General features: G+C 41.0%; 3 protein-coding genes and 1 non-coding gene across 7 annotated transcripts; 2 read left to right on the top strand and 2 right to left on the bottom strand.

The window, feature by feature from the left end:
- Nucleotides 1-8,111: 8,111 nt before the first annotated feature.
- Nucleotides 8,112-12,722, bottom strand: RPL37 (ribosomal protein L37). Its single transcript, XM_028098114.2, has 5 exons — nt 12,648-12,722; nt 11,855-11,990; nt 11,527-11,611; nt 10,139-10,273; nt 8,112-8,276 (listed from the first exon to the last, which is right to left on the bottom strand). The coding sequence occupies exons 1-4, from the start codon at nt 12,648-12,650 to the stop codon at nt 10,204-10,206; spliced, it is 294 nt and encodes a 97-aa protein (XP_027953915.1). The 5' UTR covers nt 12,651-12,722; the 3' UTR covers nt 8,112-8,276; nt 10,139-10,203.
- LOC114204925 (small nucleolar RNA SNORD72) lies at nt 10,352-10,432 on the bottom strand. The gene has a single exon (XR_003608279.1). It is a non-coding gene; the product is annotated as a small nucleolar RNA SNORD72 (small nucleolar RNA).
- Nucleotides 12,723-18,894: 6,172 nt separating the features above from the next.
- CARD6 (caspase recruitment domain family member 6) lies at nt 18,895-30,565 on the top strand. 2 transcript variants are annotated; one of them, XM_028097970.2, is made up of 3 exons: nt 18,895-19,214; nt 20,332-20,883; nt 27,535-30,565. In XM_028097970.2, exons 1-3 carry the CDS (start codon nt 18,932-18,934, stop codon nt 29,793-29,795), a joined length of 3,096 nt encoding a protein of 1,031 aa, XP_027953771.1. In that variant the 5' UTR covers nt 18,895-18,931; the 3' UTR covers nt 29,796-30,565. The 2 variants fall into 2 exon arrangements, with proteins under 2 accessions (XP_027953771.1, XP_027953772.1); XM_028097971.2 differs by having other exon boundaries at nt 19,051-19,138.
- A 21,526-nt stretch (nt 30,566-52,091) lies between these two features.
- On the top strand, nt 52,092-109,366 carry C7 (complement C7). 3 transcript variants are annotated; one of them, XM_028097990.2, is made up of 21 exons: nt 52,092-52,182; nt 52,844-52,894; nt 53,290-54,170; nt 56,802-58,304; nt 60,622-60,677; nt 62,568-62,643; nt 65,844-65,985; nt 68,129-68,276; nt 69,658-69,796; nt 76,545-76,715; nt 78,887-79,130; nt 81,261-81,371; nt 85,004-85,170; nt 87,527-87,755; nt 89,839-90,010; nt 92,220-92,307; nt 94,928-95,060; nt 98,596-98,787; nt 103,186-103,276; nt 106,458-106,642; nt 108,101-109,366. In XM_028097990.2, exons 4-21 carry the CDS (start codon nt 58,299-58,301, stop codon nt 108,280-108,282), a joined length of 2,532 nt encoding a protein of 843 aa, XP_027953791.1. In that variant the 5' UTR covers nt 52,092-52,182; nt 52,844-52,894; nt 53,290-54,170; nt 56,802-58,298; the 3' UTR covers nt 108,283-109,366. The 3 variants fall into 3 exon arrangements, with proteins under 3 accessions (XP_027953791.1, XP_027953790.1, XP_027953789.1); XM_028097989.2 differs by having other exon boundaries at nt 53,290-58,304; XM_028097988.2 differs by lacking the exons at nt 52,092-52,182; nt 52,844-52,894; nt 53,290-54,170; nt 56,802-58,304 and having other exon boundaries at nt 59,851-60,677.
- Nucleotides 109,367-114,756: the final 5,390 nt, after the last annotated feature.

The raw sequence follows: 114,756 nt of genomic DNA, 5'->3' as shown, positions 1-114,756 counted from the left end.
TGGATAATAAGAATTGACGTCATTTTGTTTAAACATGACTTGGGCTTATCCATGACCACTTTCCTTTTTTCCCGTCTTGGTTCACTGATGTATCCCCAATGCCTAGATCAGTGCCTGGCACAAAGACAGTGTTCAGTTTACCTTTGTAGACAGAATGCTGTTAAAAACAAATTTATTGGATATATCATCTTGGTTACTCGGTTGATAGAAGATTTACCTGATAAGCCTCCTCATTGTTCTGATCAAATCAAATTTCTGAGCCCACAGTGCTATAGAGTTTATAGCATATAGCATAGATCATTGACTGTGGTGGATTCACCAAGATACATGTTGTCTTTACAGAGTTCTGTCTTTCTGCTATTATCAAAGTGTGATACCCCTTATCCAGGAATGATACCTACATAGTAATAATGAACATGACCATTTATCACACTCTTACCATGTGCCAGGTACGGTGCTGGTACCTTATATGTACTATCTTATTTTGTTCTCATAGCAACACTTTGCAACAAACATTGAGGTAGGTACAACTTTTTGCCATTTTACAGGTAAAAAGCTGGGCTTAATTAACTTAAAAGCTAGTAACTTTTGTTTTGATTTTACCCATTTATTTTACATGGTAGATGCAGCACTCTTTTTGATTAAGACTTTACCAAATTAAAAAAAAAAAAATGATCACTCAATCCCAAAATGCTAAACTTGTCGTTGAGGTTCATGCTACCCAGTAGGGTAACCCCTAGACACACGAAGCTATTGAGCATTTGAAATGTGACGTCTGAACTGAAATGTGCTGAAAGTGTAAAATACACACTGTATTTTGAAGACTTGGTCTGGAAAAGAATGAAAAATATCTCCAGTTTTATACTGATGACATGGTAAATGATGTTGGACATATTTTTTAAAGAATATTAAAATTAGTTTCACTTTTTTTTATGTGTTTTAGAGTAAACTCACACCCAACATGGGGCTTGAATTCATGACTTTGAGATCGAGTCACATGCTCTACTGACTGAGCCAGCCAGGTGCCCCTTTCTTTTTACATTTTTAAATGTGGCAGCTAGAAAATTTATTTTTTTTTAAGATTTTATTTATTTATTTGAGAGAGAGAGAGAATGAGAGATAGAAAGCATGAGAGGGAAGAGGGTCAGAGGTAGAAGCAGACTCCCCGCTGAGCAGGAAGCCCGATGCAGGACTCAATCCCGGGACTCCAGGATCATGACCTGAGCTGAAGGCAGTCGCTTAACCAACTGAGCCACCCAGGCGCCCGCAGCTAGAAAATTTAAAACTCCATGTGTGGTTTGCCTTTGTGGTTCACATTATATTCCTGTTAGACAATTATTGTCTAGCATATTTTACAGACACTTATATTGGCCAACTCAGCACAAATTTTACTCAGGTTGAATCTGACAAAGAGCTCTAAGCTGGGGGCACCCTGGCTGGCTCAGTTGGTAGAGCATGTGACTCCTGATCTTGGGGTTGTGAGTTCGAGCCACATGTTGGGTGTAGAGATGACTTAGAAATAAAATGATTCTTGGTAAACATCAGAGAGAGCCCTGGGATTTCTGCAGTCAGGCTCCTGCACTGACCACAGGGGTCGAGTGCCCAGAAGCTTCCCTCAGAGGCCCTCCAGGCAGTTTCACGGCAGAAGGCCATCGGGCAGTGCACCTCTCCGTGAATGGCTTTCCCAGCAGCATCCCCCTGGGCTTTCCAGCCAAGTCCCAGCAGCAAGACCCTTCAACATCCAGGGCGCTATGCTTCACCTTCTCACATACCTGGATCTCAGCTCCAGGGGTAGGGAGGCCTTTTCCTTTGGTGCTGTATCTCAGCTTCGAGGGGTAGTGGCTGCTCCTTATTTCACCCTTCCTAAAGAGTTCTCTTTCATTTTTACTATTTAATCCCTCATTACCCCAATCCCTTCCACTAAATGATTACTGTTCATATTACTGTGTGATTTCTGCCTCACTGAAGCCTGATACACCAACTATTTTTACTGGATGTTTATATTTTATACTCTGCATGTTATTTCTGTTATTTATGTAATAAACCACCACATTTTAGTACAGTAAGTGAAGTTTTATTTTGCAAATACTGAAGGCCTATCTGTGCTTGCATCTATATAGATTTTAGTATACTCTAAACTCATGACATTGAAAAAAATCCAGAAGGGAGAATGTGTGGGATACTGCTTTTAAACCTACCTATAATCTATTCAGACTTTAAAAGTTATCTCCTTAATGCATATGAAATGTATTAAAAAAATTTATAAACTGTTCAAAAATTTAACTATTGAGGATTTTACTCTATAATGTATTCTCTCACAGCACTTTTCTGGGAGGGAGTGGATCAGGAAAGAGCAGATTTGCTCTGATCAAGATTGGGGAAAATGGCTTGCTATTACCTTTTAAACGAGCTAACCTAATGCTAAAATTATGTATGTGAATAGTATCTTAGATGTCTGTACTTTATGACATATGATTAGCCCTGTGGCGCCACATGCAGGCCACAGATGTGTAAGGATTCCATTTAATGAAGACAAATTTTCTACAAAAGTAGCCTTACGTTGTGCATTGTCTTTTTAAAGGAATGCATTCTAATAACACGGTTGTCGGAATTTTTATTACCAAAGAAAATACGTACCTTTAGTAAATAATCTCTGTGCCTTAGTTTTCTCCTCTCCAAAATAAAGAAGTTACATTATGCCACCTCAAGTCTCCTGCAACTGGAAAAGCACAGTGCCCTGACGTGCTACCTCACAGGGCTATGTTCCCAGAGGTTTCTTTCCCCGGAGCCATCCCTAATTGGACAGGTCTTCTGAGGCTTCCTGCTTCCTGTCTCCTCTCCTGGGGAGCTGCTTCTTCTCTGAGGGCTGCTCCTCTGTGACACAGGGACCATAAACAGTTTCCGCCCTGAACTATGCCTTCTCCATTCTGAGGTGGCTGAATCATATGCCACCCCTCCCTTCCTCTCATTTGCCCAAGATAGTTTGTTTCTGAAATAGTACCATTTGCCACCTGGCATAATATCATTTGCTTCCTCCTCAGCTACCCTGACCATCTCTACTCTAACTTGGGGAAGCTGGACCTTTCTCCTCCAATACCATTTTACCAGTTGTCTTTTTTTTTTTTTTTTTAAGACATTTCCTCTAAAGGACTTATTTTCTCTATATAACACTCAGGAGTTCAGATCACTTTAAGCATTTTTAAGGGCAAACCAAATACTCTGTACATTCACTAGATGTTTATTTACAGAGCTATATAAATATAACACTCTATCTGAATAGGACTTTTCTTGCCTCAGGGAACTACCAAAACGAGACATACATTCCATACCCCCCAACAATATATCCGAAAACCTGGTCATAGCTCTTAGAATCCTTAGATCAACGACAGAAGAGGGGTACAAGGGAGAGACTGGCAAAGAGATTCCTTTGAAGGGAGTTTTAAGTATTTAATCCAACCTTCTTGGAAAAGGGGCTTGCTACCTTCTGGCAAGAAACCTTCAAAGGCACCGGAGAGCTTTGCAATGTGTTTCCTGCAACTGTTTTGGCAGCGTGCCAGGAGAGGCCTGCGGCACTTCAGAATTTGGTCAGGTCAGCAATGAGGCAATGTTTCCTGTGGACCAAATGGGGGCCACCCAGGAAAAGAGAGCGCATGGGATAGTTCTGGATCCTGCCAGCGGGGCCCGCAGAGGGACAGAAAACCCTAGGAGAAAGAGGCTGGGTACTAGGGGCTAGGAGGGTCACAAAAGCCGATTTTGAACTGAGATGGGAGCCACAGGAAACGGATCTGAGTAGGGCGTCTCCAGATGTAACCCAAGGGCCCGGGACAGGTCAGCTTAGTCCTCGACGGGTCCAGGCGACGAGCAGAACTGCGGCTGACCGGAGACGCCAGGGGAGGAAGGTGAGGCCAGAGGGGCCGTACCTCCTCCACGGCTAGCTTCCGGCTAAGGGAGTCCAAGCCGGAGAAGGGAGGTAAGGTGAGGTCATCTTTGAAGTTTGACTTGTTACATAGGATTGGACATTTCACTCATTGAAATAAAACAGTTCTGCAACTAATCACGGCTGGAAGTTTTTTTTTTTCTTTTTTTTTATTATCTATGAGTGCTCTAAAAACACATGGGCCAGACCAAGTCTTCATCCTGGGGCACTGGAGTATATTCCCAATGTATAAAAAAAGGACACAAAAATAAAGTTATGTTTTTATCTCAATCCACATACCACGCCTACTCTACAAGCCACTTGCACACACAGGAACCATTTTTTCATTGGAATTTTCCTTGACAAAACATTCCTCTACCTTACTGTACAAGGAAATTTTTATTTGATTCCATTCGGCCAGGGGCGGGGGTGGGGAGAGAGTCTTAACCAGGCTCCATGCCCGGTACAGAGCCCCAGGCGGGGCTCAATCTCACCACCCTGAGATCATGACCTGAGCTGAATCAAGGGTGGACACTTAACTGACTGAGCCCCCCCAGGGGTCCCACTTTTTTTTTTTTTAGAGAGAGCACGAGCAGGGGAAGCAGGAGAGGAAGAAGCAGGCTCCCCACCAGCAGGGAGCCCAACGCGGGGCTCGATCCCAGGACCCTGAGATCATGACCTGAGCTGAAGGCAGATGCCCAGCCACCCAAGGGCCCCTTTTTAAAAAAAAGTTTTATTTATTTATTAAGTAATCTCTATACCCAACATGGGGCTTGAACTTACAACCCAAAGATCAAGAGTCACATGCTCTACCAACTGAGCCAGCTAGGTACCGTTACTTTGCTTTTCTTACATGAATATACAGTATTACAAAATTTCAGCTAATTACAGCCTAAGCTAAATTTTGCAACCAACCCAGAACTCAAAAAAGGCCGAGTATCTGCCTGAATGACTGTTGTATTTGCAGGGGTGGCTATCATTTAGCTTTCTTAACTACCTTTCTAAAGAAGGGTCCTCTACCCCCCACATTCTCTATCACATTTACAGCATTTATCACTACCTGAAATTGCTTACTTGTTCCAGTCACCCTCCAACACACACACACACACACACACACGAGCGTATGTACACCCAACTGAAACCTGTCAGAGCAGGGTCCTTTGTCATTTTCCACCTATCTCCAAGACCTGGACCTGCTTCTGGCACACAGAGGTCACTGAACAGGTATTTGATTCAGGAGAAAGGACACTGTATCATCAATAGAAATGAAAGGAAACCATAGAATTTCCAGGTAACCTTCCCAAAGCATCTTTTTTAAACTTTCCATTCCTCATTGCCTGACCGTTGCTGAATCCTTAGAAAACTCACTTTATTCTCAATTCTCTACTGAAATAAAGCTTATGGAAAGTAAACACTAACCCAAATTTTGCCAAATCTGGAAATCTTTATTTTTAAAGATTTTGTTTATTTGAGAGTGTGTGTGCACACGAGGCGGGGGAAGGGGCAGAAGCAGACCCCCCGCTGAGCAGAGAACCTGACTCAGGGCTCCATTCAGGACCCCGGGATCATGACCTGAGCCAAAGGCAGACACTCAACCTGCCTGAGCCACCCAGGCGCCCCTGGAAGTCTTTATTTTTAAAATCTTCGTTTTCAAAAAACAAACCAAACCAAAAAAAACCCTTCATTTTTCCCGACCACAGCCAGGTGATTGAGTGCCCCCTCAATCTTTCTTTCTTTGTACGACTCAACTGTCTAGTTCATGGGCTAATTAATTCTGCAACCACTGGAGTCAACTGTCCACTTCAACTGCGTGTTTTTGTTTCCACTGCACCTCTAACATGGCCTGCCACATAGTAGGTACGTTACCAGGCACATTGTATGTTGAATAAATGAATGAACCACTCTCTCTAGTCTGTGGACATCTCCCCAAATCTTTCTTTGAGCCTCTCTACATTGTCTTTTTTCCTTGAGTTTGTATAGTTTCAAACAGCTTCAACTATCAAGGATGGCTACTGAAGTTCCTCAGTCAAGAAACTGTATCCTCTTCTCTCACCATTTCTAAATGCCCCTAGGTCTCACCATCACCTCTTATCTGTGTAAATTATCTTCCCCATTCTAACCCTTAAAAACCCTTTCCCAACTCTCTGTTCACTACTTCCAGTGTAGAGCTCCAGCCCCGCCTTCTGCTCCAACTGCCACCAGGTTTACTCAATTCTTCTGGAATACTTCCTTGTGATGTCCCACAGGCATTGCAACAAAACCAACTTTAGTATTTCCCCCTCTTGCCTCCATTCTACTCTACTCCATCTCAGTGAAATGCACAAACCACCTCTTGCCCTGGTCAGAACCCTATCATCCAAGACCCCTATCTTCTCGGTAATATTTTTGCACATATGACCTCATGGAATCCTCACACAGGCCATGTTACAGAAGGAAACAGGAGGCTTAGAAGCTCCCTTCGACTCAAATTTCAGGTATTCTCATTAAAGAACTTCCCAGTACAGCCAGCCCCACTGCCTCAGTCCATATCATGATTTTCACATAAACTTCAGAACCTGCTGCCTGATCTTCCAGCTTCAGTGACATCCACATCACCACCTTCTACACTTATCTTGCTAGTGAAAACAAATCATGCCACTGCAGGGTTGGAACGTTCAATGATTTTTTACCTTCAGGCTAAAGTCCAAACTCCTTAGCTATGGTACTCAAAACCTTTCATGATTTGTTCAGCTTACCCCTCCAGATGCTTCTCTTGCCAACCCTCTCCCTTTTTCCTGACCTGATAAATGACAGGATCTGTGATTAAAGAGCCAGGTAAACAATACATGAGACATGAAGCACTCAATTATTTCTGGATCTCATTTTGGCAACACACTGGTGATACTCAACTGGTCCTGAGTACCCTCTGCCCAAGAAACACAAATTTCTCAGCAGTTCAGTATGGGTAACAGCTACCTGAGTGGGTCAGGTGTACCTTTTACTGTCTTAATATAAGTAGGACATCTTTTGTCAGATTGGGATCCACTGCCCAAACCTCAACCAATGCTCAGGACATCATCAGATACATCAGACAAGACACGAACTTTCTGCAATCTATGACTCATCTGAATCCACCTGTCTGCTCTCTATTCTAAATGTGCCAACCCAGTCCCATCTCTTTCCCATTGCTTCTCCCTGGGCCTTAAAACCAATTTAACTGAGCAGGGTGGTTTCATTTGGTCCATGAGCTTTCTATGATCTGCAAGGATAATTACCGTAGCACCAGAGTAATTTTCCAAATTTATTCTGTGCTAAGGGCCTCAGGCACTGGCAGATGAAGTCAGCTTACCTTACACTCAATAAACACAGGCCTTTGGGCGCCTGGGTGGCTCAGTTGGTTGAGCGACTGCCTTTGGCTCAGGTCGTGATCCTGGAGTCCTGGGATCGAGTCCCACATCAGGCTCCCTGCTTGGCAGGGAGCCTGCTTCTCCCTCTGACCCTCTTCCCTCCCTCTCGTGCTCTCTTTCTCTCCCTCAAATAAATAAATAAAATCTTTTAAATAAGTAAATAAATAAACAAACACAGGCCTTTGTTAATGCATCACTGCCCACCTGGCCCCTCACCCTTTGCACCAATGCTTTTCCTGACCCAGAATTCATAATTTTACAGGTATTCAGGTCAGTGCCCATTTGCCCCACAGCCTACTATTTATTCCATACTGGCCAATACCTAGCTCAGTGGGTCCCTCCACTGCTCAGGAACCATTAGTGACACTGAAAGATTTCAGAAAGATGTTGACAGCAAATCAGATTATTTCAATTCTCTCAAGTACAGCTGAGCCTGAACAATGCAGGTGTTGGGGGTACCAACACCCCATGTAGTCAAAAATGCACATGTAAGTTTCAACTCTCCAAAATCTTAGTCTGTTGATTATAAGCTTTACTGGTTAACAGTCAACACACATTGTATATATATATTATACACTGTACTCTTACAATAAAGGTAGATAAAACATTAAACTCAGGGCGCCTGGGTGGCTCAGATGGTTAAGCGTCTGCCTTCGGCTCAGGTCATGATCCCAGACTGCTGGGATCGGGTCCCGCATCGGGCTTCCTGCTCCTTGGGAGCCTGCTTCTCCCTCTCCCTCTCTGTCTCTCATGAATAAATAAAATCTTTAAAAAAAAAAACAAAAAACAAAAAACGTTAAACTCAGTAGTTTATAGTTAACTGTACTGCATTTATTGAAAACTCACAATTCAGGGGCGCCTGGGTGGCTCAGTCATTACTCAGGGTCCTGGGATCGAGCCCCACATTGGGATCCCTGCTCACACTCTCCCTGCTTGTGTTCCTTCTCTCGCTGTGTCTGTCAAGTAACTAAAATCTTAAAAAAAAAAAAAATACCAATGTGTGTTGTTCAAAGGCCACCTGCATATTAAAATTGCCATTTTTCAATTTCATTAACTCGACTCTAATTACTTTAGGTTGTGACTATGGTAAAAGCAACTTCACTTCCTTACTATTGACTGTGCTCACAAGCCCATAAAGTTACCATCAACCCTCCAGTTTGCCAGTGAGCAGAGGCACGTAAGTTAGTAAAATCACACTAACAAATGGCAACCAGACTCCAGGAACCAGGCTCTAACAATACATCCCTGGAGCAGAGATGTCACTCTAGTCTCACACCGAGAAGTCCAATGTGTTTAGATGAGCTGGGGCTCCCCCAAGTGAATGTAAGCTGTGATCTTAAGGATGAGTTAGAAGCTAAAGAAAAAAAGCAGGGCGGCACCTGGGTCGCTCAATCGTTAACACCCCACTCTTGATTTTGGCTCAGGTCACGATCTTGGTCTTGAGATCACTCAGCAGGGTGTGTGCTTGAGATTCTTTCCCTCTGCCCCTACCCGTTCTCACACCTGCGCTTGCTCTCTCAAATAAATGGATCTTAAAAAAAAAAAAAAAGGCAGGAAAGCAGGACTTAGCTAGTATCTTGGGAAAGCACTGCAGGGTGCAGTAAAGGTAAGGTTGGCAAGGCACCGAAGATCATGAAAATCCTTTACAGGTCAGGTTGTGATCAATGGGAAGCCGCAAATTACTCAGTACTTGGCCTATTAACACTTGTGCTCCACTTAATCTCTGTTCTCTCACTCAGTGGGTCTGTGTTGGCCTTGTCTCCTCATTGCAAAATACTGGCAATAAACCACCAGAACTGGGAAAGCATGGCGAAAAATTTCAGAGTCCTTTAACACAGAAAAATCAATGATCAATTGGTTGACGGTTAAAAAAAACTCTACTGGGGACCTATTTATCATTGCCTTTCATCTACAAATGTTAAGTTTATATATTTGGCTTTCCTTTACTCTGTACTCAATCCACTGCATTTGCATGTGGCCTAACTTTCTTTTAATCCATCCCACTCAAGGGTTTTTGACTCACACCTAGCAAGTAGCTTCAAATACTCAGCTGGCCACCTACATCACACACAAGCCTATATGCTAGATACCAAGCAAGCATTTTGGAGACTAGAATGAATTAAGATCACCTTTCCGAAAACAACTCATTCAATCACTATCCTTCATGTTCTCACTGGTCTCCAAACCCTATCACGTAAGATTGATGACCACTCCCCAAAGTCATTAGACTATAACAGATGGATATTACTAAAAGTGGTTATGCTTTTTCATTTACTTTTTTTTTTAAGTTTTACTCAAGTCTCTACACCCCACACGGGGCTCAAACTCGACACTGCAATCAAGAGTTCCATGCTCCTCCAACTGAGCCAGCCAGATGCCCCTACTCTTAACATCTTAAAACACCCATATGTGGGCGCCTGGGTGGCTCAGATGGTTAAGCATCTGCCTTCGGCTCAGGTCATGATCCCGGGATCCTGGGATCGAGTCCCGCTTCGGGCTCCCTGCTCCTTGGGAGCCTGCTTCTCCCTCTGCTTCTCTCTCTCTCTCTCCGTCTCTCATGAATAAATAAATAAAATCTTAAAAAAAAAAAAAAACCCATATGTATCATGAGCTCTGCTGTGCTAACTCATACTGCATTCCTTCTATCGTTTTCTAGTGTTACGTGCTTGAAGGAGTCCTGGAATTCTGCTTGTTTCTTATCCTCCTAAGCAGTATCACAACCCAGTTCAAAAGGTAGTGCTCCAGAACAGTCACTTAACAAGTAAATCTAAATATTAAGCTGTCCCATCCCCAAACCCATGGCAATTCACTGATACTACAAGGCTATTAAAAATACCTTAGCACACCAGGTATTTTTTTTTTAAACCAGAACGTTTATTGTGTGACTAATCGTTGAAATCCTTAAGATGAACTGGATGCTGCAACAGCTGCCCTCTTGGGCTTAGGTGTTGTTCCTTCACGGAATCCATGCCTGCATCGTATTAAAAATGAAAACCAGTTACTTCAGCAACAATGTATACATTTCAATTTTTATTAATAGATTTAAATGAGCTTATCTCAGTTATATGCTGAAATCAGTATCAAATTCATATGTTCAGACATTTATTTCTACAACCATCATCGATAAGCTACAATATTTACTTTCTTCTGCTTCAAGATACCTGTTTTAAACATACAGTTAACTGCAGTTGGAAAAAAGGTCAAGAATTTGGTTGTCCCGATCACCAGGCCAGTACTTCTCTCCTGCTTGTGTTGAGACCCATTTCTGAAAATGGGTCCCTAGGTTAGCAGGCAGAGACCCTAAGTACTTTCCTTTAATCAAGGCAAAACAAGGAGCATGTTTAATCGCTGACATTTTCTAAACTGCTTAACTACGCTTTACATTTTAAGTCATTTATTATACACACACATCCTAAGGAGAAAGGGTACTGTTACCCCACTTTTAAAGGTTAGTCTGCCTTCAGTTCATGCTCTCTAACTCCTACATTACATAGCAGTCTACTCACTACAAGCCCACACGATTGTATTATGCTTTCAAGTGCAAAGAAGGTCTCCTCAGCACACAAACACATCTAAGGGTGTTGTGTTTACAAAGCCTCAAAATGCCTGGTGATCTTTTAGAGCTAGAAAATCTGGAATTGAGGGGGCAAAGGCCAGGGATTCTGCTAAGTATCACACAGCACAGGACAGTCTACCCAACAAAGAATTATCTTAGTTGAGACCTAAATAACTGACACCTTAAAAGACACTGTTAAAATGCAGTTTCTCTCTAAGTTGGGGCTGAAATTCTCCATCTCTAACAACTCTAAAGCCTGACTTTAAGACAGTAAGATCTTTCTATACAAATGCAGTAACTATGATGGTTTTCTACAGCAGATTTGCACAAAGCCACATTAAGTGAAGGCCCAATCCCAGACCTCATTCACCACTATTGTCTTGACAAATTTTGGTGAGAAAATGAGGTGTAACCTATCCCTAAGAATTATTATTACATTTTAGGGTGTCTAGCTCGAACCGCACTCCAGACATTTATTTATACTGTTGCTCATTGAGAGATTAACAAAATCCAGATTAACTGATCTGAAGGTTACAGTGGCAGCAGAAAAAAATACCTTCCAACACTTCATCCCCACTAACCGACGTAGTATCCTTATTTTACAGCAGATAAAGGAGGTTCTTCTCCAAGCTCACAACCAATTACGATGAAAACACAAAAAACTGTACCTGAATCTGCGGTATACAATTTTTAGGTGCCTCATTCGACCGGTCCCAGTGGTGTTTCGTCTTTTAGCCTTGGCACTCCAGTTATCTGAAACACAAATTCAGGTAAGGTTCTGATTCTCCCCACATACATTATGGGCACCGTTGGTCAACATACGTAAAGACTGCCTTCCTTGTTTTTTTAAATCCACTTCATCCGTATACAGATGCACTTTTACGTTAAGTACCAACTAATGTCCCAAGCCATGCCCACTTTGCTACATCGCAACGAAGAGACTACTTACATCCATCCCAACACCTGACACAGTCGCCCAAAACACATTCCACTTACACTTTCTCTTGCGCTTGGCAGGATAGCCGCATTTGCCACAGGTGGACTTCTGAAGGTGGTAGGCCTTCGAGCCACAGCGGCGGCACAACGTGTGCGTCTTATTGCGACGCTTTCCAAACGATGACGTCCCCTTCGTCTGCAAAGGGGAGGAACAATTTTGAGATCTAGTGATTTCTGTACATATCCCGACGTTTTCAGGAAAAGAAATCACTAAGATTTAAAGACAATTATACAGAGAAGCTTAAAGACAATCTAGGGCTGAAACCGTGGCGGAACTTCCTACTTTCTTAAATGCAAAATCAGAGACCACTACCAGCATTTCACGGTACCTAAAGTCTTCTGCAGGGGTTGCTTTATTTTGAAATCGGCTACATTCTTTAAAGGAGAGAGAGAGAAAGAAGACAAGCCGCAAGACGAAATAACGTGGTGGTTTTCCTACCTACCCCGACCCCCAAACCTAAGAGCTCCTGCCAGGCCTCAACAATGAACTTTTTTGCTTACAGAGCCAAACACTCCCAGACCACGCTTCTTCCTTCAGTTCTCATCCGAGGCCAACGCTTCTCCAAAGATCAAAGAAAACAAGGAAGCTACAGCGGCTCCTGCTCCACGGCTGTAGACTCAGCATCCACAGACACAGGAGCCACTCTTCTGACTCTTGAGGTCCACCGCATGCCCCTTTCCTGCCCACCCGCTCCCTCTGTCGGCAACCTTGCCGACCCCCTAAGGATGGCAGGGAGCGCGACGCAGAGAACGAGGATGGAAAGCGATTCCGAGAACCAGTGGAAACACTCACCATCTTGTTTCCGCGGCCGACCCCAAAGAGGCCAGAAGAGGCGGAACTTCCGCTATATCGTGCTCAGAAGCTTCCGCCCAGGGAAGTACTTCCGGCAGGGCGCGGTGCACCGTTCTCAAACGTCCGTAGCCGCAGTGGGGGTGGGGTCTAAAGGAGGACGCAGAGCAAGACAGGGCCAATAGGGGTTTCGGCGCTCCGCCGGCGGGAGGCCTCACGGCTTCCTGGCGTCGGAACCGGCGTGTTTTCGCCGCACCCGCCATGGCCGAGAACTGCCTCGATGCCAGAACTCGGTTCTTTGTGCGGATGCTCCTGCTCTCTCGCCTCCTCGCGTTCTCGGATTTGTGGCCATATCGCGGATTTCGGTCCCCGAGCTGGTGGGGAACCTGGGGGTACCTCCGCGCTCTTGGCGTGGAGGGTTCCGGATGGGACCGGGATTCCGATCTGGGAGAAACTGGCTTCTCCAGATCCTTCCTCACCCGGCTTGAAGCTTTTGGCTGACGCTGGTTCTCCGGGAGGTCGCCGGCGGTTAGGAGGCACGGACCGGCCTCTGAGAAGCTGGGCTCCGAATGTTAAAAAAGAAAGGCGAATAATGTTTTTTCTGACTGTAGCAGTTTAGAGGCAAGTTTTTGATGTAAAATAAAAGTATGCTAAGGGATCACACATGGAACCTTTGAATATAGTTTCCTGTAGCCCGATGTGAGGAAATCTGATTCGGCCTCTTTAGGTAGGTAGGGCCTGGAGGTCTGTACTTAAGCCCTTTCTAGATTCTGAGTTGGTGGTTTCCAGGTCTTGATAGACGCTAATCCAGTTGTAACCTCTTACCCAGCACTCTCGCAAAACAAAAAATTCAAACATTTAAGGGTTAATAGGGAAAAAGATCCCAAAGAGCCATATAATGTGCTTACGTTCTATGTAAACCGAGAATTCTTTACCTGTCACATGTGAAATAGCAAAAGTGACGGACTGGTCGGCGGCAGAACAAAATGAACTCTAGGAATCAGGGGTTTATAGGACAGTCCCTGTCCTCATGGAAACAGTAAATAGGAGATAAAGAGGAGGCCAACTTGCGAATGCTTGGACCAAACTGCAATTCAGGGGGCTTTCTGGTTTAGATGCTGTATTAGTTTCTTACTACTGTTCTAAGTAGTTACCACAAACTTAGTGGCTTAAAACTAAACAAATTAATTAAGCTATACTGCTTTTTAAAAAATTCCGTTTACTCAAGAGGAATAAACTCTAGAGATATGTTGTACCTCATTGTGCCTATAGTTAACAATACTGTATATGTACACTTGAAATCTGTTAAGAGGGTGATCTCTAGTTAATTGTTCTTAACTGCAATTAAAACACACGTTACGGTTGTGGTCACAAGTCTGAGATTGGTCTCACTGGGCCCAAGTCAAAGTGTGGGCAGGGCTGCATTATTTTCTTGGAGGCTCTGGAAGATCTTTTGTCACCTTTTTAAGCTTCTAGAGGCTGTCAGCATTTCTTGGCTTATTTAAATCCAGTTAAGAGTCTCATATCACACCCGTCTGCCTCCCTCTTCTACTTTTAAGGCCCTGTTAAGTTAAACAAGGAGGTCATTGAACTGAGGTTGCTCTAATGCTTTGGGGACATACTAAGCAAACAGAAATCTAAGCCTGTAAATGCCTCAAGATTGGGAAAGCAAAACACTAAGGACAGGGTGCCTGGCTGGCTCAATCAGAGGAGCATGGACTCTTGATCTTGGGTAGTGAGTTCCAGCCCCATGTTTGTTGCGTGTAGAGATTATTTAAATAAAACCCACTAAGGACAACCAATCACAAGCAACTAACTAGGCTTAAAGCTATAGCCAATCAATTTCCTTTCTTTACTTTTTGCACTTTCTCCTTTCCCCTGGCTCCAGAAGCCTGAGCATTCTTAACCCACTCTCTCATTTGGCACTACCCTGTTAGAATTGAATTTTGCTCAAACTTCAAATTTTAAATATGCCTCAGTTTATTTTTTAACAGTCCCTTGTGGGCGCCTGGGTGGCTCAGTTGGTTAGGTGACTGCCTTCGGCTCAGGTCATGATCCCGGAGTCCCGGGATCGAGTCCCGCATCGGGCTCCCTGCTCGGCAGGGAGTCTGCTTCTCCCTCTGACCCTCTTCCCTCTCGTGCTCTCTATCTCTTATTCTCTCTCTCAAATAAATAAATAAAAAATCTTAAAAAAAAAAAAACACAGTCCCTTGTGATTGCATTGGCCCCACCAGACAACTTTCTCAGCTCAAGATCAGCTGATTTAGCAACCTTTATTTGTAACCTTAATTGTCCCTTGCTATGTAACCTAACATATTTATAGGTTGTATTAATTTGGACATAGGCATTGGGAAGGACAGCGGGAGATCATTATTCTGCCTAGCACGGGTGTTAGAAGAAATGTGATTAGGAAAGGTAGGGCAGGTGGCAACCACTGAGGACCCAAGCAAGCAGTTTGACAGGCACTGTGTGAAATTCTTTGACCTCGGACACTCCCAGAACTGTAGACAAAGTGAAATATTTTTCCTACTCCTTGACGTAAAGTGGTTGTTTATGGTGTGCTTGATACCGCACTATTTTGGCCCTGATCAGGAGAACCCCTGGCTCTTCCAGGTTCCTATCCAAATGCCAGTGTTAGGTGGCATGGATCAACTTTTGAAACAGATGATATATGCTATTCCCAAGGTATTTGCTCTATGAAATTTTGCCTTTCAGCAGAGAATAATGGAGACTATGTAAATCCTGCATCCGTGATTCTGATACAATTCAAGTCTCTTGACCAGAACTTGGAACTAGATCTGCTTTTTGCCCTCTACAATAAATGAAATTACTGCTGCCTTTTCTCTTTAAGACATCACATAAATTTCTTAGTTGCAAACAAAATTTTTACTCCTTGTCATTGATTTGATTTGAGGGATGTATTTTCAAATCTGTATTTCCTGGCCACCCTTCTCCAGCTCCCTTACGTTTGCGTTCTAAGCCAGTGCAATGCGAATTTGCTATTAACAAAGAACTGAATTTAAACTTCCTTTCCTAAGTTTAAATTTCTTTGCTAAACATCCCACTTAAACACTTTCCTTCCCATCAACTTTGAAATCTCCCAGGGCAGGTTATTGTGGGAGGGGAGGGTATTTAGGGTGGAGCAGTGGGGAGGAGATGGGGTTTGAGGAGCCTATTATAGAATGCTTTACCAACCGAAGGAAATAAAAAAAGGTTGGCAAACGTACTGACATTGCCTTGTCAAATTGTTAGTATTAGCTGGGATGCACCTCAAAATTCCTACTTTTGAGGCACATTTAGTTAAAACTCTTACCTAATTTTTAATATTACATAAGGATTTTCTTAATCTTTTTTCAACCTCAGGTACAGTAGAATTGAATTAATCATTATCCTTGATTCTTAATATATCCTCGGCATTGGTCCGTGCAGCATTGATCCCTGCCTTTATTTACATATTTAATTACCTTTAATAATATAGTAAGGACTTTTAGCTCATCCCTGGACGATAACCTACGTCTAACTCCATAATCTCCCTGTCTCCTTATCCCATCTTATCTTCAACTTCTCCTGAACCTAGGTAACCACCCTTAACTTCATTATTTCCTTACTTTTCATTTTATATAATTTTTTTAGACTATTTTTTTTAAAGATTTTATTTATTTAACAGAGAGACACAGAGAGAGAGAGGGAACACAAGCAGGGGGAGTGGGAGAGGGAGAAGCCGGCTCCCCACCAAGCAGGGAGCCTGGTGCGGGGCTCGATCCCAGGACCCTGGGGTCACGACCCGAGCCTAAGGCAGACGCTTAACGACTGAGCCACCCAGGCGCCCTAAAGATTTTATTTTTAAGTAATCTCTACACCCAATGTGGGGCTTGAACTTAAAACCCCGAGATCAAGAGTTGCATCCTTTACCAACTGAGCTAGGCACCCACACTTTATATAATTTTAATGACTCCATGTATATTCCTAAAATGTGTGTATGCATGTGTATGTATTTTAAGTTACATTCGACTTTTAAAAAGGGTATCATGCTGTATATAATCTTTTGGGACTTAAAGTTTTCCTTTTGTATTTTTATGATTATACATTCATTCTTTTTGAATGGTGCATACTGTTACATGAAATACTACAGTTTATTCATCTAGTGTCCTGTTGATAGTTACTTAGATTGTCTTCAGTTTCTTGTGAACTATGGCACTGTAAATAAAGACCAACTGGGGGAGCTTGGGTAGTTCAGTCAGTTAAGTGTTTGACTCTTGGTTTCCACTCGGGTAATGATCTTGGTGTTGTGGGAGAGGCCCTGGGTCGGGCTCTGTGCTCAGCGTGGAGTCTGCCTGGGATTCTTCCTCTGCCCCTCCCACTCGTGTGCTCTCTCTCTCAAATAAATAAATAAATACTAAAAAAAAAAAAGACCAACTAGATAGTTTAAAAAAAATTCAGGGGTGCTTGGGTGGCTTAGTTGGTTAAGCATCCTACTCTTGATTTCAGCTCAGGTCATGATCTCAGGGTCATGAGATCCAGCTGTGGGGCTGAGACCTTTGGAGGCCGCTCTCCTCTGAGCTTGCTGGCGTTAAATAAACCTCCTGTCCTCCAAGATCTCCGGGTGCCGCTTGGTTCTTCCGTCAGGCGATCCAGTCCAGGTTCCGTAACATGTAGGGCTCTGTGCTCAGCTCGGAATCTGCTTGTCTACCCCCTCCCCCACCTTGCACGCACATGCACTCACACATACTCGCTCTCTCAAAGAAATAAAATCTAAAAAATAAATAAAAACTGAAGTCTGCTAATAGAAACAAAAAATGTAAACTATTAAATATGCAGTAGTGTTTAAAGTATCCCCAGAGATAACCAGTGTTACAATTGGGGTATCTCTCTCCTGACTTTTTATATATGTACATTATACACATTTTAATTTTTTAAACAAAAGTGGGATGTGTAACTTTCTGTCTTTCATAACAACATATCATGGATAGCACTAGTTGTCAATATACATAGACTTACTCATCCTTTTATTTATGTCTTTATTTTCCTTTAAGTAAACTCTACCCCCAACGTGGGGGGGTTGAGCTCGTGACCCTGAGATCAAGAGTCTCATGCTCTACAGACTGAGCCAGCCAGGCACCCTGCTTCATCCTTTTAAACTGTTCTTTTCTAGGGGCGCCTGGGTGGCTCAGTTGGTTCAGCGACTGCCTTCGGCTCAGGTCATGATCCTGGAGTCCCGGGATCGAGTCCCGGGATCGAGTCCCACATCGGGCTCCCTGCTCGGCAGGGAGTCTGCTTCTCCCTCTGACCCTCTTCCCTCTTGTGCTCTCTCTCTCTCATTCTCTCTCTGTCAAATAAATAAACAAAATCTTTAAAAAAAAAATAAATAAATAAAATAAACTGTTCTTTTCTGTTTCACTGTTGATGTATCAACATTTATTCCACAAATCCCCAATTTATGGAAATCCTGATTATTTTAAATTTTCCGCTGTTATAAACAGTGTTATCATGCAGATTCTTGCACATATATCTTTGGGCATTTGTCTGATTATTTCCTTAAGATAATTTCCTAGAAATGAAGTTGCTGAGTCAAATGGTATAAATTTGTGTGTTTATCTATCAGCATTTATTTTTTGCTGCCTATTGCCAGATTTCTCTCCTGAAAGAGTTAATCAATTCACATTCTTATCACAAATAGAGCTCAGAGCAGGGAATACCTAGTCCAAACTGAAGTTCAAGAGAGACTTCTTGGAGCAATTGACGCTGGGGCTGAGTCAAGATGAGATGAACTCAAGTCATCAAAAGGGTAGATAATCTAATGTCCGCCATGCTACGGAAGGGGAAAATGAGCGGGGGGGGGGGGGGCGGATCGAGGGGCAGACGAGCCATGAGACTATGGACTCTGAGAGACAAACTGAGGGTTCTAGAGGGGAGGAGCGTGGGGGGATGGGTTAGCCCTGTGATGGGTATTAAGGAGGACACGTACTGCATGGAGCACTGGGTGTTATATGCAAACAATGAAGCGTGGAACACAACATCAAAAACTAATGATGTATGGTGACTAACATAACATGATAAAAAAAAAGTAGATAATCTATAAAGAGCCAGGCCTCGGTGGGCTCAGGGCTAGATTTCCCCACTGCCTTGCCTTGTTTGTACCCACTCTTTCCAGTGCTGGGCATCTTTGACCTGTTTAATCTTTGCCAAATAGAATTATTCTTTGCCATTTTTTTAGAACTCGTATTTATTTACTATTGGAACGGTTTCAGTTTCGTAATCCATTTCCTGGTCTAGAGGACAGAAGAACAATGGCTGCGGGGAGTGTTCCCTCAGAGATCATAGAAAGAGAACAAAAAAAGTTACTTGAAATCCTCCGACAAGATCCTGATTCTGTCTTAGATACATTAACCTCTCGGAGGCTGGTTTCTGAGGAAGAGTATGAGACTCTGGAGAAAATTACAGATCCCCTGAAGAAAAGTCGAAAGCTGTTAATTTTGGTACAGAAAAAAGGAGAGGTGAGCTGTCAGCATTTTCTCAAGTGTTTACTTAGTACTTTTCCAGAGTCAGCTACCATTTGGGGCTTACGGCATGGTAAGTTGGATTTCTATACTTTTTGGGGGGTGAGAGAGACAAGGCAGATTTCCTGAAAAAAGAAAATCATTGTCTTTTGTTTTCATTGGTCTATCTCCCGGAGATGTTTTTCACTGAAATGTGATATAGGGTAAAATTGTCCAGGATCTTAAAAGGAGGGAACAATGTGTCTTGTTGGTTTAGGGGATTGATAATTTTTTGTTGAAACTGTATCCAAAACTTGAAGTTTGTTTGTTTGTTTGTTTGTTTTTAGTGCTAAAATAAACTGCTTACTATTCAGTAAGTAAATTCATGGATATTTAACAACCCCAAGACCAAAGCTGCCTTTTTCACTTAGTATAACAATTTTGGAAATATCAGAAAAATGATTTTTAGCACACATACATGGTGGATCAGTAAATTCATTTTTTTTCTGTGATAAGAATGCCAGCAGAAGCCTACTTTTCTGGAGCAATTCAAATGCTAATTCTTCAATGTTAGCGGCAGATGAAGGAGTAATTTTTCCAGAATGGATTATTAAGCAATTCTGTAGATTATCACTAGAGGCAGGTACAATTCCTTTTTCTAAAATTCTATATTGAAAATTATTTTAAGGGATATTAGAGAGGTAGAGGCTCAGATAAAAAGGTTAATGCAAATGATCTCTAATGCAGGACAAGACCCATGTGCTTAGAGAAATAGATACTATTATTTCTAGGACTTACTATTCCAAATTTGAGCTATTTGCTTCCTGATTAGAAATTATTAGGATCAGATTTCATTAGCAATGGCCCTAGGAAATCTGAGTTGGTTTTGGGTCACAGTAAAACCACAAGTAAGCACTATTTATAGGATTCACATTTTTTGTTTACTCATGTACTCTTAGAGTTCGCTAAGAAGAACTCAAACTTTTGAGCAAGGTAGGAATGTGATCTGATTTTTTTCCAGTGAGAGAAAGAATGACAGTTGACTTGTTATTTCTGTGGGAAATGCTAGGTATTCCTATCTTCCAGTTTTGAAATAAAGAAGAGAGATGATGCTTTGAGGTCTTGGAAACTCAAGATATTATAAAATTTCTTTTTGTTAATTTGGAAAAGTGAAACAACTGCCCTCCCCCCAACTTTCTTGTTCTTTTCAGAATTTTTAAAGCATGAGAATATAGGACCTCCTCAGCCTATAAGGGTAAGCAAGAATTCAGAAGATGTTTTTTCCTCTGGAGAGAAACAGCCTGAGAATCCTGAGATCACAGTGTCCTTCACAGAGAAAGAACACCTGGTTATGGGAACCTCTGAATCCTTCCGGGACAAGAAAACTAGTCATAAAGAAACTGCTTGGACCCCCAGGGAAAATGAGAAGGAATACAACACACCCAAATTCATATTGCCACCTTCAGTTGAGAACACTGAATATGAAATTCCAGCAACTATTGTGTATTTACAGGATGGACAGAGATACAAGGAGCCAGATGATTCTTTCCACTTAGGAAAAGAGGAATATCTAGAATCTCTTGGATACTCTGAAGATGCAGAGCCTGCTCTGGAAGAAGAGAATTATAATGACTCAGAGCACAGTGTTTATGATGGTGAAGAGGGCTCTGCATTTTCGGAAACCATGCACTTCTCTGATGAAGAACAGAGCTATGAGGATTCAGAAACTGGCATGTCATCGGAGGAGGAGAAAAGGATTGAAGGTATGGGAACAATTTACGTTTAGGTTTCCATGCCCTAATGGGGAGAAGGGGTGAGGAAGGGCACCAGATGTCAGCAGAAAAGCAGCTACTCAGAGATTCTTTATGCTTCCCTAACCTGGAATTTCCTTAGAGGTGGGTGTTGACAGAGAGGAAGACCCAGGACCTCCACAATGGTGGACAATATAAGCAAAAATAAATACTGATTGTCAGCTTATAGGTTTCTGCAGTCACCTCCATGATACATATGAGAAGTTGCTAACCACTAATTTTAGGTGTTACCTTCTAATGCTCAAATTAAGTCATTTTAGTGCCTTTGTGACCAATGGGATATGGAGGTTATGGGCCTAACTACTGAAGTGAAAATCGGAGAGGAGCCTGTGATGAATGGATAAGATCCCCAAATATTGTTACTTGGCTTGATCTAGTCACAAATTGCCATCGTGGTAAGGGAAATTATATAAGTATCTTTAAGGCGAATATTTCTCAATGAAAATTTGAAAACTGAGAAATGTTTCATTTGGAGAGATATTGTTTATGAAAATAAATATCACCAAGTTCTGAGTAGAGGAGGGGAAAGGTAACTACCATCTTCCATTCAGTTCAATCCTGGGGATTCATCATCCCATTCTAGGTAGGAGAGGAGTAATGTCCTCCTCATCACACCTTGTATTAGTTTGCTAGGGCTGCTGTAATCAAGTACCACAAATGGGGGAACTTAAGCAATAAACAACAGAAATTTATTATTATCTCAGTTTGGAGGCTAGGAGGCAGAAATCAAGGTGTCTATAAGGTTGGTTACTTCTGAAGGCTGTAAAGGAGAATCTGTTCCTAGTTTCTGGTGGTTTGCTGGAAATCTTTGGCATTCTTTGGCTTGTAAAAATATCCTTCTCGGGCGCCTGGGTGGCTCAGTCGTTAAGCGTCTGCCTTCGGCTCAGGTCATGATCCCAGGGTCCTGGGATCGAGTCCCACATCGGGCTCCCCGCTCAGCGGGAAGCCTGCTTCTCCCTCTCCCACTCCCCCTGCTTGTGTTCCTGCTCTCCCTGTCTCTCTCTGTCAAATAAATAAATAAAATCTTAAAAAAAAAAAAATCCTTCTCATCTGCCTTCATCTTCACCAGTTGTGTCCCTGAGTGCGTTCCTCTAGGTCCAAATTTCCCCCTTTTGTAAGGACACTAGTCATATTGGATTAGGGCCCACCCTATGACCTCATCTTAACTAATTTTATCTGCAATGACCCTACTTCCGGATAATGCCACATCCTGAGCTACTGGTGGTTAGGGTTTCAACATATGAATTTGAGGGGTACATAATTTAACCCACAACACAAATCTTGTCCCACCCCCATACCTTTCCAGTCCATAATCATTTTTAGGCCTCATTCTTAATTTTTATTTATTTACATATTTCACTTTTTGTGTAGTGTTGACTTAATTATTCATTGCATAGTATCATCACTATTCTGCAAAAAAAAAAAACCCTTTTGTCTGTTTATTCCATTTTTTTCTTCATTCTCCATTCCTCCATAGGTAACATTCTAATATGATGTGTTTCTTACATGTTACCGTTTGGTTTGTGTGATCTTGTTTTCCGTATCAGTTATTTATTGCAACAGTAGTGCTGCATAACAAAGCTTATCAAAACAATAAGAGTGTCTGTTGGTGGCTAGGCAGTTCTTCTGGTCTTTCCTGGGTTTATTCATGTGTCTGTGGTCAGCTGGCTATAGACTAGTCTGTCATCTCCTGGCCGGCTAGTCCGGACTTATTCTCAGGCTAGATGGGGCATATTCTTATAGTGAGGACAGAGGAATATAAGGGAGAGAAGGTGAGAGAGAGGGAGAGAGAGACAGAGAGAGGAGGAGGCTTAGACTCAGAACTATCATGCCATCTGTATTCGTTTCCTAGGGCTCACCAAAGTACTACAAAGGGTGGCTTAGAACAATGGGAAATTTATTGTCTCACGGTTATGGAGGCCAGAGGTCTGAAACCAAGGTGTTAGCAGGGTCATACCATCTCTGCAGGCATTGGGGAAGGAGCTGTTCCAGTCTTCTCTCCCTAGTTTCTGGTAGCCTCAGTTATTCCCTGGCTTGTAGATGACCATCTTCTCTCTGTGTCTTCAGATCATTTTCCCTCTGTGCATGTCTCTGTTTTCAAATTTCCCCTTTTTGTAAGGATACCAGTCACATTGGATGGGGCCAACCCTAGTGACCTCATTTTAACTTGACCTCTGTGAAGATTTTATTTACAGATAAGGCCACATACTGAGGTACTGGGGACTTCAACACAACTTTTTTTTTTGCAGGAGAGTGGGGAGTAGACATAATTCAACCCATTACACCATCACTTCTGCCACATTCTTTTGGTCAAAGTATATCACAAAGACAGTACAAATTAAAGGACTGGGGAAAAATACATACCACTTCTTTTTTTTTTAATGAAATTTTTTATTTTACTTCCAGTATAGTCAACATACAGTGTTATATTAGTTTCAGGTATACAATATAGTGACTCAGCACTTCCACACAACATCCAGTGCTCATCATGATAAGTGTGCTCTTTAATCCTCATCTCCTATTTCACCCATCCCTCACCCACCTCCCCTCTGGTAACCATCAGTTTGTTCTCTATAGTTAAAAGTCTGCTTCTTGGTTTGTCTATTTCCTTCTCTCTCTCTCTCTCTCTTTTTTTCCACCTTTTTTTCATTTGTTTTGTTTCTTTTTTCTTTTTTTCTTTTGCTGATGTCCTTTTTTTTTTATTACATTATGTTAATCACCATACATCACATCATTACTTTTTGATGTAGTGTTCCATGATTCATTGTTTGCATATAACAGCCAGTGCTCCATGCGGTATGTGCCCTCCTTAATACCCATCACCAGGCTAACCCATCCCCCCACCCCCTCCCCTCTAGAACCCTCAGTTTGTTTCTTAGAGTCCATAGTCTCTCATGGTTTGTCTCCCCCTCTGATTCCCCTCCCCCTTTATTTTTCCCTTCCTGCTATCTTCTTCTTTTTTCTTTTGTTTAACATATAATGTATTATTTGTTTCAGAGGTACAGGTCTGTGATTCAACAGTCTTACACAATTCACAGTGCTTACTATAGCACATACCCTCCCCAATGTCTATCACCCAGCCACCCCATCCCTCCCACCCCCCACCACTCCAGCAACCCTCAGTTTGTTTCCTGAGATTAAGAATTCCTCATATCAGTAAGGTCATATGATACATGTCTTTCTCTGATTGACTTATTGTGCTCAGCATAATACCCTCCAGTTCCATCCATGTCGTTGCAAATGGCAAGATTTCATTCCTTTTGATGGCTGCATAATATTCCATTGTATATATATACCACCTCTTCTTCTTACAAAGTAATATTGCAGAAAGCCAAAATATATCCAGAAAGCCATTAATTGGGGCTAATTTTTGCAACCAATCTAACACCTTTAGGAAAACAGGTCAAGAAAAGTTTCAGTAAGGGGCACTTGGGTGGCTCAATCGTTAAGTGTCTGCCTTTGGCTCAGGTCATGATTTCAGGGTCCTGGGATCAAGCCCCTCTCTGCTCAGCGGAAAGCCTGCTTCTTCCTCTCCCACTCCCCCTGATGGTGTTCCCTCTCTCGCTGTGTCTCTCTCTGTCAAATAAATTAAAAAATCTTAAAAAAAAAAGAAAGAAAAGAAAAGTTTCAGTAATAATGTAGTTATGACTTGTAATGTAATTCTAATAGCTAACCAATCCACTCTAGTTGACTGGAGGCATGTGGCCATCCTCTGTCTCTTTCCTCTGTAATATTTATTTATCTATGTAGCTAGGAACTGAAAAAAAATCCAAATTAATCTGATTCAAAGGAGAAGAGCCATCATGCTTTTTGTTATGTTAAATTTCATGACAAAAAAATATCAGTGTCGAATCTAAGTCTCAGGAAGGCTATGGTGTTGCTCTATGTGCTCTCTACCATATAAGGTCAACTTGTATATAGACTGTATCAATCTACTCCCTTCCCTTCCAGCTTATAGTTGAGTTCATCCAGTGGGAGGAACCCATAGATTTACCATTTCCTGTGCCCTTTCCCTCTTCCTGAAGGTCTAAGTTGTTTTTTTTTTTAAGATTTTATTTATTTATTCGACACATATAGTGAGACAACAAGAGCAGGAACATAAGCAGAGGGAGTGGGAGAGGGAGAAGCAGGCTTCCCGCCGAGCAGGGAGCCCGATACGGGGCTCGATCCCAGGACCCCAGGATCATGACCTGAGCCGAAGGCAGACGCTTAACTACTGAGCCACCCAGGTGCCCCTGAAGGTCTGTTTTAATGTGATGCTGTTTCCCTTTAGTCTGAAGAATTTTATTTATTATTTCTTTTAGTGCAGGTCTGCTGGGGGAAATTTTCTTAGGTTTTGTTTATTGAAAAATGTCTTTATTTTGCTTTCATTCCAGAAGGATATTTTTGCTAGGCATAGAATTAGAGATTGGCAATTTTTCTGCCTTCAGCACTTTATGGATGCCATTCCTTTGTCTTTTGGCTTCCATTGTTTCTGATGCTAAGCCTGCAGGTTTTTGTTTTTTTTTTTTTTGCATTGTTTCCTATAAGTGTTATTTTTATTCTGGGTGATTTCAAGATTTTTTTCTTAAATATTTTTTTAGCCATTTTGTTTTTATCCTCGTTAGGGTTTAGAGAGTTTTGTGAATCTGTAAAACATTTTTTTAAACCAAATTTGGAAAATCTTCAGCCACTATTTATCCAAATATTTTTTTCTGTCCCAGTTGCTCCCTCCTCTCTGAGATTACAAGCCTCTTTCTAAGACTAAAGTTTTTTTTTTTTTTTTTAAGATTTTATTTATTCATTTGACAGAGAGAGAGAGCGCGCACAAGCAGGGGGAGCAGCAGACAGAGGGAGGGGGTGAGGCAGGCTCCCTTTGGAGCAGGGAGCCCAATGCAGGGCTCAATCCCAGGACCCTGAGATCATGACCTGAGCCCAAGGCAGGTGCTTAACTGACTGAACCACCCAGGTGCTCTTCTAAATTGTTAAATATCTCCAAAGAGATTTAGTTTTTTTTAATCTGTTTTAGTTTCCAATTAACCTGACTGGACTCAAATTCGAAATTCTCCTTTCAGTGGGTGGCAGCTAAAATCTCTGATCATTTCTTTTTGCCTTAGCTGGGCTATTTTCATGAATTTTAAATTTATAAAAATGTATTGGGTTCTAGATATTATTGCTTCTTAACTTTTTCTTTTTATCCAGCTCTGTGCTTATTGATTGTATCATTGTTGCTGTGTATAAGATTTACTCTGTTGCTTTTTGGTGGTATCCCAAATGAGCTCTATAGTAACCCTGTTATTACCTTGTCAAGAGTAGACATTTTGGCCTGGGCTGTGTGAGTCCTGGTTTTTGTGCTGAAGAAATAGTGGGTTGTTGGCCAAAGACAAAATAAGTGATAAGCAAGAACAGGACCTAAAAGCTTTCCTGCAACCTATCCTCTCACTGCCTCCTCTGGGAATCCATTTTGCTAGCCTCAACTCTTCCCTCACCTTTACCCCAAAACATATTCTAATTCAAGCAACTTTTAGACTGCCCAAGCATTTCTTAGAGTTACCTTTGTTAACTCTTAAAATCCATACTTTTTGCTCACTTCTGTTGTTTCTTCCAGGTTTTTTTTTTTTTAAAGATATATTTATTTGAGAAAGAGAGAGAGCAGGAAGAGGAGTGGAGGGAGAGGGAGAGAGAATCTCAAGTAGACTCGCTGCTGAGTGCAGAGCCCAACACAGGGCTCGATCCCACAAACCTGAGATCGTGACCTGAGCCGAAATCAAGAGTCGGATGCCTAACTGACTGAGCCACCCAGGCACCCGTCTTCCAGGTTATTTTTATAGGGGACCCAAGAATCTTATGCTAGTTTGCCACCTACCAGAAGTAGAAAATGCTCTCTGGTCTTCTTTCTCTACTAAGCACTATTTCTGTATTCCCCAGAAGTGGTTAGGAGGGATATTAGAAAATGGGAGATCAGGAGAAATTAGGTACAACACATAAATTCTGAGAAATGTTTAATGGAAATAAAATCTTCCATTTCTCCAAACTTTAGCAAGAGATACATTTAAGAAAGAAAACAGTATCAACCTAGAAAATTCCTCACACATGTATATCATGAAGCATTAACAATGTTTTTCATTGCTGCATATAAACATTAGTCAAAAAATTGGAAAACCTAAATGATCATCGGTAGACAATGGTTAAATAAGTCATGGTCCATCTAAATCATGAAATATGATGGATTAGCTAAATTGAATTAAGTCAATCTGTATAAACTGATTTGGAAGAATTTGCAAAGAATAACATTAAGTGAAAAGAAGTTGAAGAATCATTTGTTTAGTATAATATCATTTATGTAAAGATAAAATAGCATCCACTAAACCAAAAGATATATTTCTCTATATGCATGCATACTTATGTACTTGCACGTAACAAGGATAGGAAGCAAACATTCGTAACATGTTGACATCTCTTGGAAGAAAAGTGGAATTGGCAGAGTGGAGAAAGGGCAATTTCTCTTTATTTGTGTTCCATCTTTTCACAATGAAAATGTCAATTACTTATTTAATTTTAAAACTCCATGAAGGAAGCTTAGACTCTGAATGTGACATTCATTGAGTATCTTCTTCCCTACAGAAAGAAAAAACATGTTTAAAGACGTCCTGTCATGTTTGAACATGGATAGGAGCAGAAAGCTTCTGCCCGATGTTGTCAAACAATTCTCCTTAGATCGAGGATGTATGTGGACCCCTGAGACTCCAGGAGACTTAGCCTGGAATTTCCTGATGAAAGTTCAAGCTCTGGATGTGACAGCCAGAGATACAATCCTCAGACACAAGGTTCCGGGTGAGGATGGCAAAGAGGAATTGCTGACTGGAGTAGAGAATTTGGAAATCAGGGACATACAAACCATTCATCCCTTTGACGTTCTTTGTGCCTCTATGCTCTGTTCAGACAGCTCGTTGCAGCGTGAAGTCATGTCAAACATGTATCAGTGCCGGTTTGCTCTTCCCCTGCTCCTGCCAGATGCAGAAAACAACAAAAGTATCTTAATGCTAGGGGCCATGAAGGACACTGTGAAAAAGTGGTCAACACAGTCTTCAGGAGGGCCTACAGGGGACACAGAAACGTTTCCAAAGATGCCTGTCATCTCTTTTGTGCGCCTAGGATACTGTAGCTTCTCCAAGTCCAGAATCCTTAACAGACTGCTTGGTCCTCCCCAACCAGGAAAATCACACAGAATCTTTCTCCATCAGGATTTTACTGCCCCTGTGCTTCCCCGGCAAATCTCCAATGGCCTGGTTGAGATAATGTGGCATTTTCCTGAGAGAGATAGTTTAGAGGAAAACCCTAGTTTTTTCCAAAAACCTGTTGCTCTGGCCAACCTCCGTGGAGACTTAGAAAGTTTTTGGACACAGTTTGGTTTTTTGGTGGAAGTTTCCTCAGCTGTATTTTTTTTCACTGACTACATAGGTGAGAAGGAGTGGGACTTACTAATGTTTTTAGGAGAAGCTGCCACTGAAAGATTCTACTTTGTCCTCAGTTCCCAGGCCCAGGAGAGTGAAGAGGCTCAGCTTTTCCAGAGGATTCTAAAGTTGAAGCCATCACAGCTACTGTTTTGGGAGGGGGAGGAAGCTGGGGAGAGAGGGAAGAATATGGAGGGTCTTCAAGCAGCTCTGCAGGAAGTGATGTCCTCTTCACTCAGATGTGTGTCCATGGAGGACATGGGCTCCCTGGCCAGGGAGTTGGGAATCCAGGTAGACCAAGACTTTGAGAATGTTCAGGGAATTCACAGTTCCCCTAGTGAAAACCTGGCTGGAACAGCTAAAGAGGAGAGACAACAAAGATACAGTCAGCCAGAAAGCTCATCTGAAAGCCCATCTGAGACGCCTGTAAGAGAGCCTGGGGCTAGCTGGAATCTTCAGAATTTCCACCACACCCCAGTATTCATGCCACATCTGGAAAACTCCTATCCTTTACCAACCAGAACTGGAGGTGACTTTAACCATGTTTCTTTGAAAGCCCCCTGGGTTATGGGCTCCTATTTTTGGTCAGAGCAGAGGTCTAAGTGGTTCCATCCCTGGCCCTTTCAGAAAACAAGGGACTATGGTCGAGGTAAAAGTTTTAAGTTTCAGGACTTCCGACCCCAGAGATTTTATTCACCTGAAAGATTTATGAAATTTTCAAGAACTGCTTGGGGATATTGCACGGATAAAACATTTGGGAGACCACCAAGACCTATGTCTCAGCATGTGCAGGCCTGGCCTGAGAGGCCACAGACAACAGGAGTTCTTGAAAGATCTGGGGCAGTGATCTCCCACTTAGGTCACTTACATTCCCTGAGTTTGCAGCGAGCAGGAACAGCTGGGAAGCCACAGCCTAAGCAAGCCTATACCCAGAGAACACAGCCAACTAGGGCAACTGGGAAGCTTATGAACACAATATCCCATATTGGAGATCTTTACCCCCAGGCCTTTCAACCAGCAGGAGCCATACAAAAACCTGTAAGACCTGCTTCTCAGCAAGGAGCCAAACTGAAAACACGGGATGGGACTTCAAATCCAGCTTTCCAAATGGGATCCTATCCCAGGTCCAACAGCAGATGTTTACCCAGCTCCCAATTCACACCCAACTGGCCCAGACCACCCCAGTTCAAGCAATCCCAACTTTTGCCCTCTCAACCCAAACCCACTCACACAAAACCCACTCAGCCCTGGCCCTCCCAAGCTAAACCCTCTCCACCCAGACCCACTCAGCCCAAGCCATGCCCCCCCCAGGCCTCCCAAGCTAAGCCTTCTCAGCCCAGACCCACTCAGCCCAAGTCATGTAGGACCAGTCCTTCACAGGCTAAGTCATACAATCCAGGAGCAGGGCCCAAGAGGGCAGGGAAACATTAAAGTGCTTAATATGAAACAAACCCTTCACCCAGGCCATTGCTATCATACGGGCTACCTAAAGAAGAGTGGCAGTGATGGTAAGAGACTCCTATCATTAGCATGACAGAAAAAAAAAAAAAAGATACGCACAGCCTAACTGGTATCATTAAAATATCTATAAGAATTGTGTCTAGGGGCGCCTGGGTGGCTCAGTCGTTAAGTGTCTGCCTTCAGCTCAGGTCATGATCCCAGGGTCCTGGGATCGAGCCCCGCATCGGGCTCCCTGCTCAGAGGGAAGCCTGCTTCTCCCTCTCCCACTGCCCCTGCTTGTGTTCCCTCTCTCACTGTGTCTCTCTCTGTCAAATAAACAAATAAAATCTTAAAAAAAAAAAAAAAAAGAATTGTGTCTACCAAAAGGAAAAATATGAAAAGATTTAAGAATAGAATCAAGGAGTAAATAAATTAACTGAACCCAATCTTAAGTATTAGGTAATATATAATCTGAATCCGAGGACTGGGGCTGTTGAGACCACCCCATAAAGTAAGGCTCAGGCAGCCTCAGTGTTGCAAGAAAAACGGCTCTAGATGTTGGCTGCTCCAAAGGTGTCTTAGTCAAAGCTTTTTGGTTCAATATCAGCCACTAAGCAGATAATCTTGTTTGTTTGGGATGTTTAAATCAATTTACATGTGATAACAGCTCCAATTTGCTTTGATGATGTAAATCTCTCATCTGACCCTTACATACAGAAATAATGAGCTAAAAACCAATGAAATAAATTATTTTGCATTAACTTGGGTATGATTTGTGTATGTTTTATATTTAAAGTACTTGTAATAGGATGCCTGGGTGGCTCAGTTGGTTAATGGCTGCTTCTCCCTCTGACCCTCCCCCCTCTCATGCTCTCTCTATCTCATTCTCTCTCTCAAATAAATAAATAAAATCTTTAAAAATAAATAAATAAAGTACTTGTAATAGTTAAGGTAATATGGCTTATGAAAAGATCTGATATCCTCATGTTTTCAACTTAAAAATGTATAATTGAATTTTTAATTTTAGAGTTATAAAGCTTGTAAAAAGCATTGCAATGTTTAAGAGAACATAAGATTCACAAAATTTTACAATTTTACTATATTAGATTCATTACTGTCCTAAACATTTGAATAAGTTCTGCCAGTTACAAGCATAAATAAAAGGAATGTATTAAATTTAGAAAATTCAAGGGAAGTTTAATTGTGTAAATAATAGCAAATATTAATAAAGGGCCACGTAAAGTTTGATGTTAAAATTCGCTAGGTGTAGAAATAAAATAATAAGATTTATAAATTGGATCAAGACCTCTGGTTTTTGAATTTACAACTTTTATAAAATTAATACTAATTTTAAGTACTAAAATAGCCCCACATTGTCTTTTCTGGGTTAAAATTTTTCACCTTCAAGGACTCCAAGGGAAAAATATCATACTGATAAGTAGATGAAAAATGATCTTTGCAAAGGAATAACTAATTTCTGAGAACATTCTCATACTACAATAGGCATCCTTCATTTATGAATGTTTTAAACAATTAATATTGAGTATTTAGAGGGTGTTAAATCTCTAAAGTTATTTTAAGGATGAAGAAAGAAAGGACTATGCATGTAGATTTTTTATCTTTTCAAGAGAAAAAGCATAACTAGTTCATAACTACAAAATCTTTGGTGTAAAACTGGAATTCCTCAATGAGAATAATATTTTTGTTGTTTAAACCTTTTTTTTTTTAAGATTTTATTTATTTATTTGACAGAGAGAGACACAGTGAGAGAGGGAACACAAGCAGGCGGAGTGGGAGAGGGAGAAGCAGGCTTCCCTCTGAGCAGGGAGCCCGATGCGGGGCTCGATCCCAGGACCCTGGGATCATGACCTGAGCCAAAGTCAGACGCTTAACGACAGCCACCCAGGCGCCCCTTGTTTAAACCTTTGAAATGAGCAATACCTGGTGATTTTTTTAAAAAACATTTTTCTGAATCCTTCAAGATTAGTTCCTGGAGGACAGAACTTGTTGGGTTCTTTGTCACCAACAGAGTCTGTATCAGTCTGGGTCTTGGCAATACATAAATGGTACATCCAGTTTGGACACTTTGAGGAGCATCTCATAAAGGGACTATTTATAAAGGGCTGGACAAGATGTAAAAACGGGGCAAAAGAGAGTGCAGCCCCTTGCATCTAGTTAAAGTGAGACACATTGCCACCCCAAGATCCGAAGGGAGAGAGGGGGCAGTGCTCTGTGTGGGAAGGGTCTTGGGTCTGGTTGGTTGAGGGGGACAGCAGCCTGCAGTGACCCACAGGGAGCTGCCCCAAGGAATAAATAGCTATTTATTCCACACCTCTGATCTGCCAACGCATCCCCTTGGCCAAAGCCAACTGGAAACCAGAGCACAAGGAGCTCACCAAGGCAGTTCATGCTGGTCAGTCTTCGGGTTCAAAGGAGGGTGGAGAGTGAATCTGGAGGGGCAAACAGATGGTACTTAGCAGATTTCTCCCTTTCCATTTCATTCTTCCTTTTTTTCCCCCCTTTCTTCCTTCTCTTGCATTTATTTACTGAGCATATATTATGTGTGAGGCAGTGCAGTAGGAACTGAGAAGATACGGGGGAAAGAGAACGAGAAATCCTGCTACAGTAGTGAGATTCTATAAATCTGTTTCCTCTTTATTATAAAACTAGAAGCTCATTATATATAGTTTCGAAAATACAGAAATAGACAAAGAAGAGAGGAACGTAAAAATAGTCTGTAATCTCATAAATCAGGGTAAGTGGTAATGTAGTCCTCTAACTCACTAATGACACTTTCATGTATTTTTTCTGTGTAAATATATTTACAGGCAGCACTCAGTTACATATTCGAGTCTGTTTTGGGGTCAAATGTGGCAAAATCAAATACAGTGTTGGGGCAGGCCGTATGAGCAGTATGAAATGTTGGTTTTCCAGATGTCTTAAGAAAGTCTGAATTCAAGACATGAAAGAGTTTAAGGGCATCTTTATATAATGCATAAGTTCAATTGTTTTAAGTCAAACATGTAAAAACTCAGAACCACTTTTTTTATGTGTGTTATTTACTAAATTGAGAGCATTCAATTTTATACCTGACTTTTTTTAATAGCAAATTGAAGAGTCTACTCAATGACTTACCTCTTTCAACACCCGAAAATCCTTTCTTAAACACCTTACATCAATTTATATTTTGTACAAGAAACCAAATACTTTTGTTTTTTAAGATTTTTATTTATTTATTGTCAGAGAGAGAGAGAGAGAGAGAGAGAGCACAAGCAGGGGGAGCAGTAGAGGGAGAGGGAGAAGCAGGCTCCTCACTGAGCAAGGAGCCCGATGTGGGACTCGATCCCAGGATCTTGGGATCGTGACCCGAGCTGAAGGCAGACGCCCAATGACTGAGCCACCCAGGCGTCCAGAGACTAAATACTTTTTTTAAACATTGAAAAAAGTGTGCTCTTTGTTGAGATGCTTGAAAGGAATATATTCCAATGGGATACAAAGACTGGCCATAGGGACAAAGCTGCCTCATAAATTATACTAGCCTCATAAATCTAGGTTTTACCTACATGCATAGTGACGCTCTGCATTTGCTTATGTCTTAGAATTTTTTTTATAGTCCCCTTATGTGTTCTATAGGGTCCATGTAAACATAGTGTCTGTTAGGGAGGATAAATATGACACTGACTTAAAGGATTCAGAAATCTGATTTAATGGGTGGCTTTAAGTGGTAATTGGCTAAGGGTAGTTTTTAGTGTTTGTTAGGGTAAAGGCTAAGATGCTATAGCAAAGAGAAGGCAAAAATCTAGTGGCTTAAATAATATGGGAGCTAATTTTTCCTTCATGTAACAATCCAGCCTGTCTAAGCTGGTGGGACATCTCTTTTCATTAGGGTTAATCAAGAACTAAGTTCCTTCCATTTTGTTATTCCATCTCTTTGGACATGGTCTTTTTCTGCACGATTGAAGCCACTTTCTCATTTCCTTGATGCAATTTACAGAATGTGAGAAAAGCCAAATTCCAGAGAGACCAGCCTGACTTAAGTTAGGGATGATTTGGAAATTGTATACATCTTTCAATCACACTCCATTGGCTCAAACTTGGTCATATGGCCACATGTGGCTGTAAATGAGGTTGGGAAATGTAGTCACCAGCTGAGTGGCCATGCATCCAGGAAAGAGAGAAGCAGCATTTTGCCAAAATATCATAGAATATCAAGAATATCAGAGAGAGGCCCAGAAGAGGAAGATAAAGTCACCAGATGGAATCCTAAAACACATCAAATGTTCATTCCTACCACCTTAACCATAATTTTTTGTTATTTATAGGATACATTATTTTAGTGATGGGAAGGGGTAATAATTACCTGAATTGATGGGAAGATTTTGAATGATGTTGCAGTGAAGAGAAGATTTTAGTTTATATACTTTTTATTTAAGTAAAATAATTATTCTATAATAGAAATATAGACTGTTCCCTAATGCAAGGTGTCAACATTCTTCATACCCTCTTGGCAAGTTTCCTTAGATTCTGAAGCAGTGAGTGTATAATCTGAGCATGCATAAAAATCACCTGAGGTGGTTGTTAAAATTGCATATTATTAGGGTTCCCCTTAGAGATTGATCTAGTAAGTCTGGGTAAGTCTGAGGAATGGCCTCTTAACAGGGACTACCATTGTTGCAGAAGATCGAGGGCCTCATTCTGAAAACCCAGACATGGCCTGGGCTACAAACCTGTTTTCTGGTGCTCAGAGAAAGAAATTTTCATCTGGACCAGGAATTCAGTCTGGGATAATTTCCCTTCATTATCATTTTTATTAAATTCATTATTCATCTCCTGCTGGAAAATTGGGCACTAAAAAGCTGGTTTAATGAAGCAATAATGAGGTAAAAAGTTTTAGCCATTTAAGATCAGGGCTGTTCTGTTCTACCCATAGGTTTCTACATCTAACATTTCCCATTTTGTTTGCAAGTTTTGTACCTGATTAAATTTATTTATTTATTTATTTTTAAAAGATTTTATTTATTTATTTGACAGAGAAAGAGAGCACAAGTAGGGAGCGGCAGAAGCAGCCTCCCCACTGAACAAAGAGCTGGATGCGGGGCTCGATCCCAGGACCCTGGGATCATGACCTGAGCGGAAGGCAGAAACTTAACTGACTGAGCCACTCAGGCACCCCTGTACCTGATTAAATTTAAAACACATCTTTTTATTTTTCAAAATGTGCTTCTTTCTCTTCGCTCCATGGCTAAGACTTGATTTTTTTTCCCCCTCAAGCTTCAGCCCTTTCTTCTTCTTCCCCAATGTCACCAGTTTATATCATACTATTCTTTCACTAATTGGGTCTTGATTCGACACTCCCATGTCTCTAGGCCTCGCAGACCAGATAAACTTCTCTGGGTTGGCAAAAGCAGAGAGAAAGGAGAAGAGATCAAGATACTGAGATGTTGTGTGTGTCCTCCAGATGGGCCCTTGCCGCCTACCTCCAGTCCTTGGTAAATTCCCCACTCCCACTTCTGGACCCGAGGGGGGAGCGATACAACCCAAACAGATATGAATACGGCGGGCCTTTTTTTTTTTTTTTTAATTTTTTTTATTTATTTATTTGAGAGAGAGAGAATGAGAGATAGAGAGCACGAGAGGGAAGAGGGTCAGAGGGAGAAGCAGACTCCCCGTCAAGCAGGGAGCCCGATGCGGGACTCGATCCCGGGACTCCGGGATCATGACCCGAGCTGAAGGCAGTCGCTTAACCAACTGAGCCACCCAGGCGCCCTACTGTGGGCCTTTAATGTCTGTCCCAACTTCCCATGTTTGGATTGGGTTAAGGGATGAGGTAAGAGAGGAATAAATACTATTAACAAATAAGTATATTAATTAGTCCTTCAAATATCATCCCGACCCGACAGGAACCTGGGTAGTGGGGACAGAATGCCAGGAGCAGGTCGAGGAAGGGCTGCATTTAAGGGACAGGCAGGGGATCAGTGAGGGCAAAGAGGGCTGGATAGAGAAGAGCCAAGAAGGGTGTGGAGGACGCCCCCGCGTGGGGCGTGTTTCAAGAGGACAACACAGTCTGTCTTGAGCATTTTCTCAAATCAGGGCCGATTTCCTTACTTTGAGACTAGACTTACTTTTGATGCTTTTAAGATAAGGAATGAGATGAAAGTTCCAGAAACTAAGAGGACCTGTCAAAGGGTTGTTATGCTGCCTCTTCACTCTGCCCCAATCGTATTTGAAACTAAATTGCCCCTACGGTTTCAGTCCTGGGCAGCCCCGGCTTGCGCTGCTCGGTTCTCTTCACCGCGGATGCCGCGGTGCTGCCTTGAGAATTCACTGCAGCATTCCCGACACCACAGTCGGGCGGGCTGCTCCCGGCCAGTGACTCAGCATGGCAGGGGTACTAGAGCTGGGGCCGGGGAGCCTCCCCACGTGGGGGGACTCCAGCCGGCAGCCTCGGCGCTGGGCTCTGTGCCGGCCTGGCAGAGACCTTCTCTGAGCTGCACGGTGCTCTGAGGCTCACACCCCCACAGTCCCCCCCCACCCCAGTCCTGCTGCCGCTTCTCTTTGCCTCCCGGGGTGTCAGACCTGCTCGACAGTGGGAGGCCCTTCCCTGCCCACCCCTGCTACCTTCTCCCTTTTGCTTCACGGATGTTTCTCGCACTTGAATTCTATCTTAGCATATGCTTCGTGAAGGACTTGAACTGGCACAAGATCTTTATGAAAAATGTTCCTTCTTTTTTCCAAATGTCTGTGCATTCTTGGACACACCTCTTCCTCCCCCAATCCTTCGGCGAGAGAGCAGACCCGGCGAATGTTGTCTATCATGCTGAGAGTCAACTTCAAAGAGGGAGAAATGCTTTTAGTCTTTTTAATGACCTCTTTTAGGCTGGACTTAAATTTAGAAGGTGGAGGGTTTGTTTGTTTTTACAAGATCTTGGCATGCACTGCGTATTTCATCTGTTGCTCTGTCATTAAGCATTCTTCCTTGCTTCAAGATAACAAAAAATCATTCACAATCTGCTATTCTCTTGTAGCCCATAAGAAAGAAGAAAAAAATCATAATATGGTGAGTGCCAGAATATTGCTTTAGGTCCCTCGGATCTCTTACAACGCCGGCTAACCCTGTCAAATACCTCCGAAAGATCCGTAGGCTCAGAACCGAGCCAGGTGCCCTTGCCCTGTGTGCTCACGTCAGTTTGGTTTTGGGAAGATAAAGGCACAGAAGCCAGGCCGAGCACGGTCAAGATGGTAATGGGAAGCGAAGTGGACACTTCAGGAAATTTGATTGAGAAGGAAAGTGCTTCGCTTATTTGGTCAAGAGAGGCTTTTTTGGGGCGCCTGGGTGGGTAGCTCAGTCGGTTAAGTATCTGCCTTCGGCTCAGGTCCTGATCTTGGGGTCCTAGGATCGAGCAGTGCATCAGGCCCTGTGCTCAGGGGTGAGTCTGCTTCTCCCTCTGCCTCTGCCCCTTCCTTGTCCACCCTCCTATCCCCCACCCTGCGCTTGTGCTCTCTCTACTTATTTGACAGAGAGGGAGAGGGAGAGAGAGAGCGCGCATGTGCACAAGCAGGCAGAGCCGCAGGCAAAGGCTTTTCTTTTTATCATCCTCCTCCCTCGCTCTCCCCCTCCCTTCGTCCATCCTTCCTTTTCCTCTTTTTCTTCTGATCCATCTCCCTGTTTTCTAAAAAAAAAAAAAATCCAAGGTAACATAATATTTGGAAAAAATTTCAAACACTGGGGAAATATATGTTGTTAGAAGTTCCTCATAATTCTACCCTCTGGGAAGCAGGAGTTCTCAATATTGGTTACATATTAGAATATCTAGAGAGAGATTTGGGCCTGCTGCCAAGCCCACAGCCCATGTCAAAAACATGGCACCCAGATATCAGCATTCTTAAGATTCTCTAGGTGGCTCCACTACACAGCCATGGTTGAGAACCACTGTTCCAGGACTTTGCTACTCAAAGTGTAGTCTGTAGACCAATGGCATGAGCATCAGCATTCAACAGAATCTCGGCTCTGCACTCTTTCTCTACCTACTGAGACCTAATCTGCATTTTAACAAGATCCCTTGATATTTCATATGCACCATAAAAATAGAGAAGCACTTTCTACAGAAAAATCACAAAAAGCAATAGAGAAGACTTTTTTTTTAAAGGTGGCATTGATTCATGCTTATAGACTGAGAGGAAAAAGCGATAAAGGGGAAAAAATAGAAAGTATAAAACAGAATGTCATAATTGGTAGGGGGTTGTTCCAGAAGTGGTGGGAGGGATAGAGCTGACAGTCTGTTGGGAAAAATGAACTTTGAAGAGGAAAGGGAATTTGTCATCTTATGACCCTGGAAGGAAGGATGGTAGACTTACAAGCAGATTTGAGGGCAGGGACAGCAGCTGCCTCCTGATGGCTTTTGTTTTCTGTTTTCCTCTGGGAAGAAAGAGGAGAGGTCGTCTGCTAAAAATGAAGGGGGCAAAGAGGACTAATGGCTACTGAACACTCACTATGTGTCACACAGTATTGTGTGTGTGTGTTTTTTTTAAGATTTATTTATTTATTTATTTATTTATTTATTTATTTATTTATTTGAGAAGGGGGAAGGGGCAGAGGGAGAAGGGGAGAGAATCTCAGGCAGACTCCCCGATGACTCTCTCCACCCTGAGATCATGACCTGACCCAAAATCATGAGTCGGTTCCTTAACTGACTGAGCCATCCAGGCGCCCCTCACACAGTGTTTTACACAAAAATCATATGTAATCCCTCCAACAGCCCTATGACGATTCTGTTATCCAGATGGGGGCATTGATGAGGAAAAACATTGTAAACATCTATCCTGAGGTTCCTTCTCTGTCTTCACTCCTTGGGTGACATGACTCAGTCTCTGACTGTAAATGTTATCCACATGACCTCTATCTAGTCCCTGATCTGTGCTACAAACTCCCCCCAGTTGCCAACTTGACTTTTCTAAAATGGTGCCTGCCTGATAGGTATCCCAAACTAGGCAAAAGAGAACTCATCCCAAAGCTGCACCTCACCCCGGACCTCATTCACCATAATAAAGCTGAAAAGCCAGGACTTCTGGTGGTGCTTCCTCCCCTCCCTTTACCTGTCCCAGGTCACCAAGGAGTCTTGTCAACTTGGTCTCCCTAGTATTCCGAGTCCCTGCACTTGGCTAACATCGCCAATGTTACTGGGCCAGCCTAAGCCACCGTCACCTCCTGCTGGGCCAACCGCTCTCTCCTCCCTCACCATTGACTGCCTCCGACCTGTTCTCTGCCTTTCAGCCAGAGCGAGGTGTGTGCGTGTACGTGGCCATTTAAAATCACACCCACAGTCAGGGTGGTACAACCACCCCATCACAGCTGCTCCAAGAGTGATCAATCATTGGCCAATCTTGTTTTACCGACGTTCACACCTTCACATTTTTCTTTCTTTTTTTTTTTTAAGTCTTTAAAAGCAAATCCAAGATATTCATGTCATTTCAATCATAAATATTTCAGTAGATAGCTCTTATGGAGAAAGATTTTTAAACGTACTAGAAACAGAATGCTGATTGCATTCTTAGTGCCCCAGTGTGCTGTCCACTTTTATATATTTTATCTCATTTAGACTTCACAGTGGTTTTGTGGGGTGGGCATTGTTAGATGATTTTACCTACAAGAAAATGTAGATTTAGAGAGTAAGGTACTTGCCCAGAGGGCTGAAATTTGAATTGGGAGTCCTTAAATTCCCTGGTGGGCACCCTTCCCACCCAGTCCCTGTTCCTCTTTCCTACGTGTGAGGGGTTCTGTCCTCATTCCTTAGTGCCTCGCATCTTGTGATCTTGCACTGTAAGAAAAGAGAAAATAAAAATGGGAACAATCCATACATTTTCATTGCTGAAAAGAAAAACCCATATAGTTTCAGATTTTCCTAAATATTTTCTTCCCAGAATTTAGGAAAAACATCATTATGCTGCCATCTTCTGGATCTTTTGAAATCTAACACATCAAAAACGATACAATTTAAAACCAGTTCTGTCCCGCTCTTTCTAATCTAGGGCTGACATACTAAAACTGTGTATAATTAAAATTATTTCTTTAGTTAATTGGAAAATTCTTTGAAAACTTAATACCTATCAGATAGGAAGACTAAAGGTATATGTATTCAGAGGTCAGTTATTTTTCTTTATAGGGGATGGAGACAAACATACGCAGTAAAAATTTACAAGTAATTCAGCAGCCACTTTTTGGCCATTGATTTCAACCTTGTCCAACGATAGTTTTTAAGATTAATGTTAATAGAGGTGGTGGGTAAAAAAGCTATTCATTGCTGGTGGGAGTATAAATTATTATAGTCCTCTGGGAAGGCCATTTGACTATATATATAAGAAATAAAAATAAAACACGTGTAGCTCTTGGCCCAGCAAACTTACTTTATGAATTAATCCTACATATATTCTTATTGATGTATGCGAAGATGTATATATGTGAAGAATGTACAATCTCACATTGTTTATAAAGGACTAGAAAAACCTAGAATACTTAAGCAAATGTGTTACTACACCTGTATGTAATTCTGTGAAGTTGGTTGAAAATAATTTTGTAGTTCTTAATATGCTGGTAATAATAACTGATCTTGTAAGATTTTTTTAAAAATAGAAGTTTTTAAAAAATATTTTGGCCCAGAACTGGAAATGCAGTTTTGCATGCTATGCCATGCAAAATAAGTACTCTTTCCTATTTTTTTTTTTACCAGCAGACATTTATGTAGTAGAATCTACATTTAGATTTCTATCACTAGAAGAATGATACACTCAGATTTTTAAGAATGGAACATGAGGCAACAAAGTATAATCTTAGCTTCATAATCTGATACTATAAATAAGATAAAAATGATTTGAGCGTAAGTTATATTGTGTGCTTTCTACTCAAGAAAAATTTAAATTAACAGGAAGAAAACTTTGGCACTCTGTGAAATCCGTACCATGAGGCTAAGTTTATAGTGCAATGTCTTTTTACTTACTCATTATTTAATAATAAAATATTAAATAATTAGAGTAATCATGACTGATATTTATTGAGTTTTTTCTATGTGCTGAGTGCTGTTCTAAGTGCTTAGCATTGGAGATGTCAGTTGACCCCTCCAGGACTCTGGAAAGACAGTGTAAAGCTAATATTTCTTCTTATTTAATAAAATTGAGAGTAAGGAAAGCTGAGTGACTTGCAAAGATCACACAGTCAGCAAAGGGTCAAATCAGGAATTGAGTCTAAATACTCTGAATTACTATGCAGTGTTCTTTCTATTATACCCAAAAGGGTCAAAGGGAAAAAATCAGTGCAAATGTCTTTACCGAAAGGCTTCATCACATGTAAGACGTGCTAAGCACGCTGCCAGGCTCATCGTAAGTACTCAGAAAATACTGACCATAATTCTTTTTTTTTTAATTTGATTTCATATGGATTTTTTTTTTAGATTTTACTTATTTATTCATGAGAGAGAGAGAGAGAGAGGCAGAGGGAGAAGCAGGCTCCCAAGGAGCAGGGAGCCTGATGCGGGACTTGATTCCAAGACCCTGGGATCATGACCTGAGCCGAAGGCAGACGCTTAACCATCTGAGCCACCCAGGCGCCCCTGACCATAATTCTTGTTGTTGTTATTATTATGCTAAAAGGAAACAAGCCTAGATATTTTTCTGAATGACACTGACAAGCATCCTTTCCCCACAACTCTTCCACTGAAAATTCTCAGTTGCACTGTAATGTTTTCATATTAGTATGCAGCGTAAGACCCCTGAGGGCAGGTGTTTGGTTTGTTCTGTTTACTGCTACACCCTGACGCCTAGGTCACAGCTCAGACTCAAATGCTCAGCAAGTATTTAGTAAATAGATTGGGAAACTGGAAGTTTTTCTTGTTCTTCTTTTCTTTCTTTCTTTCTTTTTTTTTTTTTTGACTCTGACATCGTTGGCCTACTATTGGTCTGCCATTCTGTATAATTTTTTTAAGATTTTATTTATTCATTTGTGAGAGAGAAGGAGAGAGAACAAGCAAGGGGAGAGGCAGAGGGAGAGGCAGAGGGAGAAGGAGAAGCAGACTCCCTGCTGAGCAGGAAGCCCGATGCGGGACTCGATCCCAGGACTCTGGGATCATGACCTGAGCCGAAGGCAGATGCTTAATCATCTGAGCCACCCAGGTGCCCTGCCATTCTGTATAATTTGTATGTTTTAGAGTAATGCTTCTCAAGTCTTAGTGGTTATGAAACTTCCTTGTTCAACATGTAGATAACAGAAAAAAGTAGATCCCTAGAAAACTTCATTAAATGTTTGTATACCTTGATAAATACAACTCCACCCAAGGTTTGGTTTGGGTCTCAAGACTGATGATGCCATGCACACATCAAAAGGGTATAAAATACATAAAGAATTTTCTGGGAATAAGATATCTCCTGGGTAGGCTTCCCAGCTGGCCCGAGAATGGTGTGAGAACAGGGAGAGAGGCTGGCTTGGTGTTTTATTGTGATTTGGGTGTGAAACTGGGGTCTCTTCCAGGAAGCTGCACACACCACTTTTACTGGCATCTCCTTGGCCAGAGGTTAGCATCATGTCCTCGCCTAACTGCAAGGGAGTTTATAAAATGTAGTCTTCGCATCATCATGTGCCCAGTTCAACATCAGAGTTCCATTACCACATATAAAGGGGAGAATGAAGATAAGGGGACCAAAACACTCTTGGATCCAGTTACTGACTGACATTAGGTGGAATAACATTAATTATTTCAAGTCTTCTGTGTATAGTTTGTTACTCTTATAATTTCTAGTTAGTGTTCCAAAGGTTGCTATTTTGTAACTTATTTATGGTTTTTTTTTTAAGATTTTATTTATTCATTTGTGAGAGAGACAGAGAGAGAACAAGCAGGGGGAGAGGTAGAGGGAGAAGCAGACTCCCTGCTGAGCAAGGAGCATGATGCGGGACTCGATCCCAGGACTCTGGGATCACGACCTGAGCCAAAGGCAGATGCTTAACCATCTGAGCCACCCAGGCGCCCTATTTATGGTTTTTAATATGTTCCATAGCATACTAGGTAGGCTGGGGAGATGAAGTTTAATGGAACAGAACAAGGGGAAGGTGCTTGGGTGGCTCAGCTGAGTAAGCGCCTGACTCTTGATTTCATCTCAGGTTAATGATCTCAGGTTTGTGAGATCGAGCCCCATGTCAGGCTCTGTGCTGAGCATGGAGCCTGCTTAATATTCTCTCTTTCCCTCTGCTCCTCTCTTCTCCCCCCCCCCCCCCAATAAAGAAAACTAAGATTTATTTCTGGCAGTATGCCAGGTACCTGATTGGAGACTTTCATATATATTTTCTCATTTGGACAAGGCAAGAGAGACAAGCAGAAAGAATTATTTCATTCAGGGCCAATCATCGGCAAAATGGTAAAGAAGGCAGTTTTTTTCCCCCCATAACTCAGGTTTTCCCTTTCAATAGGTCTTTTCTAAAACGTGTTCTTTTTTTTTTTTTTTTTTTTGTCAGGGAGGTAGAGAGAGAGGGAGAGAGCAAGCACAAGTAGGGAGTGGCAGGCAGAGGAAGAAGCAGGCTTCCTGCTGAGCAAGGAGCCTGATGCGGGACTCGATCCCAGGACCCTGGGATCATGTCCCGAGCTGAAAGCAGACGCTTAACTGCTTAAGCGTTAAATAACCAAAATGTGGGAGCGTTAGGGCCAGTGGTTGGGTGTGATCACACTTGGTTCCTTTTCCTAAAGTTTTCCCTTCCATCAAACAAAAATGAGTTGACTAGGGTAAAAGACAGCAGAATTTTCTCAAAGGAGAGTGGTTCATGGGGTAAACATGGTGAGTATTCTACAAGAATCCCTTGGTTCCTATTTCTAGTGAGACTGTAACTAGATGACTTTCTTCGATTTATTATACAGGACAAGAACAAGGGCTCTGTGATATTGTGATCCATAATAAGAAATTTATATTTGGTCTTCCTCCTGTTTCTGGCACGGAGATCCTAAAACTCTTGGAATTTTCCTGTGATGAAAGCCATAAAAGTATGTCTTGTTATGTCAATGCAATGACTTTTAGATGGCACCTAAGGGTCAGGGCTGATTGCCAGGGGAACCAACCATGTGATTAGAGGGTTGGAACTTTCAGTCCCACCCCCTGACCTCTAGGGAGGAGAGTGGGACTAGAGGTTGAATCAATGGCCAGTAATGTAATCAATCATGACTATGTAATGAAGTCCTTATAAAATCCCCCAGAAAGGGACGCCTGGGTGGCTCAGTCCTTAAGTGTCTGCCTTCGGCTCAGGTCAGGATCCCGGGGTCCTGGGATCGAGCCCCGCATCGGGCTCCCTGCTCCGCGGGAAGCCTGCTTCTCCCTCTCCCACTCCCCCTGCTTGTGTTCCCTCTCTCACTGTGTCTCTCTCTGTCAAACAAATAAATAAAATCTTAAAACAAACAAACAAACAAAAAAACACAAAACCCCAAAACACCGGGTTTGGAGAGCTTCCGGGTTGGTGAACAGGTTGAGGGGCTGGAAGAAGGCACAGAAGCTCTGCATCCTTTCCTCATGCCTTGTCCTGGGTATCTCTTCTGTCTGACTCTTCCTGAGTTATATATGCTTTTATGATAAATTGGTGATCTGGTAAGTAAGATGTTTCTTTGAGTTCTGTGAGCCACTCTGGCAAATTAACTGAACCTGAGTAGGGGGTCATACGAACCTCTCACTTATAACCAGTCAGTCATAAATATAGGGAAACACCTGGACTTGAGGTTGGCATCCTGGGTTGGAAGGGGACCATTGGAACCTCCAATTTTTAGTCGGTTGGTCAGAATGCAGGTAACAGCCAGGGTTTGCAACTGGAAGCTAGAGTGGTGGGGTGGGGGCAGTCTTGTAGGACCGAGCCCTCAACCTGTGGAATCTGGCGCTATCTCCTGATAGACAGTGTAAGAATTGAGTTGAATCCTTGGACACCCTTCTTGTGTTCTAGAATTGCTTGGTGTTGTATGGAAAGACTCCCCCAGGCCCATTTTCAAGTTGAGTCTCAGAACACTGGAAGGGGCTCCATCCAGCCCTTGAGAACATTGGATCATGCACCTGGAGAAAGGCTCTTCCACTTGTGGGTTTGGCAATCCTCCCCCAGCATTCAAAGTGCCCAGGATACGTGATGTCAGCTCCTTTGTGCCCACACTGCAAAGCCAGCCACTGGCTCACAGTATTGCAGGGGTAGGAAACCGCCTTGGCTTTTCAATTCTGCTTGCTTGGCCGATTTTCTAACATCAGCTGCTGGATGGGCTCTGGGAAAATCTGCTGGGTAGATGAAAGAGAGTGAAAGCTGTAGCTGCTCCATGAGAGGTTGCATTACCAGCAAAATCCCTCTGGTGCTGTGTGTGCTTGCTTCTTCTTCCTAAGAACACCTGCTTGTAGTTACCCTGAAAGGCAAAGAGAAGGGCTAGAGCAAGAAATATCTGTTGACACTTGTCAGGGTCGCCTTCCAGAAGGAGAACACCTCTTTGCCCTTCAGGAAGACGGAATATATAATCCACTGTGCCTTTGCGCAAGGAGTCAGTAGCAACCTGTTGGCTTACACGTGGCATCCACCATAGCAGCTTCACCCACTTGCTGGGCCACTGCAGTCGTGGAGATGGCAGGGTGATGCTGTCGTCAAGAAGCAGCTGACTTGCTGAGTCACGGCAGCAGAATGGGCTGGAGGGGGAGGTGAGGCCAGAGTGGGAGCTTTGAGAGCCGGGAGTTTTGGTATCGGCTGGCTCAGCCCTGCCACCGCCGAGATGGAAACACTAAGGTGTTGCTTAATCTTTTTCTTACGTTTTTCCTTGCCTTTCTTTTTTCTTTTCCCTTTCAAGTAGGACTTTTTAGTGGCCCAGCCTGGAGAAGGATTATTTGAAGCAAAGAATAAATTGTTAAAGTTAAATTTTAGGCTTCATGACAGATAAATATTTGGATAAAAGGTATCTGGAAAGTGTACCCTGAGTAAGTGCGTGAAAATCAGCATGGGAGATTTTTTCGTTGAGAGAGAAGCGACAAAAAGAGAGGGCAGAAGGGGCACCTGGGTGGCTCAACTGGTTGGGCGACTGCCTTCAGCTCAGGTCATGATCCTGGAGTCCCGGGATCGAGTTCGGCATCAGGCTCCCTGCTCAGCGAGGAGCCTGCTTCTCCCTCTGACCCTCCCCCCCCATGTACTCTCTCTCTCTCTCTCTCTCTCATTCTCGCTCTCTCAAATAAATAAATAAATCTTTAAATAAAAAAGAGAGAGAGGGCAGAAGACAGAGGCTGGGGCACCTGGAAAAGTCTTTGCAACGCGCTAGGGTTGCAGCTAACTCAGGAGAAACACTGCTTTACTGTACTGAATCTATCCTAGAAGCATCAGCCTCAATAGCTCCTTTCATTACCTGGGAGCGTAATTCATTCCTGGCATTCTTTCCGTATGTTTTGAAGGCTGCTCTCAGATGGAATATAAAATGCTTTAGAAACCTATTTTAGTAATTGGCAGCATCATATTTTTTATATTCTTCCTGAAGGGACTTAGGGTGAACAGTGGGTCAATTTTATCTTTTTTTTTTTTTTTTAACCAAAAGGGCACATCACTCAGCAGAATACTTAGTGGCTATGAGAGTGAAAACCAGTTCCCCCAGCATAAGGTGTGAGCAACATATTGGATTAGGAAGGATAATATACTTTCTTTCTTGAAATAGGCCTAATCAATATACTTTTTATACCTTATCAGGATCATTCATCAATTATTGATGAAACACTAGACAAAGCTTTTCTTGAGAGCGTTAGAAACTGGCTGGAGTTGCAGCCCTGGGATCTGGGGTTGTATCTGTGAATGTTATTCTGCAAAATATCCTGAGCACTCACTATGAGCCCAAATGAAGAGTGTCACTGGGTCTCAGAAATGCACTTGTTTGGGGAAACATTTAAATATCTCTGCTGGAACGAGGGTCACATAATCACTCCATCACGCAATGCTTACTTGTAAAGGGAATGGGGATGCAGTCTCACTGAGTGCAGGGTTGTTTCCAAGCAGAGTTTTTAAGGATAAGGAAGGCTGGCTCCTTAGGTTCTTACTGTGAGTAGACAGGATGGGATCTGGGCAACAAGGGGAAGAATTGGCTTCAGTTAGGAGCACAGAGAGTTCACCTGTGGTAGCAGAGGGGAAGGCAGAGTATTGGAGCACAGACGCTGGTGGCCATATACAATGGGAGCGTGTGGAAGTCCTCTTATAATGCATTCCGTTTCATCAATGAAATAAAAAAGGTGTTGGTTCAGAATGAGTGTGAGGCAGTAGGTATCAGAAGTATGGTATGAGGGAAAAATTAAATGAAGTAGTTATCTGCAAGTGTTCTCATGTAAGAAGTCTTGGATTCTTTTTAGTCTAGGTTACACTCACCAACTTTCCCTGTTACACCCACTGCCTATCCCTAGCATCCTGATTATCAATATTAAATAGAAGCCAGTGAAGAAAGATTGAATGTCAAACTTGACAAGATGCGTTTGAGAGGAATGTCATAGGGGACAGACATGCAGGACAAAGAATGGTTAAGCCCCGGATCAATTCTTCCAAGCCCTTAGGGGCTGAGGGAGAGCTCTGTTTCTGTCACTTAAAATCACTAATTTTCATGTTTACCCCAGTGCCTCAGAAGACACCAGTTTAGTTCCAGGGGTGAAAGTTGGGGCAGAGGCGCTTTTCCTGGCTAGACTGAGTACTGTAAACCAATTTTCTCTGACAGGCATTCTGGGGAATCTGGAGATCAAAAAGACTCCCTGTGAGTCCAAAGTTACCTTCCTTCTCTTCAGAGCTTCTAATTCTACGTGAGGTAGAATATCAGCTACTGAGTTAGGAGTATAAAGAACAAATACATTGTAACCAGAGGGGACACAGAGTACATTTGTTCCCTGGGAGTATGTGGAAGCTCTCTCAGTGAAATGGAGAACAAGGTTATTACTAGAGACGGGAGTTCAAGTTCATAGGAGAAGTTTAAAAAGGGAAGTGTGAAATAGTCATACTGAGCAACTGAATGGACTAGGCAGAGTAGTGTGATTACCACTTAAAGGACCACGTGAGGCTCGTGGTCATGAATTTAAAGTAAGACCAGTCAGAGGGTACAGGAAGAGAATTGGACTGGATTTAACCAGGTTTGTGATTTTGATAAATAAATAAATAAATAAGTACACACACATACACGTACATACACACACATGCTAGGGATCAATGATGCGATGTGATGGGGAGAATTGACTAGGGGAGTTTCAATCAAAAGAATGCAAGAATTCTTACACTGAAATGCTTGTGGATAACGACTTCATCTTTTCCTCTCTTCTCATACATTCAATCTCTCTCTCTTCCCCCCCTTCACACACACACACACACACACACACACACACAGTTTAAATATATAAATTATATGTAATAAAGAGGGGAAATAAAAGCATAAATTTGTATTTTCCTATATTTGCATAAAAGAAACCCCAGAAAGATACACTAAAACTAATACAAATGGTTACTTACGCAAATGTTTACTAATAGGAGGGTTGGGGACAGGGCGTCTGGGTGGCTCAGTTGGTTAAGCAACTGCCTTCAGCTCAGGTCGTGATCCTGGAGTCCCACAATCGAGTCCCACATCAGGCTCCCCGCTCAGTGGGGAGTCTGCTTCTCCCTCTGACCCTCTCCCCTCTCATGCTCTCTCTCACTCTCTCTCTCTCAAATAAATAAATAAAATCTTAAAAAAAAGGAGGGTGGGGGACAGAGATGGAGTTCTTCCAGTCCTTCAGAAATTCTTCCCAAAAGTAGTAGAGGGGAAAATATGTTCCAACTTACTCTATGAGGCTCGTATTACCCCGATATAGAAACTAGAGAAAGACATCACAGGAAAACTACGGACTAATATCTCTTATTGTTATAGCCACAGAATTTCTCAAGGAAAAACTAGCAAACTAAATCTGGCAGCACATAAAAAGGGTTACATACCATGGCTAAATGGAGATTTATTCCAGGAATGCAAGATTGGTTCAACATATGAACGTTAATCATTGTAATACACTATATTAAAAGAATAAAGGACATAACCCATACATAATCTTAGGATGTAGAAAAAGCTTTTGACAAAATCCAATGCCCTTTCATGATATAAACACTTAACAAAATAGGAGTAGAAGGGAACTTTCTCAACATTTATGAAAAACCACTTTATAAAAAGCATTTATGAAAAACCCATAGCTACCGTCACACTTTTTCATTATTATTACATTTGTTATGGTGTTCTGCGATCGGTGATTACAGATTGCTGAAAGCTCGGATGATGGTTAGCATTTTTAGTAATAAAGTATTTTGAAATTAAGGTATGCTCATTGTGTTTTTAGACTTTATGCTGTTGCACATTTAATAGGCTATAATACAGTGTAAATTAACTTTTATATGCGCTGGGAAACCAAAAAACTTATTTGATTCACTTTATTGTGATGTTTACTCTATTGCAGCGGCCTGCAACCGAACCCACAATATCTCTGAGGTATGTCTGTATATTCTCAAAAAAAATGAAGTGGTATATATACAAAATATTATTGATATATATCCACAGACTATTGTATATTCTGGTACATCCATAGAATATTATTTAGCCATAAAAGGAATGAAGTACTGATACATGGGCTACAAAATAGATAAACCTTGAAAACATTATGCTAAGTAAGAAGTCAGACACAAAAATGCACATATTATGTGATTTTATTTATATGAAATGTCCAGAAGAGACACATCTATAAAGCCAGAAAGTAGATTAGTGGTTTCCAGGAGCTAGAGGTTGTGGGCAATGGGGAGTGACTGCTAATGGATATGGGATTTCTTTTGGGAATGATGGAAATATTCTGGAATTAGATAGTGGTGATGGTTTCTCATACACGTGAGTATTTTTTAAACCACTAAGTTATGCACTTTAGAAGGATGAGTCTTATGTTGTGTGAATTATATCCCAATAAATAAATATACCAGTCAAGGGAGCAAATGATATGGAGGGTGTGGCTATACGCTGACAGTATGGATGAATGAAGGGGTATATAAGTCAGAAATATATTCTTCAGAACTGATGAATGATTGGGTATGGGAGGCAGTGAGAGGGAGGAGAAATTCAGGAATGATTCAGAGATGCCTTATCACCTTGTATTTCATTGATTTATTTATGTATTTGCCCATCCCATTAGAATACATGTTCCTCCACCTACCCTGGCTAAATACATAGGGTCCGTTCTGCAGGGATAGGGAAATAAGTGGCAATTTCAGACACACTTGAGATAAAACATCAACAAGGATTTCTATATACATGGGTCTGTTTTATGCACTTCAAGGGTGTTGCTCAGTTTCCCGTGGGAAGAGAGAGGTTACTTCCTGTGGACATCCTTTGGACGATTTTGAGGTTTCCCCATTTTAGTCTTGATGAGAGAAGCACTAACCTTTACTGACTCCACATTAAGTGTTGGATGTTCTTTTTCCCAAAGAGGTGCTGTCTTTACATCACCTGGCCGCAGGTTTTGGAAAACTTTTTTTTAAAGATTTTATTTATTTGTCAGAGAGAGAGCGTGAGCACGTGAGCCAAGCAGGGGGAGCGGCAGGCAGAGGGAGAGGGAGAAGCGGACTTCCCGCTGAGCAGGGAGCCCGATGCGGGGCTTGATCCCAGGACCCTGGGATCATGACCTGAGCCAAAGGCAGACGCTTAACCGGCTGAGCCACCCAGGCGCCCCTCAAATCTTTTTTTGGACAATAAAAACATTTGTTAACATAAATTGATTTCACTTTTTGCTTAATCAAAGTTATAATAATGCAACTGTCAGCTGGGCCTTCTCATTGGTATGAACCATCACTCACAATGCTAGTTGATACAATTTTAATCTAAAGAAAAGGATCTTGATACTTTGATAAGCCTGTACATTCTCATTAAATTTAATTAATTATTTATTTTACATTCTCATTTTAGATCATGTAAATTTCAATCAGTAAAATAGCTCTTGGTCCTGGTGACTATCTTCACAGACGCATAAGAATCTAATGTCACATAGTTGGTAATTTCCCTGATAATTAATTATTAATCAGTTTCCTTCTGATTAATTGCAAGTTGATTGTTCTCAGGAAGTCACTCAAATTGTGTATCATTGGAGGAACATCTCTGGATAAACTGGTTTGCTAAAATTTTTCTTTGGCTCACATTTGTTTATGGATATATTTTATTTTATTTATTTTTTTAAAGATTTTGTTTATTTATTTGAGAGAGAGAGAATGAGAGATAGAGAGCACGAGAGGGAAGAGGGTCAGAGGGAGAAGCAGACTCCCCGCTGAGCAGGGAGCCCCATGTGGGACTCGATCCCGGGACTCCAGGATCATGGCCTGAGCTGAAGGCAGTCGCTTAACCAACTGAGCCACCCAGGCGCCCTGGATATATTTTAAAAACTCACTTATTCATGGGTGTGGAAGGTGTAGAGATCTATATGTACTCAAGATGCTTCAGTGTGCATTTTACATAATTTGAATTTCATCAGCCCTACAAAGATTTCGTTATCCTTTTATTTTTCTTTTAAGAAAACTGCAGGTTGGGGCATCTGGGTGGCTCTCCCTGCTCGGCGGGGTGTCTGCTTCTCCTTCTGCCACTCCCCCTGCTTGTGTTCCCTCTCTCGCTGTGACTCTGTCAAATAAATAAAATCTTTAAAAAAAAAAAAAAAGAAAGAAAAAAATTGAGGGTTAAGGGGCACCTGGCTGGCTCAATTGGAAGAGCATGTGGCTCTTGATCTTAGGGTCATGAGTCCGAGCCCCACATGGGGTGTAGAGATTACTTAAAAATAAAATCTTAAAAAAAAACAAGAAAGAAAATTGAGAGTTAAGAGGAGAACACAGACAGCAAGTGGTAAAACTTAAATTTGAGACAGGATTTGTCCGATGTCCTTCCTGGCAAACAACGTTCTCCTGAGAAGCAGGCCCACACTAGCTGAAGCTGAAGAAGGAGCAAGAAGAACGTGAAACGAATTTCTTGATGCGTATGGGTGCCTTACTACACCTTCACGTGTACTGAAATACATATGACCAGTGTCTGTTATTCATATGCTCACTATGAAATGAAGTAGCATACATTTGTATGCTAAAATTTAGAAAATATATCAACGGTGCACTCAAGTGAAGATCTATGAATCACCAGATCTACCTGGCCTCCAGACCAATCTTTCGGCCTCGGTAATCGTGAGGCGTTTCATTAAGATGCTTGTTTCTATTATTGCAGTGCGCATCCTCACAATCTACCCCAACTCCTTCGGACAAATGAATAAGCAAACAAGCCAAGGAAAGACAGAGAATCTTTAGGATGCTATTCTACAGTACTATGAGATAAAACAATGGCAGCTGACAGAATAAAATTAAGTAAGTTTTGATTTCTTTTTTTTTTGAATAGGTAATGCATTCATTAATGTATTAAAAATATAAGCTAGGATAAGGTGAAGGGCCTTAGTCCCATCTCTTTTTCTATCCTCTTTCCAGCTTTCCACCTAGTGGCCTTCTCATATGTATGCCCCACGAGATAACAATTTCTATTAGTTTCCTGTGTATTCTTCCAGCATTTCTTCATGCAAATATAAACCAATATGAATATATATTCCTTTTAACCCCAAAGTAGCTACTGCTCTGTATTTTTCTTTTTTCTCCTTAACAGTGTATTTTATAGATCTTTCCATATCAGTACGTAGAGAACCTCTTCAGTTTTTTATAGGTGCGTAATGTTCCATTTAATGTGTATACCATTATTTACTTAACCAATCCACTATTGATGCTTGTTTGCGTTGTTTCTTTCTTTTCTTTTTTTAAAGTAGGTGCTATGCCCTACGTGGGGCTTGAACTCACGCCCTGATATCAAGAGTCACATGCTTTACTGACTGAGCCAGCCAGGCACCCCTAATCTTTTGCATTCTAGCTCACATTTATTGGATGAGGCTTACTATCGTCTAGGCACGGTGATAATTGCTTTACCTGGATTTATTTAATAGAATAGCCCTATTAATTAGATAATATTATTTCTACTCTTCAGATGGCAAGGAAGGAAGCAAGAGGATCAAAGAGGCTGAGCAACTTGCCCAAGGTTTGAATCCAGACTCTCTGCCTTTAGAACACATATTTGTACACAGATTAGTGCCTTATTGCTTTCAGGAGAATTCTTACTTTTAAGAAGTCTCTAATTATGTATTTGTGACTGTTCTTCACTGTTTTCTAAAACTTTTTCACAAGCATTTGAAGAGTTGTGTAATTCAGGATTTTATTTCTTTCTATCACTCATTCTTTATTTTTTCTTGGCCCGTGGAAGATGTAATGATTAATCTGATATCTAAATATATCTCTAGAGACAGCTTAAGGAGATAAAACTTAAAATTATGACATAGATTGATATTTTCCGAAAATGATTACTTTTTATTTTAGAGCTATAATATGCGGAACTCTTTTTTTTTTTTTAAGAGTTTTTATTTATTCATTTGTCAGACAGAGAGAGAGCACGAGCAGGTGGAGAAGCGGGCAGAGGGAGAAGCAGGTTCCCCATGGAGCAGGGAGCCTGATACGGGACTCGATCCCAGGACCCTGGGATCATGACCTGAGCCGAAGGCAGATGCTAAACCGACTGAGCCACCCAAGCGTCCCAATATGCTGAACTCTTGATCTGGATAAACAACAACAACAACAACAACAACAACAACATCAACAAACCAGCTTTCTGCATAGACACCCCAAGTTACTGTGCAGATCAGATAAATGACCTTGTCCTTTGCTATTCACCCTTCCTCTGCAGGTCTTTACACAAGGCAGGTGTGGAACCACAAAAATCTTTGCATTTCGTGTCTTCCTTCTCAGAGCTCTTTGACTCAATTCAAATTTAAACGAAATGAAATATATCTCGGCCATGCAGGCTACCGCCACAATGTGCATTGCAGAAAACTGAAAAACCCAGGTGTTAGAAACCCAAACCAAGCCAGGCCTTCTCTTAAATTTAGCAGGTGCCTGCCACTATTGAAAACCTTGAAACGCATTAACGACAAAGTGTCGTATTGCTTCCTGATTGTATTTGGATCCTTGCCATCCTTGCCATCGGGGCCCCCGAGGCAAAGGCTAGTCCCGTGTTGTAAATGACAACTGTCTACAAGGAAGTGTAATGCCCTGGAAATATTTCTTAATCTATTTAAACCTTAAACATCATTCTTAGGGACTGGATACCAACAGAGAGTACTAATCTAGTGACCCCATGTTTTTTTTTTTTTTTTTTTTGGTGACCTCACTTTAATGCAGGCCGATAGTCTCTCCTTTGCTGTCCTGCCCGCCGCTCCCTTGTGGTGTATTCAATAAACTTTTATCTCCTTTAAAATGAATAAGTAAGTAAATAAATTAACTAATTAAATAATGCACAAATCACAGTATTGAATGCAGTGCTCCCAGCAGAGATGGGCAGCTTATTAGATATATGATAAAGCCATTTAACAGTCATTGTTTTGCTGAAAAATTCCTTTAGATAAGGTATTGCCTGCCATTTTTCATTCTCAAACTATTCACACCATGGCACTTTAATGGAAAAAGAGATACCACCTGGAGTACTTACTAGCTTAACAAGCACTTGACTGGGAGACTAAGAAGATTCAACGGTTCTCGCTCCGGAGTGGTTTAACTCCACAGCCTAATGCTGTTCTATTACTCAAGGCACTGCAGCATGCCTGCCACTAGGGGGTAGTGTTGCTTTTTGCTCCAATTGCTGGCGGTTTCCGTTCTGACCTTATCAGACTTAATAGAAGAAAGGAAAGGAGGCTTTATTTTTCCTCAGCAAGTTTATTCCTCTTATGCGCCTAGAGTCAGTGGAACAATTTAGGATAAGATGAAAGGCTAGCAAATGAAATAGGCTTGTTAAAATGTTTTCAAATATTTCCCCAAGGTGGACCATAACAGCTTCTTGATATCATCAGTGGTCTGTTTCATTATTAGGTTCTGGGGATGTTAAAGTTTTTGAGGTGCTACCAAGGGAAGTGAAGACTGATGGGGAATAGGGAGTGTGTCATAGCAGGAGATAGGGAGAGGACTGAGCCCTTGTGGACCCTTCCCCAGTCTGGCAGAAATCTACTTTCCTCTTCCATGGATTCAGTATTGGCTCCGATACCATTTGCTAAAGCATGTCTGCTATACCAGTTTTGAAGCTTGTCAGAAATACAAGTTCTGGGGTCACATGAATTTGGAAAATTGTGGTTTGAAAAACGTTTTAAGAAATTTTACTTGGTGTACAACTTTTAGAACATTTCATTTACAATGCACTGTGCAGTGTGCTTTGTGAATCTAAGGCTGAGCATTTGCTAGAGGTAGACACCGTAACAGTGGTTCTCAATGGAGGAGGGCTGACTTTGCCTCCTGGGGGCATTTGGCAATATTTGGAGACAATTTTGACTGCCATGACTAAGGAAGAGTGTTACTGGCATCAAGTGGGTAGATACCAAGGATACTGCTGAGTGTCCTCCAATGCACAGGACAAGCTCCCCCAACCCGCTCTACCAACAAAGAATGATCACACCCTAAAGGCCAATAATTCAAAGGTTGAGAAACCCTTCTCTATAATATATGCAGCTTCTTATTCTTATTTAAACAGAAAATTAATTATTTTTCTTGAGGTATCTTGTAGCACCTGAGTAGAAAATATGTGGGGAAACTCTGCCCTCAGTTTATCCACAGTGTTTTAATTATGTTTCAATTGCAGTGTAGTGTGGTTTTCCCTCAATACTCCTTCTCTTTGATCTCCCCTTGTCATTGTTGACTGACCTCTCTTTGTGATTCTCCTGAACTGGTTTGACAGTGCATTGTTTTCGTTTTACTTCTCCTTCTGTAACCTCTCTCTTTCCTTTTTGGCTCTTCCCCGTCCTTCTGCTCCCTGAGAAGTGGCACGTCTTATGGTTTTATACTTCACTGTGATCATTGTCCCATGACTTCACTTCTCTATGGTCCTCCTGCCAATGACTCTACTATGCCCCTATCCAAGTCATTTCTTATATTCCTTTCCAAAAAGATCTACATTTCTGGTTATGTGTTGGTTGTTTTCTCCAAAATAAAATGTCCCCTCTCCAAAATCACCTCTTCCTCTTCAACTTCCTGTTCTCTCCTTTATTAATTTGTTAAATTTTTCCAGTTTTCTCAATCAGACATGGAACCGTGTTTAATCACTAAGCCTTGTGAATTTCCTGGTCTTTTGTCTAGCGCTTCTTGAATGAGGCCTTGATTACCCTTTGTCTGACTACCCAGATAAGTTCCAAATCATGTGTCCTGCTTCCGCTCCTTACCTATGTGGTCTGTGTACTACCACTGTTTTGATCATTTGAAAACATCTCTTCGATTCTTTCTTTAAAACTTCCATTGAGTGAGTTCCCATTGTCCTTTGAATAAAGTCCATACAACTTACACCAGTAGTCACATTTCCCACAGTAAGGCTCCCACCTGCACTTAAAGCCTTTGTTCTAATGACTCCTCCATTGAAATTCCTCCTGTTGAAGAAACACTGTTCATGTGAGAGCAAAGATATGGAGATGGGAGAGTGCAAAACACTTGGAGAAAGGAAGGTTTTGTAAACTTTTTAATTGATCTTTGGGATACAGACTCTGTGAACTGAACAATTCAAGTTCTAAATTATTGTAGATACACTATATGCATGTGACATCCTCTAGACTAAGGATACTCTATACATGGGCTCATATGATCTTTATAGCATGTAAGGAATAAAAATAATGAGATATTGCTCAAGGCTTCTATCTGTCAAAATCTTTAGCTTATTATATTATGCGTCCTCAGTAAACATTTGTTGAATTAGAATAAACAAATTAATGAATGCTTTCATGTACGAATGACAAGCTACCACAGCAGTGCTGTTGGTATCTACTTATATCCCCTCAACACTCATAGCTACATGACAAAGGCAAATATCTGCAAATACTGCTGATACCTGCAACAGTCTACTTGAAGTCCCTTTTCCCTCCTAGCTACCAGTGCTGCTCAGCCTACTGCCAAGGCAAACTGGAATTGTTGGAGAGTTGAGTCTAGGAGCCACCCTCAATCAATGATAGGGTGTTGGTTGATATATTCGTTTAGTTGGAATAACTCTGAGAAATACTTCTGCAATGTCCCCCAGATTTCCACATTGGGACTGAGTTTTAATTGCCACAGTGGTATCTTGCAAGGTAAAGTACCTTTTACTGACTACCTCTCCTTTCTTGTCTCACTTTCCCACCCCTCAGCCCTGCTTTGTAGGAGCACTTCTCAAAACAGAAAACAAAACAAAAACAAACGAAACCCAACCAAAACCCAAACCAAAACCCCCCAACACCCCCAAAAAGTCTACTTGCAATTGATTTCCTGTCTGAGAATCTGCCCTCAGGGGAATGCAAATGAAGCCCTTGAATGTGGAATTGTACATTGAGTACTTTTTTTTTTTTAAAGATTTCATTTTTCAGTAATCTCCACACCCAACATTGGGCTTGACCTCACAACCCTAAATTCAAGAGTCACACACTCCCCTGACTGAGCCAGCCAGGCGCCCCTGCACAATGAGTACTTTAGAAGAGTCCGTAACATTTGGAAATCATGCAATTGGAGTTGAACAACAACAACAAAAATCTTTCAGGAATTAGGGGTCATCTTCTCTGTGGCAAAATTTCTTCCACACAAATCACTAATGGTTTTAACAAAAGATATGGAAGATTTGTCTCTGGAAGCCCATTAATTTATGGGGGGAGGGTAGGGGTTGGTCTCTATTATTCAAGTTCTTTGGATAAAGAAAGAAATAAATCATTAAAACTAGAAAATATTCACTAATGGAATGTTTAGTTATAAAATTACTCTCAACTCAAAAATCCTTTCCCACTTAACACTTACGTCTCTCTTATTAGTGCCCTAGCAGCAAGTGGGGGGAGGGGTGGAAATTCCACCCCAGAATGTTCCATTTATATTCTGAGTGACAGAACTGCATTTAGATCTTTTTTTTTCTCACAGTGTTTAATCTCAAAGTCTAGTGTACAACACCCTTTAAGAGAATCATGAAAACATCCGCTTAGTTTAGAAGATTGAAATAGAAAGGAGGCTTATCCCTTGCCTTACACAGAGTCTCCTTTGGTTGAAAATCACTTAAACATCGAACTGAGAATATTGGCTGCCTTTCTTGATTTGCAGATGTTTTCTTAGAACTATACTTCCAAACAGTCCCAGCTGGCTATAGCTAAGGCCTGTGTAAGTTGATAAGATGCATCTGGCTCCAAGACATGGACTAAATAGAGGGGCAGGCTCTTTGTGTCCTCAGAGTATCTGGCTGGGGTAGGAGCTAAGTCTCAGAACCACTTGCTTTATTTATGAGTGCCAAGTTAATCCCCAGCAGGGAGAGAGAGGGACGGAGCAGGCTGCTGGGCTCTTCCTGCTGTTGAAAGTTCACCGGGCACTCAGTGGAAATTTTCTTCCTTTCTTCTGCCCTGAATGTTTCCCCAAACATGAAGGTAAGATAATAATTTCATTACTTTTGTAAACGAAGCAATCTCAAAAGGGAGTGAGGCTTAACCAAAATGACTCAAATAAGGAGAAGACATGGGAAAATAGGAAAGAGAAAGATCTGGGGGTAACTTAAAAAAAATCCTTATTTAAATATATTTAACATTTCAGCCAAAGTGAATTCCTTTTTCTTGTTTTGCAGTAAAATTACTGGTTCGGAGGTCTGGGAATCAGAGATTGGAGACAATGTTTATGAAAGTCCTGAGAAAGCCATTAAGAAATACAATAGTACCATCGTTATTTCTTAGGGAAAAATTCTCTCCAGTGTATTTTGTTTGTTTATTTGTTTAATTTGGGGCCACGCCATGAAACCCCATGATTTGACTTATCTACGAGCTTTATAGAAGCGAGTTGGGAGACTTGGAATTTTAGAATTTGGAATCCTGGATGAAAGAAAGGGTCAGGAGTGTGAGAGTGGAAGAGGCAGATGGATGGAATGCAACTGAAAGTTTACCAAGCACACGTGTTGGTCCCAGGCAATGTAACCCTCTCCCAACGTGAAAGTATATAATCGGTCACCTGTCACAATCCCAGTGCAGCTCCTTCTGCCCACGGGTCCTGCCCCCATGCTTTAATAAAACCACCTTTTTGCACTGAAGACATCTCAAGAGTTCTTTCTTGACCTTTTGCTCTGAACCCCAACATTTCCACATCAGGGAATGATACTTTAGTCATGTCTGGGAAAATCTAAAGGCACAGGCTAACAGACAGAGTAAATCAACATAGCAGTATTGGTTACATCCTGGATATCCAGAGTTTGACAGGATCAGGGTGTGTGCAGATCTCCCAGGGACCCAGTGTGGACCCCCTTTTTGGCTCTTGCTCTCTCCTTCCTGCTGCTGTGTCTTTGAAGAAGACAGAGGCAGCTTGGAGAGGCGGGGAAGAAAAGCAGAAGAATGAGGAGAAGGAATTCTGAAGCAAACACCACCCCACCAGTGTTAGGAGCATCTGGGACAAGGGAGTGGGAGAGAGATTTAAAATCGGATGCCGAATTGAAATTTGACTATTTAGATTGTTTCAGAATTTTTGTTTTCTGAAAATGTGGCTATTTGTTAGTGCCTGGGAGTGCCTAAAAAAGCTATAAGACAGGCTTTCCCAGAGGGTGGAAAAATGAGTTGACATAGCACAGAGTAAAGACATTATTGAAAAAGGAAAAAAAAAAAAAAAGAAACCCTTGTAGTTTTTAATTAAAAAGAAGAAAACCCTTTAAAGGACTTTTACACTGGGTTATGAATTGGATACATTTGATATTCTCAGAGAGTCTCTAGTAAAGATTTGAATTACATTCACGGACACCTTCAGTAGTCAGAGTAGGGAAATACATAAAAGTAAAAATAAGATAATAGAAATCACCTATAATTTCATAACAGAAATAAATGATTACTCTTTTTTTTAAAGATTTTATTTATTTATTTGACAGAGATATAGAGAGAGAGGGAACACAAGCAGGGGGGGTGGGAGAGGGAGAAGCAGGCTTCCCACGGAGCAGGGAGCCCGATGTGGGGCTCGATCCCAGGACCCCGGGATCATGACCTGAGCCGAAGGCAGATGCTTAACAACTGAGTCATCCAGGTGCCCCATAAATGATTACTCTCTACTATATTTCTTTCTAGATTTGTTTTTAATACATGTTTGATTTTTCAAGCAAAATGTAACCCTACTTTACATACAGTTTTGTGACCTGCCGGCTCGTCAATATTTAGGCTGGTGCTATCACATAAAGAAGATTACAAAAGGCCTCGGAGGTGTTTTACACCTGAGCCAGCCACAGAACTAAGGGTCATGGCGAGCGTCACTGCCCCTCTGGCTAGAGATGTGCTTCAACTTTGGTTAACTCTTCATTCATGAAGCTTATTTCCCGTCTAACTACTTATTCTTGGCTGGTCTTTCTTCAAGGCTTCCTCCTCTCCGGGTGTCCTTATGAGTGTTGAAGTTAGAGCGAAGGAGAGTGAGGAAAGGAATTAAAAGATCCCTAAAGAAATGCGTTAAGTTTTCTATTTGTTTGGCCATGACATTCCCCAGCCCCTAGTTGTCTTTACGGAAATGAATAGTAGGGGAGGTTAGTCCAACAGAACTGTATTAAACTTTGATTTAGAATGGAAATTTAAAGGACAGGCAGAGTCGTTGAGCCTGGTCCATGGTTCTTTCCCTTCTTTATATTCCCAACTCACAAATCTTGACTTGTACAAATGTATTCACTTTCAACTCATTAAAGAAATGCAAACTAAAGTAATGTTTTATTCCTCCCTCCCTTGCCATCCCCAGGTAATAACTTTATTCATCTTGGTGGGATTTACAGGAGAGTTCCAAGTTTTTTCAAGGTGAGAATTTTTTTGGGATTGTGTTGGAAATCATTAAAAATTGTTTTTTTATTTTTAGGAAGATCTTTAATACATGACCTGATTTTTACATTGCAGCCTGAACATCTTTATCCCTTCAATACTTTATCTTTCCACACTTTGAGAAAAGGCAATGATAGCGAAAGCTTGGTTTATTCTTATTCTTAGTTTACTTTATTTTTTTCCCGTAAGGAAGAAACCTGAAGGCTAAAAATACCTAAAGGTTTTCTTCTTGTCCTAGTACCGTGATTTTCCCTGCAATGCAGATTATTACACCAACCTTAGAATTGACTTATCTTAGAGCAGAATTTGATTTTTGAATGTAGTCATTGCAAAACATTCTTTGGATTTTAAAGGTTGAGAGGTTTTTTCCTTCCTTAATTGAAATATAGTTGATACACAATGTTACATTAGTTTACGGTGTACAACATAGTGATTTGACAAGTTTATACGTTATGCTATGCTCACTGCAAGCATAGTTCCCATCTGGTTGACAGTTGGTTTTTTTTTTTTTTAAGAAATTAGTTTTATTGACTCTTGAGACCTGGAAAAAAGCCAACCTCATTTATCCATGGCCTTGTTTTGCTCTCACTGTCGGTTGGATGGGATAGGACCAGGTCAGTTCACTTTATCGAGCTATCAGAATGTGTCAGGAGCTGATCTAGTGATGGGGATGCAAAGAAGACCAACACAGTGCTGAGAGTCCACTGGGTGATTTAGATCTTGAAATAGTCAATTTCAATACAGATGTGCCAAGATTTCTGGAAGAGGCCTGCATACCCTACTGTGGGAGCACGGAGGAGAGAAGGCCAAGCTAGCTCCCCTTCCTAACCCTTGGTGTTTGGGGAAGGCCTCTGTCTGTCCCTGGGACGCAACATAGAAAAATAGCAAGTTCCGATTTTTCAAAGGTCACAAACACTGAGGAATTTGTATCATTGTTGCCATGTCAAGACGACAGATTAGCAAGCTTGGCTCCATAAAATCATGTGAAGCACACACCTTACTTTCGGGGTCACCTCACAGACTTAAGGTGAGCACAAATCACCTTGACTCCAGATGTCTCCAAGGCTAGAAATGTGTTCGAAATCCAGAAATCAGGAGTCTGAGTTCCTTTACCCCTTGTAAAATGTGCTTTTGGGCTAGGCTGAGCCGTGTGATCTTCTTGACAAAGCTGGAGTTAAGCATCACATGAGAATCGACTCTCCATTTTTCACGTATTTTAGTGGAGTGGAGTTGTTTAATCTCAAATTGACCCTACTTGGATGTGTTCTTGAGAAGTAGGCTAAATGAATGGGGGAATATCTAAAAATAAATTTCTGTCCCTTTAGTCTTGGCCAGTTTTTAGTTTCTCACTTCTCATAGGGTCTTTTTAGAGCTTTTTGTCTTCCAGTGAAGAGTTTCTGTATAACTCTTCATTCATTATTCAGAATCCTTTCAAAGGCCAGAATACCTTCCTCCTATATGTTCTCACTTACCCTCCCAAATATGAACACTCCCTTATCTATATTTCACAACACATTGTACCAGACACATTTCTGTTCTGAAATTGACCAGATTAGATATATTGTATGATCGTATTAGGGTTATTTGTTTATACCTCTGCATCTTTGTCCTCTCCTCTATCCATAGTCAGTGACCTATCTCTCATTGTGTCTACAGCTCAGGTGTCTAAATAGTGTCTGGTACATTATAGATGCTTAATAAATGTTAATCTCTAAAAAAGTTGGTCCCTTCCCCATATATTTTTATATATCTTGGGATGCTTTTGGTGCCTCTTACAAAATTGTGAAGGAATTTTTTTTTTTACTATTTTTGACCATTCTTTGTGTTTCCCCTCTTTATCTTTCTACCTGATTTATAACAATTTGACAGAGCCTCCACTCCAGTCACTTGCCAGTGGGATTCCTATGGATCGTGGTCAGAATGCAATGGTTGTACCAAGACTCAGGTAGGACCATACAAAAACTTTGCTCTTATTCTTTATTTATTGTATATATTGTTTATATTGAAATAGCTGATGTATAGACAAATGGCTTTTGAGATGTTATTTTTTGTGTTTCTTAATATGATTATGAATTTAAAGGGAGAAAAGTATGGCTTTAGTAATTAATAATGTAATAAAGTAATTCCTGCATTCTTATTTTTCTTGCAGGACTTTTCTAAATCTTACATTAGAACCTAGGAACATACATAGGATAAAGCAATTCACTAACTCTTTAACTATTAGAGAAATAGAAGAGCATGAAATGAAGTTAGTAGGTAGTTCAAAATCTACTACTGGATTCAACTTTTCTTATTTAAAACTAACACTAGCAAGTCCAAAATGGCTGCTTTGTCTTACCTAACGAATAGTGAACGACCACAAAGAGTGGAACATTTTGCACTTTTTTTGTTTTTTTTTTTAAGATTTTACTTTTAAGTAATGTCTACACCCAATGTGGGCCTCGAACCCACCACCCGGAGATGAAGAGTTGCCTGCTCCACTGACTGAGCCAACCAGGCCCCTCTGCATTTTTAAAATTTTTAAAGTTTAATTTCTAAGTAATACAAATAAAATGCTGGACTTGATCTGGAGATAATAGAGTACTTCTAAAAGTGTCTGTTTTAGTCCCCTTATTATAAGTTATTCATTGGAGAAAACGGGAAAGTCTATATAAAGAAGACACTACTTACAATTCCATCATTTAAAAGAAACCAATATACCATCATTTGGTATTTATTTTTTCAATTTATCTTCTCTGTGTGTTTATAATTTTTAAAAATAGAATTGTTTGATTATAGTTTTATATTCCAGTATTAAAAAATTTTTTTTTGTTTATTTAAAAAAATTTTTTTAAAGTAAACTCCACGCCACACGTGGGGTTTAAACCCACGACCCCAAGATCAGGAGTCACATGTTCAACCAACTGACCCAGCCAGGTGTCCCTATATCCTACTGTTGTTGTTGTTGTTGTTTTTTGTAAGTAGCCTCTGCACCCAGCGTGGAGCCCAACATGGGGTTTGAACTCACGACCGTGAGATCAAGACCTGAGCTGAGATCAAGACTGGGTGCTTAACCAACTGAGCCACCAAGGCACCCCTCTACTATTTTAAAATTATACTTTCGGCATGAATTTTAACAGCTCTATTATTTTCCATTATGTGCGTATACTGATCTTGTTTATCCGCTTTCCTATTGTTTGAGATTTAGGATATGTACATTTTTGTTATTATAAATAAAACTTCAGTGGACATTTTTGTACAGAGAAATCTGTCCTCTGTTCTGATAATTTTCTTAGGATAAATTCCAAAAATATAATGCTTGTTTTAAAGTTCTAAACATTTGAATGATTAAGTATGTTTTTATTGAAATATAATTAGCACATGACATTATTTTAATTTCAGGTATACAACATGATTCTATATTTGCAAAATATTTTAAAGGTGGTTCAGCTTGGATAAAAATGTGTATTTAAAAACCACTTTTTAATTATTAAGAAAACAGAACCATATTACAGAAGATAATTTCTGTTTTGAAGCATCATCATGATCATCATTTTCATCAAGCATTTAGTACTTACATGAGTGGCATTTACAAAACAAGTTACACAAATGCAGAATTTGGCTTTGGGGAAATAGATGACTACTCTGATTACATGAATAACAAGGCGAAAGTCAAACACCAACTACAGAAAACATTTTTATAATTTAAAAACAAGTTAAGAAAGAATGCTAAAAAGAAAGAGATGGAAGGTATTTTTCATATTAGCAATTTTTTTTCTTTGCATGAAGGTCATCATGCAATGATTACATCCCTAGATTATAACGACAAAATTTTCATCCAGAAAGAGACAAGTGAGAATGAAAACAGGGTCATAAGATCAGAATTTGTCAGGTGAGAATTTGACTGTTTGCAGTGGGCAGCTATCAAGGTCATGCTCATATCCAGAGAGAGGGAAGCACTTTTTAGACAAACAACACAATCTGTGCTTTGGAACTTCAGGAAAGGACAATTTAATAAGACACATGTGAGAGGTGTCATCATCAATTAAACACAGAGACTAAAAACTTATCAAGGAACTGTACTGAGTGAGTCCCATTCCCCACTCCTGTTCCTCCACAGCTCCTCTGCTTAGACACAGTGGGAGGTGCCAGTGTCAGGCCCAGGCTGACAAAGCTGCTCACAGAGCAAATTACATTACTGCGACCCTTTGTCCGAAAGAATCCCCAATTCTAACCCAACTTAGGATGGATGAAGAGACTCAACTTTGGCTTGTGATGAGGGATAGAAGCAGAAATGTGTTCACAGTTAGCCCAGAAGCCTGACCTATAGCCTGCATAGTTCCCACAAGGATCAGATACTGAGGGTCTCATGACTGCCTGTTCATCTCGCTGATAGTTAATATTGAGCCCAATGATAAGCACCAGAGAAATCCTGCAAAAGTAGTTTTATGAGTAGAAGTTCTAAAAAGACATTTATGATCTGATACTCCTTGCATGTCTCCTCCCCCTTGAGACTAAGTATATAACTACCAGCTTCATAGAGCAAAAGTACAGCTCCTTCTGCCCATGGGCCCTTTCCCTGTGCTATAATAAAAGCACCTTTTTGCACCAAAAACATCGCAAGAATTCTTTCTTAACTGTTCTACTCCTGGCCCCACATCAGTTTGTATATCCTGTCTTCCTTGTTGGTCTTTGCTCAAGGCTTAAATTCTCTGGAAGGTCAGATTTTGTTTATTATTTTTAATAGGGAAAAGGTGAGTAGAGGAAGGGGCTTACACGATGCATTTGGTGGCTGTTGGGAAGGACAAGGATTTTGTGGACCTCTTTTTGTTTAAATATTAGGTACATGTCTTCATATTGATTAAGTGAATTTTAGGATGAATTATTTGTTTCTCAAGTGGCTTGATGAGTTCCTCTATTTTTCCCATACTTTCTTTCCCAGAGATTTGCCTTTGACATATTTCCCATTTCAGAGGCCCTTGATTTTGATTGTCTAGTAGAATTCCATTGCAGAGGTAGCTTCATCTTTGGACTAGGAGGTTTTACATCTGCCCCCCAGAACAATTTCCTGAACACTGATTCTTCAGTTGTATTAATTTATCTTAGATTTTGTTTCTCAGATAAAGGAAAGGAGATGTCAAAAAGCACTACCTGTTTTGTGTTTAGACTCGCAGGCGGTCAGTTGCTGTTTATGGGCAGTATGGGGGCCATCCTTGCGTTGGAAGTGCATTTGAAACGCAATCGTGTGAATCTACACTAGGATGTCCGACAGAAGAGGGATGTGGAGAGCGGTTCAGGTGTTTCTCAGGTATCTGTTTTCCACTGGCTTGGACATTCCATGCAGAGTGTAAATTCAAATGCTGTTTGATTAACTTGCTTGGCATGTATTTGTTCAATTTTACTGAATTTATATTGGCCTAAGAATTGATTTTATTGGCATATTAATTATACACTCAGCTATCATTATTTCAAATGCAATATCATTATTTCATCTGGTAATAAAGGAGGAGATACTCCTTGCTTCTTTGAAAAGAAATATGACTATTGACAGACCCAAACAGCTCTTGACATTGCATTTTTGGTGAAGATGCAGAGTGAGTCTGGTACATCAAGATTGGGGAAAAAAATGTTACTGCCCAAATTATTATTATGTTCACAAAAAAAGCAACTCTGATTACCTAATCAAGAAGCAATACAGGTCACTCCTATGCACAGGGTGATTGAAACCTAATTTCAAGTTTGGGCACTGAGTATTTTTTGACCTATTGTTTAGGTAACGTTTGAGCAGTCAGATTAATTCAACAAGCTTTAGCAAATATCTGTTATTCTTATTAGGCTCCAGATATAGTGGTGAGGATTGTGGATATGTAAATGAAACACATAGCCTCTTCCTTCATGAATATTAAAGTTTATGGGGAGAATAGTACATAAATAATCCCCGTGTTAGAAGTGCTCCTCCACAATGCCTGTTGAGTTCCTAGTTTACTTTCAAAACCAAAATCAGATGACTCATCTTTTAGGAAGCATTCTTTAACTCCTAAACTGATAGAGATAACTAACAAATCACTTCTCTGTGTTCCCTATGTACATTGTACCATCTATAATCTGGAGTTATCTGTTGGCCTGGTTATCTCTCTTGTGAACTCCTTGAGGATATGGATAATATTCCTTTAATTTTTGCATCTGAACTACCTGGTACATAGTAGACTCTCAACAAATGTTCTTTGCATTGGATTGAGTGAGACCCCAGTGGGGTGCATGCTTTACCATCAGAACAGTTGTGTGCAATACATTCTCTGAGGACATAAGCGAAGGACTTGTATTATAGCCTGTGGTGTAGGGATGGAGATAATGTTTAATTTGATTTTTGAGGGACAAGTATGTGGCAGGTAGAGAAACCCTTCTAGGCTGAGAGAAGTATAAGTGCAAGATCAGTGGAGATGACAGAAAGCCTGGCCTTTTATTCGTGTAGGTGTGATGAGGGGATAGGAAGCAGGTAGGAGGATGGCTGCAGATGATGCCGGGGAGGTAGGCAAGGGTCAGATCCTCCGGTGCCCTCCAGTGCCTCCTTGGTACCTGGGATGTGGCTCTATCAGAACAATTACATTGTGGGATTAAAATGATCTATGTCTTCATAGTCCTTCCTACTAGATTGTAAAGTATTTGAAAAGTCCAACATACCATTTTTATTTATATTTGTACCCTAACATCTGGAAGAGTGCCTTGCCCAGAGTAGGTGCTAAAGAAATGTGGAATTTTAAACTTTTGATCCAGTTTCCATGCTCTCAAAAGCTTACACATCAAATCACACACACACACACACACACACACACACACACACACACACAAAAAGCAGAGCTTTGGCATCTTGGTCAGTGATTACAAAAAAATAAACTGAGAGTTGATGGGCAGGATGTCAATCTATCTTCCCAGTGGTTGGCGCCTTTTGATTTTAGGAAGATTCAGACAAACGGCTTGATTATGGGTGGAAGGCTGGAATTTGAATTCAGCTTTTATTTTCAATTTTGTTTCCAGCTGAGGTCGGAATCAATTTTGTGTGTTAGAATATGAGGGCCAAAATAATCACCAGGCCTTTCCTGGACACCTTGAAAATTGATCTCAAATTCACAGTAAAATATTAATGCAATGTTGGGGGTCGGGGCAAAACCTTTTTTTTTTTAAGATTTATTTATTTATTTTAGAAAGAGCAATCATGAATCGGGGGGGCAGAGGGAGAGGGAGAGAATCTTTAAGAAGACTCCCTGCTGAGCACGGAGCCCCACACGGGGCTCGAACTCATGACCCTGAGATCAGAACCTGAGCTGAAGCCAAGAGTCAAAGCTCAACCTACTGAACCACCCAGGCACCCCTGAGGTAAAACTTTTTTGACCCCAGGTAGTTTTTGCCTTCTTCCCTCTTTTATTTTGTGTGGGGGCTTATCTTGTGTGTAGGCCAGTGCATCAGCAAATCTTTGGTTTGCAATGGGGATTCTGACTGTGAAGAGGACAGCGCTGATGAAGACAGATGCGAGGACTCAGAGAGCAGAGCTTCCTGTGACCTTGATAAACCTCCTCCCAACGTAGAACTTACTGGAAATGGGTAAGGTATTGGGCAGCTTCCTGTGCATATGGACGGGTTGTAGCTTTTCATTTTGTTTTTATTTTATGGTTTGATAAATCTAATAACAAATCATAATAGCTAAGCTCTTGGCTCAGGGCTCTTTGCCACATCCTAAAACATTTAAAACAAAATTTTTTGAAGTTTTGTTTATTTAATTTCTACCCCCAGTGTAGGGCTCTAACTCACAACCCCGAGATTGAGTTGCACGCTCCCCGATTGAGCCAGCCAGGTGCCCCAGAACTTTTAATTCATACCTGTATACCTGAAAATATATGTGGTAAATGTGGTGTCCAATTGTCCCTGGACTATCCTGCTTTTAGCACTGGAAATCCTATGTCCAGGGAAACCCCTCAGACTTGGGAAAACCTGGATGTTGGTCACCTTCTGGGAGAGAGGCAGAAATAGAGAGACAGAGGGAGAACTGGTTCAGTGACAATGATGGGGAGCTACTTAAGACAATGAAGAGATAATAGAAAAAGAACAGAGAAAGAAAAGAGAAAGTGGTGTGTTGGAATATTTAGGCTTGAAAAGTAATTGTCTAACCAGCTGGAAACTTTCATTTTCAAGTGAAGTTGGGACAATCCCATGTTTGTCTTTTCAAAAAGAATTCTGAAGAACTTTTAAGGGTCAGATCCAAGTTGAGATTTCAAGGCTTTAAAATAGTCTATTTTGGAATGATAGAGGTGGTTTTTCTACAATATTTTAAAATTCATTAACAGAGAAATGGTAGAATTACTCCAAAGGGTATATCATTCAGTAAGCTAAGAGGCAATTCAGTTGAAATTCCTTGTAGAAAGTTCCCTTTCGGGGCACCTTGGTGGCTCAGTTGGTTAAGCGTCTGCCTTCGGCTCAGGTCATGATCCCAGGGTCCTTGGATCGAGGCCCGCATCGGGCTCTTTGCTCAGTGGGGAGCCTGCTTCTCCCTCTGCCTGTTGCCCCCGCTGCTTGTGCTCTCTCTCTCTTTCTGTCAAATAAGTAAAATCTTAAAAAAAAAAAGAAAAGAAAGTTCCCTCTCCTCAAGAGTAATCTTAATTGTATTGATTTTCTCTATAGATTCAACTCAAAACCAGCTTTTGCTATAGATACAAAAGGGCTGTGTGTTTCCCAAACATGTTCTTAGGCTGAAGGGATGTTGGATTTCCCCAGCTATTAGTTTTAGCTATTATACCACCCAGGGGAGGTTGGATAATGTATGGTGTGCTTTAGGATACTGCTCTCTTTATTTGAGCTCTTTTGAAGAGATGCTTAACTCTTTAATATATTTCAAGATTTTCTAGAATTCCTTTTTCAGCAAGTGCTGTTTCTGGTTTTTAATCATCTTTTCTTCCTTCCTTCCTTCCTTTTTTTTTTTTTTAAACAGTTACAATGAACTCACTGGCCAGTTTAGGAAGAGAGTCATCAACACTAAAAGTTTTGGTGGTCAATGCAGAAAAGTGTTTAGTGGGGATGGAAAAGATTTCTATAGACTGAGTGGAAATATCCTTTCGTATACATTCCAGGTACTTAATTTCATTGATATAATTTATTTTTAACATGTGAATTATTGCCAGAGATCATTACTTATATGATATTGATTTTTTGGTATTTGTTGAGAATTTATTTGTGGCTTAATATTTGGTATTTGTTGAGAATTTATTTGTGACTTAATATTCGGCTTAAACAAATGTTTTATATGGGTTTAAAAAGGATACATATTCTTTAACTCTGGGGTACAGGGCAATGATACTTTAAATTTGTCTCATTTAAGCTGAACTATTCTTTCGTCTCATTTTCAAGTCCATGGACCACGTGGGCCCCAGACTGGATGGTCTGACCCTGTGTGGGTGTCAAAACTCAAGGCCCTGGTCATGACTGGTTGTAATAATCTCTACCACTGCCACAGTGTCGGCTCACTTAAAAATGCTTTTGTTTTTAAATTGTGAAATATTTCATATATACAAAAGAGTGTGACTAATATAAACATACAGTTTGAAGAAAACTAATAAAACAAATACTCATGTATGCCCACCACCCACCTTAAGAAATAGAATATTGCCAAAGACTGACTTAAATGCTCTCATCTACCTCTCTCTGGCCACGTCCTCCCCACCCCCACTCCCTACACAACCACTATCTTCTGTTTTGTATTAATCACTTCTTTGTCTTTCCGTATACGTTTATCTCATATGTCTTTGTCCCTAAATAAAAACTTAACGATTATTTGTGCCTGTTTTTTGGCCACTTATGTAAGTAAATCCTATAGTATATATTCTATGACTTTTTTTTTTTTACTCAAAATTATGGGTTTGAAATTTATTTATGCTGATGTAGATGACATTTTTATTGCTGGTTCCATTTTTTTTCTTATGAAAATGCCTTGCACATTCTTGTGCATGAGTTCCATGCAAATGAGCTAGAGTTTCTCTAGGGCGCTTGAATTGCTGCCTCACAGGTTATGTATAGGTTACACTCTGCTCAGTAAAGTTTCCAAAATGGATGTGCCATCAATTTATATATGATCAGCAGTGTGGAAGGGGGAGGGGCTGTGCTCCCTATCCTTACCAACGTCTGCATTGCCAGAATTTTCCATTTGGCTTAGGGTCTCAGGGACTCCGTTCCAGGCTTCTGCTTCTTGTAAGCTGTTTCTGTCATATACACCTAAACTCGTTCTGTTCCAGCATTTCCACACAAAATCCACTCACACAGAAACAGTTATGGTTTTAGGGGGAGAATCCTGAGCATATGAAGGGAATATAGAGGAGAGATTTTCTGTTGCAGTCATGCCAACGCATTCAACAAAAACGGTTGACATCCTACATCACAAAACATCTGGTCCTTCTGGAACCTCAACAAATCAAAGTTTCTGGTCTCATCCCATTTCAGCCTCTTGTTCTCTTCTGCCAAGACCTCCTCTTTCACTCCTTTCCTCTCTTCTTCCCAGAATTCTGAAAATTTCTAGTTCAGTGCTTCTTACCTATTACTCCCAAATTTGTAAACCAAAACTATTAGGATGTTCAGACAGAAAGGCTTTTTGTTTACCAAACTTAACCCTCTTCAGAATGCAGTTTTAATTATAAATAGCAAACAGCATCCTCCTCTGACTTACAATAGAATAAATTACATTTACGAACTACTGTATCATGGGGGCACCTGGGCGGCTTAGTCGGTTGAGCATGTGACTCTTGACTTTGGCTCAGGTCATGATTTCATGGGTCATGAGATCGAGCCCTGTGTTGGGCTCTGTGCTCAGCGAGGAGTCTGCTTGAGATTCTGTCTCTCTCTCTCTCTACCCCTCCCTTGATCTCTCTCTCTCTCTCTTAAATAAATAAATCTTTTTTTAAAGATTTTATTTATTTATTTGACAGAGACAGACAGCAAGAGAGGGAACACAAGCAGGGGGAGTGGGAGAGGGAGAAACAGGCTTCCCGCTAAGCAGGGAGCCCGATGTGGGGCTCGATCCCAGGACCCTGGGATCATGACCTGAGCCTAAGGCAGATGCTTAACGACTGAGCCACCCAGTCGCCCCAAATAAACAAATCTTTTAAAAAATTACTGTATCATGGAAATGGAAAGTGAAATTGATCTGAAAAAATAATGGTAGCTGCCAATTTTTGAATATCTCCTGTGGCATCTGTACTGTTTTAGGCAGTTTGTATATGTTTAATCCTTATAATATCTTTGGAAGGTAAGTAATATTTTACTATTTTATATATGTAGAAATTGAGGCTCAGAGGACTTCAGCTGACTTGCTCTAAATCACCAAATTAATAAGTAGTAGAGCTTGGGTCCTATTTGTCAGATTTCACAGCCTTTTCTTTTTCTAGTATATTTCACTCTCCCAATATCTTGTATTTAATTGCTTTCTCAACTCTAAATTTTACATGGTGAATAATATGTACTGTGATGTAACCATTGGCCGGAGGGAGAATGTAACATAGGCATATGTAGAAATATTTTTTTTCTCCTCTTCCTAGGAGGATGTGTTGATAATTCTTTCATAATTATAAGAGAGATAATTGTATATATATATATTGGGTCAAATTTAGAGAGTTACAGAGCAGAGAAAATCATGAGAGAATTTCTGACATTGTTGGAAGACAGACATGCTGGAAGTTTGCAGCTTCTGAAGAAGAGAAATAATTTAATAACAGCATAATGCTGACGTTCATTTCCCTCAGCATGGCTTGGATTTTGCATTGACATCTGAAATGCCTTTCCTGTCCCTGAATTTGAAGGTGTTTGTCAGAGGCATAGGGAAGTTATAACCTGTTACTGAGTGAAGAATGGATATGTTTTGATGATCCAACCTGAGGGAAGGGAGGGTTAGGGTTAGGGTTAGGGTTATGGAAGCAATAGGCAGTGAGTCAGCCATTGAAGAGCTAACCCAATGTGGAGCCTGGGATAGTAAATGCTCTCCACAGCTCAGATAGACCTGAGGCCACTGGCGATTCAGCTCTTCTGAGTGGAAGATGGCTTTTGGCTTGTTGGCACATAAATATTAATAAATAAACATGTAACATAATCAGTCAGTCCATCTTATAATCTCTGTTTCAGTTATCAGTAGTGTAGTTTATCCAGGGCAAACCTGGTTTCTTGTTGACTAAGCCATTATCTTTGATGCCATGCACTTTCTCTGTTTGCTCATATTTTTCATACCACAAGGAACCCTTGGACACAGAAACACGTTCCTCCTCCATGGCCACTTTGGGAAGGTACTACTTTGCTAGTTCAGTCTGGAGAATGTTGAAAGACTGTTGTGTTCATTGTCAACTTGGAATGAGTTGCAGAGGGGAGTAAAGATGAAGGTGGAGAAAATGAATTACTTCCTGGATCCTCCTGTATTTAGTCTTGAATGTATTTCATTATATTTTTGGAAAAGAGATCCTATGTGCATATCAAGTAAATAACAAAATCATATTCTTTTTAAAAATACTTATTTATTTATTTTAGAGAGAAAGAGAGAGAGAGCACAAGCGGGGGCGGGGGAAGGGCAGCGGGAGAGGGAGAGAATCTCAAGTAGATTCCCTGCTGAGCATGGAGCCCAGTGCAGGGCTTGATCCCACCACCCTGAGATCATGACCTGAGCTGAAATCAAGAGTTGGACACTTAGCCGACTGAGCCACCCAGGCACCCCAATCTTCTTTTCTTTTCTTTTGCTTTCTTTTTTAAAAAAGAATTTATTTATTTATTTGACAGAGAGAGAGGGTGAGAGAGCACAGCAGGGGGAGGAGCAGAGGGAGAGGGAGAAGCAGGCTCCCAGCGGAGCAGGGAGACTGATGCAGGACTCGATCCCAGGACCCCGGGATCATGACCTGAGCCGAAGGCAGACGCTTGACCAACTGAGCCACCCAGGCGCCCCCTTCTTTTCTTTGTAATAATCTAAAAATGTGGGTACTGTCATTTCTATTTTACAGTTGAGGGAACTCGAGACAAAGAATGCTGAAGAGTTTACCCACAGTCATAGAGTTAATAGATAACAAATATGGAATCTGAACCCAAGAAGTGTGTCTGCAGAGCCCTTGCAGCACACTCTACTTAGGTGGGGTTAGAATATACATACATTTGATAGGAATGAGCCAGTAGAGAATAAAAAATTGAAGCTGTGGAAGAGGGAGTAAGCAATCGATTTAATAAATCCTTAGAAGTGGTGGGAGAGAATGCAATAGAGATGAGACAGAAATTTGCTTTAGATGGAGGAAGGACACCTGCGGAGGAAAGGAAGTGAAGAAATGTAAATATGTTTGTGGATTTGTTAGCCAGAAGTTTAGGAGTTCTCATGTCTGATAATGGGAATGTTTGAAAGAAAGAGGTCAAGGTCATTTTCTGAGAGTGAGGGAAGTGGTTCTAAGATTGCAGGACTGAGGTAGCTGCAGAACTTTTGAAACAGACACTGCAGAGAATGGGAGAGAAAGAGAATGGAAATACAGGGCTGCTGCACTGCTTTGAAGGTTCCCCTGAGACTGGAAATCATGAGTGGACTTACAGCAGTACTGATCGGTTAGCTGTGTGATTTTTCTATCATAGTGCTAAGCAGCTTGGCTGCAAGCATTGAACCAGGGCTGGAATTCTGCCAGGCAAACATGATGGCAGAGCATATCTAGGCAAGGGAGTTAAGGTCATTGGTGAGAGACTGGTTGAAGTCAGGAACCATGAGGTCTATCTGAAAAGGAAGGAAGTGAAAAAAATGAAGGTGCTGATAGAAGGAGAGAAGGGAAACCAAGTAGAGGAACTTGTGTCTGTAAAGTTGAATAATGGCTCTGGTGATAATAGAAAGAGAGTCAAACGAGTAAGAGGTGGCAGGATGTAGGATGTTTGAATTTGTGATTTCAGAGGAGCGATCAGTCTGGGTGAGTCTAAGTTGGATGGAGAGAGTATTAATTAAGGGTCATTTAAGAAGATCACATTACCTTGAAAAAGATGACTTTTGCAGCTCTTGTGTAGAGTAGACGGGAGTGAGGAGATGCTGAACTAAAGCCGCTAAAGAGGCTTATTTGCATTAATCAAGTACTTGAATTGCAGATTTGAAGATGAGGGAAAATAGGCTTTCTTTTCTTGCATTAAAAGGAAGATAGATAACTTCTCTTTCTTAAGAGAGATAAAAAGTAAATTTGTGTCTATCTAAAACCAAATAGGACTGAAACAGTATCTAGTGGTTGCAGAAATCTCTGATGGCATTCTTATTAATGTCCTCTTTATAGTCAATAATAATACATATATTCTCCATCTCAGTCTGAGCTGAATTTTTGCCTTTGACTTTTAAACAAACCAATTTCATAATGTAATGAAAATAATGCTCTAACAAAAGATATGAATAAATCTATCTTTTCTTGTCTTCTGGCATGTTCTTAGCATGCATGCATAATTTTGAACATGGGCAGTGATAAAAGTAATACAATATTTTCTGGCATTTTGATGAACTTTTTCTAGCCTTTTCTTTTCTTCTTCTTTTTTTAAAAATAGGCTCCATGCCCAGCATGGAGCCCAATGTGGGGCTTGAACTCACAACTCTGAGACCATGACCTGAGCTGAGATCAAGAGTCGGACACTCAACTGACTGAGCCACCCAGGCGCCCCTGAATTTCTTTCTAGTCTTTTTTTGACTGGGGAATATACTTGTATGGTTGTAGTGAACAGGATTATTACATTTATACCCACTTTCTCATTTAACATGAATATTTTTCTTCATAGGCATCATTTAAAATGGCTACATGGTATTCTGTTGTTTTCATTCCTCTTAGGTTTGTGTTTAAAGTGTATCATATCCATCATTTTAATGTTCCCTGTGCTTATTTATACTTTGATCTCAAACACAGATGTGTATGGCTATATGCTAAGAACACAAATGCTTGTGGAAGGACAGTTACTGATTTGACTATTTAAGCAGAGCAGACACTGTGAGGGGGAGTGAGCTCGCGCGTCTTGTTTTATTTTCATGGTGCTTGACACTTTTTAGCAAATTAATTGCCTACAATTTAAAAAAAGTCTGGAGAGCTTTGTGTCAAGATTTCAGATTTTTCTCTTTTCTTGAAAACACATAATCTGTCAATGCTAGAACTTGTAGTTACATATGGTAACTGTATGATGGATTTGAGTGTTGGTGTCCCTTTTCGACAGTGTGTGTGTTCACTTCATCACCCTGCCTTCCACGGGATGCCTCCAACATTTATATTATGTGCTAGCCCCCATGGGCATTTTATTTTGACACTTGATCTAGGATAAAATAAGGGATAAATAAATGATTGTCTTCTTTGTCAGTGCTGGGGCTCTCACTTCCGTGTTAGCCACCTGTGACTATCCTGTTGTCTGCCTCAAAATTCCTTTGGGATGGCCTTTTCTTCTACCCTCGCTCATAAGGAAAAAAATTGCATCTCTGTTCCCCTCTTTTAGCTGAAAAATCAAGAACCAAGGGCTTTTCAGTTCTCTGTGTAATTCTGTTGATTTGCTGACTTCTGGGTTAACTGTTGACATTAAAAGAAAGTGGGAGATGTTTGTACACAGATGTGTTCTGTGAATCACTTGGAATTGCCATTATTGACACCATGTCTCCTTCTTAACTAAGAGTAATTGTAGAATGGACTCTATTCCTCATACTCATACGGGCCTGGTTGTATTGAGAGCCACAGTCATTTTGTGTCAATGAAGAGCTTTGTCTTTTTGGAGAAGACTGTTTGAAGAAAATATCCACGTTAAAGGATCCATGGCAAAAGATTTTTGGTTATATCCAAGGCCTTAATTTGGTCACAGCAAAATTTTTCATTTTCTTTATAGGTGAAAATAAATAATGATTTTAATTATGAATTTTACAACAGTAGCTGGTCTTATGTAAAGCTTACCTCGGCAGAACATACATCATCTAGTAGGAAAAGGTCCTTTTTAAGATCTTCATCATCTTCTTCAACTACTTATACTTCACATACCAATGAAATCCACAAGAAAAAGGTTAGTATGAAATATTAGTTGACTTTTCCATATTTTACTGCTTAAATATTTCTAACATTAACAAAAGTGTATTTACCAAACAGATCAGCTTTCTTTTTTAAATTAGGGTAATAGTATCTTCTTCAAAGAGACAATGTAATATATTCTTTAAAAGGTAAGATTGTGTCTTGTTAGTTCTCTTGGATAATATATTTATTTATACTTTTTATTTTCTTTTTCTTTCTTCTTCTTTTTTTTAAGTAGGCTCCATACCCAATGTGGAGCTCTAACTCAGGACCCTGAGATTAAGAGTTATGTGCTCCACTGACTGAACCAGCCAGGCACCTTTATACTTTTCCTTTAAGATTTATTTATTTATTTGACAGAGAGAGAGAGAGAGAGAGAGAGAGTGAGCTGTAGGCAGAGGGAGAGGGAGAAGCAGGCTCCCCACCGAGCAGGGAGCCCAATGTGGGACTCGATCCCAGGACCCTGGGATCATGACCTGAGCCGAAGGCAGATGCTTAACCACCTGAGCCACCCATGTGCCCCTATACTTTTTATTTTCTTATTAAAGTATTTGTTCTTATTTGAAAATCTTAAAAAAACGTTACTTTCAAATCTACTAGTTAAAATTTTCTTAAATTTCTAATTCATGATTATTATACATGGTTATATAAATGTTATATACAATTTAACAAATCCAATTAGTATGTGCTTCCTAAACACTAACACTTAGAAGGTGCATAAAACTAAAAGATTTTGGAATGCTTTATTACTTTTGAAATACCCAAATTTTTGTCTGAGGAAGTTAAAAGCCTTATTTTTAGATACTTTGTTGTTTTGAGATACTAAAACTTTTATCTTGGGCAAGCTGAACAGTTGTGATAGATTGCACTGGCTGATGTACACCTACTGCTGAAGAAGTTTTCAGGCTGACCATCGTTCTAAATCTGCATATTTTATCTCATTCTTGAAGTCAGTAACTTGATTAATAAATCACAGGAAGTATAAAGGAATAGTGGTTTTGCTTGTTTTATGACTAAGAAGCTGACTGTGGAGATAGGAGTTGTATAAACATTTATTATTTTTATACTACATTGTTCACAGAAGTGAAGATTTGGTTTAAGGTAGATCTGTCTTTTTTTTTAAATTTTATTTATTTATTCATGATCTGTCTTGGACATCATTACAAGATGCTTAGGAAGTGTTCAAAGACCTCATTGTATCCACTACTGGGTACTTACCCAAAGAATACAAACACTAATCCAAAAAGAGAGATGCCCCTATGTTTATGGCAGCATTATTTACAATAGCCGAATTATGGAAGCAGCCCAAGCGTCTATTGATAGACAAATGGGTACAGAAGATGTGGCATATTTATACAATGGAATATTACTCAGCCAGAAAGAAGAATGAAATGTTGCCATTTGCAACAACATGGATAGATCCAGAGAGTATGATGTTAAATGAAATAAGTCAGAGAAACACGAATGCCATATGATTTCACGCATGTGTAGAATTAAGAAAATGAATGAACAACAACAAAAAAGAGACAAACCAAAAAGCAGACTCTTAATTATAGAGAACAAACTGGTGATTACCAGAGGGGAGGTGGGTGGAGGGATGGGTGAAATAGGGGTGGGGATGAAGACGTGCATTTGTTGTGATGAGGACTGGGTGATGTATGGAATTGGTGGTTCACTCTATTGTACACCTGCAACTAATACAGCACTGTAGGTTCATGACATTAAAATAGAAAAACCCCTCATTATGAAATGAGGGACCCCAGTATGGAATATAAGTTATATGGTCACCTTACCTATAAGTCATTGTGTACACCCTAGGCACATACTATTTTACATATTTATTTGTGAGATTGTTTAGCAGTTAACGAAGCTGATTCTCTTTTTTCTAGTTGAGGAGGGCATAACTACTTGGTTTTGAGATTTTAAATGTCATATATGCAAGAAATTACCATGTTATCACAGATATTATTCCTATTTGGGATTCCAAAAATTCCATAGACTGCTTCAAGTGAGTGGGCCCAGAAAAAACCTCATCATGCATCAAAAATAGAAATTCATATAGTCTGGTTGGAGGTGGCAGCTGATGGAGACCTTGGACAGCAAACTAATTCCACTGCCTTTTTATCACCAACCTAAAACTCTTTTTATGCTCTCTTCTTTCCATAGAGTCATCATTTGTTGGTTGTCCAGAACACCGTGGAAGTGGCTCAGTTTGTCAACAACAATCCGGAATTTTTACAACTTGCTGAGCCATTCTGGAAGGAACTCTCCTTCCTTCCCTCTCTCTATGACTACAGTGCCTACCGAAGATTAATCGACCAGTATGGGACACATTATCTGCAGTCTGGGTCCCTAGGAGGAGAGTACAGAGTTCTATTTTATGTGGACTCAGAAAAAATCAAAAACAGTGGTAAAGTATTAAAAAATTATTAAATACAAGCATTGTAGGAATTTTAATGGGGGAAATAACATGTAGTTAGCTTAAACTTTCAGAGCTTTAAAATATGACAAATAGAGATTAAATTGCAAAGAAATCCAAAATGGCAAGAATCCATTATATTCTACTCAAAATTTTTAGGCTCTAAGAAAAGCCAGCCTACTCTTTGGGATAGTACTCTGAAATGTGAGATAGTCATCATCATTGGCTATCCTCAGAGGGTGTTGACTGGGTTTTTGGAATACTTTTTAACCTTTTCCATTTCTCAGTTTAGGTAGTATTCTTCAAGGACAAGCTAATGAGGAATTATATTTCCGAAATCAAAATGTTTTAAAGAAGTATTTTGTTTACCTCTGTTATTACCACTCACATTCCTTTAAGAAAATCTCTGGATATCACAAGTTGGCTTACTACATAATTCTTGTAACAATAGCTTAAATTTATCAGATGCCTTTCTTACAACAGGCAAGTCACATACGTTAGCAATGATCCTCACTACTACCCAGTGAGGGGGCCACTACAATTCCTGTCTTACAGACTGAGAAATGGAGACTCAGTGCTATGATAAGATTCATCCTAGGGCATATAGATCGCAAGGAGGTCTAAGTCAGCTGAGCTTTTTCCTTACGCTATGTTGTTGCTAGAATTGCCTGATTTTTGTTAGAATTGGTGCACACCACTGAGTTTATGATTTTTTTGACCTCATAATTAGAGGAGAATCCTCGCCACGTGTCCCAGTGTGGGAGGGGAGAGGGTGATGTCTCAGTGTCCATTCCTTGTCTCCAAAGACCTTTTGGCTCTGGTTTACTAATATTCCAAGTCAAACCTGCTCCTTCCCAACTTTGTTAAGCTGATATCCACAAATCCTTCTCCATCCAAATCACCTCTTCATGATCTTTCTCTTCAGTCAAGCGTCTTTACAACCGTGGAGGAGAGTTAAGACTTATTACATGAGATTCAGAGGAGATCTTGTAACCTTCCCTTGTGGGTGAACTACAATATTTTTCTATGTTTCCATTGCCTTATTTTTTTTTTACCAATTAAGATTTAGCCAGAATTTGAACTTTTCTAAATTCCCTGGTTAGAAATGAATGTACAAGCACAGGTTTTTTGTTTGTTTGTTTTGTTTTTGTTTTTTGTAGCAACAACAAAGGCAACGTTTCTTTGGAAAATTAGTCCAGCAATGGCTTAACCTAAATTCCGTTTCACTGTTCCCCACTCCCCCCCCCCCCGTTTCCTTAGTATTTAAAAGAAATGGAGGGAACTTTTTAAAGCTTTCCAAGTTGGTCAAAGTATTTTTTTGAGTAAAAATTTTACTCTTGAGCAGTTTCTGTTCTTCCTAAAAGTCCTAATTGCAATATAATCAAAACTGCTGAGTTATAATAATATATGCCCCCCAATTGTTCTTTAAGAAATACTGAGGTTATTATAGTAGAGTTAGCAAAATTATATGAGAAAAATATATTTCCATACTTTATTATTTTCTATCCTTCTTAAAAAATGCATTGGCAAAACTCTATTTGATAATAAGTAGAAATTGTTACATTCTAAGGTTATGAGTCATGAGAAGGAAATGTTGGAAACCAGAGATGGTAAAGATATTAAAATAGAGAGACTGAGGCAGTAGACCTAGGGTTTTAGGAATTAATTACTGTAGAACCAGAACCCAATTTGGGGTTTCCAGTAGGCAGATGGGGACGATTACATGCCTACTTTTATTGATTTGCTGTATGCCTGAGCAGCTGACGGTGGATGGGCCAAAGATATTGCTCTTTGGGGTGTTCAGTTTCTGTTCCTTCCACTGTTTCATGTAGAAATCACCCCAATCTTCTCCCCTTTCTGGTCAAAGCTAATAGGAGCCAAAATTTGCATTTGAAAGTAAGTTTCAGACACATGATGCTTCATTCCTAGATATATACATGTATTATTATTTTGTTTAATAACAAAAATCAAATATTCCTTTTTCTGACCCTTGACCGTTCTAGAGCTCTTGAGCTCAATAGTAGGACATAACCTCTTATCCCCATTCTCACACCTGGCTGCATCTCAAAAGGAGTTTTTAACAAATGCAAAAATTAATCACCTTTACAACTTTTCCCTCAGGTCTTAGTTCAGCAGATATGAAGAGATGTACTTCCTCAAGTTCCAAACTTTTCTTTACATCATTGAAGGGCAAATGCCAAAAGCTGGAAGAGGCCTTAAAATCAGACTCAGGTAAATAAGAAAGGGGCAATTTGCTTTACGAGCTTAATCTCCATCCCTCTCTCTTGTGGCTAATTCCTGGCTTCCAAGGGCCTTTGAGATTTGAACAGGTGTTCTATTTTATGTTTTTTATGTATTTGTTTATGTTTTCCTCTGATCTCTCTTGCGTATGTCGTGGCAATGAGACATCAGGCAGAGTGGGAAGTTCATTGGTTATCTCTGTGCACTGCAATTGTGTCCTCAGTGTATCCTACCTTTGTCCCCTACGATGACTGCTGGCAATCAAGCTTAGAAAAAGGACACCAGCGGGAGAAGATTCAGTCCCACTCTGACATGGATGCTCAGCGCACTTTTTGGTGCATGCTGCTGCTGCTGCTGGTGCTGGTGGTGGTGGGAGAGGGAGTGGGGAAGGTGCTGTGCTATTCTTTGAGTGATTGAAAAAGGAACTGGAAAAATAAACTGATTTAGATTGTGTCTAGATGCCACGTTAAGGAATTGGGATTTCATTCTGATGACAAGGGGTGCCGTTAAAGGATTTAATACAGGGATTGACTAAATGAAAGATTACAAAGAACATTGTAGAGAAAGAAGAGGGACTGAGAAAGGTTAAACGGATAGGATAAGAACCAGAAAAGAGGTGCCTGGCTGGCTCAGTCGGTAGAACATGTGACTCTTGATTTCAGGGTCATTGAGTTTGAGCCCCACGTTGGGCATAGAGCCTACTTAAAAAAAAAAAAAAAAGAAGAAAAAAATTAAGAAAAACGGGGAAAATAATGAACCTGAAAAGATCAGTAACATTAAAAGTAAAGGAGAAGGAGAGATAAACAGAGACAAATTCTAGAGAGAAGCTAAGTAAGAGACGGACTGGAGACTGACTCTTCACCGGCCTTATGATGAAGAGATTCTTAGTGTGGTAGCAATGGACTGAGTGGTACTAGAGCTTAAGTTCTCCCAGGGTGATGGCAGAAATTGGGGCAAAGGTGAAGGCTGACCCAGGTGTCAGGGTTCTTACCGAGGAAGTGGGGATTCTCGGGATATTGGCAGATGACTGCAGGAAGGAGGGAGACAGAGGAGTGAAACCAGGTTTATTTACTCATTCACCTCCTTCATTCATCAGCTGTTTCTGGGGCCTGGGGTATACGGTGGGATTTGTTCTAGGCATTGGGGTAGAAGCAGTGACATGCCCAAGAGAATGCCTGTCTTCATGGAGCTGACATGACAAAGGAGGACAGGTTTTTGAAAGAAAGGGAAATATAGTGATCTGGAAATCGAAATGAGAGCAGGAGCTTTGGGAAGCTCAGTGACATGAGCTACTGGAAGCTGCTCACTGATTTGATTTTATTTTGTGTTTAACAAACATAGTGTTTACTATGTGCCCAGTACACTTTTAAGTGATTTACAAAAATTAGCCAATATATTCTTCCTATCTAAGAGTTAAGTATTATTCATATTCCCATAATACAGACAGTGACACTGAGTCACAGAAAGGTTGCCCAAGATCGCAGTTGGTAAGCGTCAGACATGAGATTCAAGGGCATGACATTTGGCTTCACGGCCTGGGCTCCTCATTGTCACACCAGGCTGATTGTCTAGGGGAAGAGTGCTAGCTGGAGCAGGGAGCTCACTGAGGTGTGGACACAGAGGCTACAGGCTTAAAAATAAAATTAAAACTGATTTCTTAAAATCTGTAATTTGTAAAAAGATCTGCCAGTGAAGCCCGCCATTTCTCCAACTTTAGTACACACCGAGATAATCTGAGGAGGCTTGTTAAAATGCTGATTCCAGGGCTTTCCTCCCAGCTGTTCTCTCATACATCTTGGAGCCCAGAAATGTGTAGTCACTCCAGGTGGTTTGGAGTCAGGTCCTGGAGGGACTGGATGTTGTGACGAGCTGCCTTCAAAGGGAGACGGTTTGCGTATTAGAAACGGAGCTAACAATGAAGATGAGGAAATACTTGGTAATTTATTGAAAACATCAGGCTTTAATAATTTCTGATAAATGTACAGTTTTTGAATTTGAAAATTTTTATGAAAATTTTATGAAATTGCAAAATTTAGTTAAAAGAAGTGAACTGAAAATTACTCCAAATCTGGTCTGCGAGGTAGGAATTTCCAGTCATGACCAGTGTAAAAATCAACCACAAATGGAGACAAAAAGTTTTCTGAAATATTAGGGCAAATAAATGCGGAAAAGAATTCAATTAATATTCACTGCTTAGAACACTTTTCATGTGTTAATGTATGCCTGTTAATTAATAGCTTTTTTGCTTATTGTTAGTATTCCAGTTGCAATGAACATCCCCCATTTTATTATGAAAATTTTCAAACAAACAGAAAGAACATAGTAATAAATACCCATATACCCACCTCCTTTATGTAATGATTATTATGACATTTTGTTGTATATAATGGACATACAATATTTATAATGTGGATTATTCAACAATATATAAATATTATATATTTAAAATATTTATAATCTTACCTGAACCATTTGGAAGTAAATTTCATGATGTTTCATCCCAAAATTTATGCATATATTTTCTAAGAAGGAATACAGTCTCCTATATAATGTAAATGCTCTTATTATACCAAGAACATTAAGAATATGAACAATAATTCCCTAATATCATCTACTTTCAGGTAATGATTGTGGTTTTCTTTTTTTTAAGATTTTATTTATTTATTTATTTATTTTTAAAGATTTTATTTATTTATTTGAGAGAGAGAATGAGAGATAGAGAGCACAAGAGGGAAGAGGGTCAGAGGGAGAAGCAGACTCCCTGCCGAGCAGGGAGCCCGATGCGGGACTCGATCCCAGGACTCCAGGATCATGGCCTGAGCCGAAGGCAGTCGCTTAACCAACTGAGCCACCCAGGTGCCCCTAAGATTTTATTTTTTAAAAGATTTTATTTATTTATTTGAGAGAGAGAGAGAACGAGCATGTGTGTTCCTGTGCATGCACAAGCAGGGGGAGGGGCTGAGGGCGAGGGAGCCAGAGAATCCTGAGCCGACTTTGCGCTGAGCACAGAGCCTAATCCCGGGCTCGATCCCACAACGCTGAGATCATGACCTCAGCCGGAACCAAGAGTTGGACGCTCCACCGACTGAGCCACCCAGGTGTGCCTTCTTTTTTCTTTTAATAGACATTTTTTTAAAGAGTAGTTTTAGGTTTACAGCACAATTGAGCAAAAATGACAGAGAGTTTCCATATACTCCTGTCAGAAACTGAGGCCTCCCCACAATCAGCATTCCCCACCACAGTGGAATGTTTGTTCCAATTGATAAACCTACATTGACACATCATGATCACCCACGGTTCATAGTTTATGTTCAGGTTCAGCCTTGGTGTTGTACATTCTATGGGTGTGGACGGATGTCTAATGCTCTGTATCCACCATATAGGATCATACAGCGCATTTTCACTGCTCTAAAAATCCTCCGTGCTCCACCTATTTATTCCTCCCACCCACCACTGCTGACAATCACTGATCTTTTTACTGTCGCTATAGTTCTTCCTTTTCCCGAACGTCATAAAGTTGGATGGGTTGTGTTTTAGTGCTTGATAGACTTTTCACTTTTATATTCTCCTTTTTGTTTCATTTGTGAATCCTGACTTACTTGATTTGATTTCTCCTTGCGTAGGAACTCAGGGCAACGTGCTGCAAGGGGACCCATTTGTCAGGGGGGGAGGTTCAGGCTTCATATCTGGCCTCAGTTTCCTGGAGCTGGACAATCCTGCTGGAAACAAACAGCGATATTCTTCCTGGGCAGAATCTGTGACTGATCTTCCCGAAGTCATAAAACAAAAGGTATGTCCTGCTCTGTTGAAAGCAGCACAAAGCAGGCATGTTTCTTCGCACTGGGAAAATGAGATTAAATTAAGGTGGCTAAACAGAGACAGCTGTAATTAGCATTTTCTGTATCCCAATTATGTTTTGTATAGTGAAATGAATGCATACATAATAATAAACAGAAGCTTCATTATCTTCTATGTCCATAATTCAATTGTAAGGGTTAAATGTCTTGTAAATCCCAAGAGAAATTAATAACAAAATTTGCATATTAAGCTTTTGACCAAAATTTGATTATGTTTTCCTTGGTCTCTTATTCAGAAGAATTATAGATTCTTGCAAGAGGAAAGCATTTAGGTTTGTCTACTGTCCCATCAGATTACCTTTCTTCCTCTGGCCGTGACATACAGGCTCTTGGAGACGTGTACATTAAGAAAGAACAAATTTGTCTGGCCGAATTTTAGGATGTTTTATTGACACAGTCAGTTCTTTTATAATGCAACATATGTGCTTCTAAAAATCAGAGAACGAGGCAGAATTGCACAGTAAAGACCACCTGGCTTATGGGGAAAATGGGGTTAAGGACACCAAACTCAAAAACTTATCTGTGATAACTCATTAAAAAAACAGACAGACATTAGTAAAAACAATAGCATGGTTTTCTATGTGTTAAATTGTTAAGAAATGCATTTACTACATTAAGGTGGCACAATTCCTAGAAAAAGACTTGAAGGTTGCTGGGTGGTGGAAGGGTTGGAGCTTCTGAATGATTGTGAGGCGTTAGAAGGAGAGCTACCAGAGGACAGAGAGCTGTAGCCCCAGATGTAGATGGGTGAAGGTTAGTACAGGCAGTGACCCTGATGATGTCTGAAGTGTGTATTTGTATGAGTGTGTTTTGTGCAATCCTATCTTGGGTTGTGTCCACTTTTCTGAATTCACCTGGTTTTTCTTATGGATGAAATTGTACATAAGAACACACAAAATTTGCAATACGATCATAGTGTTCCCTAATACATCTGTCTCAATGCAACAAACTCACATTTTCAAAACAAATGCTGTAGCAGAACTGATTCTCTGATCTGTTCTCTATCATGGGAATCAAGCAACATCCCAGATGAAACTTGGATACATTTTACAAACCCCCAAATCACAATAGCTCCTTGAGCACCCTCCTAACACCACATGCACCCACTTGCCTCAGAATAAGGCTGAAGGGAGGAGGGTAGTTTTCCCAGCAGGTCTTATCCTAAAGTGCCACCATCGATATTCACAATGACCTATTTTCAATACCAGAGCCCCATAACAAATCTTAAAAAATTCGAAATTGTTGATTGGGGAGAAACAGACATTCCTTCTTATTCTCACCTCTGCTCTTCTCCACATCAGACTGTAACTCTCATAGGTAGCTGGGCTAACTCACTATGGGTGTATGTCCGTGCAGTCTGTTCTTTCATAATGCGGTGTGAGAGAGCTTGGGCAGAGATGGAGGGAGATGTGGCTGAGTTTTTGAGTTATCTTCATCCTTGCAGTGATGTGCTGCCGTCAGCTCAGACGGACCTTCACAAGAGCCAGTGGTGCCTATATCTTCCCAAGTCCACGGTCATTGGCATTCCAGTGGCAACCCGAGATTGGCCATGGGGAGAGTTCTTATACTGCAGAAACTGGCAAATGCTACAAATCAGAGCATTTTTGTTCTTAGGAAAGCAGATTGTTAAAGCTTAACCAGCACATCTAGGGTCTCCAAGTTGCTTTTCATTAGATGTATTCAACACAGAACAATAATGTCTGTTTTATTTTTATTATTTATATTTTATTTTGGGGGGGCAGCAAAACAAGGTTTACTGAGTGAGAGTAAAGCTTATTGAATGATAGAGTGCAAAGCTCCCAAAGAGGGAGGGGGCCCGAGAGGGTTGCCCTGTCTATCTGGGAGCTTTGCACTCTATTTTAAACTTCTTCAGGGAAAAATAGTCACGGTCTCCATTAAGAGACATGTTAAGTCTCTTAGAGTCAGGGTATTTAATTGTAAATTTATTTGCGCTTGCTTCTTCACTGTAATTTAAGTGTATTTCCTTTTCTTCTGTCCTCTGCAAGGGTGGAAATGTACTGCCTTCAAAATAATCTTTCAATAACTAGAAAATGGATGTCCTGTTGGTTTTGAAAAATTTTATGCAAAATACTTCTTCCTTATTCATTCCAATTTTTCATTTTGCCTTGCAAAGACAGTGAATTGCTTTCTTTTTATTTGAACAAGAAACAATTGGAATTAACATGAGTGGCTTTTCATTTTATTTTAACGGGAATTGATCCTAAATGCCAGAAGAAAATTTTCTTGCCTAAAACCCTGACTACGACCATGATGTCTTTATCTGTATAGCTGACGCCCTTGTATGAGCTGGTAAAGGAAGTACCCTGTGCCTCCGTGAAAAGACTATACCTGAAGCGAGCTCTTGAGGAATATCTGGATGAATTTGACCCCTGCCATTGCCGACCTTGTCAAAATGGTGGCATTGCCACCGTTAAGGGGACCCAATGTCAGTGCCACTGCAAACCGTATACATTTGGTGTGGCTTGTGAGCAAGGAGTCCTCGTAGGGAATGAAGCAGGTCAGTGTGCTGAATTGTTGCTGGTTATGCTGGACACAGTGAAAAGGGAATCACTCTGTCTGGCCATTGACATTGTGCTTCTTTGTGTATGGACATTTTAATTTAGTGTCTCCCTTCCTATTCCATTTCAGGGTTCAAGCTACTGGGTCAAGGCCTTCTGTTGTCTCTGTTTTCCTGTCTTTTTTTTTTTTTTTAAGATTTATTTATTTATTTGAGAGAGAGAGTGTGCACACAAGGAGGGGGAGGGGCGGGAGAGGAAGTGAGAGAAAAATCTCAAGCCAGACTCCCTGCTGAGCATGGAGCCCGAGGGACGCAGGTCTCGATCTTACGACCATGTGATCATGACCTGAGCTGAAATTAAGAGTTGGACACTCAAACGACTGAGCCACCCAGGAGCCCTTCTGTTTTCCTGTCTTAATTAACAGACCCACCATGCCCACCATTCTTCATTCTCCATTGGAATGGATTAATGCCTAAAACACCTCTGTCCTTCCATAGTCATCTCATTAAAGTTTTGTCATAACATAGGTCTGTGGAGCTGGTGTATGCATAGCTTAACCTTTCTGATGGTAAGCTCTTTGAAATATCTCTTTTTATTTTGTATTGTGTTCCATCAATCAATTATTCACAAATACTTTTGAACATCTGCTGAATGTGTCCAACTGAATGGTTGGTACTTTAAGTACTTTAGTATAGAACTATGTGAGGTTGACTTTATGAGTAGACAATGTATAAGACAATTTTGTATTTATTTATATGTCTCCCTCCTTTAGCAAGCTCATTTCTTAAGGTCAGAACGATGATTGCTTTTTTTTATCCCAGAGCCCAACAGGGCTTGATTCACAGGAGTCACTTAATAAATGTTTGATGAATGAATGACTACATGACTAAACTATGGTTGCTTATAGACAAGCATCAAGAAGGCATCCTTGCCTCCAATTCTCTTCCCAAGTGGTCTGTCTGGTCAATTGAAATTCCACCCCTTTGATTTCATTTCTTTGTGGCTTGGATTTCCTGTTATTTGAGAAAATGGACGCTCCCCCTGCTGGTAAGGGTTGGGGTAACAGTCATAATATATCAAGCTATTATTACTCCCTGTTAATATGCTCAGGGGACTACTTTATTAACTCAATTTCTAATTATGGAAGAAAGCATAAGGAAGCTCATGGGAAAATATTATAAAATTAGTTTAGTTTTGGTGTGTGTGATACTGAGGAGTGGGTCACACAGTAGAAATAGCTAAGGAGCGGTAAACATAGCTGTCTATCATCAGGAAGTAAAGCTTCGGCGGCAGGGTTTCTGAGATCAGTTTCTAACTAGGAAAGCCAAGTTTTTAGACTATAGTGCAAGTTCTCTCTTGCCTCCCCCAAGGAATATTATGGGGGAAGTTGTAAAAGCACTGTTATGGTGAATCGGCCCTGAGTTGGAAGGTGGCCAGCCTGGGCTGAGCAAGTGCCTGTGGACTGAAAGATGTGGACAGGAGGCAGATGCATTTCTCCTGCTTAGGCACTTCCTCATTTAATAGTGGCAGCTCCGCGGTCGGGAGTAGGGAATACTCAGTAGATTATGCTCTCATGCCCCATCACTGCTTTTACAATAGAAAGGTTCACAATAGGAACGGCTGTAAGGAGAGGAGCCTGGACTCCGGGGCAAGGCCATGTTGCTGTCTGGACGTGGCTCCTGGCAGCCCTTAGGGCACTGGGCATGACGTTTAACCACCTTGTCTTAGATTCCACACCTATCAACTGAGAATGGTCACAGACCTCCTGCCCATCTCGATTCATTCTGGAGAGAAGGAGATGAATGGTAGGATGTCTGTAAAAGTGCTCTGAAACAGTTGCAAAATAATAAACAAATTTAAGATATTATTGCAAGAAGCTTGTTAACGCAGCCTTAACCTGGACAAATCTAGTCGGGGTGCAGAGACATTCTGGTCATTGTAGAAGACCTCCTGAACCGAGGGAAGGGAGTGGGTGCCCAGACCGTCCCCTCCCCCAGGAACCGCCTGAGCGGGAAGCTCAGCACTAAACTCTGAAATCTTCCTCTCCGAGGCTTTCTGAACCACCCCTCTCTTATCTTACAGGAGGAGTGGATGGGGGCTGGAGTTGTTGGTCCTCTTGGGGCCCCTGTGTTCAAGGGAAGAAAACAAGGAGACGAGAATGCAATAACCCACCGCCCAGTGAGGGTGGGCGATCCTGTATTGGAGAACCGTCCGAAAGCAGCCCATGCGAGCACGAGGAGCTGGAGCATTTGCGGTAATGGCGGCCGGACGTCCTGGCAATTGCATAGAACGCAGTGCCCTCGGCAGTAAGCGTGGGATACGCGATTGCCGCTATTCAAAGATTTAGAAGTTAAATGGCAATTTTTATCAGTGACTACTTTGCCCTTAGCAGTGGGGTCACTTGACGGAGGGAGACGTGTAGCCAACTAGCACTTGTGTGTTTCAAGTTTTCCTGACACAGATGTTACAGAAGGCTGGGTAACTGGGAGGCCATCTGGCCAAGGGAATCCGAGCAGCTTTGGCATCAAGGAGATCCGCCACCTACTTGCTGGGTAACCTTGGGCAAGTTACTTGCCACACCTCTAAAATTAGTATAATCATAGAAGGTAAAACAATGGTAGGATGTTGTCAGAATTAAATGAGATTCAGCACAGAAAGTGATCAGTATAGTTCCTGGCACATAGAAGCATTCATTAATAGTTGTATTACTTTTCAGATATACCAATCCTATTCATTCATTCATTCATTCATTCATTCATTCATTTATTCAGGAGTAAGCATAAAGCCAGAGGCTTGAGATGGCTAATATCTAGACTGATTAGCCCAGCTGTCTGACACCAACTTCTCATTTGCCAGGACTTTGCAAAAGCTATCTCAAAATGCTTAGCTGATGAATTATACCCATTGGTCAGAATTCTTCAGGCCATTCCTTACTGTTTTACACTGTCTTTATGAACCTCTTTTGATCAGGGATTGGCAAAACATTATAGTAAGATAATTCGAAGGTCATGTGAGTTGAAGAAAGCTATAAGATAGTTGGGTATCTGGTAGAAACATAGGGAGGTGGGATGCCTTTTTCCTAGGTGTTTGGTGCTTCATAATCCAACAATAATGAATATCTCATGACCAGGAGGCTGGTGAGCATATGGATTTATGGTAGGAGGAGAAGATGAGGGTCTCCATTGGAGAACGCCTCTGCCAGAGTGGCCATATTTCCCCTGCCTCTAGACAGAAAGCTGGAGGGAAAGGAGCATCCTAAGGAAGGCATTGAAGGAATTCTCGCTCGTGGTGCTCAGAGGGGAAATCTCCTCCTGTTCAGTACAAAGAGGAGAATTACAACCAAGATTTCACATTTCTGAGTTTCCTCAGAATATGGCAAGCGTATAAGGAACTCAGCTGGGGAGGAGGCAACACTCAGAGGCCATTTGTCATGTTTTCCCTCAGAGTTCAAATCTCTGGGGTGGGGGTAGTACTGGTGGAATGCTGGCTTTAGAGGTACGACTGAAAACTGTTGTTTAATGTTGGATATCACTGTGACTATTATTAGGAGTTTTGTCTAGAGATGGCCTTATGGGAGGTAGAAAGAGCATGACTTTAGTAGCCTAACTGACTACAGTGTGAATGCAGTCTTGATATTTATTACTTTATAACCTTGGACAAGTCACTCAAACTTTCTGAGCCATTGTTTTTTTCACATACCTCCTAGGCCTACAGTGAATGTGAGCAGAGATAATGTGCATTTGTATAGCGACTGTGCATAATAAACGCTCGGTCAAAGCTAGTTACTATTTTTGTGTTACCTCTCTTGCAGGATCAGTGTTATTGCCTTATTTATTTATTTATTTTTAAATGATGGTGTAGTTCAGTTGGCTTTTTTTTTTTAAGATTTTATCCACTTATTTATTTGAAAGAGAGAGAGAGAGAGAGACAGCGAGAGAGGGAACACAAACAGGGGGAGTGGGAGAGGGAGAAGCAGGCTTCCTGCCGAGCAGGGAGCCTGATGCGGGGCTCGATCCCAGGACCCCGGGATCATGACCTGAGCTGAAGGCAAACACCCAACGACTAAGCCACCTACGCGCCCCTTGCCTTATTTTGAATACAGAATTAATTCTGTGTTAAAGGCATTTCAGAACCAGACAGCAGGAGAAAAAGTAGGTCTGAGACGTGACCTCTAGAAATCACATAAAGTAGGTGTGTTGTCCAGTAACTTCTATTTTCTTCTCTTTCTTTTTGTTCTTCATACTATTGACTTACTAGCTATTTTTTGGAAGCTTGAGTTTATGTTTGAGTTTTCTAGTACAGGATATGATCAGATATTGATTCTGAGAATGGCAATCACATCAATGTATTTATGTGAATGGAGTCCCTTCAGATGTAAATGAAAAGCTCACTGTGCTGCAAAATATTTATTATTCTGTGGAAATCCATCACATTAATTATGTTTTGTTTCCTTTTCCTTTCAGATTGCTCGAACCACATTGTTTTCCTTTGTCTTTGGCTCCAAAAGAATTCTGTCCATCACCTCCTGCCTTGAAAGATGGATTTGTTCAAGTTGGTTATGGAAGATATATTATTTTCCTTTACATATATACCCTTTGCTCCAAGTTCTCTCTCTCTACTGATGTCATAATCTATTTCCTTTTTCCATGATGAAACAGTTTTAAAAATAGTTTATATGTGCATTTTAGTTTTAGTGGTGAGGATTTTAGTTTGTGACTTTTCTTCTTTGGCCCAAGGTGATTAGAATTCTGCAGAAGGCAGTATATCTTCTGTGGTAAGGTAAATCAATACTGCTGCCAATGAAATTAGAAATGTAATCATGCCAGAGGGCTGCTGAACATTTTCATTTTGAACACTAAAATAGGAATCCATAAGCATGTTCTTCAACAAAGAGAACTTTATTCTTGCCACTGGAAAATGTCTTTAAATTTTTTTCATAAATATGAGGTTTGGGATGAAAAGTGGGTTTATTCCAGAAGCTGGTAAGACATTTTGCCAGTGTTGGTGAGATATGGGTCATTATACTTTGAGCAAATTTTCTCGTTCAGGAAGGAACACAAGTCATCTGCCACTTGTCGTTCTAGGGAATTTTTTTTGGCTTTTGGGCCGTATTAATTCATGTTCTTCTCACTGCTTGTTATGATGAGGCTTTGGCCCCAAGCAGTGAAGTGTCTTTCTGGCTCACATAAGACATACTGTCCATCAGGACCCTCTCAGTGCTGCCAGTCTTGCTTTCTCCACAAAGGATTTGCCTTTCAAATTCCAGGCCCTTAAACATATGCTCACTGACATTTCGCTGAAGTTTTCCCAAATGTAGGTAATGGAAATGGAAGAGGTGTGTGTGTGTGTGTGTGTGTGTGTGTGTGTGTGTGTGGAGAGAGAGACAGGGGAATGAACCCAGCCTCTCTAACACTCCTATGTCCCAATACAGTTACCACACTCCATAAAATTCCTGAAGGAAACATAGGCTTGGAGAACAAGGCCAAGCAAATTTGTGTGGTTCAGCAAATCGTGAACTGTTGTCCCAGACTCCAGTGCATGTGTGTCCTGTAAGGAGCCAGGGGTTCCGAACACTGCCCCACAGATGGGCTGCATCACCCAGGGAACTTAACAATAGAGATTGCTGCTTGTCCCTTATCTTCCATTTTTTTCTCAGTCTGTATATTTAGGGTAGAGCCTGAGAGTTGTGGTTTTTTTTTTTATTTAAGTTTTTACTTATTTATCTGAGAGAGAGAGTGAGAGGGCATGAGTTGGGGGGAGGGTGCACAGGGACAGGGAGAATCAGACTCCCCACTGAGCAGGGAGCTTGATGTAATGGGGGCTCCATCCCAGGACCCTGAGATGATGACATGAGCTGAAGTCAGTCACTTAACCAACTGAGCCACCCAGGTCCCCCCCCCCCCCTTTTAATTGCTACTAGTTGTTCTGATACAGAGTTAAGTTTGGGCACTGTTGAGTTCAACTTCCCCATATAGCAGTCCCCTTTGCAAGGCAAAGGAAGGCCTAGAGACTAGCACCATAACAAGTCAAGTGTCCTTCCCCATTTTCTTCAAACCTCAGTATTAACTTGGGCCCTCTGTTTCCTACCAACTCCCACGATGGAGCCAGCCCGGGCCAGGACTGACTGAAGAGAAAAAGGCACCATGGGATTTTGTTCTAATGCCTGGAGCAGAATAGGTCCAGCTCCCAACCCTCCCCTTGGGGTCATTCCTAAAAGATGAGGAAAGGAACTAAGAGAAACCCCAGAAGAGCATGATCACATCCTTAGGTCTTAGACTTCAAATTCTTCCTTGCTTCACTATGAAAGCTTACCTCCTGGGATCACCGGCCAACACCCAGCAGCACTTCCCAGACAGGGTAGGGGTTGGAGGGTGGAATGGGAGAAGATCAGCATTCTGCTTCCTCTGAATGTCATCAGTGAGAAACTTAAACTTTCATGCACATGCTGATAGGATCTGAATATTTCTGTTCCTACTGGCTTTTATTAGGCAGTATTGCTATAAAGAGCCCATAACATCTTGGTGTGAAGAATTGACTGACAAGTACCTTTCCAAAATCTGAAAACAAACTGTCTTTTCCTGAAAGATGAGGGAAGAAAGTGACTTGGGCAGTGTCCACTAAAGTAATTTTAGTAAAATGCTCACAACTGTGCTTGGTATCTTGGGGACAATCGATAAATTATAGTAGAGTAGCGTTAATGGCTTTATTTCAATTAATGGTAGTACAAGTGTTGTTGATTAGGACCGTACAGGGAAAAAAAATTTTTTTTTAAATTTTATTATGTTATGTTAGTCACCATACAATACATCATTAGTTTCTGATGTAGTGATCCATGATCCATTGTTTTTGTATAACACCCAGTGCTCCATGCAGTACATGCCCTCCTCAATACCCATCACCGGGCTAACCAATCCCCCCTCCCCCTCCCCTCTAGAACCCTCAGTTTGTTTCTCAGAGTCCACAGTCTCTCATGGTTTGTCTCCCCCTCCGATTCCCCCCCCCCCGGGAAAAATGTTTTTATAGACAATTTTCTAAATTAATTATTTGAACTTAGTTTGCCTGATGATTAAAAGAAGGCATGATTTATAGGCCAAATATATCTAAAGAAACATTCTGTTAATGCACAATAGACATACTTTTTTCTGTCTGTCTCTCTTTTATTTCTGTTTAGGATGAAGGTGCGATGTTTCCTGTTGGGAAAAACGTAGTATATACTTGCGATGAAGGATACTCTCTTATTGGAGACCCTGTAGCCAGATGTGGAGACGATTTACAGTGGCTTGTTGGGGAAATGCATTGTCAGAGTGAGTGGCCTTGGTTGTAGTGTACAACTTAAGATGAGAGAATCATGGGGAAGAGAATGAATCAAGATGAATCACTGCTCACTGTGTGGCCCATGTCTTGACCTCCCTTTCCTGAGAGGCTCATATGATCCTGTCCAAATTTCAGTTGTGTCTTGAAAAAGCCCTCAGCACTCTCTAGCTGATAGTGCACCTGTTAAGGGAGGCACATTTTACTGGAATTTTAAAGTTTCTGGTGCAAATTAGAATAGGTCAGGGAGCTCAGGTCTGGTGCAGACCTTCAGAATATCCTCTATAATTCAATTTCTAGGGATGTACCATCATCAGTGTACTTCTTCAAATGCTTTGGGTCCTATTCTGTTCAGATGTAGGCACCTGAGTACGTGCTTCTGCTAACCAAGCTAATGCTCCTGTTGGCCTTCCATCTCATTTGTACTGAGCTGTAAGTTGGTTCAGTGGATGGATAGAGCTGTAGAGACATATTTTTCCTCTATCAGTTGGTCTATGTGATGTGAAAAAGTCCTAGTGTACACATGTACATTTTTTTCTCTTGGGTATACATCTCTTAGTGAAATTTTGAATCATAGGGTGTATATACATTTAGACTTAGTAGATGCTACCAGTTTTCCAAATGGTCGTACCAACGTACATCCCTACCAGAATCTGAGAAGCCAAGATAGCTCTGTATCCTCACCAACACTTGACGTCATCATTCTTTTAAAAATTTTCGCTGTACTGGTGAGTGTGTAACAATATTTTATTTTTTAATTTGTATTTTTTTCTGGTGACTATGATGTCACGCCTGTTTTCATGTTTATTGGCCATTTGCATAGCCTCTTTGATGAAGTGACTGTTCAACTTTTGGCCCCTATTTTCTGTTTGTCTTCTTCTTTTTGATCCGTAGAACCTCTTCTTTTCCTCTTTGTCTTTGTCTCTGTCTGTCTCTCACTCCTGGAGTCCTTGAGCAGAAATTACTGAAATAGAATATAAACATTTCCTACCTCGGAGTGATAAAGCCAAAAGTTAGTTCTTCAAAATGTTTAATAAGATGCTTGTGCTTGAAGACCTTTTTTCCTTTATTGTGAATCTACTGATAAGAAATGGTCCCAGTCTTTGTTCATCTTAAAATGTCTTTATTTTATCTTTGTTTTTGAAGGATATTTTTATTGGGTAAGGAGTTCTAGGTTAGCAGTTATTTTACTTAAGGCCTTTAAAGATTTTATTCCTTGCCTTTTGACTTCACTATTTTCTAGTGAGACATTTACTCTGAGTCTTATTGTTTCTGGTTTGAAAATCTTATGTCCAGCTACTTTTGAGAATTTCCTTTTCTCCCCAGTGCTTGTGTCTCAGAAGCACCTCCACTGTGATGTGCCCAGATGTGATTTTCTTTGTCTTTACCCTGGTGGATATTCGAAGCACTTCTTGAATCTGGCTTCACTGTCTTTTGTCAATTTTAGGAACTTCTTGACTATTGTGTCCTCCTTGACTCTGTCCCATTCTTGCTCATTTCTCCTTGTGAGACACAAATGATGTATTTTTCAGACTGTATATATTACCTACATTCTTTTCTTTGCTTTACATCATTTCTCCCCTCTCTTTCTTTCATTCTAAATGATTTTTTTTTAGATTTTATTTTTTATTTATTTGAGAGATAGCGGGTGAGAAAGAGAGAGCACACGCAGGGGGAGAGGCAGAGGGAGAGGGAGAAGCAGGCTCCCCGCTGAGCAGGGAGCCCGACATGGGGCTCCATCCCGGGACCCTGGGATCAGGACCTGAGCCGAAGGCAGGTACTTAACACTGAGCCACCCAGTCGCCCTCTCTGTTTCATTCTAAATACTTTCTATTGATCTACCTTCCAGTTTATTAAGTCTCTATACAGTTGTATATGATCCGCTTTTAAGAACTGTTGTGTTCTTAATTTCATTTTCCAATTCTAGATATTTAATTTGTCCCCACTTTTCTATACTTTCTTATTCTCTGTTGAAATTCTGCACCTTGTTATTTAATTTTTCCCAACATGTTAATCACAGTTATTTCAAGGTCCGTTGCTGTTAAGCCCAATATCTGGACCTGCTGTGGATCTGTTTCTATTGTCTTTTTTGGGGAGTCTATTTAATTCTTGTCCTTTTGAATGTTAGATTAGCTTTGATTAAATGCCAGACTTTATGTGTAAAAAAATAAAGGAATCATTTGAGGTTTTGGGTGATGTTCTTCTCTTCCTCTAGAAAAGATTTGATTTTGTTTCTGGCAAGCAGTGAGGCTGTTTTATGTCTTGTTTACCTTTGTTCCTAGGGTGTAGCCATTAAGGGATCCCAATAGAAAGTCTGGGATTTCTCCCTAGGTTCCTTCTTTTTGATGGGAGTAGACTCTAACTCTTGATCCCTTAGCCCTACAAAATTGTTTTTTTAAAGATTTTATTTATTTATTTGACAGAGAGAGACACAGCGAGAGAGGGAACACAAGTGGGGGGAGTGGGAGAGGGAGAAGCAGGCTACCTGCCAAGCAGGGAGCCCGATGAGGGGCTCGATCCCAGGATCCTGGGATCATGACCTGAGCCGAAGGCAGACGCTTAACGACTGAGCCATCCAGGCGCCCCAGCCCTATAAGATTGTTAAAAACTACCAGCTTTTCAGCCTCTGGGTTGCAGTTCCTCCTTAGTTTAGCAGTCTTTCAGCTTTTTTTTTTTTTTTTCAAATTACAGATACCTCAAGGAGAAAGGTACTTACCAAATGTTGTAGACTTGTATCTGTTACATCCCCAGCAGCACACAACATACTTGGCTAAATATAGGCACTCTGTAGATGCTGTTTTTGAATTAATGAATAAATGGAGTTTCTGATGGAAATGGTAAAGAAACAGAGCAGGATTTTGTAGAATATTGTCCAAAGTCCATTAGAGAGATTGCCAAGATTTTTTTTTAAATCATAAATTATGACTTGCGTCTCATAACTATGCAAGTTTCTCATTTTTCTCTTTTGCTGTTTTCTCAAGTAGAAGATTTGAGCTAATGAATGTAATCAAGTGAGAAAGACTAGAGATGGAAAACCAAAGACTATTTAATACTTGTATGGCTGTAAGGTTAAAGGTGGTTCTTTAAAACTTTCAGATAGTAAAAATATCTAATTGGATATATGTTAATGATATGCAGATGAATAGTGCTTTTGGGAAAATTCCGGTGGGACTTCACCAGACCCAAGAGATAAGTGGCAGCTGTGAAAATCGTGGTTTACACAGCAGCCTGGGCTTTAGGACTCTGTTTATAAGTCTGGTTCATTTTAAGTGGGCATGTTGCTTTGAGGGTAGGGGTGGAGGATGGGAACTGTTTTGGTCTTCAGTCTTTCATTGGTCAATTACATGCCAGGCACTATGGGACATGTCTTTCAGGGTATCCCAGGAGTGAACTTACCTCTTCCTCTTTGTCCTCTAATGTGAAAAAAGCAGAGCATGTGTATTAGCACTATTCAAAGCTATCATTTAAAAAAAAAAAGATGGCTTAGGAAAGCAATGACCCTTGTATTCTGTTTTCTTTTATCTTTAGAAATTGCCTGCATTCTACCTGCATTGATGGATGGCATACAGAGTCATCCCCACAAACAGTTTTATGGAGTTGGTGAGAAGGTGACCATTTCCTGTTCAGGTGGCATGTCCTTAGAAGGTCCTTCAGCATTTCTCTGTGGATCCAGCCTTAAGTGGAGTCCTGATATGAAGAGTGTTCAGTGTGTGCAAAAAGGTGAGTAGCTCATAGGTCTGTCCAAGGACACCTGCACTCAGGTGAGTGAGGGTCCTTGTGACAGTCCTTTATGGCACTGGATGGACATAACTGTGAGTCATTCCCTCCATCCCTGCCCCTCTACAAGGAGGTCAGTTTGTGGATTGGATAACAGACTTTTTTTTCACATGGCACAGATAGACTCATGGGATGCAAGGAACGGCAAGGAGAGCCCTGGTGATTCTGAAACTAACTTAAATCCTTCTTACCGAAGATTAGATAAGTTTTGGTGCCAAGAAAATAAAGGATTTTTAGAAAATAATTTCTGGTTTTCTCCAGATTTTTGGAATGCACTTTTATTAAGTACAGAGTTGAGTTGAAAATTTATTAAAAAAATCTATGTTTCACTCCTGGGCTTTCGGAGAGTTTATTAGCATTATTGAAATAGAAAATTTAGAAGCATTTACACTTAACACTGCAAAGCAGAAGTTATTGAAAGCAAAGTGTGGTGGTTTGTGAAGATGTTCTTAATAGTGGAAATCCAAAAATTCAGTATTCTGAACACCAAGCAAATTAAAATGGCCTTTTAAGAAGCTACGGTAAAAAGAGGTTTAGAAAGCCAAACCATTTCTTTTTAGAGGTATTTAAGGTAGGATGGATTTTTTTTTTAAAGATTTTATTTATTTATTTGAGAGAGAGAGAATGAGAGATAGAGAGCACGAGAGGGAAGAGGATCAGAGGGAGAAGCAGACTCCCTGCTCAGCAGGGAGCCCGATGTGGGACTCGATCCCAGGACTCCAGGATCATGACCTGAGCCGAAGGCAGTCGCTTAACCAACTGAGCCACCCAGACGCCCTGGATGGATTTGTTTTTAAAATCACATCCTGTTTCTTCTTTGTTTACATTTTTAAAAATAAATGGGAAACACATGGTTGTGACAATTAAGAAACAGGAAGGGAGGAAAATGCATTTACATTCCATTTTATATGGTATTCTTATTTTTCTGGTGAATGACTTTAATCCAATGCTAAAATTTGCCTTTTATGGTGAGGATGAAGTGCTAGAGTCTGTGAGTGATACCATCAGGTGAATTAGATGGTCACAACTAAAGAGAGGGCAGGCTGTACAGAATCCTCTGCATCTGACAGTGGACGTGGGCTGTGGTGTTAAATATAGACACTGATTATCATCAGGAGGCAGCAGGGCCAGCCAGGTGCCCGCCATGTTGGTGCCCACGTGCTCGTTAGCTGTCAGAGGTCCACAGCAGAGACAAGTGCTTTGTTTTCTACTGCACTGATGCATCAATATGAATTTATCAGGGACATTTGAAGTAATGGACCTGTACCAGGAATTCTAAAATTAAAGAGAACAATGTACACTTGCTGAGGTTGCTCTTTCATTCCAAAGGCGATATTACATACTTGTCTTTCTGAAATGTCTGCTCCAGTCATTTTGTAGCACAATTCAGTATGAATTTTCTCCTACGCAGTAGCAAATCCTATTAAAGTTTCAGTTAAGGATATTTTTCAGGCCTGCGTGTTTTTCGGAAGACATGATGAATAAGAATAGTAACTTCCCTTAAAGTAAGCCTATCACAAATAGAAAACTCCAGGTTTGTCAGCCTCCAAGGCTGATGTTTTAAAATGCCTGCTATCAGTAGTTAGTCTTTTTATTTTTATTGCAGTAAAACAGACATAACATTTACCATTTTAGCCATTTGTCAACGTACAGTTCAGTGCATTAAGTACATTCCCATTATTGTGCAACCATCATCAGCATCCATCTCCAGAGCTTTCTCATCTTCCCAAACTGGCACTCCATGCTCATTAAACACTAACCACTTATTTCTCCCTCCCTCCATCAATATGTAGTCTTGATGTAAAGATACATGAAGATAACCAAGCTATATGTTCTTAAATGCAAAGGTCTTTGGTCTAGCTAATTCTACCAGTGATTTTTCATAAAGAAATTATAATAACTTCTAGAAAACATTTAAAATCTAGAATTTCATTCTTATGAATGATTAGTAAATAAAGTTTTAAAAAATATTTTTTCTAGTTTTATTGAGAAATAATTGACATACATTGCTGTAGAAGTTCAAGGTGTACATTATGATGGTTTGATTTATATCTATTGTGGAATGATTACCACAGTAGGTCTAGTTGACATCCATCATCTTGCTAAATACAATAAAAAAAAAGAAAATTTCTCCTTGTGGTGAGAACTCGCAGGATCCACTCTCCCAACAACCTACCCGCATATCATAGAGCAGTTAACCATAGTCTTCATGTTGTACTTTACATCCCCAGTACCCATCTATCTTATAACTGGAATTTTGTACCCTTTGACCACCTTCTTTGCATTCCCCCTCTCCTCTCCCCTGCCTCTAGCAAATAAACTTCTAAGCGTAATACAGAACTCATTTATATGACGTTATCATTGAACTTAGTTTTGGTACATTTAAGATTAGACTTTCTCAACCCCAACACTATTGGAATTTTGGACCTGGTTATTCTTTGTTGTGGGAGCCTGACCTGTGCGTTGTAAGATATTTAGCAGCATCCTTGGTCTTTACCTACTAGATGCTTGTGGCACCTCCTCACCGCTGGTTATGATAACCAAAAATGTCTCTAGACATTGCCAAATTGCCACTGGTTGAGAAGCACTGATCTAGATAACACCATCTTTTTGTTGTTGTTGTTGTTGTTGTTGTTGTTCAGTGAGGGAGGGGCTGAGGGAGAGTGTGAGGGATGGAATCCGCTAAATGTGGTGGCCCAAGGTGGGGCTGGATCTCATGACTCTGAGATCATGACCTGATCCGAAATCAAGAGTTGGACACTTAACTGACTAAGCCACCCAGGCGCTCCCTGGAGAACACCAGCTTAAAAAACATTTTATTTTGGAATAATATTAGATTTCAGAAAAGTCACAAATACAGTTTTTGTATACCCTTTACCATGTTCTCATAATATTAACATCTCATATAACTTGACCTAATTTAGTGGGTTAATTAAGACATTTAATATTAGTGTAATACTATTGACTAAACTACAGATTTTATTTTTTCTACTATATCCATTTAATGATCTAGGATCCAATTCAGAATACTACATTGCATTTAGGGTAATAGTCTTTTAAAGGGAAGAGTTTAAAGAATGAGTACTCATTACAGATGTGGCTGGACATGGCAGGCTATGCTTTATTTACATTGCTGCCATTTTTTACAAGTTATGAATTGTTCATGAGATTTTACTGTCATGTCTAAAGCTCTTAAGTTTTCCAAAGTGAGGAAGTATTGCACAGTTTGTGCATCCATAAAAATATGCTCCTCAGATAAATTACCTTTATAGATATATCTAACATAGAACTAGTTTTATGATGAGAAAGTATATGCCACCGAATTCCATTGTCATGAAGTTGGCAGGAGGTGGAAAATAGGGTATTTTCGGCTACTCACCTTGTAATCAGGGATAGCTGAGGAGATGGCCGTCAAATTAAGCTCTTGTAAGCTGGACCAAGGTGTTTTCCTGTCAAAATTGGAATGATGGTTGACTTTGATCAGTTTGTAGAAAACACAAAGCAATGGAAAGGATTTTATTAAATGTAAATACCTCTAGATATTGACTCACTATTGAAGGGAAACCAATTAGACATTTACATGTGAGAGGTTATTATACATCTTGGGGTACCAGGGAGTTCTCCATGTATAGATCACATTATGTTGCTTTCTGTCCCACTATAGACAGAGTGGGTAAAATGCAGTCCAGACAACAGTTTATAAATTGCAATTTCTTAATGAAAGGAAGCCTTCTCCCCTGGCCTTGAGTTGAGACAAACATGGACTTAAATCCTGCCTTGGCCAATCTGTTAAACATGTGAACTAGCACCAGTTTCTTAGCTTTTCTGACCCTTTGTTTGTTTGTTTCTTTTTTTTTTTTTAAGATTTTTATTTATTTATTTGACACAGAGAGAGCACAAGCAGGGGGAGCAGCAGGAGGAGGGACAGGGAGAAGCAGGCTCCCCGCTGAGGAGGGAGCCCGATGTGGGGCTCGATCCCAGGACCCCGGAATTGTGCCCTGAACCGAAGGCAGACGCTTAACTGACTGAGCCACCCAGGTGCCCTTGACCCTTAGTGTCTTTAACTCTGAAGTGGGCGTCTGTTAAGGAGGATTAAATATCACAATAGTCAGTGCTCACACAACAGGAAATGCTCAAGAAATGGTAACAATGAAATTATTTGTAGGGTACTCCTAGGAATGCTCTGTCTTCTGTAAAATGCTTTACAGCTTTGTTTTTTGGCTGTACAAATTTGTAGCAGTTGAGAATATTACAGAACCTGGTTCAATAATTAAAATAACATCTTGTTTACCACAAAGCAGCTCTTCGAATGACTGCATCTCCTTTATCCTTTTCTTTCAGATGCCCCTTTGCCACCAGCAGTGCCCAAATGTCAGCGCTGGGAGAAACTGCAGAATTCAAGATGTGTTTGTAAAATGCCTTATGAATGTGGGTAAGCTCTGTTTTTGCTTTATTTTTATTTTATTATTTTTATATTTTATTTTTCTTTGTTTTATTTTATTCAAGATAAAAAAGTGTCAGTAGATGCTAGTCTCTCTGTTAGATCGAAGGTGCTGCTGACCAAGGGTTAAGGATCTTTGTTTGTGTTTTAGCCTGGCCCATCTACTGTCTGCTATTTGCCTGGGTCACCAGGGCTGGCAACCAGTGGCGTTAAGCAGTGTTCTATTCCGTCTAGAGAAAGGCTGAAGGACTCGGGCACTGCTTGTTTTATACATGAAATGGGGCAAAATGAAAACACTGTCACTCGAGGATTTAGAGCTTGAGGAAATTAGGGTTGAAATTCCCTTGAAATATAAACTCTTACACAGTGTTCCAACAGAGATACAAGTAGCTGCTTTTCCGATTCTCGAAATGGCTGTGTCTTGAGATGGGCATTATAAGAATGCCACCCAACTTGCAATCACTCTGCTGTAGGTGGATAGCTGAAGCAGGTACTAGATGTCTGGGTTATGGTCCTAGTGGGACACAGGTAGTCTGATTGCCTTAGGACAAGAGGAAGTTTCCTAGCGGGACTATTTATAGACATGTGGGCAGAGGGAAGGAAACTGCACGCCAGGGGGCAGTATTCCCTGACTGCTAACAGCCAGGGTGCATATCTGTGCCAGGGGCCTGAAGCAGTGACAAGAGGGGCTTTTATGCAAAGCTGGAGACAGAGAAGACTGTGCAGATGGCAGCCGAGGAAGAGCTGAGTCCCTCATTTTAGGAACCTCAGAGAACGCCTCCCCAACCCCCGCCTTGGAGTGAGCCACGGCACTAAACATCCCTCCAATCTCCTGCCATTGATCAAATGCACCTGAAGTTAGAGGATAAGGGAGTGGTTCACAGTGTCAGCCTTCCCAGCAGTGGGGCGGAGAATGGAGAGTGAATCTGGAGAGGCAAATGGGAGATATCTAGGCCCCCAGATTTATTGGTCATCTTTAAGTTTGAATCAAAACATACAATTACTGACCAATTACAGTTGACCCTTGAACAACATGGGGGTTGGAGTGCAGAGCCTTTCACACAGTCAAAAATCCACGTATAACTTTTGACGCCCCCACAACTTAACTACTGATAGCCTACTATTGGCTGGAAACCTTACCAATAACATAAATATTTTTTTAAAAAAGATTTTTATTTATTTATTTGAGAGAGAGAGAGGGTGAGAGAGCACAAGCAGGGGGAGTGGCAGGGAGAGGGAGAAGTAGACTCCCTGTTGGGTAGGGAGCCTGATATAGGACTCCATCCCAGGACCCTGGGATCATAACCTGAGCCGAAGGCAGGCGCCTGACCAACTGAGCCGCCCAGGCGTATATATTATATTCTTACAATAAAGTGATCTTTAGAGAAGAAAATACTATTGAGAAAATCATAAGGAAGAGAAAATACATTTATAGTACTGTCTGTATCAAAACAAATCTCTGTATAAGTGGACCCGCGGTGCAGTTCAAACCAGTGTTGCTGGAGGGTGAACTGTACTTGGCTTTCAATTATTATTGTCCCCGAAACACATATCTAACTCCTTGAACACCTACAGTGGGTAATGGTGATTGTGGCAGTATCTTATAAGAAGTAACTTCTTTTGAGAAAAATATAGCTAAACAGTGTAAATTGTAGTGGTCGTCCGCCCGGGGTGTTCTGACTGTGGTGTTATTTTTTTATGAATCATTGTTGACTTTGATTCACTTTCATCCTCTTTCCAACTTCTCTGATTCATTTACTTTATCTGTAGCCTGCTGTTTATAGACACAGTGTGAGCTTTCTATCAGATACTGATAACAAGGTGGCTTTACCAGGTCTCTGCCCTTTGAGCTGTTCTGAGTAGTTCGATTTAAAGCTTAAATAAGCAGATAAAAGAAAGATACAAGGATTTGTTTTTGTGATGTAAATAACTCCAAGTAAATTTAGCTCTTGGTACTGAAGAAAATATTAGAGCTAATTACATATAAAAATAAATATAAACTCCATCTACCATACAAAAATACTTTGATGTCTTAGGGTTCACTACAGTAATGCCTTCCTTGTCTATGAACATTCAGGAAGGTGTTTGTTTTTATTAGTGACCTTTCCAAAAAGCCGAATCTCACCATTTTAGCATGCATGCTTAAGAAAAAAAAAAAGTAATGTATTTTTATAGAAATATTTCTAAACTACGTTGTAAACATCAATACTTTAAAAAATCCCACCGAGGGTGCCTGGGTGGCTTAGATGGTTAAGCTTCTGCCTTTGGCTCAGGTCATGATCCCGGGTTCCTGGGATCGAGTCCCGCATTGGGCTCCCTGCTCAGCGGGGAGCCTGCTTCTCCCTCTGCCTCTCTCTCTCTCTCTCTCTCTGTTTCTCATGAATAAATAAATAAAATCTTTAAAAAAAATCCCATTGATTATGTTAACTTTGTTTTCGTTTTTTTTTGTTTTTGTTTTTGAGAGACAATGAAAGACTAAGGAACTGGTCCAGGTTAAAGGAGATTAAAGAGACATGGCAACTGAATGGAGTGTGTGATCCTTGGACTTTGGAGAGGGAAAAAGAGATGTAAAGGGCATTTGGGGAACAGTTGACAAATATTGTCTGTGAAATAGATAGTAGTATTGTATCAATATTAAAAATCCTGATTTTGATAACTATACTGTAAAAAAAAAAATCCCATTGAAAAATAAGATTTCATCTTCTCTTGAGGATTTGGTCATCAAGTGTTGGACAATGCCATTCGGGGCTGCTAGGCTGGGAGGACCTAATTTCTTCTGCAGTCAACAGTCCCACCAGACTACAGTCTTTGAGTGTGTGTGTGATCTTTGCTGGTTTTCTGCCTCCTTCCTGCTTGTCAACCCACCAGTGTCCTGAGCAGACCTTGCCTTCTCTTCTCATTCACTGTATCTGATCTGCTCTAGATGAAACTAGAGTAACATGAGATATCTAAGCTTGTAAAAATTGTGAGCAAATAGCAAAATATGTTCATTTTGAAGATCTGAGGAGAGTGAGCCCTCAAGCATGAAGGAAATTGGAGTTTCTGCTCCATCTTTTTGCTGTGGCTGGTAACATTGGAGGCCCTGAGCTCAGAGTCTCTCCTTTCATTTCTCATCCTCCATTCTGAAGACTGAAAATCCTCTAAATAATGTAATTTTAAAAATTTGTTTCAGATCCTCCTTGGATGTATGTGCTCGAGATGAGAGAAGCAAAAGGATACTGCCTCTGACAGTTTGCAAGATGCATGTTCTCCACTGTCAGGGTAGAAATTACACCCTTGCTGGGAGGGACAGTTGCGCTCTGCCTGTCCCCACCGAGAAAGCCTGTGGTGCCTGTCCACTCTGGGGAAAATGTGATGGTAAGGGGCATTTCATACTTGTAACCACAACAATGCGAAGGTAGTAGTACTGAGGTTTTTAAAACTGGGGGTTCTAGTTTAGCAGCAAATCCAAGCAGATCCCCGAGGATGTGAAAGTCTCAGACGGGTCTGAGAGTGAACTGTCCTTGCCCACAGCCTTCCCTGGGGAGCTGGGGAGGGGGGCAGGGGGATCGAGTCGAGTACCTAAGAGTACAAAAACCCATCCTCGATGGTTTGAATGTCCTCCCAAACCCTGGTGCTTCCCATTTCCCCTTCATGGTTTTTGCTCCTTGTATTATCCAGATTATGTATTCATTTTAAAAAATAGACTCACATAAAAATACCTATTTTTAAAAAAGGACATTTTCTCATCACTTTCTTAAAAGGAACTATCACATGCCATAAATATTAGGTAACTATAAAAATACATGTAAAGAAACAAAATAAGGTTGTAGAGTCTAGCCAGATGGGGCTGGCAGCTTGAGGGGTACTGCTTCTGTGGGAGAAAGGGAGTTTAGCAAGTGTTAGGGGAGTGTTAAAAGCCTGTCAGTGCCAAGGTGACACTTTCTCCTAGAAGTGATCAGAAGAATTTGAAGACGATAGAAAAAGGAGTTAGTTACTTTTTCAGCTTGTGGCTTGAGATTTGCCAGTGCGAAGTCCAAGTAGCACTGACGATGATCTTAAATAGCACCCTTGCATGGCCTTCCTCCCAGTTTCGCTACATTACTAAGGGGGAAAGCCTAGGTGGCCAGAGCCAAGTCACTGCCCTCACTTTCCCCATCTGTGGGAATTTGGGAGCTGGACTGTGTGATCTGTGAGATCTCTGCCAGCAACTCATGTCCTCCCCGTGGCCTGTATCAGTGGGGCCCTTTTCCTCTCACTCCTGGACAGTTCGTGGCCCAAGCCAGGATGTACTGAACCCCACCCACTGGGTCACATTAGGATTGGCAGTCACCAGTGGGCTGGCCGGCACCTGCAGCGCACACAGTGAATTCCTCCCCAACTCATTTCTGGCTTATTTTTACAGGCTATATGGCCTTTTGCGTTTTATGCCCTAGGTCTCAAAGCGAATTGAATTCTTTTCTTTGTCCTTGTTTGAGCCTTGCAGCGACTTGGTCTTTGCTGAGGTCTCCTTATCTGTCAGGGGTTGAGGGATTTATATTCAGTTTCTGGCTTCCCTAGACAGCACGGAGAGAGGACTGGGGAGCCCTTGACTTGGAGAGAGCTGGCCCACGTGGGTCCGGCCAATCGGCCTGGGCAGCCTCAAACCCTGCTTATTCTGAGGGCAGCAAAATGCCTCCCTTCCCGGTCCTACTGCTTTCCCAGGGGGGCTGGTTGCGTCCCCCGAGGCAGGCGCTTCTAGAGATCTCTGCAGAGCATCGTAATTTTGGAGGTTCTGTGCCTGGACTCTCCCCGCTCCACCACGTGCCATTAAGCCTCCGTCGTTTATGTTTCCAGCCCAGAGCGGTAGGTGTGTCTGCAGAGAAGCCTCGGAGTGCGAGGAAGGCGGCTTTCACGTCTGCGTGGAAGTGGACGGCGTGGAGCAGACGATGAGCGAGTGCGCGGCCGGCGCGCTCAGGTGCCGAGGGCAGGACGTCACTGTCACCAGCACATGGCCCTGCGCCCCGGGGACCTCGTAGGCTCCCGGGGACCTCGTAGGCTCCCGGGTCCCTGGGCGGAATCCCGCAGCCCGCTGTGGCTGAGTTCAAACACACGTAACTGAGACTCTGCCCGCGGGGCGGCACCTTCCTTCTCCTGGCTCTGCACCGTCTCTCCTCAACTCCCAGCCGCGGGCACCAGCACAGCGCCCCCCGCCCAGTTCTGCCGAACCCGAATCCAGATAATACTCCTTCTCTTCTTATGTAAAATGGCAGTCAGGATGAACAACGCACACGAACCTGTGCAAGAGCTGACTGTGTGTTCTTGGACGCATTGCTCACTTGTCTGGACCTTGACTTTCTAAATCTGAAAATTACAGGCTTAGACCAGAGAAACTCGAATCCTCCATTCAGCCCTAGGATTCTTTAACGTATGATTGACCCCACCCATGGGCCAGAACACACTGTACAGATGGATTAGGAAAAACAGTAAGATGAGAGAGGTTGGCTTCCCTCAGGGAACCTGAATGCTTAGGGGACCTTGCATGGAAAAAGACAGATACAATTATCCACCCCAAGCAGCCGTCTCAGGCTTCCCCCTGTGACTCCAGCACCACATGTAGGGATCCCTACATCTTATCAGGACCGGAACCCCCGAAATGTCAGAACCACTGTGTTACAGTCACTGGCACCTTCTGCCTTCTTGTCTGAGCACAAATACAAATCCCCTCTTCTCTCTGGGGTTTTCTCTAGGGTGTGTCAAGCTCAAGAACTGCAATTTGCCCCCTTTCCCCCATTTTCTTTTGTAGGAAGCATGAGTTCATGCCTGGGCTATTGAGAGGTTGTGTATTTGACAGCACAGTTTTCTTGCATATGAATACATGCTTGGATTTTTCAGGGGGCCATACAGGTTACATCAATTCGAGACATTGGCCTTCTATTTATTCCTTATTCATCTTTCTTCAAAACAAAAAAGCAGCTGTGGGAGATGAAATGAGTGGGCTTAAATGGAATTTAAAATATGCTTTCATATACAAATAATATATGTGTACTTTTCTGGTACTGATAAATACATTTCAACAAAAGCTTAGTTAAAATGACAGTGATTAAAATCTCATTAAAGATACTATTCTTTGGAATTTTTTTCAACTGTATTATGTTTAATTTTAAAGAATCTTTCCACGAAGAATGGCTAATGTGTTCTTTTTAAATATATTTTTACTTTTCAAATTACTTTACTGAGGTATGATTGACGTGTAAAAAGCTATACAAATTTAATGTATACAACTCCGATGAGTTTGGGGATAAGTATGCATCAATCAAGACCATAAACATATCTATCACCTCCTAAAGTTTTCCCCCACCTCTCTTATCATTGTTGTTGTTATTTATTTATTTTATGGTAAGAACACAACATGAGATCTTCCTTCTTAGAAAAAAATTTTAAAAAAGAGTTTATTTATTTATTTTATTTTATTTTTTTTAAAGATTTTATTTATTTATTTGAGAGAGAGAGAATGAGAAATAGCACGAGAGGGAAGAGGGTCAGAGGGAGAGGCAGACTCCCCGCTGAGCAGGGAGCCCGACATGGGACTCGATCCCGGGACTCCAGGATCATGACCTGAGCCGAAGGCAGTCGCTTAACCAACTGAGCCACCCAGGCGCCCCTTATTTATTTATTTTAAAGAGAGTGCTTGCACGGGACCAGGGGGAGGAGCAGAGGGGAAGGGGAGAGCGAGATAACCTCCAGCAGACTCTGCATGCTGAGTACGCCCTGAGTTTAGAGCCTGATGTGGGGCTCTATCCCACCACCCAGGGATGATGACCTGAGCCAAAACCAAGAGTCAGGCACTCAACTGACTGAGCCATGCAGGCTCCCCCCTTCTTAGAAAATTTTAAGTATATGTTAAAATATTGTTAGCTATAGGCATTTTAGCTAACACATAGCTACAGCAATGCTGTGTAGTGGATCTCCAGAACTTACTCATCTTGCATAACTAAACCTTGCTACTCTTTGACCATCATGTCCCCAAATCCCCCCTCTCCTCAGTTCCTGGAAGCCACCATTCTACTACTCTTTTCTTTATGAACTTGATTCTTTTAGGTTATACACATAAGTGAGATTATATAGTATATCTTTCATTGTTTGCTTTATTTCATTTAGCATAGTGTCCACTAGGTCCATCCATATTGTTGCAAACGGCAGGATTTCCCTCTTTTTTCTAATCCTGAATAACATTTCACTGTATGTATATACCATATTTTCTTTATTTACTCATCCATGGATGAACACTTAGGTCATTTCTATATCTTGGGTATTATGAATACCTCTTCAGGATCCTGATTTCAATTCCTTTCGATATTTGCTCAGAAGTAGAATTGCAGATCATATGGTAGTTCTTTTAATAATTTTTTGAGGAAACTTCATACTATTTCCCACAATGGCCATGCCAGACCTGAAACCCAGGTCTGATTAAGGTCCGGCTTTATATACCACATTGTCCCTTGAGTGAAGATTCAGATAGAATATATGGAAGTGACAAGGAGGCAGGTTTAGGGATGCCTGGGGTGGCTCAGTCGGTTAAGTGTCTGCCTTCAGCTCAGGTCATGATCCCAGGGTCCTTCCTGGGATTAAGCCCCGCATCGGACTCCCTGCTCAGTAGGGAGTCTGCTTCTCTCTCTCTCTCAACTAAATAAATAAAATAAAAAAATACAAGGAGGCAGGTTTAAATAGATTGAAAACAATAACATTCAGAAATGTTTAATTGAGGCCAACTGCATTTGTTAGAGGTTATTAGGGAGTTAATTTCTATCTTGGGTAGGGGCATAGACTTGAAAATGCCAGGCCCACATGTAGATCCCAGAACAAAATTGAACAAGTAATTTCTTTGGGAGGAAGTGATCAGTATCCTTCCAATAACTTCTCCTCTTGTCGTACACTAGTATAGAGTTAAACGTCTACTACTTATGCACCACCACCCTCCTTTCCTAACTAATACGGAGGATATGGTCAAATTATCAAATGCTATAGGAGAGGTCAAATGAAGTCTGAAAAAAACTAATTAGCAGATTTGACAACTAAGGTTTGAAAAAGAAGTTTCCCAGAGTTAATGAAGGAAAAGTAAGGGGTTAGTGAAGAGTTGGTGGGGAAGGAAGGAGCAGTGAATGAGGTTGTAGAGAGATGCCATCTTGAAAAATTAAATTTTGTGCCTTTTTTCTTTTCTGAACATTCTTACACTTGACCTTTCCTCTAGTTAGAGATCTTCACAGTTGCTTATAAAAGAATTAGGATCATTGCAATGAGTCTGCAAGGAGAAAGTAACTTTCAACATTAAGTCTTTTAAAATGTTTTGAAACTTTGAAAATAAGCTCTTGAAGATCTAAAGAGAAGGCTTTAAGGAAAGCCAGGAGGACTGTTCATACCACGAAAATTGATTGCATGGAGAATGTGGTAGGTAGTGTGAGAATTTCCCCTGCTTGCCCTTCCTGCTGCCTCGGACAGGTGAGGGTCCTCTGGGTTAGAGAGGGATATAACCTTGGAGGAGAAGGCAGAAAGTGTTGATGTTAAAGGTGTCTGGACCTAGTGGGGGACAGAGGAGGAGGAGGGAATTGGCAGGTGCATTAACCATCCCTAGCTTCAGGGAGCTATGTGGGAGCCAAGCCACATCCCACAAGTCATCACTTACAATTTAAAGGGACACTGCAAGTCACCTGGGCAGAGAAGCTGCTTTAGAAGATCTTCTAATCACACTGGAGAGTGTCTTTTTTAAAAAAATTATTTTATTTAAATTCAATTAATTAACAGATAGTATATTATTAGTTTTAGAGGTAGAGTTCAGTGCTTCACCAGTTGCATATAACACTCAGTACTCATTATATCACGTGCCCTCCTTATTATCATATGATTTCACTCATATGTGGAATTTAAGAAACAAAACAGAGCATCACAGGGGAAGGGAGGGAAAAATAAAATAAGACGAAATGGAGAGTGTCTTCTTATGACACTCCACACATTTCCTAATAACTGACCAACGGAAGTGCTGCTTATCAATGCCGTGAGATTTAGTGAACCCCATCCATACTGCTCTCCCTCCCTTCCACCAACAATCTGGGACGCTTGTAATCCCTTGAAACAGAGGGAAGGTTCTTATGTTTAGGTGAGGTATGGTGGGGTGTGGAGTGGCAAGTGGAAATATCTGACAAATGACCCCTGGAACTCTGAGTTACCTGGTAACTAGCCAGCTAACCGGTTAATATGATCAAGGGCTCCCCCGCTCAGCTGGAAATGTCATGGCTAATCTCAGCTTCATATGAGAATTGTGAACCCATTCTGTTGTTAAGCAGTCACTCAGTGCTACAGGTGCTGGGCAGGTGGTGTACCCAGCATCCCGAAAACAGGTTTTTTTTGTGCCTTTACCTTTTGCTTAAGGTAAGTATGTGTATTAATGAATATTCTTGAACCCCATAGCTTATCATCCGTTCTACATTTTCTTTCTATGGATACCAAAATTTCTTACACCCACACACTCACTGACTTGCTAACCCACCATAGGCATTTGGATTATTTCTAATAGCTGGTGGAGGAGGTCATCATGAACTTGAAGTTAAACTAAGATGCTACATAATTTGGGTAGGAAATGAAGTAAGTGTTCAGGTGTACCTACTCTACCTACTCTTTTTCTGAGGTCGGAGAGAGAGGCAAAGGAGGGACAAGACAAGAGAAAAGAAATGAAAAAGAGAGAGAGAAAGTCATTTTTAGTACAGGATTAGCAGAACCGAGCAGTCACATTTGTCCTGCTACCTACCAGTGCGCAGAGATTTTTCCTTCTTGATGGACTAACGTGTATTCAGTACTTGTGCTTGAAATGGAATGACCTGTTTCTCTTTCAGAACACCGAGCCAGAACGCAACCGCAGTAGGAGGCAATTTCCGTTAATATCTGAGAAACCAGAGGTATATGCATGCCTTTCAATTACCCTGGTCTTTCAGGCAGCTCACACATTTGGGGACAAGAAAGCTGATGGCAGGATGGGACTCCCTGCTGTGAAAACCAAAGCACTTACAATTTGTCTTTTTATTTATCCCTGTCGGACAAAGCTCCAGATTTACACTAAAAACATCAATCATGTAGGGAAATTTGCTTTTTTAAGCCAAGGGTTAACAAGACCAGATAGAAAGATTGTTGTTGTTTGAGAAGAAACGGGATGATGGTGAGTAGGTGGGTAGGAGAAGAAAGACAATAAAATGTTATTTTTGATTCACAAGCTGAGGACAATTTCCTGCGAAAGGACAAACATAAAGAACTGCCCCGTTATCACTGCTATTTGCACGCATCTTTAGGAGAGGAGACTTGTACTGAATATCCAGGGGCGGGGCCTTAGGTACATAGCAGATCAATGATGTTCAGGACAGAGATGCATTGACTTGAGGCATAAAGCATATGTGCTGTAGAATGAGTGTCCATTATGTAATAATCAACTGATCAAGTCGGCTAGGAACACAGAGAGGTCAAGGAATTTTCTATCATCGTGAAATGGAATTTTCTCATCAAAGGAAAGTTTCCCAGAAATCCTCAAGAGGAAGTGATTAACACGAAACGCTCAGCATTGGTGTATTATTAGACTATATGCAACCCACGAGTACATTATGACAGTATTTAATAAAGGGCTCCAGCTGAACTCTAAGTCTGGAAACTCTTCTCTGCACAGTTACTGAGCATTAAGAGGAACTCCTGAGGTCAGGTGTGATATCAAACTGGACAAGCCCACTAATTGGATGATTACAGCCCTACGGGATTACATACTTTGGTATGAGGATAAGGAGCCCTCCAAAGTACCTTGAGTCTCTTAAAAATATGGTGATTGGCTTTTTACTATGGACATGGTGCACAGAATTCATTAGATGTGAGAGAAGGCACCTCTGAGGAGATCTTGCCCCCAAACTTCCTCTAGACTGGTAAGGATAAGGACTTGTCTTATAGGGTTCTGTGCTTCCTGTAGTTCAGTACATTGGCTGTATGTGCTCAATAAAATGTCTATTTTACCGTCATGTTTCTATCGTCACATAGCTAGTTAGCTGAAGACCTAGTTTGGAAATGGCTTCCTAGGGTAATGCTCACCTTGTTTCACTGCAGTGTTGGCCTTTTTTCTGTGCTATAGCCATGTGGTTGTTGTTTGAGTTGTGTCTTGCCAGATGCGGGAGAGGTAATGAGCCATGTGACGCAGCCTTTGGTTCACATGCGGGGGCTGGTATTCTGAAATACTAATTTGGCCTTAAATAGGTATGCTTTGTCTTTGGCACCATGGAAGTATGTCCCTCCTATCTCTCTTCTTCTTTTTTTTTTTTTTTGCATAAAGATGGCAGATTTCTTCTCACTGTCCCTGTGGAGGATTGATTAAGGGTGAAGAAGCAACTGCCTTTGGCTCAGGTCATGATCCTGGAGTCCCAGGATCGAGTCCCACATCGGGCTCCCTGCTCAGCGGAGAGTCTGCTTCTCCCTCTGGCTGTCCCCCGTCT

Source organism: Eumetopias jubatus, unplaced genomic scaffold (assembly GCF_037043125.1).
Source record: "Eumetopias jubatus isolate StellerSeaLion01/CBP00866 unplaced genomic scaffold, mEumJub1_p1.0 scaffold_5, whole genome shotgun sequence".
Classification (NCBI taxonomy): Eukaryota; Metazoa; Chordata; class Mammalia; order Carnivora; family Otariidae; genus Eumetopias; species Eumetopias jubatus.
Note: the sequence above shows the minus strand (reverse complement) of the source record. Positions and strands in the feature narration are given on the sequence as shown.

Coding starts and splice junctions, on each gene's coding strand:
- RPL37 (XM_028098114.2), bottom strand. Junction 11,612..11,854: donor TGCCAAGCGCAAGAGAAAGT/GTAAGTGGAATG, acceptor TTTGTGTTTCAG/ATAACTGGAGTGCCAAGGCT. Junction 10,274..11,526: donor ATTGTATACCGCAGATTCAG/GTACAGTTTTTT, acceptor AATACGATGCAG/GCATGGATTCCGTGAAGGAA.
- CARD6 (XM_028097970.2), top strand. CDS start 18,932: ATGGCTGCGGGGAGTGTTCCCTCAGAGATCATAGAAAGAGAACAAAAA. Junction 19,215..20,331: donor CATTTGGGGCTTACGGCATG/GTAAGTTGGATT, acceptor TGTTCTTTTCAG/AATTTTTAAAGCATGAGAAT. Junction 20,884..27,534: donor GGAGGAGAAAAGGATTGAAG/GTATGGGAACAA, acceptor TCTTCCCTACAG/AAAGAAAAAACATGTTTAAA.
- C7 (XM_028097988.2), top strand. CDS start 60,574: ATGCAAACTAAAGTAATGTTTTATTCCTCCCTCCCTTGCCATCCCCAG. Junction 62,644..65,843: donor ATGGTTGTACCAAGACTCAG/GTAGGACCATAC, acceptor TTTTGTGTTTAG/ACTCGCAGGCGGTCAGTTGC. Junction 90,011..92,219: donor GAGGAGCTGGAGCATTTGCG/GTAATGGCGGCC, acceptor TTTTCCTTTCAG/ATTGCTCGAACCACATTGTT.